General features: G+C 42.4%; 1 protein-coding gene across 3 annotated transcripts; it reads right to left on the reverse strand.

The window, feature by feature from the left end:
* Positions 1-19487: 19487 nt before the first annotated feature.
* Positions 19488-93819, reverse strand: tbc1d9 (TBC1 domain family, member 9 (with GRAM domain)). 3 transcript variants are annotated; one of them, XM_078539201.1, is made up of 21 exons: positions 93275-93819; positions 80495-80605; positions 69839-69957; positions 69249-69477; positions 67979-68240; positions 67583-67790; positions 65441-65644; positions 63163-63336; positions 62195-62345; positions 60098-60312; positions 54244-54361; positions 45825-46110; positions 45086-45215; positions 36547-36645; positions 36359-36427; positions 29562-29802; positions 28653-28718; positions 26813-26902; positions 21148-21225; positions 20844-20950; positions 19488-20745 (listed from the first exon to the last, which is right to left on the reverse strand). In XM_078539201.1, the coding sequence occupies exons 1-21, from the start codon at positions 93393-93395 to the stop codon at positions 20050-20052; spliced, it is 3774 nt and encodes a 1257-aa protein (XP_078395327.1). In that variant the 5' UTR covers positions 93396-93819; the 3' UTR covers positions 19488-20049. The 3 variants fall into 3 exon arrangements, with proteins under 3 accessions (XP_078395327.1, XP_078395317.1, XP_078395337.1); XM_078539191.1 differs by having other exon boundaries at positions 63160-63336; XM_078539211.1 differs by lacking the exon at positions 28653-28718 and having other exon boundaries at positions 63160-63336.
* Positions 93820-144179: the final 50360 nt, after the last annotated feature.

Consider the following 144179-nt stretch of genomic DNA (forward strand, 5'->3'; position numbering starts at 1 on the left):
ACTCCCTGGACACATTAGTGATGCCTGCACCTCGATGGTGCTTGTCATTGCTGCCAGAATGTAGTGGGCAGGTTTCACAGAGTTCCTTCATTCTCTCTGTGTGCTCTCAGCACCTTTAAGGTGGGGCTGCCCCCCATCTCTTCAGCATCTGTGACCACTGATGCTGTGCTCCTGAAGGGGTCAGGTGCTCAAGGTACACAAAGCATCAGGTGCTTCTAAAGTTTCATGGCTGCATCTCTATGACATGTCCCTGCTCACAGAGCGCAAGCAAGCTGCCCTTGGCCAGACAGGAGTCAGACACTTTCAGAGGCTGTGTGAAGATCTATAGAGTGTCCTCACTGCATGTCGTCATCATCCTCCTGCAATCAAGTGACTATTAGGGCCCCCGCTGCATCCCCATGACAGGAGCATTATCACAGAGGGTATGTGCGCTGCCATAAGCCAGACTGGAGTCAAACATTCACAGATGCAATGTAAGGATCTTATGATGTCTGTTCACTGCATGTCGTCATCATCCTCCACAAATCTAGCAGCTATGAGGGCCTCCCAAGCGCGCCTGCCTCATCTGGCCAGTGCGATGGCCTCATTGCGTCATCGTCGCCTTTGAGGACCCTTTCACCCTCATCACCATCAACGTCCTCCTCATCGGAGGAGACCTCCAGTTCCTGCATCTCCCCCTCAGCCAGCTCCTCACTCCGTTGCAGCGCCAGGTTGTAAAGGGCACAGCAGGCAATGATGATGCGTAAAAACCCTATGTGGGCTATATTGCAGGGCTCCACCAGGCCAGTCCAGGCACTGGAACCTCATTTTCAGCATCCCGATGGTTTGCTCCACCAAAGTGTGAGTTGAGCATGAGCCTTGTTATAACTTCGCTCTGCTGCAGTCTGAGGCTGCTGCACGGGTGTCATCAGCCACGTCCTCTGCGGGTAGCTCTTTCCCCAAGGAGCCATCTTTGCAGCCTCTGTACAACCTGGAAGACATCAGGGATTTGTGGCTGACTGAGAATGTAGGAGTCATGCACACTCCCTGGAAACCGTGCACAGACCTGCATACAGCTAGGACACCAGGCTCCTTGACCCTGATGTACTCTTCCTGCAGGATGAAAGAGAGAGATGCGTGGGTTAGCATGGGTGTTCTAAGAACCTCTCTTGGTTAAGTCTGAAGTCCCCTTAGTGCATGCCAGAGAGCGCTGATCACCGCTTGGATGGCCAGAGGTTAGAGCGCTGCATGGCTGCCCGAAACCCCACCTTCCTCCGCCCCACTCCATTGACCAATTGGTGGCAGTTTTGCCCATTGGACTGCATGCTGTGCTCTCAGCTCAGGCACAGGCATTCTCCTAACCCACACTGCAAGGCTGCACTATTAGCTTGAACCATGGCGGGGACTGGTCCAGATCAGGATGATGACATTGCAAGAGGCTGTGAGCACCTCCACCAGTGACTGCTCCATGGCCAGCTTTAGCAAGGAGATTGTTCAATGCGCTCAGTCGCCCAACTGTTCTGCAGTTCACTAAAATGCTCATTAGCTTGCAGTCTGTGCCCAAAGGGTGAACAGCTCTGGAACATTTGGTGTCACTTTGATGCCTCTGCATTGCTTGAGTGGGCAGACAAGCTAGAGGCCCGACTCCAATAATATCATTGTGGCTGGGCCTGAACTGTCTGAGCTGTAGAGGAATGGTCACGTCATACAAGGTGTCCCTAATGCGTGGCTGCTTCCCTCACCCACACCCCCTCCACTCCGCATGTGCTTGTGCGCTACCTTCAACACCAGGGCAATCTTACTCCCCCTCTCCTAAAGTCGCCTCAACTGTAGAGTAGCCTTTGCTCCCCCCGTCAACGCGCCTCAAGCTTGAAGCCCAATCGGTGTCCCTCACGGTGTTCCGCAACGTTATTGTGCACTCACCTCCGAGCTCCCCTCAAAGTGCAGCCTGCCAAGTGCACACCTTTTATATGCTGTTGTGAAACATGTCAGCGTGCAATCACACCAATGTGAGTGAATGATCCAGTGGTGGGGGGGGAGATGAGTCCAGCAGACTGGCCTTATAATGATATGTAGATGTATTACAATGAGGTTCCTGACGCCCAATGGTGGGAAATGTGACCCGCCATCGACGGGCTGAGCTGACGATCGCAAACTGGTTTCACAACATTGTGAAACTGATTTTTAGTCTTCTCGCCATATTGTCCCCTCACGCCACTGAGCACACCCGATGCCAGTGGGCACAGAAAATTCCGCTCAAAGTTGCTAATTGGAAATGAGAATTGATGAGAACAGTTGAACATCAGTCACAAGAAGCAGAACACTTGACTGAGGACTTGAAATGTCTGAGTGATAAACTTGTAGAAGCAATGTCAACAAAGGTAAATCTTCAGTTAAAACCTGATGAATTTCAAGCATCAGAAGTCTCTATGAAGTATTGTGAAAATCACCTTGAACTGGAAAAGGAATTGCTGGTGAATCAGAACAGTTGATTGAACGCAGAACTAAAAACCAAGACTGATGAACTGTTAGAACTTCGTCATGAAAAGATACTATAACTAGGGAAGTAGAGAGGGTTTTAAACTCAATAGTGGGGGCAAGTGATCAAATTTGGGAAGGTGAGATAAAATGAAGAGTAGAGACAAGGCAAGAGAGAAAGGTACTAATATAGGAAATGATGAACAGACCGGGACAGCAAGGGACAAAGAGCGCAAACCTACGCGTAAATCAGCCGATAAGGCTAGATGTTACAAAAATAATAAAAAGACAAAACTAAAGGCTCTGTATTTGAATACACACAGCATTCACAAAAAAACAGATGAACTGATAGCGCGAATAGAAATAAATAAATATGATCTGATAACCAGTACAGACATGGCTACAAGATGACATAGATTTGGGCCTGAATATTGAAGGGTATGGGACATTTAGGAGAGACAGGAAGCTAGGAAAAGGTGGAGGGGTAGCTCTGTTAATTAATGATGATATTAGCACATTAGAGAGGGATGACTAAAATTCAAGAAACCAAGATGTAGAAGCGGTTTGGGTTGAGATGAGAAATGATAAAGGTAAGAAGTTACTTGCTGGAGTGGGGCGGGCTGCCTAACTATAACTACACAGTAGGACAGGGTATAAAGGAAACAATAATGGGAGCTTGTCAGAAAGGTACAACGATAATCATGGGGGATTTTAATCTAGATATAGACTGGAAAAATCAGATGAGCAAAGTAGAGTAGATTAAGAGCTCATAGAATCTTTTCAGGATAGTTTCTTAGAACAGCACATTTTGCAGCCAATCAGAGAGTAGGCTATACTGCACCTGGTATTGTGCAACAGATAGGATTAATTGATAATCTCATAGTGAAGGCACCCCTAGGTAGCAGCGATCATAATACGAATGAATTTTACATTCAGTTTGAGGGAGAGAAGAATGGGTCCAAGACTAATATTTTAAACTTAAATAAGGGCAATTATGAGCGCATGAAAGTGAAGTGAAGCAACTGAAGTGAACTGGCAAATGAGGTTAAGGGATAGGTCAATAGAAATACAGTGGCAGATATTTAAAAGGATATCTCAGAATGCACAGAATAGATACATTCCAATGACAAAGGAAAGCTCCAAGGTAAGAAACCCACCATCTGTGATTAACTAAAAAAGATAAAGACAGTATCAAACTTAAAGAAAATGCATATAATTGCGCAAAGATGGTTGGCAGGTCACAAGATTGGACAAAATATAAAGAACAGCAAAGAATGACAAAAAGAGTAATAAGGGGGGAAAAATTAGAGACTGAGAGAAATCTAGCTAGAAATATAGGGGAGAATTTTTCCTATGGCGGGTGGGCTGGGCGGAACCGGGTGGGGCAGAGCTGACCGCTGACCATGATCAGCTACGCGCCACCATTTTACACGGGTGGGCCATTTAAGGTCCACCCAGCATAATGCGCGGCCAGTTGCAATCAGTGCTACCTGTGCAGGCAGGGGGAGGAGGGAGAGTCACCCCGAGAGTCGCCTCTTTCGCACATGTGCGCCAAGGAGCGCAGCAATCTCCCTGAGGCACGGAGCTGCCTCCAGGAGATTGAATGGGTGACAAAACTTTTTAATAAATTACGTAAAAATTTATTTAAACATGTCCCCTCATGTGACAGTTTCACATGAGCTGGGACATGTTTGTGAAGTTAAGCCATTTTATTTATTTATTTTATAAAAGCTTCAGGAAACCTCATCCCGCCCGTAGATGAGGTTTCCTGAAAAATGCAAAGGCCACTTGGGCTCTTTGCCTGCCCATCCAACCTTAAGGTTGGACGGGCAGTGTTGTTAACAACTTTAACTACTTTTTCAATAGCTTTAATAGGCCGTTAACAGTTCGGCAGGCATGCAGCCGCCTCTGGCGTGCTCCTTCTGACCATAATATCAAAATGACGCACAATGACGTTGGGATGCACGCCAGACGTCATCGCACAACATTTTATGCACCGGTGTGTTGGGCCCGCCTCCGCACACCGACGACAATATTCTGCCCATAAAGACAGATAGTAAGGGTTTCTATAGATATTTAAATAAGAAATGAGTTAACAAAGTGGACCATTTGTCCTGTAGAAATTGAGTCTGGGGAAGTAATAATGGAAAATAAGGAGATGACAGATGAATTGAACGGGTATTTTGCACCGGTCTTCAATATAGAGGATACAAGTACGATCCCAGAAATAGCTGTAAATCAGGAAATGGAAGAGTGGGAGGAACTCAGGAAAATTACAATCACCAGGGAATTGATATTGAGCAAATTGTTGGAGCTCCGGGCTGACAAATCCCTGGGTCCTGATGGACTTCATCCTGGGGCCTTAAAAGAAGTGGCTAGTAAGATAGTTGATGCGTTGTCTTTAATTTTCCAAAATTCCCTAGATTTGTGGGGGGGTTCCACTAGATTGTAAAATAGCAAATGTAACCCCTTTATTCAAAAAGGGAAGAATACAGAAAGCAGGAAACCACAGGTCAGTTAACTTAACCTCTGTTATAGGGAAAATATTTGAAGCTATTATTAAAGGTGTTATAACAGGGCACTTAGAAAAATTCAAGATAATCAGGAAGAGTCAAATCGATTTTATGAATGGAAAATCATGTTTAACTAATTGATTGAAGTTTTTGAGGGAGTTACATGTTCTGTGGATAAAGGGGAACTGGTGGATGTACTGTACTTAGATTTCCAGAAGGCATTTGATAAGGTACCACATCCAAAGTTATTGTAAAAAATAAAAGCTCAAGGTGTAGGGGGTAACATATTGGCATGGATAGAAGATTGTCCAGTTAACAGGAAACAGAGAGTAGGCATAAATGGGTCTTTTTCTGGTTGGCAGGATGTGATGAGTGGTGTGTCACTGGGATCAGTGCTGGGACTTCAACTCTTCACAACTTATATAAATGACTTGGATGAAGGGGCCGAAGGTATGGTTGCTAAACTTGCTGATGGCACAAAGATAGGTAGGAAAGTAATGTGTGAAGAGGACATAAGGAGGCCACAAAAGGACTTAGATAGATGAAGTGAGTGAGCAAAGATCTGGCAAATGGAGCATAATGTGGGCAAATGTGAAATTGCCCACTTTGGCAGGAAGACTAAAAAAGAAGCATATTTTCTAAATGGTGAGAGATAGCAGAGCTCTGTGATTCAGAGGGATCTGGGTGTTATAGTTCATGAATCACAAAAGGCTAATATGGAGGTACAGCAAATTATGAAGAAAACTAATAGAACGTTATCGTTTATCACGAGGGGAATTGCAAAAAAATAGGGAGGTTATGCTTCAGTTGTACAGGCCACTGGTGAGACCACATCTGGAGTACTGTGTACAGTATTGGTTTCCTTATTTAATAAAGGATATAAATGTGTTAGAAGCAGTTCAGAGAAGGTTTACTAGACCAATACCAGGAATGGGCGGTTGTCTTATGAGGAGGGGTTGGACAGGCTAGGTTTGTATTCACTGGAGTTTAGAAGAGTAATGGGTAACTTGATTGAAACCTTTAAGATCCTGAGGGGCCTTGACAGGATGAATGTGGAGAGGATGTTTCCGCTTGTGGGAGAATCTAGAACTAGGGGTCACTGTTTAAAAATAAGGGGTCGCTCATTTAAGACAGATGAGGAGAACTTTTTCTCTCAGATGGTTGTGAGACTTTGGAACTCTCTTCCTCAAAAGGCGGTGGAAGCAGAATCTTTGAATATTTTTAAGGCACAGCTCAGTGGATTCTTGACAAGCAAGGGGGGTGAAAGGTTATCGGGGGTAGGCAGGAATGTGGAGTTGAGGTTACAATCAGATCAGCCATGATCTTATTGAATGGCAGAACAGGCTCGAGGGGCCAAGAGGCCTATTCCACCTTCTAATTCATATGTTTATATGTACAGCAATGCAATTCTTGAACTCTGATACAATTTGGACAACCAAAAGAATGATGTTTATGGCATGGAAGAGCAGATCCAGAATTTAAAAACAGATAAGGAATATTTTAAGAAAGAGATTGAGGATCTAATGAATGAATTGAAGGAGTCTAAAGGGCAGTCAGTAGCCATGGGAGAAAGATTCCAAAATGTGAAACAAAAGGAAAGGTTTATTTGTATAGAATGTGCTAAGCTATTTGTTAGAAGATTATGATGTTAAGGTCTTGTTTGGAAAGTGTTTAGCTATTCTGAAGCTTTCTTTCTTCCGAAAGATTGGTTGGCTCACAGTGTAACCATCGTCTGAGTGGTTGTTGAGAAATCCATAGAATCTGCTTTGTCACTTGTCATTTATTTTTAGTGTGGTGTGTCTGACCACAGTTCACCAGTTGTTTCACATGTACCACATACTTACCCTGAATATTACAATATGATAGGTATGTTAATTGTTTTATCTTTCTGAATTTGCATGAGTCTTTAAAGGTATAGTTGGGGTGAAGGAATCGTGCATATTTGAATCATTTTCTTGTGTTTTATTATGGCACAGCCTATAGGAAATGCTGAGTTCTTCAAATCCCAAAGGGCAACTTGAAACAACTGCCACAACTTGTTTTGCAGTTTGTATAAATTTTGAGATACGTGCCTTGAATTCAGTAGTAATAAAACCACCAAGTCTCATAGGTTTTACAAAACTAGATTAAACATTTATTAATAAGAGAAATGATTTTTAAATACATACATAGATCTACAAATTATTACTATGATAACTTCTAAATTCCCCTGATTAATCTAATTCCCAGTTGCATTTTCGTTAAGGCAACAGTAAGGCACCTAGGCTTTAAAAGACCCAGGCAAAGAAACAGGATACCCTGAACATGTCGAATTCAAAGTGAGTTTTCTTAACTTCAGTCCTTTAAAGACAGCAGCTTGAGGCATAGATGCTAAAGGTTTTTCACACTTGTAAGATCTTAAAATGCCTTCCCTTACAAACAGTCTTCTCTCCTTCATAAATATTTTCCTCTTTGAATGCAAATACCCATTGTTTCACTATGTCTTTGGACTTTATCTTCCTGATAATAAAAACCTCTCATAGTGCTAAGTTTTACCAGTAATCTTTGGGAAAAATAAACACACTGGGCGGAATTTTCTCAAATTTACACTAAGTGCGGTAGCGGGTGGGTAAAACGATGGCTGGGATGACGGGTTTTCACGCCGTATCATCCCAAACCCAACTCATTATTTATGCACTCCTGGGAAACACGCTGTTTCCATCGTGGGCGGGCACTCATTCATCCGTCCCCAATCACCCTGTCGCTGCATCACACCGGACACATGTTTAAAGTTCAGTCACAAGCACAACAGTGCTTCCAGCTCACCACAGCTGCACGGAAGACATGGCCCTGAACCTGAGGAAGACAGCAGCCCCCTAGGTTCAGTGACGCGTCTCTTGAGCTACTTTCGGATGCTCTGGAGGCCCGCCGGGTGATCCTCCACCCCGCTCTGGCAGCAGGATGGGCAACAACAGGACTAGTCTGGCTTGGGAGGCGGTGGCAGCAGTGGTCAGCGCCAACGCCCTTCAAAAGAGCACAGCCACCCAGTGTCACAAGAGGATGAATGATCTCTGTTTTGCCAGGGTAAGTCACTCTTCTCATCACTCAACTCATGCACTCACAAACCCATCACACATCCACAGGGCCCGCACTCACTGCTGGTTCCAGGGACATCACCATTCACTCTCTCACACTCACCGTCATTGTCCTCATCCTGTCCATGGGACCATTCACCACCCACACAGGCCAGGCATACTTATCATCTGGCCTGGCAGGTGTCTTGCTTACTCTTTCTCCATCTCTATCCATGCAGGACAAGCTGGCACACAACAAAAGGGAGATGTCACAGATTGGTGGCGGAATGCCTGAAGTCAAGTTCCTCACGGATTTTGAAAACAGAGTCATCCAGCTGGCCGGCAGTGGCCGGGACCGGTCCTGTGCTGAAGGTGAGGTCAGCGCTACTCTACCAAGTGAGAATCCAGCAGTGCAACATCCATCAGACAACCATGCTGTGAGTGATGTGTCCCGTTTCACAGGCCACTGCCATGGATTAATTATCTCTCCTTGCTTTCGCAGGCACATCTGCCAAACAGTCGACAGACTCCTTGCCTCCGATCAAGCCCCGAAGAAACCTCTGAAGAGAAATCTGGAGGTACTCTCTCTGAAGTCCCGTCACAGCGCTCACCCACACCCTCCGCCAGCGCAGAGACACACACCTCAGTGGGGCTTAGGTTTAGAGTAGACTCGGGATCACAATCTAGTGGAACACATCCCGCTGTCTGATCCACAGCAGGCAGCAGCAGGAACTTTCCAGATGTCTGGCACTTGGAGGGCTGCTGGAGGCCAGAACATTGCTGAGTCCGGTCAGGTGATGAGCTTCTGGACTCATTAATGTCACACTTTCTGGAGCTGCAAAGGCAAGCTCGGGAACATCAGGAAGGGGTGTCCGCTGCGCTCCTCAGATTTCAAGGCACAATGGAGGAGTCTGTCCGCCTTCACTCTGAGATGATAGCGCTGGCATGCCAATGCATTGGGGTTAACACTGGTAGGATGGCAGCCACCATGGAGACTTGGTCCAGGACTTCGCTCCTGCACTGCTGCATGGGCTCAACTCCATTGGTGATGCTATAATTGACCTCCAACAGTGTGTATGTGAGAGGGGTGCCGGGCAGCTCAATCTCACTCCAGCTACTTCTTCTCTTCAAGGAGTCAGCCTGGGGCTCCTGGGCAACCATAGGGAGGAGGATCAGCAGGTGCACACTCTGGGCCCATACATCCAGGTGACTATGAAAGTATCTGGCCCATCCGACTCCCCTCTTCCTGTGACAGCAGCTCCAGCCCCACGGGCTGAGGATGTGAGGATCTATGAGGTCACCTCACTGCCACACAGCAGGACCCTGAAAGCGGGCTGGGGCCCTCCAGGTCTCAGCCCTCTAGAGGAAGCCCGCCAAAGTGATCACAGACAGGGCGTTGCAGTCAGCAGGCTGCCTCCACCTCCGCTGTTGGTGTCCGGGGAGCACCAAGATGTAGGGGCAAGGTTTGGACAGTTAAGGAGAATTAGTTGCACAGCCTGGGTACGGGTGTTAATCACTTGTACGTACTGTTCATTGTTGTCAATAAACTCCCAAGAATGTCTTCCTGCCAATGGCTCCTTGTTCTGATGAGCAGTGTTCATGTCACTCAGATGTGAAACCTTTCTGCACAAGATAAACACCGGTGTCTCAGTCCAGGGCCTCTTCCCTGTGCTCTGTGCAGCCTTCAGACCAAAGTAATGATCCGGCCTCACAGTCCCTCGACACATTACTTATGCCTGCACCTCGATGGTGCTTGTCATTGCTGCCAGAATGTAGTGGGCAGGCGCCACAGAGTTCTCTCATTCTCTCTGTGTGCTCTCAGTACCTTTATGGAAGGGCTGGCCCCCATCTCTTCAGCATCTGTGACCACTGATGCTGTGCTCCAGTTCCCGAAGGGCTCAGGTGCTGAAGGCAGATGAAGCATCAGATGTTTCTAAAGTTTCATGGCTGCGCCTCTATGATATGACCCTGATCACAGAGCGTAAGTGAGCTGCCCTCCGCCAGACAGGAGTCAGGCATTCTCAGAGGCTATATGAAAATTTACGGAGTGTCCTCAATGCATGTTGTCATCATCCTCCTGCAATCGAGCAACTATTAGGGCCAACAACGCACCTTCATGACAGGAGCATTATCACAGAGGGTATTTGCGCTGCCATAAGCCAGACTGGAGTCAAACATTCACAGATGCGATGTGAGGATCTATGGGGTCACCTCACTGCATGTCATCATCACCCTCCACAAATCTAGCAGCTATGAGGGCCTCCCGAGTGCGCCTGCCTCGTCTAATCAGGGCGAGGGCCTCATCCCTGTCATTGTCACCCCCGAGGACCTCCTCACCCTCATCCCCATCGGCGTCCTCCTCATCAGAGGAGACGTGCAGCTCCTCCATCTCCTCCTCAGCCAGCTCACTTCCCTGTTGCCGCGCCAGGTTTTAAAGGGCACAGCAAATGACGATGATGTGTGACAGCCTCTGCTGACTCTATTGCAGGGATTCACCAGACCGGCCCAGGTACTGGAACCTCCAACATCCCGATGGTCTGCTCCACCAAGTTGTGAGCTGCAGCATAAGCCTCATTATACCGTCGCTCTGCTGCAGTCTGAGGCCGCCACATGGGTGTCATCAGCCATGGCCCTACCCCTGTCCCCGAGGAACCATCCCTGCAGCTTCCGTGGACCCTGAAAGACTCCAGGGATCTGTGACCACCTGAGGATGTAGGCGTCGTGCCTACTCCCTGGAATCTGTGTGCAGACTTGCAGGATGCAAGGTGGTCGCACACCAGCTGCACATTCAGCGAATGGAATCCCGTGCGGTTGACGTAGTCCACCGTGTGTTGTGACGGAGATCTGAGTGCCACATGAGTGCAGTCAATCACACCCTGCACCTGTGGGAAACCCGAGATCTGGGCAAATCCAATCGCTGTTGCACCCTGGCTGTGCTGGTCCTGGGCAAAATGCACAAAGTTGTGTGCCCTGGTGAAGATGGCATCCATGACCTCATGGATGCATTTGTGGGTGGAGGCTTGAGAGATCCCACAAGAGGTCACCTGTGGAGTCCTGAAAGGAGCCACTGGTGTAGAAATTGAGCACCATGGTCACTTTCACAGCCACTGGCAGTGGATGCCCTCCATGTTTCTTGGTGCCAAATCCTGCAGTAAATGGCAGATGTGAGCAACCAGTTTCCTAGACATGCACAGTCTTCAGCAACACTGGTTCTCAGTCATTTGCAGGAATGAAAGGCAGTGTGTATAGACACTGGGTGTCACTAGGCGCCGACCAGCGATTGATCACTGAGGCTCCTGGGTGGCATATGTGGGAGCCCCAGCCACCCCTTCTTCCTGACATTGCTGATCCTGCCTCTGCACAGCAAGGGGCCTCAGTTGCTCTATTCACTATCTTCTTTGCACTCTGTGGGCCATCTGCAGAACTTGGTGGCACTTTGACGCCTCTGCGTTGCTTGAGTGGGCAGATAAGCTTGCAGCATGACCCAATCAGATCAATGTAGCTGCGCCCAAACTGTCTCAGCTGCAGAGGAATGGTCACTTTCTACAGGCTTCCTGAATGCGTGGCCACTTCCTTCACCCACCAAACCCCCCCACCCTGATTGCTTATGCACTATATTCAACAGCAGGGCTGCCCTTACCCACCCCCCACCACCAGCAGTCACCTCAGAGTCAGGGCTGCACTTTCCCCCTGCTCCCCTTCACCCTCAAAAGTCACCTCAGAGGCAGGGCTGCACTTGCCCCCTGATCCCACCCCCCGCCACCTGTCAGGCAGGGCGGGACTTAACCCCAACCCCCCAGTCATGCCTGAAGCCTGCAGAGCAACATGCGGCCCTGGTGAGCTCTGCAGGATGTTGCTGTGCACTCACCTCCAGTTCACCCAAAGTTCAGACCGCCAAGTGCACGTTGCCTCTGTGTTGTTGTGAAACACGTCGGCGTGCTTTCCCTCCAATGTGGACAGACGATCCAGCAGTGGTGCAAGAGCCTGGCGGGATGGCCTGATAATGATATGCTGATGTATTACAATGAGCTTCTCGATGACCAATGGCAGGAAACATGGCCCGCTGTTGGCGGGCTGAGCAGACGATCGCGACCTGCCTTCCTGCCATCGTGAAAACAATCGCGCCATATTGTCCGCTTTCGCCACCTATCACGTCTGCTGCCAGCAGGCATGGAAAATTCCACCCACTGTTTCGAAACTTCACCTGGCTAGGTGACATATTTCACTCCCTATTTTGAAAACAATCTAGTCTGGTTTATTTAAAAATGTTTCCTTGACACTTATGTTTCTAAACTTCCCCATGTTTACCTAATTAACATTTCAAACCTAACTTCTCTTCTAACATCAAAGCACCCAGACTAACTGCCTCTAATTCAATTAAGTCTCACACACATCCCACAATTACTCTATTTTACAATAAATTCCAACAACATTATGGAAATTGTTATATATTCCTGTCAGTTCGAATCTTTCCAACCTTTTTGTCTGGTGTAAAATATTTCATTTTTCTTGTTTAATAAATGTTTTATCCTTAGTGTTAAAAGTTCATCAGCAGACTCCTGTGAATTTGTTCAGTCACTTGCTTCCACAATTTCTAAGAAAATTGTTGGGATTTATCAAGCCAAGTTTCACACTGGGATCTGACTTGTCCAGTAGAAACATCAGTTGGGATTGTAACAAAGGCAAATGACAAAAATAGATCATAAATTAATTGAGTATCTCAGAATTTGCTAAATTTTTTGACTCTTGTTCACAGTTAAGAAGAAACAGCCTTGGCCAGCAGAGTTGTAACCATGAGCAGTGCAAAGTCCAGTAGCAATCTGATTGCAGAAAAGGCTTTCCAGATATATCAAACTTTGTACACTGTATAAAACAGTGTTGATTTATATTTTGATCCTGTGCCATGACGAGCGAATGGACATGATTGTAATGTATGTTTGATTATAAGATGTGCTGATAAATTTGAAGTAATGGTTTTACTATCATTTACCCTGTGTTGACATTGAGTATACTTGAGGATTCGCCCTTTCAACGGACATTTGTAGCATTACGAGTTCATATCACTAACTTTTCAATTTTCCTAATGGGCAGGGGTACCACTTGCTGAGTGTGTGAACTATCTGGGACCCGGTGCAAAAAATTCTTCACATGAATGCCTCATTTGCTGGAGGTTGTCACCTAACAAATCTTGAAACCCCTGAGAGACAGCACCCTGCCTCCTGGCTGTCAGGGTCTGAAAGTTGGTATGTACTGTGCTACAATCACCTTCCACGTGACATGTCAGGGATTTTTCTTCCTACCGCATGTATCTTGCAGTCTTTTCCTCATTTGCTGCATTTTGTCTAGGCGTGTCTAATGATTAGCCTTGTTGACATTTTGGGTTCTTATTCTGCTATTTTACAATGCCCTACTCCCTTCTTCTGCCTGACCCTCCTTTCGAAAAGATGCTGTAAAAGTGACACAAAACGCATGTGCAGCTGAGTCAAACATTTTTCAGCATATCTGCTTCACTAGTTTTCAGCCATTTTTGGCTTTTTAAAGGGTGCACTTTTAATTCCCAAGCCTCCTCACCCCACCACACACACCACTCATGTTGCATGCAGGTTAATAAAAGAAAAAGACTTGCATTTATATAGCACTTCTCAAGAAAACTGGACTCCCCAAAGCACTTTACAGCCAATGAAGTAGTTTTGAAGTGTGTTCACTGTTGTAATGAGTTGCACAACTGAACCACCAATGAATAGGTTGATGAACTGATTCCATAGTTTTAGGTAGGGTCAATATTGCACAGCATCAGTAGGTTCATGTTCTGGCTCAAGGTCCGACACTGGGGAAGATACTGCCTTCTCTACCACCCATATCTTTGGGACCACTGTGTATTTTAAAAATAACAGCTAGTAAGGAGTGACTTCGAGGTGGTAATATAATCTTGGGAGTCAAATTACATTTAAAAATCATGCAAACTTCTATCTCATAGCCTTCTAATACCATCTGCCCTCTTCAATTAGGTTAAGAGTCCTGGTTTCATTCCAGGTCTCCATTATATTTTATACATTTTTCCAGATAATACAATAATGAGTCTCGGCATTGGTAAGGACAATTTTATGTGCTTAAATGGGTTTTATTTCCATTAACACAGAGAATTACAGTTTTGTAATCCACACTCAGAACAGGTCTGAGAGCAGGTGTGTGGCTTCTTAATCTGTGCAAAAGGCACAGTTATTCTGTTCTTGTGCAGTGGTACAGTTGCAATTTAATTTTACTTTCCTGCCTGCGGCATTAATTCCAGCCTTAAGGAGTCAGAAATCCCTTCATCTTTTGTTTAATTTATTTTGATGCTGTAATACTTGTCAGTAGCTTCCGTCAGCAAACCTGCTCTTGCTCAATGTAAACCATAATCGCACAATCTTGTCAAGCCAATGTGTTTCGCAGGACAAGGACATAGAAATTATTTCAGCAATGGTGGCCAACACTTATTGCCAATTCCTAATTTCCCTTGAGAACGTGATGGTTAGCTGCCTTGTGGTGTAGATACACCTAACTGCTGTTAGGGAGAAAGTTCCAGGATTTTGGCCCAGTGACAGTGAAGGACCAGATTTTCAAGTCAGGATGGTGTGTAACTTGGAGGAGAACTTGCAGGTGATGGTGTTTCCATGTATCTGTTACCCTTGATCTTCTAGGTGGTAGAAGTCACAGGTTTGGAAGATGCACTTGAAGGAGCGTTGGAGAGTTGCTGCAGTTCATGATGTGGATGGTACACATGGCTGCCAATGTGCACCAGTGGTGGAAGAAGTGAATGTTCAAGATGGTGAATGGGCTAACAATGGCCAGGGATTTGCATACTATCAAAATTAGGGTGCAATCCCCCCACCTATTCCTGAAACATATTAACTAACATGTAACAGCATCTGCTACCTGTCATCAAAGACTATCTATGTCCCTTGTAGTCTTTTGCAATCCTTGTCACAAGTTCATAATGGCTTCAATTTGCTGTCATTGTCAAATTTCAGGAATGCTAAACAACAACTACTTGCATTTATATAGTGTCTTTAATATAGTAAAACATCCCAAGGTGTTCCACAGGAGCATTATCAGGCAAGATGCGACATTGAGCCATATCTGGAGATTTTAGGAGAGATGACCAAAAGCTTGGTCAAAGATGTAGGTTTTAAACATCTTAAAGTAGGAGAGAGAGAGAAATGAAGATATTAAGAAGAAAATTCCAGAGCTGGGCCTAGGCAGCTGTAGGCTACGGAGCGGGCCTGGGGGGGGGATGGGTAGAGTTGGAGAAATAGAGAATTCACAGACGGTTGTAAGGTTGGAGGGAGTTATAGAGGAATAGGGAGAAGCAAGGCCATGGAGGAATTTGAACAGAAGTATGAGAATTTTAATTAAAATTAATGGGAATGAAATTTTGAAAGGCTTCTCCTGATCTCTACCATAACTTGAGAACCTCTTGGGAATTTCATCCTCAGTTGTGCCTGTTACCTTTTCCTCCACCTCATGAATTTATTAAATCATCCCTGTTACTGCTAACAAATTAAGATTCTCCTTCAATAGCAAAATAATATACCTTGTGGATAGCTTTGTTAATTTTGCTTCATTGTCACCGAACTGAATGTGTTCCTGCAGACCAGGAGTGGAGCTTCCAGCATTTCCCCATTGTGGAATATAGCACCTTGACACCCAAAACATGGACTGGAATTATTGTGGCTCAGCAATTGAAGGTGACCAAGTGTGTAAAACAGTCAAGACTGAAATTCAGTCTGAGTGACAGTTCTGTGCTGCTAGATCACTGTAAAATGTCAGCTTGCCTTAGGTGATAGCATTACATCAGAGTCAAAAAATTTTGTTGATTCATGTCTCATGGACAGCAATGAAGTGGGACCTTGCTTTGCAGTTTTGCTGACACATTTTCCAATAACCATGACTACAAGCTGGATTTTACCCTGCCCTGCCAACAGTTTTAAAGACAGGGGGCTCATTAAACCCAGTGGGTGTCCTGCTCCTGCCCCACCGCAATTATATCAGTGGCAGGGTTTGTGTCAGGCAGCATGCCTGCCAGGGGGCCAATAACTACCCAATTAAGAGGCTCAAATGTCCACTTAACTTGCCTGAAGTCCACACTAAATGCCCAGCCCAGCCTGGTTCCGAGTGGCCATTGGCCTCCCCATAGCTTCTCAAACCCCAGCCCCCCACACACCTCACCAGGGCCTGTCACTTGACACCCAGCGAAACACCCAAACATATACCCAAATCCCAATCCAACGTCACACACCTGTCCTGATGTGCTGGAGAACTGCTGGTAGCTCTCTGAGACAGGACTTCCTGATCCAGGAGGACAGAAACCCCACTTCAAGTCTATGAACAGCCAATTGCCCATTAAATGGATGATTTTAAGTTTGGCAGAGGGTCCAAATGGATGTGAAGTCAACCAACCCTGTAATGCATGAAGCCCGAGAGATTTCAGTCTCAAACCTGAGACCTGTGAAAAGAGCTATGTGGCTGGTGGGCAGAAGTGGGATTTCAGGTGGCAGTAGGCCACCATTGATGGACCAATTGAATGGTCCCACGCACTGGTTAGAAAGCAGGGACAGGGTGGCAGGGTTGGACATTTGTAAAGGGGCGAAAGCCTGAGACAAAGGACGACCAAGATTTCCTGTCAGGGCCTGGTGGAGCTCCTGCACCCCTCCGGCCTACAAGTAAACTAAAAAAATTTTAAAACTTTCCTTTCTGGACATTTTCAGGTCCTGGCTCCCAATCCAGCCAGATTTGACCCAGCAGAGAAGCCATGAGGTGACCAGATGACAGCAGGTGTTTTTGGCAGCTGCAATAGAAAACCTTCAGCAATTATCACCTGGTTTAAGCTAGACAAGGTAAAATTCTCCCAGTTTGGGGAGAATGGCAATGATAAAAGAAGCTCTGGTTAGAGATTCTAAGTTCAATAAGCTGTGGCCTCTCCTTTCATGTACAAATTTTACATCAACATGTTTAATTGTTGGAGTGCTAACAGTACTGATATGACTGTTCTATTCTACAAGTCAGTAATTTGGATTGCTTTTTTCAGTCGATGATGTGAAGCCTTACTGGGAGACAATGCAATGCAGTTACTTCAAAGTAAGCCTGTGATGCTTTTTATTTTAATTATTGTGTGCTTTTTTGCAGAGAAAATGGTTAGTTAGGTTGATGCTGGCATTGATCAGGGAAATTTAAATGCAGGTCCTGCCACCATTTTGACTTGCAGTGATGAAGACATTTCCTGACCAAGTTACTTAACAAGCCAATGCAAAACCATCTTTTATGCACTTTGGATGACAGGTTGGTGCTTCTGCTGCATTTTCAGTATACATTTGCAGATATTGCTCTGTTAGCATAATAGATCAAGTACAGAGGTGAGCATCAGGCAACATAACATTCTAAAGTATTGATTGCTGCTTACATTAGCACATAATTGATGCTACTTAATGGAGTTCTTTGGGTGGATGGAAGGGATGAAATTCAATACTGAATAGAAAAAATGGTCTAGTAATCATAATAATGTGCTATTTTAAAGCAGACCATATCACTAATTGTATGTGAATAGACTTGGAAGCAGCTCCAGGAAATACTGTATACTCTGTTCTCTTTTGCACAAAATTAACAGCGAGAAGAGGCTTCAAAATAATTCCAGCATGGAAAATTATAGGCCTGAAATGAGCCTAGACTTCCAGCTCATTTCCATTCAATGGTAAATCAATGGTACCTCAAAAACCAGTGAACCATGCATGACTGTAAACAAAGTGTTATTAACAGCCAATAGAGCCAATGCATAATGTTGATTTCAACTGCATTTTGGATTATAGTGTGCCTCAGAGGACAGCATAAAGGCCAACCAGTTTATTGGAAGAGATGGCGTAAAGGCTGCTGCACAGAGACAGAAGATTGTTTATGCAGGTAGAAGATTGTTTGTGCAGGTCTCTCCCAACTACTAGACATCACAGCAGTAACAAAGTAGTAATTTCAAAGTCAGTGCTGCAGCTCCAGGTTTATAATAAATAGTCTGTAAAGTTAAGGCATGACAAGGCAGCTCTGCCATGTGGAATGCCCATCCTGTAACATGTGGAGAGTCTTGAACGCTTTCTGTGGCTTAGATGGCCATGTGCAGGAGGTGTCACTAACTGCAGAAACTTGAGCTCTGGTTTTCGGAACTCAAGCGATGGCTGGAGTCATCATGGCGCATCCATGAGGCTGAGAACTATGTGGATAGCACGTTCAAGGAGGTGGTCACACCACAAGTTAAGACACTACAGGCAGAGTAATGGGTAACCACCTGGGAGAATCTGGCAGGTAGTGCAGGAGTCCCGTTAGTCCATTTCGCTCACTAACTGGTTTTGTTTTTGGATGCTGGTGAGGGTGATTGTTCCTCGGAGGAGCGCAGACAGAGTGAATTCTGTGGCACCAGGGGTGGCTCAGCAGCACAGAAAGAGAGGAGGAAGAGTGGAAGTGGTAGGGGATTCAATAATTAGGGGAATAACTCAGCACTTCTGTGGCCTTAGAAGTGACTGCTGGATGGTATTTTTTAAAAATTCATTTATGAGATGTGAGCATCGCTGGTTAGAGCAGCATTCATTGCCCATACCTGACCCGCTCGAGCGTGAAATGATGCGTGTTGACGTCAGGCGAGCATGCCGACTTAACACGCAGTCGTGCAATAGTTCAGTCAACGGGCGCACGTTGGGCTCAGCAGCACACCCGCCGACAATTAAAAGGCCTGTTAAGGCCATTAAATAATCAATTAAAGGTAAACTTTACCAGACTGATTCCTGGGATGGGGGATGTCCTAAGGAGAGGTTGAGGCGACTGGGTCTGTATTCTCTAGAGTTTAGAAGAATGAGAGGCGATCTCAATGAAACATACAAAATTTTTACAGGGCTCAATGAGGTAAATGCAGTAAGGATGATTCCCCTTGCTTGGTGGCGGGTAGTGTAGGACCAGGGAAGATAGTCTCAGAATAAGGGGTAGGCCATTTAGGACTGAGACGAGAAGGAGTTTCTTCACTCAGGAGGATGGCAAGCCTTTGGAATTCTTTATCTCAGGGGACTGTACAGACTCAGTCATCAAGTATGTTCAATTTGTTCCCTGGATTAAGCATTAACCAGGAAACACATTGTAGACAAAAATTATAGATGGAGAAAGGAAAACATAAATATACCCTGGGCCAAATAGAGGGGGAAACCACAAGTTATATACTGATCAGAGAGATGGGGGATCAATAAATGTGGAACATATAGGACCTAGAGAGAAAATGACACACATCGGGACAGAGGGAGAAAACTGCACACAATTATCCATTCTGTTGAAAGAAAAAGCACACTTGCAATGAAGAGTTAAACTAAAATCTTTCTATGATTAAACGAAAATCTAATTGCTTTTAGGCATCTGATGAGAACAAAGCATCAACAAATTAACCATCCCTACACAGTGCTTTTACTCTGTTTTAATTTTATTCTATACATTGTGCCTTTCATTTTGAAGGTCAAGCCAATATCCCTAAGAATCCTTTCAAAAAAGAGGGAAAAATCCAATTTAAAAACAGCAACTTCGGTTCTGAAACAAAACTTAGAAGTTGTATTAGTACTGTGTCTAGTATAAAAATGAAATTTCCAGGAATGGTTTCAGTAACAAAGAGACACTGATAAACATATAAAGTTACAAGGAATCACTGGTTACAAATGATTAATAAACAAACATAATAATTGAACTGGTTTATAAAGCAGCATGGAATCAAAGTGCAGATACTCCAGTTTTCTAGAGAGTATGTTTTAAATTAAATCTTAAGTTCAACAATATACAATGAAACATGGGGTTAAGAGAGGATAATTCACCTAAATATTACTTATAATTTACAATACAAGGAGATACAGTACATTGGACATTTTTTTCTGAAACTACTGTACACTTAGTTGACTAAACATTATATTGGTCTATATGGTAGGTTTATAAGAGATCACTTCATGTAATCTGTTGACTAAACAGCAGCAACTTCCTCATCCCGAGATTGTAGAGATCTCATAGTCATTTGCTGAGGTGATTGGTTTTCCCATCATTCTGATATTCTTAGCATTTGTAATCCTGGGCATCACTACCCCAGTTTTCTCAAAGTATCTCACCAAAGCGTTCTCAGTTAGAAAGGAGGCCAAAAACTGCTCAAAGGTGATAGCCCAATCTTTGTCTGTGCTACTACTCCTGGTAAGAGGGGTCTCATTGTTATTACGCACAAGCACTGTATCCTCTGTGATGTCCTCACACTGTAGCTTATCATCATCATTAGAGCCAGCACTCAGAACTGAGTATGAGGACATGGAAGTATCATCTTTAGTTTCATCATCTGAAATCAACATTGCTGAAGACACCCCATTGTCTTTTGGTGAACTGTCATCCAGTTTAATATCCTGTAGCTCACTGGAAGATAGTTTTTCATCATTCATTCCATCAGGGATCGAACAGAAAGAATCCCCCTGTCCGTAATGCAATGGTTGGTTTTCCTTTTTTGGATGCTCTCTACTGTTATTGTCATGACTTCTGCCTGGTTCCTGTATTGCCTGACTAACAAACTGTTTTCCTACTTCACCAATCTCCAAAAGTAAACTGGTTACAGCTGCAGTGGAATGGTACAATTCTTGCTCATTCGCATCTTCACTGAACATATTGTACAGAGTTCTGCATAGTTCAATAAATTGCTCCTGCAAAGAATTAGGAATAAACATGCCTTTATCATCAGTAATTTAGAAAATACTGACATGTTAGTTACTGGTTTTGATATCAAAGGACTGATACCTACTTGATTCAGTTTAGGTAGATCTTTGATACTCTCCAACTTAGGCTCCCTTTCTTGTGCCCACATCCTGATGTAATGTCGATAATCATGTGGGTTTGGTCGCTTCTCAACTGCAATAGAGTAAAATCCAAGTTGACAAAATGTATGGCTATAAAATTATTTTAAAAAGTTCACGACAATAGCTTAATTAAATTAATCAATATCCTTGTGCAAATTATATTTAAAAGCATATTAATACCTCACTTTTAAAATGATTTAAACTTTTTGAAATCAGCTTGTGAAACATTAGGTTTTATAATCTGTCTACCTTTCTCATTCCTCAGGTTTACAGTGACAAAGCCATCTTCTGTTTCATGTTTTGCTCTCGACTCAACATCTGTAACAACTAAGAATAAATAAAGTATTTGTTACCAATTCAGTTAATCAGATGTGGTCAAAACTGCTATTTTGGGCCGAATCTTAACAGCATGTTAACGACTCACACCATTAGCAGTGTGCAAGTTTTAAAATATTTTATTTTTCCCTTTCTCCCTTTTTTCTCACCCTCTCTCTTAAACCAGTCTTTTTTCCCCTCTCCTCATTTCTCTTTTCGTGCCTGACTTGCTTCCACCATAAGTGCCAGACTGTCGTCTCTTTGCCATTCTCAGCTTGCACTTCCAGCAAGTACAGCACAAGTTTTTGAGCTGAAGCGTACAAGAGAATGTCCACCTAATGGTATAAGCTGCAAGATTCCCTGCTCCAGCAAACTTTGGTCCATTATGTTCTACAAAGTTCCACTGTCAAATTATAAATTTGAACACCATATACTCCATAAAGCAATTCTAACCTTTTTATAAACTTCTGCTCTCTAGCAGAACCAACAGCTCTCATACATCTTTGGTTACCACAATGGAGTTGTCAATATTAACTTTCAATTTCTGCAATTCTTCCAGTCACAAAACCAACACCCAGGGTAGAAATAATATTGCAAATCCTTTAAAATTTATTAAGTGCAAGTTACAAAGAACCTTCATTTTATAAAGGCTTAGTCTGCCCAATTTCTCCTCAGAGGAAAATCCCCTAATCCATGGAATATGTCTAGTGAACCTGAGTTGCACTCTCTCTCTAAAGCAAGTATATCCTTCCTTCAGTAAGGAGACCAAAGATGTAAACAGGGCTCACCAAAGCTCTGTATAATTGCAGCGAGACTTCTTTGCTCTTATACTCCATTGCTCTGTAATAGCATTTGTTTTGGTAATTGCTTGTTGTTCCTGCATGCTAACTTTCTGTGATTTGTCCAGGTCCCTCTGACTACCAACATTTCCCAGTCTTTCACCTTATTAAAAAATATTCTGTTTTGATATTTTTCCTACCAAAGTGAATAACTTTGCATTCCCAACATTATACTCCATCTGCCACCTTCTTTTTCACTCACTTAACCTACCCATATCCCTTTACAAATGCTTTGTGTCCTCCTCACAACTTATTTTCCCAGCTAACTTTGTACCATCAGCTAACATAGATGCATTGATTCAGTCCCTGTAAGCCATTGACAAAGACTGCAAATAGCTGAAATCCAAGCACTCATCCTTGTGGCACCCCACTAATAACAGATTGCCAACATGAAAATGACTTGTTTATTACAACTGTTTTCTTTTTGTTAACCAATCCTCTATCCATGCTAAAGTATTACCCCCACACTGTGAGTGTTATGTTATGCAACAATCTTTCGTGTGGCACCATAGTGAATGCCTTTTGAAAATCCAAATATACTTCCCATTCATCTACCCTGCTAGTTACATCCTCAAAAAAACTCAGATTTGCAATTTTCCCTTCATAAAATCAGGCTGACCCTGCTTAATCATATTTTTATTTTCTAAGTGCCATGTTACCATGTCCCTTAGTGGATTTCAGTGTTTTCGTGCCGACTGACTTATAGTTTCCTGGTTCCTTTCTCTCTCCTTCCTGGAATAGTGGGGTTACATTTGCTATTGTCCAATTCATTGGGACTGTGCCCACAGAGAACATTCAATTGGGAATTTTGGAAGATCACAACTTGTGCATCGACCATCTCTGCAGCCATCTCTTTTAGAACCTTAGGATATAGGCCATCAGGTTAATGGAAGTTGTCAGTTTTCAATTCCAATATTTTCTCCAGTACATTTTACTAGCTAAGATTAATTATTTCAAGTTCCTCATTCTTATTAGAGCCTTGGTTCCCCACTATCTCCAATCTGCTTATCATGTCTTCTACTGTGAAGATAGATTAAAAATATTTATCATCTCTGCCACTTCGCTATTCCCCATTATAATTTCTCCTTGGTCAGTATATAAAGGGACCCCACATTTATCTTCACTATTTTTACATTCTTATAGAAGCTTTTACATCCTGTTTTTGTATTTCTGGCTAGTTTACTCTCCTAGCCTACTTTCTCCCTCTCAGTTTTTTGGCCATCCTTTGCCTGTATCTAAAACTCTCCCAATCCTCAGATTTACTACTCTTCTTGGCAATATTAGAAGCCTCTTTTTTAAAATCTAATATTATCCTTACCCTCTTTAGTTAGCCATGGATGGATCTCTTTTCCCATGAAGTTTTTATTTTTCAATGGAATGTAGATTCATTTAAAGAAATATTTTACAATTTTCACTGTTTGCCAAAGCTCATCTACCGTAATACCTTTTAATCTAGTTTCCAAATCTACCTTAGTCAACATGCCCCTGAAACCTATGTAATTGGCTTGATTTAAGCTCAATACTCTAACTTAGTACTTATTAAAAATCACTCTCCAACTTAATGGGCAGAATCTTCCGCTCGGCGAGTGGGGCGGGGCCCGCTCGCCGAGGTGTAAAATGATGCGGGGTGACGTTGGGCATGCATCCCGATGTCACCGCGCGTCATTTAGATTTTCAGTTTGGCAGGTGGCTGCGCACCCGCCGAACTGTCAAAGACCTATTAAGGCCTGTTAAGAAGCAATTAAGGCAATCAGCTGAGCTGCCCATCCAATCTTAAGGTTGGTAGGCAGGCGAAGAGCCCAGGTGGCCGTTGTATTTTTCATGGAACCTCATCCACGGGCGGGATGAGGTTTCATGAATTATTTAAAATTTTCAGAAAAATTATTAAAATTAATGCACATGTCCCAGCTCATGTGACAGTTTCACATGAGGGGGCATGTCATAAAATTTTTTTCAACACTTTATTAACCTGTTTAAAACTTAAAACGAAAAAGCGCACTCCTGACTCAGGCAACTTCCAGGTGCGTGTCATGCTGGGCGGGCCTAATATGGCGGCGCCCAGCCAATCGGGGGCGCCAATCGGCTGTGCACCCACTCATGCCTGCCCCCGCACAACACCCCTGACGGGGAGAAAATTCTCCCCAATATGAATTTCTATCATGCTATGATTGCAATCAGAGGATCCCTTACTGTGAGGTTACTAATTAAACCCCTCTCATTACACAAAGAGAGATCTAAAATATCCCTACTTTGGTTCCACAATATATTGTCCTAGGAAACTGACTCAAATATATTCCATGGAATTATCCTTCAAACTACTTTATCCAATTTGATTTGCCTAGTCTACACTGCCTTTGTTACACTCTGCTGATCTTATCTTGCTCTTCTTTCTTGATTAATACTCTGAAGACACCTATAAACTACTCCCACCATCATTTTCTGATCCTTGTTATTTCTTAAATCCATCTTTACTACTACTACTTCTTGCTCTTCTGAGCCAAGATCCTCCTCCCTACTCTCCTTATCTCATCTTTCATTATCAGAACTGCTCCACCTCAACCCACACCCCCAACCACCTCCCTTTCAATTTTCCTCTGTCTTTTTGAAACATCATGTATGTTGGAATATTTAGTTCTCAACCTCAGTCACCATGCAATCACATCTCTGTAATGAGCTATTAGATCAAACCCATTTATCTCTATCTGTGCCATGAATATGTCTATCATGTTCTGTATGCTTTGGGCATTCAGATAATGCACCTATAAACTTTAACTTTTTACCATTCTTCCCTGATTTGACTTTATTTCACTAATGCACTGTTTAAACTTTCTGTCTCTTCCTGGCACACTGCGCTTATCTTTACCCGAATTGCCATACTGCCCTATGGCCTTGATTTAAACTAAATTGAAAATTACTCCCCCCCCCCACCCCCCCCCGACCTAAGAAAATCACCCTGCATCCTAACTACAATGGTATTGCTGACAATAAATTGGACATCATGCTGTTTTCCCGTCCTTGAACCCTCCTCTTATCTTTTTTAGTTTAAAATCTTATCTACACATGATTTGCTAGGACACTGGTTCCAGCCCGTTTTAACTGGCCCTCATCCCAATGGAACACAGAGCTGATGTTGGGAGGACGTTTTCATTGGTTGCGGAGTCCAGAATAGTGGTCAGGGTCTCAGAATAAGGGGCCAGCCATTTAGGACTGAGATGAGAAATATCTTTCCTCAAAGGACTGTGAATCTTTGGAATTCTCCACCCCAGACAGCTGGGAATGCTCAGTTTATGAATATATTCATGACAGAAATTGACAGGGTTTTGAAAGCTAAGTGAATTATTGAATATGGAGATTATGCAGGTAGGTGGAGCTTTACTGAAAAATCTCATGTGGTATAAATGGAAGAAATCCTGTCTGGTGCCATGCCAATCTATCAGCTTGATTACTGTTTTGGCAACAGGTTTCTAAATCCGTTACAAACTTTGTAAACTCAGTCAGAAATCAACACATTCCATTCACAAATTTTGACCAGTGTTAACAAAAACAGAAAATGCTGGAAATGCTCAGCAGGTCTGGCAGCATCTGTAAAGAGAGAAAAAAGGTCAACATTTCAGGTCTGTGACCTTTCGTTAGACCAAAGCATTAACTATTTATTTCTCACTTCACAGGTTCCGCCAAATCTGAGTAATTCCAACATTTTCTATTTTTATTTCAGATTTCCAGAATCCACAGTACTTTGCACAAAACCAGAGTTTTTGTTTCAGTGTTAGTAGGCTGTGAGAAAAATTACTGCACCCCCCACCCCCAGCCACCTAAGAAAATCATCCTGGATCCTAACTACAATGGTATTGCTGACAATAAGTTGGACATCATGCTGTTTTGTAATCATACGAGAATTAAACCAATGTAAAAAATGTATTATTTTGCTGCTAAGACTACAAACTCTAATTACTGTAAATTTACACAAACCAGGTATGTTAGGGTTCAGTTGAAAAAAGGTTCCAAACCCAAAACATTAGCTTCTCTGTTCTCTTCACATGTGGTGTCTATGATTTGCTTTTACTTTTAGTTTATTTGGTTAACTTCACAGCTGTGCTCAACAGAAATGGGATTAAAGCAGTATTATGTACTTATTTTAAAAAATAGGGTTTGGCTATAATTCAGTTAACTACTTCAGTCTCTCATTCCATGAAGTTGGGCTACAGACTTGAAGCTCCCTCAAACATATTTATATTTATTGAGGGGCTTTAAAAATTCCAAAAAACTGCAACCGATGCATTTTTCCCTTTGATTCTTGCACATTGTCCCTGGCCCATTCTGGATGGGTGATAATTGATTGCAGAGTTCTGTTTCAGCAACAAGGTGTGTTAGGTAACTCTAATAGAGCCCCATCCTACCCAGTATCACAAAGTAGGCAAAATTCTTGGAGGATATCTGTCAGAGTGTATGCTCCTCAGAGCGCATCTGGAACTGAGGTGTGTGGAATTTCTTCCCAAGTGCAACCTTCATCTGTGTTTTATCCACCAGCTTTTTCTGTCACATTGTCCAAACCACAAAGCCAAGCCTTCAGGAGCATGCTGCTCACATCTATTAGATAATAAGGCTCAATCCCACAAGGCTCCCCTTTTTGCAGTCCTGTTTGTATAACATTTCTGATGTAACCGGGTCAATGTGGCCCATAATATGCAATCTCTCGTCTTGATTCATAAACCTTACAAATATTTAGATAAAAATTAATACAAAATAAGCATAAAACTTACCGTGTACAGTTTCAGGTGTTATATCTTCAAAAAAGTATTGTGTAGCTTCAAACGCAGAATCAGGGTCCTCTTGTTCATTAAAAAATGGTTCTAAGGACATTAATGAATAAACAGAAAAATCATTTATGTTTGTTCTCAAAAAGACTTAAAAGGAACCTTTTGAATCTAGAAGTTCCCTTTGTAACCAGTAGAATGCTGATAGCCCTCTGATTTATGGTTTGACCTAACTGAAACCTTTAGGTTTCCTGAAAAATTTAGGTTACGTTATAAAATCTTAAAAAGCAATAGGGCTGTTTGTGTTGGAAAATGGGGTTATAATGACAGAGTAATGGGGGTGGAATTCAGTCTCATTCCGTACTGATTATGGGAGCCAATTTTCCTGTATGGAGACACCGAAAGGTTGGTGCACAGATTCCCTATTTATTGCAAGTAGAATTTCCTTTCATATTTACAAGGGGGCAGGTAAAGTGCTAAACCATTTTCTGGCTGTCACCAAGTTCCCAACATGTCCATGAAAACCTATTAGGAAGAAGGCCTCAAATTGTCTTTTAGCATATTTTTCATGTAAATATTTTTGTTTATTTTCTTTTTAATTTACTGACGGCATTTCAGCTTCCAAGAGCTTTTATGCAGATGTCATTTTTCTCCGAAACTTCACTTATCAGGATTAGAGTTTGCATCAAGAGTTGTTCATGCCGATATATTGAGAGGAACAGGAAGAGCTTTGGAGGCATACCAAGCAGGTTAAGTGTCATCCTGCTGGCAACCACACTACTGCATCTGCAGTGTGGGGCAACAAATCTCACTTTGGGGTAGACATGTTCGAGGGCCCTTTTCCAAAAGGAAACTATGCCAGTAGATTCCTGATGTCAAAACAATGACATATGAATGCTGAACTAGCCTTTGTGCTCGACTGTTCGAGAAGCACCTAAGTGATACCAAGTTATGTGTTACATGGTACTGTGTAAAAGGAGCCATGCCGGGATGATCAATAGCTGGCACTGTATTTGGCTCGACCTACTGAGATGCTCCCAGCCATTTCTGTAGCCCAAGAAACCTATGAATGAATGCAGAAACTTGGGTTAGCAGAGGTGCTGATATCAAGCTGCCTCACCTGCTATGAGGATGCTTGTGCCTACCATGCAGGATAGTTATTGCACACGCAAAGGCAATAAGGGTCAGTTCTGACCCGAAAGTTGGCTGAACCTGCTTGGAGCATGCTGTAGTGCTGACCTATGGAATGGTGCTTTGCAGTTGCACAGAGGGGCTTTCTTTACATGCATTTCATGAGGCACTAGCTGATGGACATTAGCGGCCACAGAAGAGGGCAAGTGCCATTTTGCACTGTCACTTGTCTACAGATTCATGTCTGAAATTCTGATTCAAAGTGAAAATTCAGTGATAACGGAAGATAGGATAGGTAAAATATAAAATGGCCATAATATTAATATACACAAACCCGATATGCAAATTAAAGTTTTTGCGACTGTAATTTAAAATTTTCTTCCTCACTGAAGTTTCCTGCCTTGTAGGATGCACCCTAATTTTACAGTAATTTTTTCTTCTCCATGGAGACTATGGAAAGTCTGCAAATTCAGGTGACATCAGATAAAAGACCAGTCAGTAATCATTTCCTTATGGAGCATAGCACATTAACATTTTATGCACACAGCAGTAAAATATGAACAATTTTAGAACAACTTTATTTACTTACCCCAACGAGGGAAAATTATTTTAATACTAATATGTTTTTTAAAAAATGAATGCTTTCTACTCAAACTGTATTCAAGTAACTACCTCAAAGGAACATGATTCCAAAACAAGTAATTAGGTTTCTTACCAGGAAGTACATGTATTTTATACAGCAGTTTCAATTTTTCTACAAGATCTGCATGGCACATTGTACCTATGAAAACAAATTACAGAACCTGATTAAAAGGTCTGAAAAGATTATCTACTTTTTAAAAAAATAAACACAATCACTGTCCAGCTCAGTTTTTGGATTTTCCCCATTCTGATTTGAGATCTTTTTGTAGTTATAAACCATTACAATAAAAATATTTATTTTAAGAAACACAGGTCTTTAAAAGACTATGGTTAAATGAAAACAACGAATGATGTACCATTAGTACTAACCATGTGAAGTTTATTATTTTCAAGAACGTAAGTTAATTTCCATTGAATCATTGAAAGGAATTAATTTGGATCAAACACAAGAGTAACAACAGGTGTAATAATTGACCTTGGGAGCACTGGATAACTCTATTTGGCAAAACGAGACATGAAAGTCATAATAAGTGGTTTGTGTGTGTTTAGAAAAACTTTAGTGCATTTCAACTGGACTGCAGTGAGATGTTATTCCCAGCTCTATGCCAATAGGAGAGCAGGTAAATGAAACTGATTAACTATCAGATTTGCTCACCATGACAAGTCCATAGCATTTCTCGGCATCAAGCTCACTTGGACTAACCTCCCTCAAACCTATGTTCTATCACACTGTATACTGTAGGTATATATTAATTTATTGTCTTGATTATTTAAATTGTTAATATGAAAATATCACCAGAATCCTCTGTTGTTCTCATTTCTTTTTCAAATTGTTAGATCAAATGATTTGAATGCTCAGCTAGCAGATATGCTATACAAAATAACTTTTCCATTTGCCTATTAAAAAGAGTAGGCACAATGTACCAAAGATAAGCAATATAAGTCTTACAAAATTGTGAATTGTAAATAAATTTTTACTTACTTAATCCTGTGACAAATTCTTTGAAGTTTATCAAAGAGTCTCCATTCTCATCTAGTAGACGGAATAAGCGTGCAGCTAGTATATCTGAATGTGCACCACATGACCAGGGAAAAAGAAGTGCAAACAATCCTTTGAATTGTTCAAAGTCAATACGATACTGTTCAAGATAAGGCAGACTAGGGTCATGGCGTTCTGTAGCATTACTGTTTCCACCCCAGTAACAACTGGTGAGATGTTCAGCCTAAGTATGACAAAATACAAAAGATCAGCATGTTAACAATTTTCAAGTGCTGAATATTAAAGAAGTGAAGCAGTATTTATATTGCATTATGACAACTATTCAAAATAACCCCAAAGAACATGTTTAACAAGGCAAATTTTAGTAGTTAACACAAAAGTGAAGTACCATAGAAAAAGCTGGAAATATGCAGCAGGTCTGGCAGCATCTGCAGAAAGAGCAGAGCTAACATTTTAGGTCAACAATCCTTCGTCCAAACTAATGAAAGGTCATCGAGCTAAAATGTTAACTCTTTTTATCTCTCCATAGACGCTGTCAGGCCTGCTGCATATTTCCAGCATTGTCAGTTTTTATTTCAAATTTGAAAGGCTGTGTAGGTTATATTTGTCAAAAGATCTGTAGTTAGTTTAAGAAAGATGGCCAACTGCAAATTTCAGAGTTTACTGTTTAGGCATTAAAGTGGAAATGATAAATACATTAAAAATATGCAAATACGGCCTTCATTGGTCTACTCAGGTACTGTCACTTACTTCTTCAAGTCTGCCATATCATCCCAGTCCTCAAATAAAATAAAATCCTCCCTCCTTGCAAGCTAATACCCCATCTCCAATCTCCCTTTCTTCTCCAATGTTGCCTCCTAAATTTGTGCCCATCTTTCTTGGAACTCAATGTTTCAATCCCTCCAATCAGGATTCCCTGTTATAGTACCAAAACAGTTCTCTTCACAGTCATAAATGATATCCCATGTGACCGCGACAAATAAATAAACTCTTTTCTCATCCTTTTTGGCCAGGTTGCCGTCTTTTCCATGGATGATCACATCATCCTCCTCCTCCTCCTCCCACACCTCTCCACAGACACCTATTTGAGTAGAACTGCACTCATCAGCTTGCATTCTCCAAGACTCTACTGCTTGTGCCTTACACCAAGTCCCATTCACCCATCAGTCTTGTGCTTGCTGACCTATACTCGTTCCTGGTTAAGCAATACCTCAATTTCAAAACTCCTATCCTGGTTTTCAAATCCCATATGTCCTCACCCCTCCCTATCTCTGCAACCTTCTCCAGCTCTACAGCCCTCCAAGATCTCTGCACTCATCGAATCGTGGCCTCTTGAGCATCCCTGATTTTAACTGCTCCACCACTGGTAGATGTGCCTTCAGCTGCTAAGGAACTAAGCTCTGGGAATTTCTTTTGGCCTCTCTTTTCTCCTTTAAGACACTTCTTTAAACTGTCAGGAAGATATAATAATTCTCTTAATGTTATTGGAATTTATTGTAAAATAGTGGTATTGTGTCTGTATGTGTGTGTGTTGTGAGGCTTAATTAGATTAAAGGCAACTGGTCTAAGGGATTTGATGTAAACATGGTAAACATGGGGGATGTTTAGAATATAAGGTGTAAAAAGTCATTTGCATTTTTAAATAAACCAGACTAGATTGTTTTCAAAAGAGGGAGTGAAATATTACACCTAGCCAGATGAAGTTTAGAAACAGTGGCCGGGATTTTCTGGCCCTGTCGTGGGCGAGGTGGTGCCCCAGCCAGAAGTCCATTGATTTGCAGCAGGCCCAGAAGATCCCGGCAACAGGCGGGTGCAGAAAATCCCACCCAGTGTGTTTATTTTTCCCCTAAGATTGCTGCTAAAATTAGTACTATAATAAATTCTCATGATCAGGAAGGTAAAGTCCAAAGACATAGGCCTGAATTTTCCCGTCGGCGATTTGGGGGCCTCCGACATCATCCCGGTACGTTTAAATCTTTAGGAAGGCGGGCGGACAGCGAAATTAGCTGTCCGCCCGCCAACCTATTAATAACCAATTGAGGCCATTGACAGGATAATTAAGATAATTAAAGACCCTGCCCGTCCAACCTTAAGGTTGGTGGGCTGGCCAGGAGCCCCAGCGGGCTTCTGAAAAAACATGAAACCTCATCAACTGGCGGGATGAGGTTTCATGTCCGTTTTTAAAAACTTTAATAAAGTTTCTGTGCTTCTTATTAACACGTCTCATCTCGTGTGACATTGTCACATGAGGGGGACATGTTAATAATTTTTTATTTTATATTTTTGAAGTTTTTTAGGCTGTCAGTAATCTCCCTGAGACAGCTCTTGGGAGATGTGCGCTCTTTCGCACGCATGTGCGAAAGAACCCACTTTGACAGTTGGGGAATCCCTCCCCCCCCCGCACAGGAAGCGCACTTCCCGTCGGGCAGCCCGCTGAGTGGGCGTTAATTGGCCCGCCCACTCAAAATGGCGGTGGGCCCCGTTTTGGTGACCGAAATTTTGTAAACCTCGGGCAAAATTCTGCCCATAGTGAAACAATGGGAATTTGCATTCATATGTATAACGGAGCGAAGGCTGTGTGTAAGGGTAGGCATTTTTAAGATCTGAAAAGCCTTCAGCACCTATGCCTCAAGCTGCTGTTTTCAAAGAACTGAAGTTAATAAAACTCACTTTGAATTCGACTGGTATAGGGTATTGTGTGTCACCTTGCCCGGGTCTTTTAAGATCTATGAGTCTTACTGTCGCCTTAACGAAGTGTAACTGGGAGTCAGATTAATTAGGGGATTTAGAAGTTAGCATGGTAGGAAATTGTACATCTATGTATGTGCTTTAAGATCATTTCTTCTATTAATAAATGTTTAATCTAGTTTTGTAAAAACCTATAAGACTTGGTGGTCTTATTACTACTGAATTCAAGGCACACGTCTCAATTTATACAAATTGCAAAACAAAATGTGTCAGTTGTTTCAAGTTTCCCTTTGGGATTTGAACAACTCAGCATTTACCATCGGCTGTGCCATAACAAAACCTAGCTGTTTGATCAAACTTTTGGCCACCTGCCCTAATATTGGCTTAAGTGGTTTAGTGTCAAATTTTGCTTTATGCTCCTTGGAATATCTTACCTTGCTAAATGTGCTCTATCAACACAAATTGTTGTTGTTTAAAATACTGAATTATATTAGATACAAGTTGTTATTTAGCATGGACATAATCCTGGAACTGTTCTAATAGCACGGTGGGTGCACCTATACCACATAGGTTGTAGTAGGTCAAGGAGGTGGCTTACCACCACCTTCTTGACAGCAATTAGAGGTGGTTTATAAATGCTGATCTTGCCAACAATGCTCATAACCGAAGAATGAATACAAAAAACTGGAGGGCAAAAATTAACAAGACAGGTTAACAGGGATGATAGTGGGTGAAGACAAAAAGGTCTGAAATTTTGTGACAAGGAATCATGTACACATTATAGTGCAAAACAGCAAAGTCAATGCAGAGTGAGTGGTTGGAAAATTATAGCACTTTTTATTTTTTTTAATGTTTTTTAATCTTTCATGGGATGTGGACATCACTGGCACAACCAGCATTTGTTGCCCATCCCCAATTGCTGTAGGTCTGGAATCACATGTAGGCCAGATCAGGTAAGGAGGCACATTTTCTTCCCTAAAGGATATTAGTGAACCAGATGGGTTTCCACAACAATCAATGCTAGTTATTATGCTAATCATTACTGAGTCTTGGGCCTCTGGATTACTTGTCCAGGGACACTACCACTTGATCTGTAGTGAAATGCAAATGCTTCTAGGCTTCAAATTGGTGGAATTATCAGGCTTCAAGTGGGTTTAGTTTTCTCATTGTTTACCTTCTATTACCATAAAGGCTATGGACCAATGCACTTGTATGAAATCACCAAGTGACCTCAGCATTTCAACATTTCAGTGTTTAATGCAGCTAGTACATATAATACAGGATGAATTAAATACTAAACACCAGATCATGACCTTGAAAACTTCTTCATAAACTTGTGTCAAAGACTGGTTTGTTTTTGGCTTTTAGCAAATCCTAGATGTAAAGGGAGTGACTCAAGCCCATCATGCAATTCAAGAACAACTTGCATCTATGCCTTTAATGCAGAAAAAAGTGCTTCACAGAAGCATAATCAGGCAAAAATTGACTAGGGCACAAAGCAAGGAATATCTGAACAGGTAACTAAATGCTTGGTCAAAGGATGGTCTTAAAGGTGGGTCATAATGAGAGAGGTAGAGACATCAAGATTGAGGGAGACTCATCCATTGGAAGTATGAACTTCAAGCTCGGTTTCTACTGGTTGGGTAAACGAGTAGTCATCATATTCCTAAGGGACATTATAAATTGTGTTTGTAAATTGTAAGTATTAACCTGCACACGAATCATTGAAACGACAAAATGAAAAATCACAGCCCCAATCAAATCATCTGAGTACATCTCATTTACATTATCAGTAAAGATATTTTTATTATATGAGAGCATTTTCATCTGTATATTTACTGGTGATTAAGAAACAATTTCTAGTCAAATTGCTCAAAAATGTTTTCTCAATGTATGTTTGCTCAGGAGGACAAAGTATTTTACAGCCAACCTCTGGTCAGAAGAGAAATCAGCAAAATCATGGCAAACATTAGTGTCTGACCTCGTTCCATGTAAGGATAACTGGGTGATCTAATGAGTACCAGCAGCAACCATTTAATGACTATTGCAGTTGCTAATGATTTAATTACTGTTAACAACTGTAAACTGGTATCTTTGGACCAACAAACTTTTGAACATCACTGAAAGTCACATCTAACACACCGGGAATTGTAAAAGTACCATGAAATGAATGCAGTTGAGCTCACCTATGGACTCAAAATCTAACAGCCACCTGATCTGGCTGGGATGCTGACTTTCCAGTTACCTCATTTTGAGGAACAGAATACAAATCCTACTAAAATATCAGTGATACCCGAGTGATGAGAGTTGGCTGTACCTCCTTCACGCGACAGCTGACATGAACAGACACTCATGTCAGGCCAGCATGTGGTTCGAGCCATGGAACGTTACCATTGCTGGAGTTCTTTGCCAGTTTCGCAGTTGTGTGTTTAGGATAGGCTGAAAACCTTTATTCAAATCCACTCATTGCACTCCAGGTCTGAAGGAAGGGCCCGCCCCATCCTCCGCCTCTACAACAACAAAATCCACCACTAACGCGCAACAAATAGACCTCTCCTCATGTGAGGTAAGAAAGAAAGGAGGGACTAGGGAATCTGGCACGTAATACTCAGCCAATAACTGCTGCAGTTCTGGCAGTCAAGCAGTCAATCAAGGTAGCAATGGGTGTGATCATGCATAAACAGAACAAAACTGTGCTGGATTATGTACAAGTGAAACTGAAGCAAAGGACTATGCAAAGCAGGAGCCAGAGGTCGGAAAAAACATTTCAAAAGATGGAATTCTATAATTGAAGGGGTTTGAATTCTGCCAAAAGGCAGGAATTTCTCATCCCTGGATGAGCTATCAGAAGAATTCTGATAGTCACACAAAGTCATGAAGTGCAGAACATACACGCTCAGTGAAAACATGATGTAGGATTAGTTAACTCTCTTCTAAAAAAGAGTGCTTCTAAAAAAGAGTGTTTATAAATCTGGTTGGCATTGGCACTAAGGATTAAAGAAATGCTAATAGATTGGGATGATTAATTGCTGCAGCATAATGTTTAATGTGCCGCTGAGCTATTGTCTGTGAATAGCTGCAAGCGCAGGTTGGATGTTGGACATGACAAGATGATAAATGTTCTGGAGTTGTTAAGGATTTGCTGGCAGGAAAATGGAATTCAGTAATAATTATATATCCTGTAAATGGAATATGTTTGATAGGCACAGTAAAAACAAGCTTCTATATCTATTGAGCCATTAAGGTAATAAAATGCTCCAAGGTTCTTCACAGGGGTATTGTAAAACAAAATTTGACATCAGGCCACATAAGGCAATATATAAGGGCAGATGGTCAAAAGGTTTGGTCAAAGAGGTAGGCTTTAGGGAGCATTCTAAAGGAGGAAAGAGGTAGAGAAGGAATTCCTGAGTTTAAAAGTCTAGGCAGCTAACCATGGTGGAGCAATTAAAATTGGGGCCAATGATAGATCCTTACGGAACACCAGATGTAACAGTGCAGGAAGGAGAAGTGGGGCAATTGCAAGTGACACTCTGGATACAATTAAATAGATAGAGAAGAATGGAACCAGGCTCAACGTTGAACTATAAACAGAATTGTGCTATGGACTGGAAACTAAACTGAGACAGATTTCAAATCTTTTATCAGTTGCTAGAGAAATCAACTTCTAAATTCTGAGCTGGATTCAACTTCAGATTCCAGAGATTGGAAAGAATGATTGAAATCACTGTGCTACTATTTCATCCATTGTAACTTTTATATTCAGTGAACAGTGCCCGCTAAATCAACAGAGCAGTTGTAAAATTGCAATGTCAGCACAAGGAAGAAGACTGAAACAGCTTGATTGTTTGCACAATTGGGTCATAACTGGTTCTACAACATGGGGATGCTGCTGGGTCCTCAATTTTTACATTGCAGGATGGAGCTTGAACACCAGCAGCAGCATTGAATTACCCATACATCTTCAAGATGATTCCTGCACAGTTGTTCAAAAGTTACAACTGTCCCATTATTTCTGGCCATGGATTTTAATCAAGAAGCAGTTCACATGCTAATTTAGCCAAAAACACCACTGACACCAGAAACTTGTTTACCTTAAAAAGGACATATAGTTCTTCCAGTTCATCTATAGTGAATGATGTGTCTGTCACAATAGCTCGAACCTAGATATAATAAAGAAATTAAAAATAAAGCATACATTTAGAGTAAAAAGCAAATACATTTTGTACTCTATTTGGAATTCAAATGAAGCATTTCAGAATATTTGCATAACTGTACTCACAACATTACGCTTTGTGGTGTCTTCAAGAGTCTGGATCACTCGTAGTCGCTGCTTAAAACGCATCTGCTCAATCACATCTGCTCTGATACTACCAAATTTCTGAAAAGATTAAACATGCACTGAATATACTGTATACTATTAACAAATCTAAAATAACCCTAGTAATGATTGATGGAAGCTACATTTCACAAAAAGAGAAATCAAACCTATTCATATACTTTCTAAAGTACAGAAAACAGGCTTGTTTGCAAATCAGTCATGGGCACCTCACCAACTGTGATGTAACAACAATTTCTATGAAGCACGAAACAACACAAATCAAGGCTGGTTGAATGCATAGAAGCCTTTATTTGCCTAAACTTTTTCTAACCTAGCAAAAGGTAAATATAGTATAACATCTTACATTTTGAAGAAAATGCTGAAATTTTGAACTTATTTTATGTTGCAAAGCACTGAGATTTTGTTTGGTGGAGATCAGACATTATTGGACTTCTTTCACCGACTCATGACTCAAAAAAACAAAGCACAATATACCTCTCTACTTTTGGCAGTTCTCTAAAGCTCACCCCCAAGTCTTTCAGAAGGGAAATGATTTCTGCATCAGTCATCTTTCCACAAATGTAGTGCACAACTATATAAGACATACTATTCTTATTCTGTCTCTGCTCGCCTTCTCTCCATTTGTTACACGAGTTTGGTCAGGCAGAATACAATAGAAAGTCTGTTCTTGTCATAATTGTAAATCTACATGTACATACATATACAGCATGTTTTTCTCCACCATGCTCTCCAATGTCTTCTATGATGGTGATCCTAGCATCAAAATCAGATATGACATGGATGGGTAGCTACTCAATCTGAGGCAACTCCAGGCAAAGATCAAGGCCTCCAAGGACATTCTTAGCGATTTGTTTGTCAATAGCTATGCACTAGCTGCTGGTTCAGAGTTGGACAAGCAATGTAGCATGACTTGTTCTCCAATGCATGTGACAGCTTTGGCCTTATGAGCAACACGATGAAAACTGAAGTAATGCGCCAACCAGGTCTAGGAAAGTTCTATCTTGAGCCCAAGGTTTCAATCCATAAGCAGAACCTGTCAGCAGTGGATAAATTCACTTATCTCGGCAGCACTCTCTCTTGAGCCATCTATATCGGCAACAAGATACATAGAAGAATTGCTAAAGCAAGTGTAGCCTTCGGCAGACTTCAAACATCTGGGAATGAAGAGAAGCAAGGCTGCATACCAACCTGAAAGCTGAAAGAGAAGTATTCCTGCCCACTCTGCTCTACCCATAAAAGACTTGGACTGTGAACAAGCGCCAAGCCAAGAAGCTCAACCACTTTCACTTCAGCTGCCTTCAGAAGCTTCTGAAGATCAGGTGGCAGGACAAAATACCAGACACAGAGGTCATCCACACCATGACGAGACAGTTACAACTGAGTAGGGCTGGTCATGTAGCCAGAGCACCTGACACTTGCTTACCAAAGCAAATCTTCTATGGAGAGCTTGAACATGGGGTGCTTTCTCATGGCAGTCAAAGAAAGCAATATAGGGACACTTTGGAGCCTTCCCTTCGGAGTTTTGATATTGACTTTGAATCCTGGGAGAAACTTGTCAAGGATCGCTGAACCTGGCTCAACCAAATAAAAAGCACTGCAGCCTCCTTCGAAAGCAAGTGCATATCAGAGGCAGAGGGAAAATGCAAGGAGGGGAAATCCAGAGCCAGCAACTTGTCTGAAACTCAAGTCTGCGGTATCCTGCCCTATTTGCAGCAGAACCTTCCAGCCACAGATCAGCCTTAGCAGTCTCCTACGTACTCTAGGAAACACTCCAGATAATGAATATGGTTATCTTTGCCCCGAAGGGCAAAGGAAATAGTAGGTGGATATTTTGCTAACAAACCCAACAACACGCCTCAGTCCATTTATTTGCAGTGGGTTTGTCAATCTCCCCCTTTTCACTGCACGGCTTTTTGTTAATAGGGGATTTAAAACATTTTTTAATTGATTTAATTTTCCAATGACACAAGAGTTCACATTATGCTTCAAAGCCTTCCACAAAAAGTTCTTTGGCAACCTCATTAGCCTCAACTTTCAACAAGCAATTCCAAGCTGGAGTTTGCGATTAACCTTCCTAAACAGCATTTCATTCACACCCTATAGTTTCATGCTTGATTTCCTATTCCACTTCTCATTCTTACCCCCAATCCTTCATGAAATCTTCATTTCTTTTCAAAAACATTCAGAAATTCACGCATCCGTATGACTAACTTTTGAATTTACAGTTCCTTCACACCATTTAAAACATCTATTTGCTTGTGCAATAAGTCACGCCACTCTTTGTGCTAAGTGATCTTGAAATTTGATTTGTTTTCCCTCCTCACCTACATTACACCAACAAGCATGGGAAATAACTGGAAACCAGATCAAGATAGTTTTTGACACATTGATCAATCAGCCCAATCAGATTGCAAGGTGAAAGTTTAAGGTTCAAAGATGGAAAGTCTCATTAAAGCGAGATTTCAGTGCACCACACTTGCACATAAACAGGAATTGCACTAATTAAACTGCAATAAAGGGAAAAAAGGGGCTATAGAAATGGTTGCATTAAAACGTGGGGAAGAATTTTCCCGTCGGCGAGCGGGGGTGGGGCCCGCTGGCCAGCTTGTAAAATGATGCGCGGTGACTTCGGGCGGCCGTCCCGACATCACTGCACGTCATTTAGATTGTCAGTTTGGCGGGCACGCAGGCAAAGGCCTATTAAGGCCATTAACAAAGTAATTAAAGCTGTTAAGAATGCTGCCCATCCAACCTTAAGAAGGTAGCGCCGTGAGAGGGTGGTCTCCATTGGGCCTCACCACAAGGTAAAATACCAGCAATGGCAGGAGGAGTCCCATAGGTGTCCACTCTGGGCCTCAATTGGTCTTCGAGCTGGGGGACTACCTGATGCACCACCGCAGGTAAAATCCCAGTAGGCAAGAGAGACAGTGCCCCACCATACCACTCAGTTTTACACTCCCAATGCCCCCAATCTGCTGGGGTGGGGGTGATAGGGTAGGTGGGAGGGGAGTAAAATTGCACCCAGTGCTTCTACAGTATTCTTATGCATTACATGAAATTTTGCACTAAAATTTTCAAAGTAATTTGCTTATTTTAACATCTTAGACATTGAACAAATGATAAAAGAAAAATGCAGAATATTAGCAGTGGATAAAATAAACTGACATGCCAAAATTCAATATTTTAAATCCAGATCCCAGAGTCTGGGAATTTACATAAACATGGACAGCATTCATAACTAAAGCCTGCAGTTAAGCAAAGCTACATGACATGCATTGTCTTTTCCTTCCTGTAGTGATTAATATATAAAAATGGAAATTACAGATTTGCACAAGAGAACAATTATTTCTAAATTCAAATAGTACTGAAATAATTAGCGTACGGTCATGAAACTGGCTGCAATTTCAGAATTGTCTAAAACGTTTTAATTTTGAATCACTGTAGTTTCCCATAAATTCAATAAAAGACAAGCATACACAAAAAAACCATGTCATTCATCCCTCAGCAACAGCTATAGGTAGACTGCAGTATCTATTACCTCAGCATAATAAATCATGTAAAGGGACTGAGCTTCCAAAACTGTTTCTAAATATGCATTATTTTTTTTGAATATACATGTTTAATAAACTTTTATTTACATACACGAAGTCACATCTTTCTTGTAATTAACTCTGACCAATCTTGTAATTGATCATGAAAAAATGTGAAAAAGTCCCTCAGAGATCTGGTTTGAATATGGTTAGTAAATTATTCCACTAATTCAAGAAAATCTCGCCTAACATTTTTCAGTAAAGAAAACCAGCGAGGGAGTTAGAACACTAATTCTCATAAACGTGATGGGCGGAACAGGCTCAAAAGGCCGAATAACCTACTCCTGCTCCTATTTTCTATCTTTCTATGTTTCCTCTATTGGTTATCAATAATGATATTGTCATTAAAAACCTGTTTGTTTTATATCAAAAAATGACTGTGTAATGACTAGGCTGAAGTCACTAAAGTTTTGAAATGTTGTTTAGTTTTTTTTTTAATTACTTAAACAGCAGTTCCTAAGATGGCCGATCAGCTACAAAACTACTCTTGCCATTTACAAAGCAATCAGAATTGAATTGGGCTGTTTAGAAACTTAAACAAGTGCGAATGAACCCATCTTCTGAACCATTCACAAAGCATCCAGACATAACCTGTGTAATCAGTGGGGTGTGGACCAAGCCACTAGACTCAGCCACTTTGGACAATGGACCTCAGCTGAGAAGGGGACCCCCTGCCACGTATTCTCATCACTTCAAACAATAGATTTTGAATGAGGGTTCCCCAGCTTGCTGTGACTACATTTGGAAACTAGCCAGTTTGTGAATGGAGATCATGTGATAAGCAAGCTAACCCTTTGTTTTGAGAAATTGCTTTTCGAGGTCAGTGCGCAAAGACCATAGGTGGTATTTTCCAGCCCCGCCCACGGGTGGGATCTTCCAGTCCCGGCTAAGTCAATGGACTTTTGGCTGGCTCACCACATCTGCCACGGCAGGACCCACCGCAAGTGGGCCAGAAAATCCTGGCCCATGTGCGAGTAACAGCAAGATGACGGCTTGTGGTCCTTTGTCTCTTTCTCTCCCAAGCCGTTCTGCAAGTGTGTCTTGTCTGCATTTTGACAAGCCAAACACGGCAGACAGTATCTTTCAGATAAATCAAGCAGCTGCTGACTCCAGCAGAAGAGACAGAAATCATCCATCAACAATTTAAATCGTCTCAATGCAGAATCTGGAAAGCTCACCAAACCCAGCCTGAAACCGTCCAAGTCATCAATCTACAGGATCTGTATATGATTGACTTTTGTTTGGGACTCTTAAACCATTTACCTACCTTCCCTCTTTGTAACTTACTTCTGTGTGAGTGTGCGCGCAAATCTCTTGAATCCATGTGTGAGAGAGAGTTGGAGTGTTTATTATTTTTGCATATCAGGTGTAGGGTACAAAAAATATAATTCCTTTTATTGCAAAATTTACCAGAAAGCCCGTCTATGAGAGTCTTTTACAGTCACAGCACTTAGACAGTTAAACACTCACTGAATTGGCAACTGAATTCTTTTAAAACACCTATTGAGGTTGACCAAGTGGTGGAAAGAGAGGGGAGCCATTCCACTACTTCTTATCTTGCTGCAACAATATTGTCAAGAGAGATGATTTAGTGTAGTACACTATTTAGACAAAATGATGTGAAATGGGCATGTTGTCACATGATCATCCCTTTACTGATGGTCTTCTTTCAACCTCCCCATTGCCTCTGCTGTCAAACTGCATGTCCAATATCCAGACCTGGATGAGCCACAATTCCTTCCAATTAAACATCAGAAATACAAAAGTTATCATCTTTAGCTCCTGTCACAAATCTTTGCTCCCAATTCCCAAGCCATTGACTCAGGCGGAACCAGGCTGTTTGGAACCTCAGGGTTTTATTTCTATGAATTCTAACCTGAACTCATATTTTCCATCATAAAGACCATCTGCTTACTTGCACCTCTATCATTGTCAGTTGCTGCCCCTGTCTTGGTTTCTCTGTGGCTAAACTCATTTATACTTTTGTTACCTCCAAACTCTAATATTCCAATGGTTTACTGGCCAGCCTCTCACTTTCCACCCTCCATAAAACTTGAGTTCATTGAAACTCTATTGCTGATATCCTAACCCTTGCCAAGTCCCATTCAGCCATCACTGTTGTGCTCTTGGACTACCAACGCTTCTACTTTAGAATTCTCATCCTCCTATTTAAATCACTCCATGGCCTCGCCATTCCCCGGCAATAATTTTAATCAGCATGGAGGTGGCCCTTGACAACGGGGCATCCCACCTCAGCCTTTTGTGCGGTGCCTCATCGCATTTTTCAGCCATCTGTTAACTAACCAGTTGCCGTCAGGGCTCTCGTCCTTTTAAAGGACAGGCATCTGCCCCCAAGAGTTGCCGGCAGCTCAGCGGTGCACCGAGAGCGATAGCCACTGCTAGGACTGCGCCTGGATGTCAAGACTGCCATGGGAGCTGGTCACCCTCTCAACCAGCGAAGTCCAGTATGGGGCTCTTGGGAATGGTGAGGCATGCTTCTGTGAGGTGTTGGGGGGAGGGGGAGGATGCATCAGGGGAAACTATTGCCGCCAGAGGGCCCCCTCCATGGGCCACAGAGTGCCAGGATATGAGGGCACAACCCTCATGCCCGTAAGGAGGCCACCAGGGTTTACCAGGTGGTTTCCCTACATGATGCAGGGCCCACCCACCACTGGGAAAATCCCATCGGCGGCAGAAGGAAGCCTTCGCTGGCCACCTAAGTAGTTCAATTGGCCTCTGAGCTGGAAGACCATCTGCCTTCACTGCTACTAGTAAAATGCCATGGCTGTGGGAAGACAACAGACACTTCACTCCCATTTTATGCACTCCACCCACCCCTAATGTTTGCTGGCCTGTTCCAAGAAGGCTGAAAATCCAGATCCCCCTCTACCGCTCCTCCAACTCTGGCCTTTTGTGTCTCTCACTCTCTTTGTTCCACCATTGGTGGCTGTGCCTTCAGTCATCTAGACCCTAAGCTCTAGAATTCCTTTTAAACCTTTCCACCTCCTCTCCTCTTTTGAACGGCTCTTTAAAAGCCACCTCTTTGACCAAGTCACCCATTCTATCATCTCCTTCTTTGACTCACTATCAAATCTATGTCTGATTCTGTACGCTGGAAACACTTAGAAATATTTTCCAATGTTAAAGATATAAAAATGCTAGCTGCTATTGAGTACACAATGTTGAAGGAAGGAAAGAACGCATTCACCTTTCATGACCTCAGAACATCCCAAAGCACTTCACAGTCCATTTGATACAGTGATATTCCACAAACAGTAATGAATTTAATGATCAGTTAATTTGTCTTGGTGATGCTGACTGAGAGATGAAAATTGGCTGGGATGTGATTTTTTGGGAGGGAAAAAACAACTGTCACTGAACCTTGTACATCCACCCAAATAGGCAGATGTTTTGATTAGCATCGCATTTGAAAGATGGCACTTTTACCAATGCATCAGTCCTTTGGTACTGCAATGGAGTTGGTTAAACTCAAGCAGTACTTCTATGCAAATTTGGCTCCTTACATCTTAAATCTACCAATCTGAACTCAGTATGCATCCCTATGAAAAGAGAGAAAGCACTCTGCATCTGGCACATGGGAAATTTTAATTCTGTGAATTTCACAGGTGTTTGGTTTGGAGATTGTTGAATATGATGACAGCTTTCCACACAGTTAGATTTTGAGCAATCAAAAATCAAAGATGATTAATCTGGGGTGGTGCGGGTTTAAAATCCCATTTAATGGGCTGTTTTCTGTTAAATAGAAATCTAGACATTACATCCTCTTTAATTAACAGTAACATTCGTCAGCTGTTTGTGCACCACAAAACAAATAGTGAGAAATGGACATAACACAAAGGGCAGGGGATTAGGCTTTTATATCAAAAAGCTTATGATTCTGGTACACCTTGGGTAGGGACTCATCAGTTTTTAGGCTTGTCAGCCAACTCAGCATTCCACCAGACAATACAGCTGAGATGAGGGTGGGATTTTCATTATATTGATCCTCTCAATGCTTAATTTCTGTGGCATCAAGTTGTTCAAATCATAGGTTCAAGACTTCCACAAGGAATGGTCAAGAAAGAGCCACTGTGTCTTTTAGGCAAAGCACAGATAAACATTTGAAGCTTCAGGACTAAGGAGAAAAATAAGGAAGTGAGATTAGTTTTGGATTGTTCTAGTGAAGAGAAAGAACAAACCCAATGGGTTGAATGGCTTCCTTCCCTGCTATAAATTTCTATGATAAATGTTAACTTATTTTTTTGTGTCAGGTGTAAGTTTCTGGTATGCTACCATTTAATTTGGTGACATCACTGTGATAGTTTGTATCATAAGGGTGTGAAGGATTTTGCAACACACCATCAGCTGTCTGCTATCTAAAAACACAACCGAGACAGTATATTTTCAATATGTTGCAATAAAGTTTCACTTCATTGTAACAGACATTAATCACAAACTTCGCCAAATTAAACTGTAGCACCCAAGGGCTTACTCTTAAAATGTTAAGATTTTTTAAAAAAATTGGCACTAAGGACAACAATTAGGGAAAGTTATGTGGACAATTGCTTGTTTTCTAGTTACTTCCATCCTTAAATCAACAATGGACAAAGCACTGAGCTTAACAACCTGAGCAAGCTGGATGATTAAAGGATACAATCAATAATTGCCACCGAATCATCTAGCCTATCTGCAATTCAGTATGTGTGATTGTATAACCTTTGTACAGCTTTTCTTTACTTTCCTGAACATGGATCATCCTTATTTCTGAATGTAATTGAATACAGTCAGACATCAATAACATTCAACAAAAGTCCTCAACCCACCACAGACCAATTTACCCAAATCAGATTTCACATTAGGTATGACTGAATACACAGCTAGTTACTCACATCATATGAGCTCCTAATTAATTTGAAGATATCAACTTCAGGGTAAGGATCCCCATCGTCACTGAGAAGAGAATGAAGATGAGGAATGGGTGGCAATGTGCTGTCCTTGTTCGTCACACTGTCCAAGTATCTAGAGAACCAAAAGAGTTCATGCTGTGAAACTCATCTCATTAAATAACAAAATTAAAGCCAATGTCAGTCTAAATTGGGGACATGGGTTTCTGTTTTCATGACAATTGACTGTTGCAGATCATCTAATAGGATAGTTTACTGATGGCTGAAATTTCAGCTTTTTAAAAAAAATAGCCTTCTAGTATTTAAATGCCAATTAATTTTTCTTGTGATAGTTAAGACCTTACACTGCGTGCAGTAATTTCTCCCCATGTTATTAGAGTTAAGCTTTTCATAATAAAGAGCATATATCCAAGGTTAATCAATGCATTTCACATTAGTATTAATGCAGATAGAAATTACAATAACAGAGCCTAAACAATGTACTACTTCTGCCATCTTTAAAGAATTATTTGGTACAATCATTTCTTTTGTTGGATCAACTTGAGCCAAAAGAATTAAAATAAGTTATTAGACATGGGAATCAAAGATTACTGAAAATATATCTAACTTATAACCCAACCCAAAAGAAATTTGCTGGCATCAAATTTTTGTTATTTACCCACTTTATTACACAATTGTTACAACAAACTGATAACCAAAAAAGAGCAAATAAAAATTAACTCACTTTCCAAGTATAGTCATGGCCTCTCCATCATCTTTACAATTCAACAACTTGTGAATATTAGCATCCAGCACAGCAAGAGCGAGTTGAAAGATCACTTTAATTCCCTCAAAAAAGAAGCAGTCCACAACAACAACTGCGCTTTCAAAAGGCATTACGCTGAGGAAGAGTGTGAGGAACCAGGACAGCGAGATGGTAGATATAACACCCAGATACTGCATACAGTCATAAAGCTGTGGCACATAATCCCTGGTAAGCTCCTCAAACACACCTTGATCCACCAATGCTCCTATAAAAAGGATCAACAGGATAAACAACATTAAGTGTTCAGAATAACTGGTTCAAGTTCACATTACAAAGCAAAGTATTTATAATGCAATACATTTTCCAGATTTTTCACATTAATGTACCTATGTTTTAAATCTGGTTTACTGCCTCTCCCAGGAGATTACATGCTTCAGGGTGGAAAATGGGAAAGGCTACATGAGCCTTTTCCTGTCCTGATACTTTTAAAAGTAAGGGAAGAGGAGAAACAAAAATATATATTAAAAATAACCCCACGTTGTTCTTCTTGAACATCTCATTCAATTAGCATATTTATAAATGCTAGGAAGATACACAGTAAAAATAAAACATAGGTAAAAGCCACTAAATGTAAATTATGCTCGAATATTTTGCAAATATTGATGTTGTATGTGCCTGCATGCCATTGTAATGTAAAGGTGCTCGACAGAGCAAGGGTTAAAGTGGGACTGGAAAATAGCACGGCCCATGGTATGATGCATAGAGTCACATGGTAACAGACTGAGAGAACAGTCTAGAAAGAACACTCTGGAACCAACCTGCATGGAGGTAACAGCACCATGCGTGACAATAACCTAGGATCTGTAAATAGTTGAAGGTTAGCAATAAATGGTTCATGTTTAAATATACAAGTATCAAGATCTCATCATTGAGACATCTAAAGAACCCATATTTCAAAGCTGAAAGTTGGTAGAGAATTTGTTGTGCATTTTTAAAAAATAAATGCAGATCTCAACATTTTATAATGTGGATCTGATCCTGCAGTACAACAAGATTGCAATTAGGCAAAAATTCATCAACAGTATGAAGGTGGTCTTCAACTAACAGCAACCTGTTTTCACCTTGAAACAGGTGCTTACACGTACAAACCAAAACCAGTGTTTTCAAGTTGGAAGTGTCTGCCATGCACACTCTACATGTTAGGACTAGTGGTGAGCAGCCTAATAAATAGTCTTTAAAAGGGACTGCTGGAGGCTACTCCGGAAAACTGGTGTGATTTTTTTTTTGAGGAATTTTTGTGGGTCCAGGGTTGATCCTGCTGCAGTCTGATGTCAGTGGCTGGATAGTCCACTAGCCCCTATCCTCACTACTTATCAGTCAGCTCAGCTCACCCATAGAGCTGTTAGGCCCTAGTGCATCTAGATACCTGCCAGCACTCCTTACTTGTTTGGTAACTTGCCCAAATTATGCCCAAAACTGAAAATGTTTTGACCCCCCCGCACCGATGTTGACTTGAGGTGAGTGGTGCTACTGCTTTGCCATCTTCACAGCAAGTTTTGAAGAGGAAGAGTTGAAATCGCCTCGCTTATTGCAAGTAGACTATGCAAGAACAAAACAAGTGCACAAGTGAAGTTGCTATATTGCTGCATTCATAACTTTTCATTTCCTCTTAGGTGCCCTTCCAGTTTTGGGAAAAATTTCAAGGGTAATAATGGAAAAAGAAAATCACATTGCTAACCTCCAAGCAGCATAAACTGGCATAACCATACAAGTACAGCAGTTTAGATTAGGTATTTGACCATAAATTCAAATCCCATCGTGGAATTAAATTGGATCATTAATCTGTGGTTTGGCACCAGGAATATAGCCACAAAAGTTTCCTGGCTTTTTTTAATCTTTCGTGGGATGTGGTGAATTCTGCAGCACCAGGAGTGGCTCAGCAGCACAGAAAGAGAAGAGGAAGAGTGGGAGTGGTGGGGGATTCAATAGTTAGGGGAACAAACAGACGTTTCTGTGACCTTAGATGTGACTCCTGGATGGCTTTTTTTTTTTATTTGTTCATGAGATGTGAGCATCGCTGGTTAGGCCAGCATTCATTGCCCATCCCTAATTGCCCTTGAGAAGATGGTGGTGAGCTGCCTTCCTGAACTGCTACAGTCCATGTGGTGCAGGTTCACGCACAGTGCTGTTAGGGAGTTCCAGGATTTTGACCCAGCATAAGTAAAGGAACAGCAATATAGTTCCAAGTCAGGATAGTGTGCGGCTTGCAGGGGAACTTCCAGGCGGTGGTGTTCCCATGCATCTGCTATCCTTGTCCTTCTAGATGGTAGACATCGTGGGTTTGGGAGGTGCTGTCGAAGGGGCCTTAGTGAATGTTATGATAACAAGAGGACTTGTCTGGCCATCATAGCATGTGAATCATATTTTTTTCAGGGCAACAAGGCTTTGAGATGAGACATTTTGCTAGTGCTGCCCACATCCAAGGATAAATTTATAAAAGGTCTGCAGTACTTTGTGAGGTGGTGTATGCCCAATCTTCAGAGATCCTTCATTATTTGAACAAATTTAACATTTTTTGGGCATTATCTAACTTTTGATCACTCACACTTTGCTTATGGGGATGGCCTGATTAGTACTGTATTGGGATGCTGAACGGTTAAGATTAAATGTGCTGATTAGAAACGTGTACTTGTTTGGCAATGATTAGAGTACTTTTCAAAACACAAAAAAAGGTACAAAATTATCACAATAGCCCCAGCTGTAAGAACTATATATGGTTTTGATATAAAGTTTACTTCAATTTATGCTGAACAAAGAACTGAACTCCACATGGCACTGAAAGTTAAATAAATGAACTAAAATTTGTTGTGCTTACATTATATTGCACCAAGGTTAATTTTTAAAATTCACTCATGGGATGTGGAAGTTGCTGGCTAGGCCTTCCTTAATTGCCCTTGAGAAGCTGGTGGCGAGTTGCCTCCTTATACTGCTATAGTCCATGTAGTGTAGGTACACTCACAGTACTGTTAGGGAGCAAGTTCCAGGAGTTTGACCCAGTGACAGCGAAGGAACAGCGATATATTTCCAAGTCAAGATGGTGAGTGGCTTGGAGGGCAATTTCCAAGTGGTGGTGTTCCCATGTGTCTGCTGCCCTTGTCCTTCTAGATGGTAGTGGTTGTGGGTTTGGAAGGTGCTGTCTAACGAGGCTTGGCAAGTTCCTGCAGTGCATCTTGTAGATGGTACACACCGGTGCTACTGTTCATCAGTGGTGGAGGGAGTGAATATTTGTGGATGGGGTGCCAATGAAATGGGCTGCTTTGTCCTGGATGGTGTCAAGCTTTGTTGTTGGAGCTGCACTCATACAAGCAAGTGGAGAGTATTCAATTACACCCCTGACTTGTGCCTTGTAGATGGTGGACAGGCTTTGGGCAGTCAGGTGGTGAGTTACTCCTCGCAGGATTCCTAGCCTCTAACCTGCTCTTGTAGCCATAGTATTCATATAGCTAGTCCAGTTCAGTTTCTGGTCAATGGTAATTCTGAGGATGTTGACAGTGAGGGATTCAGTGACGGTAATGCCATTGATATCAAGAGGCGATGGTTAGATTCTCTCCTGTTGGAGATGGTCATTTCCTGGCACTTGTGTGGCACAAATCTTACTTGCCATGTGCCAGCCCAAGCCTGGATATTGTCCCGGTCTTGCTGCATTTGGAATTGACTGCGCAGTATCTGAGTTGTTGCAAATAGTGCTGAACATTGAAATCATCAGTGAACATCCCCACTTCTGATCTTATGATGGAAGGAAGGTCATTGATGAAGCAGCTCAAGATTGTTGAGCCGAGGACACCACCCCGAGGAACTCCTGCAGTGATGTCTGGGAACTGAGATGATTGACCTCTAACAACCACAACCATCTTCCTTTGTGCTAGGTATGATTCCAACCAGCGGAGAGTTTTCTCCCTCATTCCCATTGACTCCAGTTATGCTAGAGCTGCTTGATGCCACACTCGGTCAAATGCTGCCTTGATGTCAAAGGCAGTCACTCTCATCTCATCTCTGGAGTTCAGCTCTTTTGTCCATGTTTGAACTTAAGCTGTAATGAGGTCAGGAGCTGAGTGGCCCTGGCAGAACCCAAACTGAGCATCAATGAGCAGGTTTATTACTAAGCAAGTGCTGCTTGATAGTACTGTTGATGACCATTTCCATCACTTTACTGATGGTCGAGGGGCAGTAATTGGCCACATTGGATTTTTCCTGCCCTTTGTTTACAGGACATACTGGGGCAATTTTCCACATAGCAGGGTAGATGCCAGTGTTGTAGCTGTACTGGAACAGCTTGGCTAGAGACGTGACAAGTTCCAGAGCACAGGTTTTCAGTACTATTGCCAGAATATTGTCAGGGCCCATAGCCTTTGCAGTATCCAATGCCTTCAGCCATTTCTTGATATCACGTGGAGTGCATCAAATTGGCTGAAGACTGGCATCTGTGATGCTGGGGACCCCTGGAGGAGGCAGAGATGGATCATCCACTTGGCATTTCTGACTGAAAATTATTGCAAATGCTTCAGCCTTATCTTTTGCACTGATGTGCTGGGTTCCCCCATCATTGAGGATGGTGATATTTATGGAGCCTCCTCCTCCAGTAAGTTGTTTAATTGTCCACCAGCATTCACGACAAGATGTGGCAGAATTGCAGTGCTTAGATCTGATTTGTTGGTTTTGGAATCACTTAGGACTGTCTATCGCTTGTTACTTATGCTGTTTGGCACACAAATGGTCCTGTGTGTAGCTTCCCCACGTTGACATTTTTAGATATGCCTGGTGCCGCTCCTGGCATGTCCTCCTGCACTCTTCATTGAACTAGGGTTGATCCCCTGGCTTGGTGGTAATGGTAGAGTGGGGGATATGTCAGGCCACAAGTTACAGGTTGTGGTCGAGTACAATTCTGCTGCTGCTGATGGCCCATAGCGCCTCATGATTGCTCAGTTTTGAGTTCCTGGATCTGTTCAAAACCTATCCCATTTAGCACAGTGGTCGTGCCACACAACACAATGGAGAGGATCCTCAATGTGAAGAATAAAATAGGTTCTACGAGGCAGCGATTTTGGAAGATAAGGAAACAAGAACAAATGCCATTTTCTGTTAACCTGTTGTAATAGTTCAGCAAGCAAATTATCAAATCACTTCAATTTTAAATAAGCTAGGTTATCCAGCCCAAGTGACATGTGGAAAAACAAAATGATAAAATAAAGTTTGTAAATTAAAATAAATGTAAAGCAAGTTATCATAGTTCCAGCGCTTTCAAAGTAGTCCAATTTAGTTCAAAATGCACACCAAGAGTTGTGATAAATTAAAAGTCATTGCAGACATTGGGGCAGATTTTCATTCTCATTTCAGGAACTGTGATTTCCCAACATTATGATTGTAATTTCCACCCCACACACATTTTGGTTCCCAGGCGTTGGATGCAGGCTGGAATCAGAGTTGCAAGCTGAAGTCAGGGCCAGTGCCTCTGGAGGCAGGCCCAAGTTAGCAACAGAGGTGGGCAGATGTCGAGGCCGCCAGGTTAGAAGGCCCGCTTCCATTTACTGAGACATCAGCCCAATTCAACTCATGGTTGCTATCCCTCTAGCCCTCAGATCTCATCCTCTTCACCCACACTCCATGCTCCTTCCATGCCCCCACATATTTCTCAGGCAGCTTCATATTGCCTCCATAACCCCATGACCCTCCTGCTCATGCCCCTTCCATACCCACTCTTCCACTATGTATAGAACCAATGAGCGCCATTGGCAAGTCTTCAAAATGCTCCTTGAAACTTATGAAATAAGCAAACAAGCATTGAAAATCATCTTTGAAAGAACTGTTATTTTACAATTTCATAAAAAAAATGTCAAACACAGCTAGAGCCTCAATGAAAATAAATTTTAATCCTCTTAACACCTCCTAATCTTGTCCAAATAAACCAACGGGTATTGAAAAACCACACAAAAAAAACTTATTACAACCTCAAAGCCTTCACTAAAACAAAGCAAGCATCACTCCCCCTAACTTTGCAACTATGTAAACATTGTCTAAAGTTCTCAGTTCATTAGCCATTGTTGGAGCTCAGCCAAACATTCATACTGAGGTCATTTTACAACTATATCAAAGAGCAGACCGAAACAGATGGCCAAACATCTACTTTTCCAGATGAGCTCTATGAATGCTTGGCTGAGCTCCAAAAAACAAAAAATGGACTTGGCCATTCAGGCATGTTTACATGGTTGCAAACGGGGCATGCTAGCTTTGTTTGTTTGACAGCTTTATGAAATTGTAATACATTACTTTTTATCTGATGTGGGACGGAATCTCACATCTTCATTGTGACGAGGTTGGTGATGGGAGGCATTTAATCAGGTGGGAGGATGGCAGGACAGCCGTCCCACCCTGCTGCCAATTGAGGCTTTAAATTGAGCAGTTAATGTCCACTTAAGGGCCCCATTCCATCGCCTTATATTATAATCCTGGTATTCACAGGAGGGCTCGCCATGCTGGGAGCAAAAGAAAACCTTGTATTTGTCTGCGGGTTCCCACCAGGTGGGTGGACGGGGAGGGGGCGTCCCTCATTCAAAGATATTCGTACTTGCAGAGTGTTCACTGCAGGTCACTGGATAACAAGCAGAAGCAGAAAGAGAAAACTTGACCAACTGTAGGAACTCACAGGTGTTGTAACTGATTATAGTGGCCTTGCCATCATCTCAGTTTCATTTGAGATAAGTGAGCATAATACAGAAAAACCAAATTTGGGTTTTTCCTATTCTGTATTGTTCAGTTGACGTTCCGGTGAAAGCTCAGCAACCTGAAACATTAACCCGGTTTTCCTCTCTCTACAGATGCTGCAAGACGTGCTGAGTATTTTCGGCCTTTTCTGCTTTTATTCAGGTAATTTAAATTCCTTATTCTAGCTGAAGACAGATCCAGTAACCATCACATTTCTAATAATGGTGCTGGTTCAATGTGTAGAATAACTACAAATGTTTGAAAATGGAATCAAAGTTGGCAAAAAAAATGAACAAGTTGAGCAGCTGAAAAGTGCTTTCTTTCTCCTGAAAAGCTGTTTTATTGCCATTTATCTGGACTGAGCTTCCTGAGCAACTGGGAAATAACTGATGCCAAAGAAAAACATGTTTAAAATTTCTCCAAAGCATGTAATTGTTTTAAACCTATTTCCTCTGACTCCAAATTACTGCAGGAATTCTGTACACATGAATTAAATTTCTTCACTATCTGTACAGAAGCAGGACCACTTCAAAAAATTTAACCTGGTAGTGGTTTTGGTCACTTCTCTTGCCCCTACTACTGTTAAAATTTAGTGACTGTAACTGCAGCAGGGCAAAAGTTGCAATAGCAGATCCGCTTTTGAAACAGCCTTCTGTGGATTAAGTCTTTGCAACATCAGATAATTAATGTCAACATCTCAGCCAGCAATGAATTACCCAATTCCATCAGTGAAGGCATTGCTGCTGAACTCCAAATGAGTATTTTCATGTTAAATTTAGATCTTTGAGTATAAATCTGATCATGACATAAAGAAAAGGATAAAATGATGATTGAAAACTGAATCGACAAACATTGCTTTGATTCCGGATGTGTTTACTAACGATTTCTACTAGGAAAATTTCTATGTTACATAGAATTAAACTAAACTTGAAATAAAAAACTGAATTCCCGTGGATTGCACATTAGGAGTCTGTAGTCTTCAGGTGAAGTAGGGTTAGAGAGGAGAGGGTAATTGGAACATGGTACACATATATAATCCATGTACAAACATAACCATTTTAAAGCCAAACGTTATTATTTACGTTTATATAATCCAAATACTGAGTTCATATTTAGACAGCTTGAGAGGCAGAGAAATAGAGCTAGTTGGAGTGTAGTAGGCTCTTTGCAATATGGGCTGAGGAGCTGGGAAATGCAGAACTGAGGAGCTTTAGAGTATAATTATAGTATGAGGAGCTACATACATGGTTTCCGTTATAAATTTGATCATAGACTCTTAGAATGGAAAAAGTTGATTGAAGAGCCATGAAGATGCAAAACGTTTTATCAACAAATACCAGAGATATTTAATTTGCAACTTAAAGGGGGAAAACAGTAATTGTTCAGTGCTCTATGAAGCAAATATATTTCTCTCATTTTTACAACATTATAATGAAACAATGCCAGTCATAAGTGATGCAAGTATTTCAGATTCTCTCTTGGTGCTGGGTGTTGATAAACATTGTAAAAAGATCAACCTGAACAATCTTACAGAGACAAATAAATGGTTCCTTAATTTATGAATCAGTTCTAATTCAACATAAATAATTGTGTTCTTTGCCATCAAGATTCATGTTTTGCATTTCAATAACTAACTTACCAACTACTCTAGTATTATAGTAGTCCGGCAACATCCGTTCACAGAGTGCTACTAGCAACCAGAAAGCTTCTTCCTCTTTTGCATATAATAGCAGCACTGAAGTGACAATATTCATTGCCTGTATTTGTAGATATAGACATTATTCAGTAAGAACATTATTCAATAAGAAGTTGTACAATCTATTCAAAATCCAATTAGAATACTTTTTATATTAGTGGTGAAAAATACAATAAAAAATTACTCAACACTTAGTAGGTTGGATTTTTTGAATGCATGAAAATTAGACAAAATTAGTTACCATTGAATAGTATCATAAAATTTTACAGCACAGAAGGAAGCTATCATTCAGGCTATACAAACAGCTATCTCCTTAGTTCTCACTTTTCCTCTTCCAAATATTTATCCACTTTACTTATTAATGATTCTGCTCCTATTGATACTTTTTGTGGGCTTTAAATATTTAATAAACCCTTGCATAAGGAAAAATCTCCTAACCTCTGTTCTATATTTAAGGATGTTAAATTCATGCTACAAATACAGTAACCAGTGAAAATAATTTTCCCACTGTGCCTTATTGAAGTTTACATAATTCAGTACCTCTTTCAAATGTTCCCTTAACTTTCTTTATTCCGAGAAGAGCCCCAGTTTCTCTAGTCTTTCTTCAAACCAGAATTCTCTGAACCCTAATATGTTTAGCGAATTCATCAAAACCATTTCTTTGACCTTGATATCTTGCCTACAATAAGGTGGCCAAAATGGGACATATTATTCCATCTGTGGCCTAAGCAATAATTTGCACAAGTTTAATATTACTACTTTGATTTTGTGTTATCTACACCAATTAAAGCTTAGGATCCCTCAATTTTTGTAAGCATATTTACCAACCAATTGTACTAGTTTTAAAAGATTTCTGTATCTGATCTGCGCTTCACCCTAATATTTTCTAAATCGGGTTTGACTTTTTTGTATTATTAGCCCTAAATTTGTCAGATGCTTCTTGCCAATTATCACTCCATCAATCTACTCTCAATCACCAGCAAATTGATGAATGGTGTTATTAACACTTATCAAGTAACACCAATTACCTGATCACTAATGCCAGGATCACTCCACTCCGGATCTCATTACAACCTTGACCAAAACAGACTAGAAAGAGCCGAATTTCAAGGCAAGGAGAAAGCCCTTGATATCAAGGCCCAGTGTGGCATTAAGAAGTCTTAGTAAAATTGAATTCAATGGGAATCTGAAAAAAACTTGCCAAAAGCTGGAGGAGTCACACCTAGCACAAAGGAAGATGTTTGAGATTGTTGGAGGCCTATTGTCTCAGCCCCAGAACATCACTGCAAAAGATTGTCAGGATAGTGTCCTAGGCATAACTATCTTCAGCTGTTTCACTTAGTTTTACTCCATCATAAGTGTAGAAGAGGAGATGGTCACTTATAATTACAAAGTGCTTAATTCCATTTGCAACTCAAATAATAGTAGTCCGTACCCAAATGTCATGAACATATATTAATGTCTATAATGTTATTGGAAATTATTTTCATAATGGAATTGTAGTGGGTCTGTGTGTATGTGGTTTGACTGTGTGTGTCTTAATTGGATTAAAGCCAGCTAGTCTGGGTGTTTTGACGTATAGTAGTTTTGAGATGTTAATTAGATAAATGCAAGGAGGATAGAAGGTAAAGTGTAAATTTGCATTTGTTGAATAAAGCATTCAAGAGTGGGAGTAAAATCTTGCACCTAGCTAGAAGATGCCAAGCAACGTGTTTATTTTTTCTAATAAAATTGGTGAAATGAAAGGATATTATTGTTAGGAGATGTAATGTTAAAGGCCTAGTGATGCAATGGAAAATTTACATTCAAAGGAAAAGCTAGGTATAAACAGGAAGGAGTTTGTGTGTGTAAGTCAGAGGCATTTAAGATCTAACTGGCCTATAAATCTCCAACTATGTTTGCAAAGGAACCTCATTTTGAATTTGTAAGGTCAATTGTGCTTTGCCTGGTGTCTGTTTAAAGTCTATGGGTGCCTTGGTGGAGATTTACCTGGGAGTGATTAATTTGGGGATTTGTTTAAAAGTTATGGTAGTAATTTGTAGACATGTGCACATGTTTAATTTGCAGTAAATGAATAAATGTTTAATTTAGTTTTATATAAAAAACCTCTTAAGGCTCGGTGATCTTATTCCTGAATTCAGAGCTGCATCTCAAACATACCAATTGAAAGTATAGGTTATTACAATTGTTTCAAGTTTCCCTCTGGGACTTAAACAACTCAACCTTTACCAACTAGTGTGCCATAACATGCATGCAGTGACACTTGGACAATATTCAGGCTTGGTGGAAAGTGGCAAGTAACATATGCGCCCTAAAAATGCCAGCTCCATCTCAAACAAGAGAGTGTCTAACCACCCTGTTTGACAATCAATGGCATTACCATTGCCAAACCCCCTGCCATTGAGATCTTGGGGGCTCACCATTGACCAGGAACTTAACTGAGCCAGCCACAAATACTGTGGCTATAAGAGCCGGTCAAGGGGTTGGGAATTCTGCAGTGAGTAATTCATCTCCTGACTCCCCAAAGCCTGTCCACCATTAAGTCAGGAGTGTGATAGAATACTCTCCACTTACCTGAATAAGTGCAGCTCCAACAACATTCAAGAAGCTCAACATGATCAGGACAAAGCACCCCTCTTGGTTGATACCTCATCCAACACCTTAAACATTCATTCCCTCCATCACTGGCAGTTCGTGGCTGCACTGGAGTAACTCAGTTTCTTCAACAACACCTCCCAAACACACAAAGTCTACCACCTAGATGGACAAAGGCAACAGGCATATGGGATCACCACCACCTCCAAGTTCCCTGCAGGTCACACACCGCACTGACTTGGAAACATTTCACCATTCCTTCATTGTTGCTGGGGCAAAATCCTGGGACATCCTACATACAGCACTGTGGGAGTATCTTCACCATACAGACTGCAGCGTTTGAAGGCAGCAGCTCACTAACACCTTCGTCATGGCAATTAGGGATGGCTAATATATGCTGGCCTTGCCATCGAATAAGGTAGACCATGGTAGAGAATCCCCTGGCAGATTTCTCAACTAGTACGTCAAAGGAAGGGTCTACCGCAAGCCTACCTTCACTGGGCAATACACATATTGGGATTCTTACAGTTCCACACGCCATAAGATTGGTCTTATTGGCAACCTTGTAAATAGGGCCTGAACCATTTGCTCACCATGCAAGTTTGATGCTGAAATAGGGCACATCAAAGGCATCCTGCAGGATAATGGCTACCTTGATCAGATCATTTTGCACTATATATCACGCAAACTCATGAATGGGCCTAAGGCCGTTACTTTTAGGCCTGAAAAGTGTCCAGTCTACCTCAGATTACCCTGGAAGGGCAAGGTATTGCAAAAATTTGAGCAACAGGCGAAGCTAGCTGTTTCATGCTGATGCTATGCAGTAGCAACATGAATGGTATTCACCACTAACAGGACGCTGCATCAAGCCAAAAAGATGTTCTATCATACAAATGAGTAATGTGGTATATGAATTTCAGTGCCAGTGTGATGCTGGGTATGTAGGCCATACGTCCCAAAGACTGGCAGATTGTATCAAACAGCATGTCCCAACCGCTGTCCACAACGGGCAGGGTACAGACCGTAGCCAACCAGCCCGTGCACAAAACTGAAAACAGAGTGTCCAACATTAGATGTGATTCTGCGATTGAGGATTATTTAGCAAATGCTGTCCAATACGCTAAGAATTACGCTGACAACCAATTTAAGGTTGTTAGTTGGGCTTGCAATGTGGCGCATTTGCGTGTACTGGAAGCTACATATATTAATAGACAGGGCCCTGTTCTTTGCAGACAGAAAGAACATGCACATATTTTGTTTAGCTGAAACAAGCACAATGTAAGTGACAACCATTCGCTAACTCATTCTACAGGGCAATGTTTTGACTAATCATGGTCAAGCTGCCTGGTTTAAATTTCAAACAATGCTTGGCAGTTAACTGTCAGTCACCATCAGTGGTGCATTCTCCATGGCAACGCCACTTGCCAACCAATCAGCACTTGCTTCACATACTGTATAAATTGTTGTTTTCCCCCTTATACTGGCATTCTTGCGGGGGTCCTGAGGAGTATAAGACAAAAAGCTTAGTTCTTTTTTGGCAATACTTCCTATATTATTTCTAAATTCTAAAGCTGTAATGGATTCTTTCATTAACATCGCCAATTTTCCTACCCTTTTACTTATGCTATCCTTACAGAATATTTTGAAATTAAGAATATGTTCAGCTACCAGTTTCACCCAAACCCAAGACACAACTGTTATTATATTATACCATGACCTCACAGAACTTTGTACCTCTAGTCTACTAATTTATGTACTCGTATTTATACACAACTCAAACTCTTCTGCTGGGCAATCTTACCCATAACTTTAAATGGTGGAACAGAATTTTAAAACAAAACACAACTATAGATCATGAATTATAGTGGAGTAAGAAGCAGACTTAAAAAGATCAAATTTGATAGGAAATCAAATTAAAAATTAAAGAGAACACCACATTTAGTCCATTCCTTCTAATGGGCTTTTAGAATTTGCACAATCATGAACTCTATCCAATTTACTAAGGGAAATTAGTATCAGCATAAATTCCCCTAAATTTCTTGACACCCAAAAGCAGAGAGCTCTGGCAAATCAATCCAACATTATGAAAATTTAAATGTATGCATTTCACAGGTGGCATTTCAGAGCACAGTAAGAACACACGGGCAGGGATAGGCCATTCAGCTAATAAGCCTGTTGATCATGGCTGATCTGCATATTACCACCATCTACTGCCTTGGTTCTATATCATTTAATACCTCTGCGTAACAAAAAAACTGTCAATCTGAGTTTTGACCTTTTTAACTGATCCAATCTCAAAAGCTTTTTGGTGGTGGTGGTGGGGTTGGGGGGTGGGCGGCAGTGAGGAAAACAAGAGTTCCAGATTTCCACAATCCTCTTTCTGATGAACTTCCTGACATCATCCCTGAACACCCTAGCTCCAATTTTAAGGTATGCTCTCTAGTTCTGGAGTCCCCCACAGGAGGAAATTGTTTCTCTGTTTACCATTTCAAATCCTATAAACACCTCAATTAGATCACTCCATCTTCTAGACCTAAAGGTAACGCAAGCCAAATCTATGAAATACATCATAATTTAACCTTTTAAGATGGGTGAATTTAGTCCAGGAAAAGAGCATATCTTTTAATATTAAGAAACATTTGATTACAACAATGCATTCCAAATCAGTAGAGTATCTTTTCCCTTTTAACATTATGGCACACCTTTACTGTTTGTAGTTTCAGGAATACACTCTGATGCCACAAGCAAGCGCTTCACTGAGGCAATGTATTTGATTACAATCACCCTGCCTTCAATAATTAATCTACCATAATTGAGTACTTATTTAGCAATTGCCACTGAAGCTCAATGCAACGTTTTTGTACTAGAAAGCCCTTTAAGTTGCCTTAATATCCACATAACTGGAAATCATTCCCAGTGAGACCAATCCTAGCAGTTTCAGCAGCACTTCAGATAAAATTTATAGCAAATTGAATAGATTTTTGACAGTGCGTTCCTGATATGTTGACTTGCTCACTGAACTGCTGAGAGAATATTTTATTCCAATTCCTCCAAGTTATAATTTTCTCTAAGCTTTTTTATACCTCATGACAAAACAAATTACTTAAGCACCAGGATTCTGAGTAAGTTAAACAGCCTTACTGATTTTGTGAATTCTTTTGCAAGTTAAAGTACATCACAACTGCACTACAATACTATTTACCTGGCAATATCCTATGTTAGGATTTCGGAAAGCATAGGCAGTGAGTACCCTTCGCAGAGCACCAATTCCCATCTCATTTTGAAATGCTGGATGCTCAGGAAGTGAGCGGTGTAAATCCCGCTCTATTTCTTCTGTGGCCAGGTTATACTTTCCAATGGATTTCTCCACCAAATCAGAATAATATCCAGGGTGGGTGGCCATCTCGTTAATGGCGCCTGAAGACAAAAAAAAAGGTGATTTTAAATTTCACAAAAGGAACAACATTCTGTATTTATTTCACAATATTTCCAACCTCAATGTTCGGCTTCAACATCTTCCTCTTAATCTGGCCATTCAACAGTAAGAATGGTGGAGAAGGATTGAGAAAGGAAAGGCAAGGGCACTCAAGACTCCGCACATTTCCAGTTCAAGGTGCAATGTACAAATGCTGTCTATTATTTCCTCTTTTAAACATTGTCAATTTAAAGGCAATTTTGTTATTCGTTCATGACCATCTCTGATTTCTCTCCTTTAAAGTGAAATGATGGCAACTTCTAGCCCAAGTAATTCTCCACAATAATTCATTCCACAAAGGTGGTGTTGGCTGTCTGGAACTGGAGTGTTGTGCTATAATAATGAGCTTTATATACTATGTCATCCATTGAAATTAACCAGGTTTGAATATTGTCAGGCTACAATATGACCCAAATTCAGACCACTGAAATCAAACTCACATTAGCCACATGAATTCTAATTAACATAAAATCCATGTAACAACTTTAGAATAGGACTTCAATAGTACAATCTTAAATGTCTACTGTGATTTTGAATTTTGTCTTGCCTATGTAAACAATGAAATGCTCAAAAATATATTGTACTACATAATTTTAGGCACACAAAATATCTAATTGCTGGAATAAAAAGATAAAGGGTAGAATTCTTCACTCAGTGTGTACCCAATGTCATTGTTCACTCACGTAGTATCTCAGTTGACGGGCGCACGCACACGAGTCGGCAGCGTGCCCGCTGAAATTAAGAGGCCTATTAAGGCCATTAAAGCAGTAATTAACTGAGATTTTTCATTGCCCGTCCAACATTTTGGGCAGAATTTTCTGCCTACCGGGCGAGCGGGCCCAACCCAATCTCCGGCGGGCAGGGAGCCGATCCCTGCTGGAGAAACAGGCCCCGCCACCATTTTAAGTGGGCGGGCCGATTAAGGCCCGCCTAGCGGGAAGCGCTATGCGCTTCCTGTGCGGGCAGGGGGGATTCCCCAAATGCAAGAGTGCGCTCTTTCTCACATGCGCACAAAAGAGCGCACATCTCCCTGAGGCTAAGTGCTGCCTCAGGGAAATCACTGAAAGTTGTACAAACATTAATAGAAAAAAAAATCCTTACCATGTCCCCCTCATGTGACAATGACAACATGAGATGGGACAAGTTAATAAATTTCACTAAAACTTTTTTTAAACCCTACATGAAACCTCATCTGCCGGTGGATGAGGTTTTATGTTTTTTCTATTCCCCGCCGGGGCTCCTGGCCTGCCCGCCAACCTTAATGTTGGATGGGCAGTTTCTTTAATTGTTTTAATGATCCTGTCAATGGCCTCAATTGGCCATTGACAGGTTAGCGGGCCCGCAGCTGATTAATTTTCAACATCCATAAGTTCTGGTGATTGATTCTGACGCGTGGACATTTTCTCCCGGTTTTTAAAATCTTTATTGTTTGCATTTAAATTCTTCAGCTCCCTGAGGCAGCTCTCTGCCTTCAGGGAGTTTTCATTCCGGGTTCCCCCACACCGACTTCAGTGCTCGCCCTCCTCCCGCCCCACCACCTCAGCAATGCTGAGCCTTTCAGCGCGTCTTTCACGCTGGCTAGCCTTTAACTCGCCAGCCAGCGTGAAATTGCGGTGGGGGGTCCATTCCCCGGCCCGCCAATCACGGATGTCAGCAAGCTAAAAATTCTGCCCCAAAAAGATTGCAATAAAAGAAACACTAAATAAGACAGGAACAATACAGACTTATCTATTTAACTAAAAACTATTTTGCTAAGTAATCTTTATGATATTTTCAAAAAAAACTGCAAGTTTAGTGCAGATCTAATTTTCTGTCTTTGTGCACCTGAAAACAGTAGCCAAAGCTCCCCCCTCATGCTTTCAGGAATGCCTTTCAGTACAAGCTCCTGGGTTTTCTCTGTGCGATACATACATACTCCACGGCCATATTCAGCGAAGTGGATCTGCCAGGACTGTTCTTTCATTAGTTCCTTTGCCTAATTGTTAAATACAATGTAATAAATCAATGTATCAAATTCTGGATTCAATGATTGACCATTTGCAATGTGAACTTTCTAAAGTTTGAATTTTCATTTACGAATTACATCAATATCAAAAAGACACAACTAACACTTCATTATCATAGCTGCATTTTAAAATAATTGAAAGTAATATTTATGGCAGTAAAGTGTAAAGCATAAAATTAGTTATACAACCGAGCCACTTTTAAAATTATTTTTCATCAGTCATAAACCCCCCAGCATTTTTCTTTAAAGGCACCTTGCGATGAATAACGAGGCACATGCTTCACTGGCTAAAATAACACCAGTGATAACTCTACAGTCCTATTTCTCAGTTTGAATTTCAATCTTGTAGAAGGCAGCGGTTTTCCAGTGGGGTGAAATTTCAACAGGCCGTTGGTCGAAGTGGTAGGATTTAAGACTGTACCACAATTCTCACAATGAGCTCCTTAGCATGCCTCTTGCAGATAGGTTTTAGGGGTTGGGGGTTGGTGCTTTACTTGGGGATTGTGTAGATATGTCCGAAATGAAACGAGGCGGAAAAAGTTATGTTTTCTTTCTAGAGTTAATGGTATGTTTTTCAACCAAGTTTTTGCTTGTGTGTAATTGCGTACAATGCTCTATTACTTCACTCATTATTGTGCACCAGATCAGGTCATATCAAACAAAAAGAAAATCAGTGAATTCTACTGAGAAAATATGCACCAACTTAATATCAGAGCAACAATACAAATGTGCATGTTAATAAAAGCTAGTTAATTACATGAATGCATCAATAAGCAAAATGTACCACTTTAGGATTGAATTCTTCAGGTGACCTGCGACGGTACATTGTCATGAGTGTCTGGGTGGCTATTGGAACACTATTTCCATTTAGGTTGAACTGTCGCTCTCCATCTGTTTCAGAGGTAGAACTGAGACTTCTCTGTGGACTACCTGAAACAATACTGCTTTGTCTGGAAAATACCTAGAAGGCAAATAGTTGGCAAACTGTTCAATAGTATATCATGATGCTCAGATAAGATTTTAATGCCATTAATGAACATATCCAATAATAGTACATATTCCTTGAAACAAACATTTTTGAAGAGGCAGTGAACTTGAATGTTCCAATATTTTATTGCAAACAAGAGCTCCCGGAAGACTGTTGCCAAAACTTGGAGAAGTTCAGACAGAAAATTTCTCTTGGCTTTCTCCTATGCTTAAATATAACATCAACCTCAATTATCATGATTCATCAGGTAATTTTATTACACAAAAATATTTATCCAGTAAGTTTAAATTACCAATATAACCATTGTATTATTCACTGTATTGCAAAAGACATTGGCAGAATGCAGCAGTATGTGGTTTGCCTATAATTAATAATATTCAGCTAAACAATTGACCCTTTACTTTATCCAACAACATGGCCTAAGGCCAAACTCAATGGAGCAGCATCTATTGTGAATTTTTCTTTTTCTTGTACCTAGAAGTACTTATGTGCCCAAATTTTACATACAGAATAATGATGAAGTGAACAGCATCACCATTATGGAGTAAACCGGACAGCAACTTCCGGGATACACAAATGTTAAAACAAGGAAATCCAGATAACGTTCCGAGTTACCATGCTCCTTCACAGGCTCTACTATGATAGTACTTCGCTGAGAAACTAGGCAATGAAATCCATGTAAAGATGTGAAGTTGCAGTAATTACCTGTCAGGCAGCCGAGAAAAAGTTAGGGCTGGTGTATTCTGGTGCATGTACATTTTTAAGTGTGATTAGTAAAAATCACTGTCAAACAATCTCTCTGGCCCAGGAAATTTAAAATCTTACAAGTGTGAAGTCACATTCCTTCAGAATTAGTTAATATTGGAGATTTATTAATTTTAATTAATTTATTTTTTTCTGTCTCTGATCTCTCTCTCTTAATCCCATCTTTTTTCCAATCTTTATTTTGCTTTCTGGGCATAACTTATTTTGAATTTATAATTACTAGTTTAAACTCTGCATGTCTCAGTGAAGATTCTTTGATCTTGTTTGACCAGCATTGCTTTTTCTTATTCTACTCACAAACACCACAAATCTCCTGTAAAGGCCATAGAGCTGAATCAGATGTCTGGTGACAGACATTTCTCTCAAAAGCCCTCAGAAAAATCTATGTGCAACAGTCAGCATCGTTTCTTTTTTTAAACTGACTGCAAAATTTGGATGATGATCACCTGGAACGAGAATTCCAATCTATTTCTCAGCTGGAGACTTACAGCTGCCTTGAATTTGAATTTATGGAAAATGCCAAGACTCATTTCATTTAGAGCATTTACAGTCTTCAAAAGTGAGACAAGCAGTGAGCCTTTTATCTCATCTTAAACTGGATTCAAACATAGGAAACAGATAAGAAAGCAGTCTATGCTAGCTCACTGCAACAACCAGTGCTACATTTGATTAATTATGCAAACCATAGTGTGCTTGTAAAAATGAAAATACATACATCAATTGGCTAGGAATACAAAAAAAAATGTTTACCAGCTTCCTTTTTTCACTTTAGTATAATTTACAATATGTTCCAAAATGTTATGTTCCATTATTGAACAAGCTGAAGTACAAAGCAATTTTACTTTATAAAACTTGGTTGTGTGATATGTTCCTTTAGTTTTGTAAAAATCTATAACCTTTCCATTTATAGCTTTGTGATAATTTTGATTGAATTCTCTATAGAAGGAAGCAGTAGTTATAGCTTGGTAGTATGATCATTTTTAATGTTGTTTGATTGAAGAAATATTTTAAGCATATTTCATAACATGGTTGATATACTATTATTCAATGTAACCTATCTAATCTATTCAATAGTTTAACTTAGCTAATGTAAAAAAAACATATCTTTATACGAAGAAATAAATTAGTTTAAAACTCAGTGAAAAAGTTTGTGAAATTATGAATTGTTCAGAATTTAAAATATTCTTGATTTAAAATTATTCCATCTCCTCAAAATACTTCAGACAGAAAGGAATTCCAATGTTTCAGAATTTAACATGTACACTACTAGCTTTTTTGAAATCTGATTTTCAGGTTTTTCTGTTCCACATACCTCATCATCAGAATTAAGACTTCCTACAATTTCTTTATCAAAGCAAATTTTTGATGTTGTTTGCTGTAGAAAGTCAGAAATTCTTTGCACGAGGAAGTCACGGTCCTTGAGATTGGCAAAAAAGAAAGTCATCCTGTTCTTGGTACTGATAGATAATGGGCTTGGAAGCACACTCGAACTGTCTGCTTTCTCCACTATTGTCACCTAAGGAAAAAATAGGTACATCTCTTTCAAGGTGCCGTCTGGTTTACCCTCACAACAACAAGTTCAACCCTTAATTATTTATGAAAAACTAAAAAAAAGTGCACCATGACACCACATTACAGATGAAACATGTTGCTCCTCAATGAGCTTCTGGACCTTAGTATGATAATAATGATTCTGCTATTCCCATTTACAGCTCCTGTAGATCCATCTTTTGTTTCTTTACTTGTCCTATTACCATCTCCTTTCACCATTTCTCCTTTCCTGCCTTCCACCCCAACAGAACTCCCTTTCCTTACCTCCAGACTTGCTTAAAACCTGTTACATCTCTAATCTTTTCCAGTTCTGACGGACGGTCATTGATGTAAAACGTTAACTGTTTTTCTCTCCACAGATGCTGCCAGACTCGCAGAGTATTTCCAGCATTTTTTGCTTATATTTCAGATTTCCAATATCCTCAGCATTTTGCTTTTGTTTTACTATGATAGTGTTTGGTTTACGTCAGGAGGAGTGAATTTCCTTTCCAATGCATGCCACTGCAGCTTGCAGTTATACAGTGCATAATGTGACATGCCCAGATGTTCTAGTTATATTGACACACCAAGATATATAAATAACAACTATGGATCTGTATATCCCGTGTATTTTTTTTTATTTGGTCACATGTATCTTCACTGAAAGAATTTCATATTTAAGGCAAGTGGTGTCTTGCAGAACTGTTATACCGGTGGTCTTATTTTTAAGTTACACCTCAAACAGGGTTCACAGCATTCACTGTTTTGTTCAAAGATTAAGCAGACAGTAATAATAAATATTACTGGCAGTAATTATGCATACACTTGGCAGCATTTACACCAAAAAATTGAGATTTTGCTGCAGAATCACAAACGTTATAGTTCAGGGCTCAAAGTTTTTAAAGCTAAATCAGGCCTCAATGAATTGAGTACCTTTCTTAACTCCCACTTTTATACCACTTCTTCACAATTAACGTGACACAGTTTGCATATTCCATGGCATTACCTAATCCCTTTCCCATGTTCTTTATTCACAACTTTAGTTTTAGTGAGTGCAACTCTCCAACTTTGTTATAGTTTCACCTTGATTAAACAGTCAATCAAATCCTTAGATGGAAGACAGTTACAGAGAAATGAAAAAGAAACTTTAAAAAAGGGCCCCTATAGGAAGAGGTTTCACTTGTCCACATTTTTTATGTGGAAGTCACTAGAATGTCTTTCTATCCCATATAAATGTTAGGCCTTGGGAATCAACTGAAATTATAACTTCTTGAATTGATAGTCAAAACACATTTGTTCATTATGTCCTGGAAGGATATTTTACAGTTATAAGGATGTCACAGCACACATCTCCTGTTTCTCTTTAAAGCTGAAAGGTATCTAGAGATAGAGGAAGCCATTCTGCTCCCCTCTCTCTAGGCTTGTGCAAACAAAGGAAGCTTGTTTGTGCACTGCTGAATCTGTTATCAACTAAAAGTTCTTTGACTGTCTTTGTCTGGTATTTCTTTAATTCTCAAATTGCTAAAACAATTTGATCCAAAATAAAGCAACTCTGTCTTGTGATTAAATTTCCATCCCAACAGAAACTCACTTAATAGGGTAAAGCTAGGAATTATATATAGCAGCAACATCTGATTAACCTTTCTGTTACAAAACAAAATAACACAAATGTATACACTCATTGTTCAATGTGAACAAATATAGCCCACTGGCATTTGGCTTGATTTTCTACCCAGTATTGCAATTTTTGCACTCAAGTCTCAGAATCAGTGAAAATGTTGGCTTTTGAGCATAACTGAGCAATAACAAATCACCTGCTCAATTTATAAATCCACAAATGCTTCTACCAAGGGCAAGTGTGGTCCAGAAATCCTTTAAGTTTTCTAACAGAAAATCAGTTTAATTAGTCTTAGTTGACACACACCTCTCTTAGAGGAATAATAAGACTGCACAGGTTTTCCTCTTTACTGGTGAAACAGATGTAATTAGTAGATACAAACATCTGACCCACAACGTGCACTTTACTGAATGGTGTCCAAAGGGTGCAGTCTGTGTGCCCATCCAGACGCTCATCTTTCGGAAGTCGGAACAAAGCCCTGTATCGCTCACTTTTTGCTCTAGCATCAAGGTCCCTTCAGTTTCAGAAAAATAATAAGTTTCATTAGAGGGTCTTGACCTCAAAAATACACCATACTGTGCTTAATGAAATGAATTACAACAAACCAGTCTAATGTCTTCATTGGCTTCAGGCAGGGTTATATAATTGTCAAATATGAGAGCTCAATGAAATATTTCTAATTTAAATTGCTAAATTACTAACCGTTTTAATACAGAAACCTTTTGAGGAGACTTCTTCTTTAGTCTTGGAAGTGATCTGTCTTCTTCAAAGCCTTCATTATCAAGAAGCTGTCTCATGGCAATATTGGCTAGTTGTTCCATTAGTTTAAAGGTTTCGCCAATATTGAGGAAAACAGAGAAAATATGTTCACTGCACCTTGTGCTCACTTTGATAATTTCAGGAAAGAGCAATGTAGTATTCTTCTCTAGCTGGGTGATGTCTGCCCATCGGATCACTAACTTAGCTAGAAAAAGGCAAAAATTTGTTTTTTGTATCAATGTATTGTCCCAAAAAAAGTCAAACAAATTCTATTTCCTAATTATCCGCAGAGAGGAAATAAATCGCATTTTAAAATATTTATATTTCCAGAGGCATCATTTATTTACTTGCACCTACACTTAGATGTTACAATACTAAGTGGCAATGCAACTATTATATTCAAATAGCTATCTAAACCTTAGTGCAATAAAAAGAAAAAAAATCAAAAAGATAGTTCAGCAAAAACATCCAAACACTTGATTTTGTAAATATCTGCAAATTAACTCTGAGGTTTCCGCAGAAGCCTGCAAATGGAAATTTTATTTTCCGATCATAAATTGTTTACTTAACAATGATCTTGTTGCTATATTCCAGCAAAATATGGTTCTCTGCATCCTGTGTTTTCTCTGGTCAGTTATTCTTCCACTTAGACGTCAGTCATACTTACCTAATTGAATGTATAGGTTTAAAAGTGTTTCCAGAACAATTTTTACTATTAATTCTGCTCTAAAAAATAATTAATTTATTTAATGGCTTTTTGTTCATTTTTATTTTGTTAAATTGAGAGACATATTTAAAGAGTTGAGCATGGAGAGAACAAATTGAGGAATTATCTGAGCAGTCACTATGGTGATGCCGTAATAATGGGATAATGACTACATCTGCTGACAGAGTATAAAATTGTCATTTTAACTGTTAATCCAAATCACACGCTGTTTAGCTTATTAACTTGAGTCAGAATGACTTACACAAACGTAGAAAAGGTGGGACGGTATTTGTCAATTCAGATCCCACACTATTCAGCTTATTAACTTAAATCAGGTAACTTTGTAAGGCATTCTATACTTGGATGGGGTAGGCCACAGTGAAGAAAGCCAAGTAACATATATTAAAACATTCAGAGTTGCAAAAAAATGTGCAAACTCCAATGATATAAAGTGAACTGGCAACTTTCTTTTCTAAATTGAAGATAAACAGCAAAAGAATACCATACCTTCTTTTCCCAGCAAAAACGAGTAAAAACAGAGATGGTTGATGCTGAGATACATCCAACCCTGCCGTGGAACCCGACCCTTCCAATAACTGCAAGAGTAGTAGTTAACCAGCTTTTCTTCTTCAGGCATCCCAAATAACTTACGAAACTTCAAAATAGCTTCCTTAAATTTATCTGTGTCATCATCCTCCTTTATATCATTATTTTTATTATATTCTGCAATTATACCCTAAAATCAAAGAAAAATAGAAATAGTAAAATGAGTAAAATGCCTTAGTGTATTAAAGACAAGTTATAAATCCACAAAAATAAAAATGTTTATCTTTCCAAAATGAATTAAAGAGAGAGAGAAAAAACAAAGGAATTAAATGTATTTATGCATCAGACAGTAGTAGATATTTCCCAAAAAAAAAACCTTAATTCCTAAGTTGGGCAATAGTATTTGTCATTGTGGTTCCAAAAAACTTGGTACACCCATTCTTATCTGAATACACTGGCATTCTGCCTTCACAATTTTGCTATATTCAATTATAAATTCTTCATGTGCTTTTATCTTTTAGTTTAGTGTGTGTTATTTTGGCATTGGTTACCTGTATTTTACCCTTAACAAATGTAGTGATATCGTTTTCATTCTCGAAGATTGAAAGTGTCTGTAGCAGATTGTGCTCCATCCATTCCCAGTGTTCAGTTATGTCCTTTCTTGAGCCACCTAAGGAAGTTACAAGTATCAAGTGATCAATTTTATATCTTTCTATTAAAATCAAATATATACAAACACATGTTATCTTAGCATTGAAGGTATGTCTGAGTAATAGCAAATATGAAACCAACAATATTTTATCCTGAAAAGAGGTTTGCTAACAAATTTAAAAACTACTAAACATCAGCTACTAATATTTCTTAAAATAATTCTTGTAATAGGTTGTTCGTAGAAATGATAGTCAGTTTCAATTATTTTTCATTCTAATAAGTTTTTAGCTCTCTATAACAGTCTAAGTTTGGTAGCCAGAACCTGCAGCCTATATATACACATGCAGTGCTGTATATTATAGATAACCATTAACATTTACCTTCTGTTAACCATGTAATAAATATTTTAATGCAGAATCTACAAGACTTTACTTTTTTTTTAACATGCTTAACATTTCTTTCAGTTTTATCTTCACATTATTTTGTGCTGCACCTCAACAGAACTGGGATCAATGTTGGGGTTTAAACTAACTTGGCTGGACTTTTGTACCAGGAAGTAGCAATGCAGAAACATGGCCTGCAAAGGATTGGAAGAGACATGTACACTCGAATAAGAAATAGTACAGCATTAGGTGGAACCAGGCTAAGAGAACAGAAGAAGGTCTTGCAGTGCATGTGTGTAAACATACGAAGCATGGTAAATAAGGTTTAGATCATAACCATGGCCTGAATTTTTCAGTCGGTGTGCGGGGGGTGGGCCGACACGACGGCACATAAGGTGACGCGCAATGACATCAGGCGTGCGTCCCGAAGTCATTGCGCTGCATTGCAGTGTTTCATTCGACGGGCGCACATCGGAGTCGGCTGCGTGCCTGCCGATATTTAAACGGCCTATTAAGGCCACTAACGAATTAGTTTGTGTCATTGTTTATGTTGCCTGTCCAACCTTAAGGTTGGCGGGCAGGCGAAAAGGCCAAGCGACCTTTACATTTTTTAGTAAACAGTTTCCTAAAGCTTTTATGAATCAAGTAAAGTAGTTTTCTGAAATATAAAAACATGTCCCATCTCATGTGACTGTGTCACATGAGGGGACACGTTTAATTAATTTTTTTCCTCATTTATTTCAATAGTGCTTCAATCTCCGAGGCAGCTCCGTGCCTCAGGGAGATTGAAACCCTCTTTCGTGTGCTGGCCCCAATTCTCCCTCCTCCCCCCGCCCGCACAGGTAGCACTGAGTGCTACTGCTTGTGTCTTACGCTGGGCTGGCCTTAATTGGCCTGCCCACATAAAATGGCCGGCATGGAGCCGATCGTGGGCGGTGGTCGGCTCCGCGACCGCTCCCACCGAGCCCGCTCACCGACTGAAAAATTCAGGCCCAGAGAATCTCCAGCAATGATTGTGCTTCCCACAGCAGCAGCTAGTTCAGAGCACCCTGCCCTCACTCCCCACAGGATCTATCTTTCATCCTCTCTCATTCTCAATTTACATGCTATACCTTGATGATCTCATCGGCAGACATGGTCAGGATCCACAGACTGCTTGCCTGACACCCAGGGAAGAATTTTACCCCCGTCAGGGTAGGGGAGTGGGGAAGTGCAGGAGCTGGCGCGTGCAGGCGTGCTCCAATCATGTGCGTGAAAGAACGCACTCATCTCCCTGAGGCTAAGTGCTGCCTCAGGGAGATCGGTGCCAAATTCAAAAACGGTCAATGGACAAAAATAAAATTTCCCTGACATGTCCCCTCATGTAACAACATCACATGAGCTGGGGCATGTCCATCACTTTTATTCAAGCTTTTATTAAATTTTTAAAAACCCTCATCCCACCCATGGATGAGGTTTCATGCTTTTTCTGAAGCCTGCCAAGGCTCCCAGCCTGCCCGCCAACCTTAAGGTTGGAAGGGCAGGCCCATTAATTACTTCAATTAGTTTTTAAATGGCCTTAATAGGCCGTTGACAGGTTGGCAGGCGCACAGCTGATTCGGCTATGCCCCCGCTGACCTGAAAATGGAAATGACGCGGGGTGACATCGGGAGTTCTGCCTGATGCCATCCTGTGTCATTTTTCGCGTCGGCGAATGGGCCCCCCCCCCCCCCCCCACCACCTTCGCCGACTTCAATATCCTGGCCCCAGTCTTCAGTGAGCTACAATTTCCTCTTGCTAAGCATAATGCAGCAATTTGTTTTGGCCCCACCCAAACTCTGTATCTTTGCCAGTGATTACATGCCCCTTTCCAGGCAGTATTTTGCACAAAACCAAACAGTTGCAAACAATCTGCCCAATTCAACCATTAGCAGAGTTTCTGACGTCACATCCTCTCCATCATAAAGCCCACCTACTTCCACTGCTGCAAAATCACCTATTTCTGCTTCTGCCTCAGCCCATCTGCAGCTGAAACTCTCTCTCCCATCCCCTTATCATAATGCCTTCAGCCTTCTTTTTCTCATGCATTTGAAATGCCTTGGAACATTTTATTCTTGATTTTCGCCTTATCATATCCTGAACCTATGTCCCCTTGTCCCAATCACATAATTTAACTTAAAACAGTTGCTGGATTTACTTTTCCCATAGCTTGGGATCAATATGGTTCAGATACCTCTTCAAGGTTGAAAAGGCCCTTTCGCCAGCCCCTCCTCTCATTACTTGGATTATTGGCATTAGCTTTGAGACTCTGCCCTGCATTACCTCCAGTGCATGAATGTCTCCCTTGTGTCTCAATAACCCGATATGGCCCACATTACTCAACACATGGTCTGACCAGAGCAGTTGGATCATGGCAGCCTCTGATTTATATTGTTTTGACTTCGTAGTTCAATTTTCTACTGGCTCTGTTGATTGGTGCTCTGCATAGTTAGGCTTGTTGAGCATCAAATTCATTAAGATTACTAAGTTTCTTATAACTCCATCCTTTACTATTTCAATGCTATTCAAGGAGTAGGTGTATTGTCCATTTTTTTCCTTCCTATTTCAGTAGTTTATACTTATCAGTATTAAATTTCACCTGCCAGTGTCCTTCCCACCTACATATATTGTCCTACTGATTTTGTAATTTCTAAGCTGCCTCTTCCAATTCCATTTTGTATCATCTGCAAATCTAACCAATTCATTGATTTAAATTAGAAATAGAAATGGATCTCAACATCAATTTAGGGGGAAATGGTGGCTGGACTGGTAATCCAAAAACCCAGGATAATGCTCTGGGGATCTGGGTTCAAATCCCATCACAGCACATGGTGAAATATGAATTCATTAAATATCTGGAATTAAAAGTCTAATGATGACCATGAAACCACTGGCGACTGTCGCAAAAACACATCTAGTTCACTAAGGTCCTGGCCTATGTGTGACTCCAGACCCACAGCAATGTGGTTGACTATTAAATGCCTAACAAGCCACTCAGTTGTATCAACCCGTTAAAAAGTCTAAAAGGAATGGAGCCGGCATCGACCTAGGCACCGGAAACGATAACGGCCAACTCAGCCCTGTCGACCCTGCAAAGTCCTCCTTATTAACATCTGGGGACTAGTGCTAAAATTGGGAGGGCTGTCTCACAGACTAGTCAAGCAACAGCCTGTCATACTCAGGGAAACATACCTTACAGACAATGTCCCAGGTACCAGCATCACTATCCCTGGGCATGTCCTGTCCCACTGGCAGGGGTGGTGGCACAATGTTAAACAGTCAGGAGGGAGCTGCCCTGGGTGTCCTCAACATTGACTCTGGACGTCATGAAGTCTCATGTCATCAGGTCAAACATGGGCAGGGAAACCTCTTACGTACCGTGCCCCCATTCAGCTGATGAATCAGTATTCCTCCATGTTGAACACCACTTGGAGGAAACACAGAGTGGCAAGGGCACAGAATATACTCTGGGTGGGGGACTTCAACGTCCATCATTAAAAGTGGCTCTGTAGCACTACTACAGACCGAGCTGGCCAAGTCCTAAAGAACATAGCTGCTAGACTGGGTCTGCGGCAGATGGTGAGGGAACCAACGAGAGGCAAAAACATACTTGAACTCATCCCCACCAACCTGCCTGCGGCAGATGCATCTGCCCATGACAGGATCGATAGGAGTGACTACCGCATAGTCCTTAAGAAAACAAAGTCCCACCTTCACATTGAGGATACCCGTGATCGTGTGTGGCACTGCCATCATGCTAAATGGGATAAATTTCGAACAGATCCAGCAACACAACATTGGGCAACCATGAGACGCTGTGTGCCATCAGCAGCAGCAGAACTATACTCAACCACAATCTGTAACCTCATGGCCCAGCATATCCCCCACTCTACCATTACCGTGAAGCCAGGGTATCAACCCTGGTACAACAAAGAGTGCAGAATGGGCATGCCAGTTGCAGCACCAGGCATACCTAAAAATGAGATGTCAACCTGGTGAAGCTACAACACAGCACTACTTGTGTGCCAACAGCATGAGCAGCAAGCGATAGACAGAGCTAACTGATTCCACAAACAATGGATCAGATCTAAGCTCTTCAGTCCTGCCACATCCAGTCATGAATGGTGGCAGACAATTAAACAACTCACTGGAGGCGGCGGCGGCGGCTCCATAAACATACACATCCTCAATAATGGGGGAGCCCAGCACATCAGTGCAAAAGAGCACTAGTAAAAATTTTCAGCCATAAGTGGCAAGTGGACAATCCATCAAGGCCTCCTCCAGAGATCTCCAGCACCACAAATGCCAGTGTTCAGCTAATTCGATTCAATCCATATATCATCACGAAATGGCTAAAGGCACTGGATACTGCAAAGGCTATTGGCCCGGATTATATTTGGCAATAGTACTGAAGACTTGAGCTCCAGAACTTGCCACGCCCTTAGCCAAGGAAGATGTTTATGGTTGTTAGGGGTCAATCATCTCAGTCCCAGGACATCACTGTGGGAGATCCTCAGGGTAGTGTCCCAGGCTCAACCGCCTTCACTGTTTCAATGACTTTCTGACCATAAGGTCAGAAATGGGGATGTTCGCTGATGATTGCACAATGTTCAGCACCATTCACAACTCCTCAGATAATGAAACAGTCCATGTCCAAACACAACAAGACCTGGACAATATCCAGGCTTGGGCTAACAAGTGACAAGTAACATTCGCACTACACAAATGCCAGGCAATGACCATCTCCAAGAAGAGAGAATCTAACCATTACCCCTTGACATTCCATGGCATTGCCATCGCTGAATTCCCTACAATCAACATCCTCAGGCTTACCACTGACCAGAAACTGAACTGGACCAACCATATATGTACTGTGGCTACAAAAGCAGGTCAGAGGCTAGGAATCCTGTGGCGAGTAGCTCACCTCCTAACTCCCCAGAGCCTGTCCACCCTCTATACGGCACAAGTCAGGAGTGTGATGGAATACTCTCCATTTGACTGGATGAGTGCAGCTCCAACTACAATCAAGAAGTTTGATACCATCAGGACAAAGCAGTCCGTTTGATTGGCACCCTATCCACAAACATTCACTCTTTCCACCACCGGCACACAGTAGCAGCAGTGTGTTCCATCTACAAGATGAGCTGCAGGAACTCACCAAGCCTCCTTAGACATCACCTTCCAACCCACGGCCACTACCATCTAGAAGGACAAGGGCATTAGACATATGGGAACACCACCAGCTGGAAGTTCCCCTCCAAGCCAGTCACCACACTGACTTCAAAATATGTCACCATTCCTTCACCATCACTGGGTCAAAATCCTGGATCTCCCTCCCTGATAGCACTATGGGTGTACCTATACCACAGGGACTGTAGCAGTTCAAGAAGGCAGCTCAACACCACCTTCTCAAGGGCAATTAGGGATGGGCAATAAATTCTGGCCTATCCAGCGATGCCCACAACCCGTAAATTAATAGAAAAGAGATTGATTGCCATAATTAATTAACAACTCCACCACATGGAAGTTCCCCTCCAAGCAACTTAACACACTAACTTCGAAGTGCATCACTGTTCGTTCACTGTCGCTGGGTCAAAATCCTGGAACTCCCTCCCTGCTCCAAACTGACATAATCCATATGAAAGGGATAGAGAACAAAAACAAAAATACCTGGAAAAACTCAGCAGGTCTGGCAGCATCTGTAGAGAGGAGCAAAGTTAACATTTCGAGTCCGAATGACCCTTCAACAGAACTAAGTAAAAATAGAAAAGAGGTGAAATATAAGTTGGTTTGGGGGGGGGGGGGGGGGGAGGCTGGTGGGACAAGAAGAGCTGGATAGAGGGCCAGTGATAGGTGGAGATAACCAAAAGATGTCACAGACAAAAGGTCAAAGAGGTGATGAAGGTGGTGATATTATCTAAAGGAATGTGCTAATTAAGGGTAGAAAGCAGGACGAGCAAGGTACAGATAGCCCTAGTGGGGGTGGGGTGGGGTGGAAGGGATCGAAATAGGCTAAAAGGTAGAGATAAAACGGATGGAAATAGGCTAAAAGGTAGAGATAAAACAATGGATGGAAATACACTTAAAAATAATGAAAATAGGTGGGAAAAGAAAAATCTATATAAATTATTGGAAAAAACAAAAAGGAGGGGGAAAATCGGAAAGGGGGTGGGGATGGAGGAGAGAGTTAATGATCTAAAATTGTTGAACTCATTTTATTCAGTCCGGAAGGCTGTAAAGTGCCTAGTCGGAAGATGAGGTGCTGTCCCTCCAGTTTGCGTTGAGCTTCACTGGAACAATGCAGCAAGCCAAGGACGGACATGTGAACATGAGAGCAGGGTGGAGTGTTGAAATGGCAAGTGACAGGGAGGTCTGGGTAATGCTTGTGGACAGACCGAAGGTGTTCTGCAAAGCGGTCACCCAGTCTGCGTTTGGTCTCTCCAATGTAGAGGAAACTGCATTGGGAGCAACGAATGCAGTTGAATAAGTTGAGGGAAGTGCAAGTGAAATGCTGCTTCACTTGAAAGGAGTGTTTGGGCCCTTGGAAGGTGAGGAGAGGGGAAGTAAAGGGGCAGGTGTTGCACCTTCTGCGGTTGCATGGGAAGGTGCCGTGGGAGGGGGTTGAGGTGTAGAGGGTAATGGAGGAGTGGTCCAGGGTGTCCCGGAAGGAACGATCCCTACGGAATGCCACCGGGGGGGTGAAGGGAAGATGTGTTTGGTGGTGGCATCATGCTGGAGTTGACGGAAATGGCGGAGGTTGATCCTTTGAATGCGGATGCTGGTGGGGTGTTAAGTGAGGACGAGGGGGACCCTATCATGTTTCTGGGAGGGAGAAGAAGGTATGAGGGCGGATGCGCGGGAGATGGGCCGGACACGGTTGAGGGCCCTGTCAACCACCGTGGGTGGAAAACCTCGGTTAAGGAAGAAGGAGGACATGTCAGAGGAACTGTTTTTGAAAGTGGCATCATCAGAACAGATGCGACAGAGGCGAAGGAACTGAGAGAATGGGATGGAGTCCTTACAGGAAGTGGGGTGTGAGGAGCTGTAGTCGAGGTAGCTGTGGGAGTCGGTAGGCTTGTAATGGATATTGGTGGACAGTCTATCATCAGAAATTGAGACAGAGAGGTCAAGGAAGGGAAGTGTCAGAGATGGACCATGTGAAAATGATGGAGGGGTGGAAATTGGAAGCAAAATTAATAAATTTTTCCAGGTCCAGATGAGAGCATGAAGCAGCACCGAAGTAATCATCGATGTACCGGAGAAAGAGTTGTGGGAGGGGGCCAGAGTAGGACTGGAACAAGGAATATTCCACATACCCCATAAAGAGACAGGCATAGCTGCGGTCCATAGTCACACCTTTTATTTGGAGGAAGTGAGAGGAGTTAAAGGAGAAATTGTTCAGTGTGAGAACAAGTTCAGCCAGACGGAGGAGAGTAGTGGTGGATGGGGATTGTTCGGGCCTCTTTTATGATGAAAGGGATAGAATGCTTGTTCGTCAAATTCTTATTCATTCACAAGATTTTCCATGGATGCTTGTAGCTTTGAGATTATTTAAACTTGGTCAAATGCGTTTTTAGTAGTCAAAGCACACCACACCGTAGGACATTTCACAGTTTAGTTGGGGTGTTACTTCCTCATAGAAGTTGAGATGGTTATTTCGGCAGCATCTTTTCTATTTCACAGATTCCCGTTAACTAGCTTATTTTTCCACTGTGTCTCTGCTATCTTTTTTGACCCACTTTTTAAATATAGATACCATGATAACCTGTTCCCAAACTTCTAATATCTTCAGTTTCAATGCCTCTCTTATGGTTGTTGTCAATTCAACAACCTGTATTTATGTTGCAGAAAAATAGCCAAGGCATGTCAGAGAGCCATAATCAGGAAAATGGACACTAAGCCATAGATGGAAATATTTGGAGGGGTGACCAAAAGGTTGGTCAAAACACTTGGTTTAAAGGCCTTAAAATAGAGAGGGGGAATCTCCCTTATGGCCAGAATTTTGACGTCGGCACGCGGAGCCGGGCCCCGACACGCCAATGCATAAAATGACGCATGGTGACATCGGGTGTGCGTCCCGACGTCACCACACGTCAGTCAGATCTTTTGTTCGGCGGGCACACGCCGGAGGCAGCTGCGCGCCCGAACTGTCAAAGGCCTGTTAAGGCCATTAAAAAACCAATTAAAGTAATTATCAACGCTGCTCATCCAACCTTAAGGTTGGCGGGCAGGCGAAGAGCCCAAGCAGCCTTCACGTTTTTCAGGAAACCTCATCCACGGACGGGATGAGGTTCCGGAAGGTTTTATTAAATAAATAATTTTTGCGCCATTCATAAACATGTCCCAGCTCATGTGACACTGTCACATGAGGGGACAGGTAAATAATTTTTATGTTTCTCGATTAAAAAATCTCAACATGTGCTTAATCTCCCTGAGGCAGCTCCGTGCCTCAGGGAGATTTCTGCACTCTTTCACATGCATGCACGAAAGAGCAGAGGCTCCGAATCTCCCTCTTCCCCCCGCCCACACAGGTAGCGCTGAGCGCTACCAGCCAAGCCTTAATTGGTCCACCCACATAAAATGGCGGCATGGAGCCGATCGCGGGCAGCGATCGTCTCCGCGCCTGCCTGGCCCACCCGACATGGGGAAAATTCTTCCCTTTGCCTTAGCGTTCTGGGAGAAATATCACATATCCTTAGAATTTACTATCAAACCCTTTAGCCTGATTAGAACTTATAACTTAATTATAATGGAAGTCAGTAATTTTGCCTAGACATTTATGCAGGTTTTGTAACAATACTGGATGGTAGTGGAGCTCTCTACATACATGCATATTCCTAACTTACTTGTGGCCACTGAATGCAGACTCACTTTTTTAGTAATGCTATTCCTTGCAGCTACTGGTCTCTGATGGGTAGTGTACTAATAATCACTTGTTAAATGAGACTTTAGGATCACCTCCAAAATATCTGGTTGAGGCTGCAAACAAATCATCTTCCAAGTACAAAAGTTTCCTTCACAGTTGTGTCCCCTGATTCCATTAAAATACTTTAGAAGAACAGAGAAAAGGAACCACAGAAACCCAGGATTAAGTTTATGGAAAGTTTACATTGCAAAGAGCCATTTCAAATTGCAGAAATTCTGTATGTAGCAACTCTCAGTGCTGTTGAGTTTGGCTCATTTACATTGTTAAGGGAAGATCTGCATTGAAGAAAAAATCCAAACAACATCACTGTAGAAGCACCCTCAGCCTGTGGGATGGCCAGATAAAAGGTAGCATATAGCACTCTGAGCAGCAGCCATTTATGTTTGCCACCACCAGTGCTGTACCCCAGGTAGCAAAGCAAACAACTGTGTCCTGAAGTGGTAATCCATCGCAGAGATATTAGTACTACCTCATTTATACTCTGCAACATAAATGTATTATAACATTGGGGTAGCTTTTCAATGGTACCTTTTACTCAATTTTCACAATCAGCATCCAGGTTATAAAATAAATACTGAAGTACCCTGTGTGCATCTGTTTGAAATAAATTTAAAAGATAATTGAAAACTTTGTAGGTGAGTAAAAAGTCCTAAAATGGAGGAATATATTCCAAAAAGCCGAAAGCTTCCAAAGACAGATCACACAGTAAGATCACAAGCAACACTATGTTTAATTTGAAAACAAATCTTACAAATCAATTATGTAATAATTATTTTCAACATAAAATGTCCAGCATTGTATAAAATATTTTTTTTCTCTATAGAAACAGCTCATGCTTAAGGCAGGAGTGCACCCTATTAAAAGATATATTGGAAACTCACATAAATCAAAAGTGCTGCAGCATTCAAAAAAATTGTTTTATTACTATATACTCAAAACATCTTGTTTCGGCTGAATTCAAACTAGGGTTCTCAGAAATGAAAGCTTCTCATAAGGCATTCAGAGCACACTGATGTAATGCATAAGCATTTTATAAATGATTTATAGTATTAACAGTAGCATTAGTACTACCAAGGTCTGAGCAAAAGTTAAATTATACCAAATATTGTTCCATCTCTGGTTTCAGATCCATTAAAACATTGTTACTTTTTCAAGAAAAAAGAATAAAAATATTTGTGGGATTTTAATGTCTAAGTTACGCAAGAATGAACTGTTCTTTTAGAACTTACCACAGGCAATTGTCCAGTAGACTAGGGAGTCCGGAGTCTGGTAAAGGATTCTGTACGGTGCAACTCGAGCACTGGAGTCCAGCACAACATCAAGTGTTCCCACAAGTAAGCCTGCATTGAAAGTTCCAGAACAAAAACTATGATTAGGATCATTACAACAAGGTAACTAGATCCATAATTGCAGTAATTAGTCTCGATTTAAAAAAAATTAACATACAATATGTTTATTGCCCATCTCTAATTGCCCTTGTTCAGAGGACATTTAGGAGTCAACCATATTGCTGTAGGTCTGGAGTCGCATGTAGGCCAGACCAGGTAAGGCCAGCAGATTTTCTTCCCTAAAGAACATTAGTGAACCAAAAAATTGAACTTCACAACCATCAACCCTTGGGTCCAAATGTCACACTCGATCAAAATGTTCAGCAAATGTTTTAGGAACTTTCAAAGGAGTTGTAGAAGACAATGGGGAATATTTAGCGTCAAGCTGAGCACAGCAAGTCAGAATGCAGGAGGACATTCTGCCCATTATGTCCATACTGGCTCTCTACAAGTGCCACTCAGTTTGCCCCATTCCCCCACCCTCCCCCATAGGCCTGCAACTTTTTTCACTTCAAGTGCTTATCAAATTCCCTTTTCACAGCCATGATTGAATTTGCCTCCCCTACCCTTACATGCAATGCATTCCAGGTCCTAAACATTTGCTGTGTAAGGTTTTTTGTCCTGTTGTCATTGGTTCTTTTGCTGATCACCTTAAATCTGTGTCCTTTAGTTCTCAACCCTTCCATCAATGGGAACAGCTTCTACCTACTGTCTAGACATTTCATGGTTTTGAGTAGCTCTGAAAAAAAAAATCACCTTTGAACCTTCTCTTCTCCAAAGAGAACCACCTCAGCTTCTCCAATATATCCATGTAGCTGGTCCCTCATCCTCCAAATCGCTTTCAAACCTTTTGTGCAGCCTCCCTAAAGCCTTAACATCATTCTGAAAAGTGTAATGCCGAGATGAGGCACAATATTCCAGTTTAGACCAAATCAGTGTACATACATACAGTAGTGCTGTTTCCTAATATAGACTGGGATAGTAAAAGGACAGAGAGGGAAGTGTGTTAAGGAGAATTTTATTGATCATTACGATTTCAGGCCAACAAGTAAGGGGGAATTACTGTATCTGGTTCTGGGGAATGAGCTGGGACAAGTGGATGAAGTGTCAGTAGGGGAACAGTGATCATATCATCATAAGGTTTTGGTACACTATGGTAAAAGACTAGGAGCAATCTAAAGTGAAAATATTTAATTGGAGAAGGTTCAATTTCGATGTGATGAGTATGATTTCAATCTACCTGGATCAGATCCAAAGATTGGCAGGCATAGCTGTAACAAAACATTAGGCTGTCTTCAAAGATGAGATGGCTCAGGTACAGTCGAGGTACATTCCCAAGAAAGGGAAAGGCTAGGCAATCAATGCCAGAACTCCCTAGACAAAGAGAGAGTAAGATATGCATAATGGATGTACAAGTGAGATCCAGGCTGAACACAAAAGTTCAAAGAGGAAAAAGAATTAAGAGATGTAAAAGGGAGAGTATGTGAAGAGACTGACAGCTGGGATAAGGGAATCCAGAAGTGTTCTATAGGCATTTAAATAGTAAACAGGTAATAAGGAGATGGGCGAGGCCAATTGTGCACCAAAAAGAGGGTCTACGCACAGAGAAGAGGGAGGGCTGAGGTACTAAACGAGTACTTTGCATCGGTCTTCACTAAGGAAGACCTTGCTGCTAAAGTCATATTGAAAGAGCAGGTAGCTCATATTCTGGATAGGTTAAAAATTGATAAAGAGGTATTGGAAGAGCTGTCTGTAGTCAAAACTGATAGTCACCAGGACCGGATCAGATGTATCAAAGTACGCTAGGGGAGTTGAAGGATGGAAATTGTGGAGGCACTGACCATAATCTTCCAATTCTCCTTAGTTAGAGGGTTGAAAAATTGCCAATGTTGCATCATCATTCAAAAAATGGTGTAATAATAAACACAGCAACAATAGGCCAGTCAGTTTAATCGTGGTAGTGGGAGAGCTTTTAGAAAAGATAACCTGGGGCAAAATTAAGAGTCACTTGGGCCAATATGGATTAATTAATGAAAGCCAGCATAGATTTGTTCAAGGCAGATAGTGTTGATCTAACTTGATTGATTTTTTTGAGAAGATAACAGAGAGACAGTTGATGAGGGCAATGCGGTTGATACGGTCTATATGGACTTCCAAAAGAAGCACTTGAAGTTCTTACATAAATCTTAATCACTCAACAAAATTGGGGAGTCATATATTGAGCCTAGCGAATACTGAAAATACAAAAGCGCTGGAGAACAAATGTATTGGGTACTAACAATCAAGTAAAATCTAATGCATATGCCAACAAGATGCATTCAGCAATTGTAAAGCGGTCTCCTATCACATGGTGGGGAGATAAAATAATTAGCTACAACAAAAGCATTTAGCGGTACGCGAGCAGAGATTGCGAGACTCTACTTGCCTATTTGGCATGATGCAGGAGGGTATCATGTTGCAGCTTTATCATCAATGTATGCTCATGTTAAGCGATGCACCATGCCAACAAAGGGCCTCAAAATTGCTCCCCCTGCATTATCTAACAGTATATACTGCTAAACAATTAGGTAAAGTGATTCTATGCAACTTCATGCAGTATATAAGTAGTATCCGATGGCTTTAGACTGGTACAGTACTTGCTGTCACAGAAATCAGGTGAGCATTTTCACTGTCAAAATATCCTTAAAAATATAAATATTGCTTTTTAAAATTGAATGTGAATAATACGCTCCAAGATTCATCTACCTAATCAGCACCTAACCATCCATGATCATTTTTCAAACCACTCAATAGAAAAATCCATCTTAGAATTACAGCATTAATGAAAAAGGGGTGAACTAAACTTTTCCAATTGCTGTTGCACCAGGTTAATTTTCTTTTATCCCAAAAAACTCAATCAAAGAGTTAATTCGGACTTAAAACATTTTGATTGCCCAAGTCAACTCCAACTTAAATCTGATCATAAGTGCAGCAATGAACAACTACAAATTGTGGCATTAACCCCAAGCTTAATCTAAGATATTTCACTCATCAATGGAAATTTAATTTTCAACAATAATCTATACTTACACAAACCATTAACAACCAAGGCACTCTACATGAACATTAAAGAAAATCAGACACCGAGCCACATAAGGAGACATAGGACAGGTAACCAAAAGCTTGGTCAAGGGTAGATTTTAAGGTGTGACTTAGAAGAGGAGTGGTATACAGAGCTGAAGAGGTTTAAGGAGAGAATTCCGGAACTTAAGGTCCAGACAGCCAAAGGTGTGTCCACTGATTATGGAGCAATTCAAATTCAAGATGCAAAAAAGGCCAGAATTAAAGATGTCATTAATATAGATCATAAATAGCTGAGGGCTCAGCACAGATCCTGCGGCACGCCACTAGTTATGGTTTGCCAACTCGAAAATGATTCAGCTATTCCGGCTCTCTGTTCCTTGTTTCCCCTGTTACTAATCTCCCAGTTTCAGCCACTAAAGACACCAACACTCACTGTTGCTACTCTTTTCCTTTTTATCCTTTCCAGCAATAAAGTACTGGCCAACTCTAACAGCATATGCAGGCACCAGATGCTACATCATGGCTGGGATCTATGTTTCAGCTACTATTGCAGCACAGACAGTCGCTGGAACATCCCCTCTGGGGGAGTGGCAGTTGCTTCATGGTGCGTGAACTTGCTGTCCTCTCAGCAGGACAACATGTGCTCAGGATAGCATTGGTGCTCCCACCATTGCTACTCCAACAGTGCTTCTGAAGTTCTCTTTTAGCCAGCCAGCCCATCTGCTGCAGCCTATGCAGAGATGATGCAATCCGAAGCTCTATCCTCAAGGCTCAGATGTGCTGGAGGTCATCCTGCTAGGCCATCTGCAGTGTCCCCCAGTGAAATTCAGCAGCCTTCCACTGAGCCTGCAGCATGGCTGGTGGAAGCACCACCTAGCAGCACTAGGCCAGGCGACGGTACACACAGGACAGGTGCAAAGAGAAGGGCGAACAGTTTAAGTAAGTGTATTACGAGAAATGGTGTTGGATAAAGTTGAATACAATTTCAAGGGCTTGGCCAAGAGAATGCCATGATGGCCATATCAGAAGGATGAGGAGCTTGAGAATTTTGGGAGCATCGGCGATGTGGGGGTGACATTTTAGGAGAACTGGAGTCCGAGTAACTGTACACAGAAGGCTCATCTGCAGCAAAGCAGTCTCGGATGCCTCCTCCATTCCACCTTTTCCAGAAGTGTCCGATGGCTTGGTAACAATAGCTACGCCAACATGAAAGCAAGATTGCAGAGGACACATCACACCACCAGTAATTCGGAGACGTGCTCCAGCAACTACAGGTGGACTCCCCCAGAGTGGTCAAGGCAGCAGAACCTGTTTCAGAATGCCAGTGATTTGCTCCATAACATTCCTGCTGGCAGCATAGTTCGCATTTCAGACATGCTGAGCATACATGGTCAGGAGATGGAGGGGAATCGTGAGCCAGGTATAGCGTGGGTAGCCCCTGTCAATAAGCAACCATCCTCCAGTCTATGGTGGTGACTAAAATACAGTGGGTACAGCTGACTGGTGTGAGGATAGCAGGCACTCACCAACAATGTTCACTGCACAGCTGCATACCAACTGCAATTTAAAACAGTGGCAGCACTTGTGGGTGCTATATAGCTCCCTATTAATGTAGGGCCTGTAAAGCTACATGCATTGGTGTCGATGGCTCCATGCACCACTAGGAATCCCACTAGCCTGAAAGTCACATGCCCACTCTTCCTCCTCTCCTGGCGTACAGGGTCTCTGATGCCTCCCTCATGCAACGATGCCAACATCTCCCATTTCACTATGCAATGTACCTGCTCCAACCTGGGAGGATCCTCTGGCATAGAAATCGATGGTCATGGCAATTTTCATTGCTATTAGCAGTGCTATCCTCACCCTGCTTTGCAGTTGTAGCTCTGGTTGTAGAAAGTAGAAGTGGCTGCTCCCTTGGTGAGAAGTAGACTCCTCAGGCACTGCACCTGGCTGTGGTGGAGATAAGAGAAAAGCTCCCTAGTCGTCTTCTGTGGTCTAACCACTCTATGATTCCAAGAATCTTAGTAGGTGCAGCCTTCTACGGAGAGCCCTCCTCCTCTCTCTGCTGACTTTGCTCCATGTCCCTGTCATGCTGCAGTCCAAGAGGAACTGCAACTATAGATGCTTTGAATGAAACCAGGCTTTCTACTTTTCAAGAATTTCCACATTGTAAAGATTTCAAGAGACGCTGGACTCAAAAGCTTTCCAAGTGTCATTACAGAATATTGATTCTGTCAAATAGTTAATTGACTTGGCCATAGAGCCAACTATTCTTTTAAGAAGTCCCTTAGAAACAGATCAGATCCAAACTCAGTTTCCAGCACATGGCTTCAGGCAACTTCATATCATTGCTTTTGAACCCATACAAGAACATTTTGAACTGCAAATTGTGTATGCTGTAGCAGTCTTCAATCTCTGCAGGATAAAAGTGATTTTAATGTAGGAAGAATTCCAAAAGATCTAGAACAAGGTGACAGAGTTTCATTTTAAGGTAAATGAAGACTTAATGTAAACTTTGAAACCTAGTATAAAAATGTGTCCCAAAGGCTTCTGATATAGCAGAGTGTTGGGGCTGTTTCTGAGAAAAGGCTTAAGGTGAAGAATGCATATGTGATGTCAAATATTCTGCAGTTAAGATGCACTCGTGTATCTGTTCTCAACTGAAGAAATACTATCCCCATGTACAAATCAATAAAGCATATTGATAAGCTATCCAATTCCTAAGTACTGTTAAAAATCTTAAACTCTGTACACCTACATAATTCGGACCCAAGAGTGCAACTGAACAGGTGATCTGAAAGAATACAAGTGTAATATGCATACGCAACATTAGCATCCATATTGCCTGGAGACAAGTGCCACTGGTAAAAGGCAAATTAGAAAGTCACTCTGGGGCTCCACTTACACTTTGTGACAGCTGAGTCATAATAATCTGAATGGAAATTATTGTACAACTACTAAGGCTCAAAATGTGAAAACAAAATCTCAGAATTGTAGAAATCAGTGGATGAATAGATAAAGACGGAAAATGCTGGAAATACTCAGCAGGTCTAACAGCATCTGTGGAGAGACATAGTTAACATTTCAGGTTGACGACCTTCCATCAAGTCTGATGAAAGGTCAAAAACCTGACATTAACTGTGTTCCTCTCTCTCCATAAGAAGTAGTAGTGGGGAACAAAGAAATGGTGGAGGAACTGAATAGGTACTTTGCGTCAGTCTTCACAGTGGAAGACACGAGTGACATCCCCAAAGTTCAAGAGAGTCGGGGGGGCAGAGGTGAGTATGGTGGCCATTACCAAGGAGAAGGTGCTAGGAAAACTGAAAGGTCTGAAGGTGGATAAATCACCTGGACCAGATGGATTACACCCCAGAGTTCTGAAGGAGATAGCTGAAGAGATAGTGGAGGCGTTAGTGGTGATCTTTCAGGAATCACTGGAGTCAGGGAGGGTCCCAGAGGACTGGAAAATCACTAATGTAACCCCCGTGTTTAAGAAGGGTGTGAGGCAAAAGATGGGAAATTACAGGCCGATTAGCCAGACCTCGGTCGTTGGTAAGATTTTAGAATCCATTATTAAGGATGAGATTTCAGAATACTTGGAAGTGCATGGTAAAATCGGGCAAAGTCAGCATGGTTTCATCAAGGGGAGGTCATGCCTGACAAATCTGTTAGAATTTTTTGAGGAGGTAACAAGTAGGTTAGACAAAGGAGAGCCAATGGACGTTATCTACTTGGACTTCTAGAAGGCCTTTGACAAGGTGCCGCACAGGAGGCTGCTCAGTAAGATAGGAGCCCATGGTGTTAGAGGCAAGGTACTAGCATGGATAGAAGATTGGCTGTTTGGCAGGAGGCAGAGAGTGGGGATAAGGGGGTCCTTCTCAGGATGGCGGCCGGTGACTAGTGGAGTTCCACAGGGGTCAGTATTAGGACCACAACTTTTCACTTTATACATTAATGATCTAGATGAAGGAACTGAGGGCATTCTGGCTAAGTTTGCAGATGATACAAAGATAGGTGGAGGGACAGGTAGTATTGAGGAGGCAGGGAGGCTGCAGAAGGATTTGGACAGGTTAGGAGAATGGGCAAAGAAGTGGCAGATGGAATACAACGTGGGGAAGTGTGAGGTCATTCACTTTGGTAGGAAGAATAGAGGCATAGACTATTTTCTAAATGGGGAGAGAATTCAGAAGTCTGGAGTGCAAAGGGACTTGGGAGTCCTAGTCCAGGATTCTCTTAAGGTTAACTTGAAGGTTGAGTCGGCAGTTAGGAAGGCAAATGCAATGTTGGCATTTATTTCGAGAGGACTGGAATATAAAAGCAGGGATGTGCTGCTGAGGCTTCATAAAGCTCTGGTCAGACATTTAGAATATTGTGAGCAATTTTGGGCCCCCTATCTCAGGAAGGGTGTGCTGGCCCTGGAGAGGGTCCAAAGGAGGTTCACAAGAATGAACCCAGGAACGAAAGGCTTAACATATGAGAAACGTTTGAGGACTCTGGGTCTAAACTCGATGGAGTTTAGAAGGATGAGGGGGTATCTGATTGAAAGTTACAGAATACTGAAAGGCCTGGATAGAGTGGACGTGGGGAAGATGTTTCCATTAGTAGGAGAGACTAGGACCTGAGGGCACAGCCTCAGAATAAAGGGAAGACCTTTTAGAACAGAGATGAGGAGAAGCTTCTTTAGCCAGAGAGTGGTGAATCTATGGAATTCATTGCCACAGAAGGCTGTGGAGGCCAGGTCATTGAGTGTATTTAAGACCGAGATAGATAGGTTCTTGACTGGTAAGGGGATCAAAGGTTATGGGGAGAAGGCGGGAGAATGGGGTTGAGAAACTTATCAGCCATGATTGAATGGCGGAGCAGACTCGATGGGCCGAATGGCCTAATTTCTGCTCCTATGTCTTAAATACTGCCAGGCCTGCCGAGTACTTCCAGTACTTTTTGTCTTTATTTTAGATTTCCATCACAGAGGTAGAGTTTATTTAATCTGAGCAGGTTGGGTATTAAATTAGTAACAAGGTTAGCACAGAATGGGCTAAATGTTCATGTCCATCACTTGGGCATTAATCTGGAAAAGTGGATCATCCGTCCTCACAAGAACCAGCCCAATTTTAATTTAACCAATTTCAACAGGGTGAAAATTGAGCAAGTTCTCCATCCCATTACCCAGATGAAGATTTTGAAAATGTACCCCAAAATTATTAAAATGCAGCCAAGACAGGTGCTGTCAGGATAATAGAAAAACACCCTGCCTTCACAACGACCACGAAACTGTCCTCTTTAGTTTGGAGCCAAATTTTTAACCCCCTCAAACATAAAGCTTAGGTTTTGCATGATTGAGGAAGAACCCATGAAGTTTACTCTTGTCAAATTCAATCAATTTTACATTAATTTTAGGAGAGATTTGTTAATTACAGAAGTTCCAAGCCAGGGAACCCACCACACTAAATAAAACCTACATCTCTTCTCAGGAGTCTTTTGACTACACATCTAATATCTCAATTCTATAGCACATAAAGGCAACTCAAAGCTACATCTCAACTTCAGAATCCCTCTAAAAATGATTTCATAATTTATGCATATTTTATACACGTACAGACATATGAATTAGGAGCAGTAAGCCATTCGGACACTCAAGCCTGCTCCACCATTAATAAGATCATGGCTGAATTGATTATGGCTTAAACTCTACTTTCCTCTCCACCCCATATACCTTTTGGCTCCCTTGTCAATCAAGGATCTATCTAACTCAGCCTTAAATATATCCAACGACTCTGCTTCCCCTGCTCTCCAGGGAAGAGAATTCCACAAACTAACCACCCATGGAGTGAAAAGAAATCTTCCTCATCTCCGTCTTAAATGGTGGATCCCGTATTTTTAAACTGTGTGCCCTACTTCTAGTCTCTCTCATAAGGGGGAACATCCTCTCAGCATCCACCCTATTAAGTTCCCTCAAGACTTTATATGTTTCAATAAGATCACATCTCATTCTTTTGAACTCCAATGGATAAAGGCCCAACTTTCCTCATAAGATAACTCCTTCATCCCAGGAATCAGTTGAGTGAATCTTCTCTTAACTGCTTCTAATGCAATTATATTATTTCTTAAGGAGACCAAAACTGTACACAGTACTCCAGATGTGATCTTACTGTACAATTGCAGCAAAACTTACTTTTATATTCCATTCCCCTTGCAATAAACGGCAACATTCTATTTGCCTTCCTAATCACTTGCCGTACCTACATACTAACTTTTTGTGATTCATGTACCAGACATATGTTAAACATGTTTGTATTTCCTTAGTGCAGAAATAATCCTGAACCCCAGACACATCCTAAACACATCTGTTGAAACAAACTTGTTGAGCTTGGAAGTAGCATCAATTCACAGGAGTTTGGAAAAGGTCCTTGAAAATCTTCACTTTTTTTATACTATAGGCCTATTACACTTTACTGTTAGATAAACTGCATTTTAAATTCTTGCACATGTGGATGTTTCTTGCCAATTGTTCCATTATAAATTCATATGCTTATATTTATAACATAAACTGCCTATTTAACTGTAACACATTGCAATGACAGCCTGCCATTAGTGGCACTATAGCACCTTGGTTTTACTATTTGACATGGAACTAATACCAAATCAAAATATTACATACAAAAGGTAAAGATATTTTGACTTTAAATAAGGACTGAAGTACAAGTGGATGCCTTGCTCCAATTATCCTAGTCCCGTAACTCAGCTTCACTGGAACACCAATAAAAAATCAAAATACTGCGGATACTGGAAGTCTGAAATAAACCAGAAAATGCTAGAAATATTCAGCAGGTCAGGCAGCATCTGTTGGGAGAAACAGAGTTAACGTTCAGGTCATGAAGAAGGGTTAATTCTGTTTGTCTCCACAGAGCTGCCTGACCTGAGTACAGCATTTTTTGTTTTAGCATCAACAGAAGGCTACACTTGGCCTAGACTCCCCATGTGCAACATCACTGAAGACTGACTATTTAATTAAACTTGTTATATTAAAAAATGCGCAAAATGTACCCTTCTAATTTTGGCTGGTAGATCAAACATCTTTGAACACTAATCATACAAGGCATTTGGAAATTTTAATTGTATTCTTTGCAAATGCTCAGCATAACATAGCTACATCACTAAGGCAGATCTATACAGATCACCTGCCACCTTCCTAGCTCAGTAAGCTACAAACTTGAATCTCAAAAACAGAAGCTACAATGCCAGCACAACAAATGGAAAATACTGTAAACCAAATGATCCCATTTGTCCTGTATTCTTGGATTTTGTGCTACAGTTCCTTTATTGCTGTTACTCCAATAGTTTACAATAAGATGATAATGCTCTTATATCAAAAATTAACAATCTTTTTGTTTCTGTAGGTCACAAATGTGTATACTTTAGAGCTCCGAAGGTCACATAAAAACTTAATCTATGCTTCATTACTTTATGTATATATCTCACAGCTAAAGCAACAAGCTCCAAACCTTCAACTCACAAAACTCAAACAGGGCAATTCTCAAGAAATGCAAGTAATTAATATCAAGTTGTCTGGCATCTAAAGCCAAATTGTCAAAGGGGTACAAATAGCTTGTATATATAGTTTGGACAGAATGTCCACTGACAGCATGGAGCATGCCCATATGTTGAATGCTTCCTTGTGTTGGATGGCTTTGGATTGACTTCCAAATGAATTTACAGTCAATAAAATAAATGCAGCTACTCTCCTGCTCCAAGATCAATGATTTCACGAAAGTAGCCTAGAGGGAGACCCAAGGTGGTAGATTTTTCCTGGGATGAAAAGTTTATACTTATTTTAAAACAGAAATAAAACATACTACACATTGCATAGATTTTACATACATTGTACTTCCTGCTTAATGCCTAAGAACGTGAAATTGTGTAATACCTTTATGTAAACAAATAGAACTATTTATTACCTTCTAGAAAACATTGTTCATTTTACAAGCTGTTTGCAGGTTTATGGGGACTGACTTCAGTGATGCAGACTTCAAAGACATGTGGTCTGGAGCAGCTCCATTGATTTACATTGGAGCTGACACTCTTGTCAGCTCAGAGCTGATCCAGGACTGGCTGACCTCAGATAAACAATGCCTGTCTCCATGACTTTAATTAAAAACTCTCTGTAAAATTGTATAATGTTTCTTTTACAGAAAGAAATGTATTTTTGAACAGAAAAGCATTACACCAGTCTTTTCGCCTTTAATGTGTTTACCAGGGAAAGAGCAGATGGAGCTTTATTTCGCATCTGGTCATACTATGCCTGAGCTAGCATTGACACAAGATACCAGAAGCAAAAGTTCTAATCATCAGCAAGTGCATCATTATCTTTAAATAAGTCCTCCAAAAATGCCCCATAACCACTCAGAATTATTTACATCAGGAGATATTAATTCTTATTCAGGATTTATTTTTTCCTCATATCCTCATTCATTAAGCATTGTATTAATACTAAAATGTAGAAAGGTTGTTTTATAACATTATGGAATGCTGTGATTAAAATAAACATTAAATCGGGATGCACTTGCTCTGGCGCTATGTTCATTGGTTCCTAGACCGAAATAGCGTTGGTCACATGACAAGAAAAGGTTGCTCTGATTACACAGGAAGCAAAGCTATTGCCTGAAAGCCCTTGGGATGAGAACCTGCAGTGCTGGGAAGAGTCTTACCAGTCTGTAGCAAAGCTGTGTAAAGATACTTAAAGATAGTTACAGCATTTACCAATGAAAAACATAATTCTATAAATAACCTGCACAAGACTCATTAACAGATAGCACTGGGGCCCCATAATGTTTACAATCTTAAATGGAATTTCATTGCTAAAACATATAAACAAAATAACTCCGCTAAACAGAAGGGATTAACTAGGTGAAATGAGGGACAAGTGTAAATTGTGACACACTGGAAGCACGACAACGCCAATATCTCGTAAAGAGAATATGGAGATTTTTCTAACAGCTGTTTGCACTCTCTTTGTTTCCAGTGGATTGAATTGCATTACTGTAAAAAGATCAGGAGAAAGTGATCCGTTTTGTCAAAAAAAAACTAATCAAAGGAAAAATTATTGGGAGACCTTGTAGTTCTCCGATTATCTCCCACATTTAAATGTCACTAAAGGAAATCCAAAATATGGACATTTTACAAATTAAAGGTCACACAAAGGAGGATTAGATCATCATTATCTGATTAGACAATGGACATTGATAATTTCAAACCTCAAGAACTAAAGAAGTCGTACGTGACTCACAATAACCGAATCCCGACCGCAGGTGCTGAATTGACAGATTTTGGCGAAAAAAATGCTGAACTAAACTTTACGTGCCCCGTAGCTGCTCATACACATCTGTATCGTAGTAAAAATTATGTCGCCTCGTCAAAAAAGATGCATGCAAAACCAAGGCGATCGCATTATGTCCAGATATTCCGCTCCTTACAGGCAAATCACAGAAACTGAAGGATAAACAACACAACACTCAACTGGCACACGTTTGCATTCTCGGTTTGGGCATCAATTAAAACGCACGCGCGCGCACACAGACACACACACACATAGGTATGGAGAGGTTCAGTTTTCATCCTTACCAGCCAGCCCTCCGCCCCCTTCTCCATGCCCCTTTCTCCTCTGCAGCACGAAGTACGGGTTGGCTCTCTCCGTCACCCACAGCGCGTTGGCCAGCAGCACTTCTTCAGGATTGACCCACATTCCCGGTGGTGGTGGCAACGGCAGCGATCGCGCAAGAGAGAGAGAGAGAGAGAGACAGAGAGAGCGCGAGCAGGATAAATCTCAGCGGCGGCTCGCGGACGGGCAGGGAGGGAGCTCGCTCGGGCGCCGCGTGACCGGACTGACTATCCCAGCTGCGAGAACCGCAGCATCATCGACAACACCGCGGTGGCGGCGGAGTGGAGCTGCCTTCACACAACGAACGAGAGGGAGGGAGGCGGGATCCGTCCCTCACCTTTCATAAACGCAACTCCTCCTCCCGATTGGAAAGTGAGTCGCCGTCGTCAAATAAAAGTGAGGCATTTAACGACCACAAATGTCGTCGACAGCCTTTAGCTGTAAACAAATTGATGGACGGACCCCGAATCAAACACACGCCAGCGTTATGCCGCGAGAATCCTGGCACGGGGGGGGGGGGGGGGCGGGGCGGGACGGGGGTTACTGTCGCGTCATAACGTCAACGTTAAACGCCTCAATGAAATAAATAAACAGCCGGATTTGGAACTCGGCGGCTGTTCAAACGGCAAAACGTAGCGCGAGCCGCCAGAGCGAGAGGGTCCCGCGCAGCGCCCGTGGCTGCTGTGGTGTTGTTGTTGTAATAGAGGAAAGCGCCAGCCACTGACTCTCCCCCCACCTCACCCAACCACAATGTCAACACTGGCGGCTACCGTCACGTTACCAAGTGAGCACCTCCCCCTCCTCTCACCATTACGTCTTACAACAGCCAAGCCACACCCCCCATCTCCGCTGTATGCTATTGTTCTGAAGTTCCTGTTTAACTGCGGGCTGTGTGCCCTCCGATTAACCCAGATCCACAAAGCAAAACAAAATAAGAAACTACTGCGAATGTGCGAGATCCTGGAAGGCCACCGAAGCCAGAATGCGAGCGAAAAATGCACTGTAGTCCCGTCAGCAACTGGATAGGGAGAAGACGGTTTAACCCTGTGGGCGGAAACCATTGTTTTATGCACCTGGGATAACGTGAGGGTTAGGTGGATATTAAAGCATCGCGTCATTCACTGCTTTTATTGATAGTGGGTCACAAAATCAGTTGGTAGAGCCTAAATACCTTGGAAGAGCTGATCATGCATGGTTTTGGAAGGAAACTTGGTGACCAAGTGACCCTTCTGGGTATCTCATTCAGCCTTGGGCCACCTTGAGTTAGTTCATCTTTCAGACAATGGGTGGAATCATCCCAGATTTGCACTTAGTGCGGTAGCGAGCAGGAAAAAGGATGTTTTACCAGCCGGCCGCAATGGCAGCTTTTCACGCCGTATTGTCCCAATCCCCCCCTCATTAATTACGCAACCACAGAAAACGCGCCATCTCGCTTGCGGACGGCCTCTGAATTGCTACCACACCATTACCTCGCCGTTTCCTCACTCCGGGTACCATATCTAAACTGCAGCCGCCCACATAGTTCTCAATGCTTGCATGCCAGGACTGCTCCAGTGAAGACATGGCCTTGAAAACCAAGAAGACTTCAGTGACCTGGCAGGCCTTTAGGAGGCCTGCTGTGATGTCCTCCACCCCTGCTCTGGCCGCAGGAGGTCCAGCAATCTCACAATCCAGCTTAGGAGGCGTTGGCAGTGGTGGTCAGTGCCAACACTGCACTGAAAAGGTTGGCCATCCAGTGCAGAAAGAGGATGAATGATCTCATCCGTGCCGCCAGCGTAAGGCAACCATCTCATCACTCTAAACTCACACATTCACAAGCCCATCACACATTCACTGGCATCTCTTGCACTGCCAGCTCAGGGGACATCACCACTCATTCACTCACATGCACCCTAACATCTCCATCTGGCCTCATCTCCTCTGGAGACTGCCTCCTCAGCCCTAACCATCTTGAGGCCACTTACTCAGATTAACACGTGCCCTCACACACACCCTGGGATACCCTCCATCCCCAGTAAAACCCTCGCCCTGCAGCTTCTTCCCTTGCCTGAGGCCACTTCTCCCCCTTCTCAAGCAAGCCCTCGCCCTGCAGCCGTTGAAAAACCACCCCTGCCTTACGGCTGGCCTGGTAAGTAGAGATCTGCCCATGAGCCCCCCTAAAAGTGGTGCTGCCTGCGAACCCTGGCGCTAATGACTGTGAGTGCTGCCCGAAGCTAGGTAGACAAACAAACCTCGAAGTCCCGAGCGAAGTGCAGCATGCCAGGTACACGTTGCTTAAGTACAGTTGTGAAACACATCGGCGTGATTGCACGCCAATGTGCTCAGATGATCGAGCATGGAGGGATGATTCCAGTGAGCTGGACTTATAATGATATACAGATGTAATACAATGGAGTTCCCAATGTGCAGCAGCGGGAAATGCGGCCCTCCATTCATGGGCGGAACAGACGATGGTAAACTGGTTTCATAATTGTAAACTGATTTTTGGCCTTCCTGCGAAATTGCCTGCTCATGCCCACCATGAAGTCTGATGCCAGTGGGCATGTAAAATTCTGCCCAATGTGTTGAGACTGACTTGCTACAATAAATCTAAAAATGCCTGCTTTTAAGTCCCAATTTAATGTCAACTATCAAGCTTGGTTTTTATGATTGAAAATACTAGTACAAAATGCAAATCCTTGACCTTTCATTGGCAAGGTGCACCTTTACACCTCAGAATGCACAACTGCCTCATAAAAAATCCTTGCTGATAAACTATGTAGCTAGGAATGAGTGGTACAGTACCTACCACATTAGAAAGCCCCGATTTCATCATTCACCTATCTCGAACCAGAGCAAAAATTACATTTGCAGATGCTTCATAGCATTATAGTAGAACATTAGCTTTCTTAATCTATTGGTGAAGCCATTTGTGTGCATGTCTGCATCCTCAATGATACCTAAACAATGAGATACATATTTTCAACACGACTGTACTGGGATCTACTTTCACCAAAGCATATTCTTAAGTTGGCATTATCTATAAAGAGACCCATTCACTTCTTCATTGGACAATCACCAACTTCTGCCCTTATGGTTAAGGACTGAAACAAGTCAACCTGGATCCTAGATGATCTTTCTATTTTATTTCTTTAAGCATTTACCCTATTAACCAGAACTTACAAAATATCAGACTAGAGGGGACAAAGGTAATTCTGATATCTGCTTCCTTACGGGTTCTTGGAGCTGTCCCCTTCTGAATTCGTTATCTCATAAGAGAGATGTTGGCCTGGATTTTCCTTGGTAAAATCACTTTTTTCCGGACAGTATTGTGACTAAACAAAGAAAAAGAGACATCTTGAGATGTAAAGGTGCACCTTGCCAATGAAAAGAGACCAAAAAGAGTCTGCCAAAACCTTGTTCTGGAGAACCCAATAGTGAGACTGCCTACTACATGTAAAAGGCAATGGAAGGCATGGTTTGCTTAACCTGTGATTTCCTTGATTTCCACTCCACCCAGGTATCAACACCACTACAAAAGTGAGTCCTAAGTTTCAAAACTCTTCAGCTATTTTTCCACAAAATATTTGTACATAAAAAGAAGCATGTCTGAGAGGGAGTAAATTCACCAGACTATTCACCCACCCATTGGCAGCCAACAAGTGATTGAAATGTGGGGTGGGCAGTTGTTTCTCACAGATTGCAAACCATAGCCAACTTATTAGCTATGTCTGACTATTCAGAAGATCACTAACACATTTGTGTTGACAAACTTTCTTAATCTCTGTGGATCAGGAAAAGAAGATTTTAAAAAATAAAGACACACGCCAAAAAGTTAGCCCAGCAGCAGAATGTGAATGGAGTGGTACCTCTGCTCTGGGTTCAAGAGCAGGTTGCAGAGAGAAATTTTGCTTTTGAGTTTGTGACCCACCAGGGTGAATGCGTGTTCTTTATTCTTATAAGACAGCTATCGTTTGACTAATGTACTCCCAAAAAGCAATGTGTAAAACAAAAGCACAATAAAACAAAAAAAAAGCCGTAGGAATACATGTAAAATGGTTGCTTTGTGTTTCTGCCCCAGACAGAGTGCTGCCCCAGACAGAGTGCTACCCACTGCCTTCCTCACTGCTCATTGCAACCACATCAGGCACAATATGAAACAACACAGCACAAAGGAAACTGCCAGAAATCTTCTTATCTGATCCAGGAGCATTTTTTTGAGCCATGGAACTGAACTAACATCTGACTGCAGAACTCGCAATGAAACATGGTGGCGAACATCGGCCTGAGCAGCTTCCTTGAGTACCTGCACCATGCTGAGGTTAAGGCCTTTGTCCAGGGGGAAAACCTGGAGACGGTGTCCTGGTTGAAGGTTGAGAGGTCAGCAGGAGGCTGGAGCCTGGCTGAGGGTCCAATGGATACATGGTGGGTAATTGCCATGTTTATGGACCTGCTCTAGGTGTTGGGGCTGGAACTGGTGTCTGAAGGCTGCTCGGCAACACAGTGGAGCCATGAGCCATCTTCCAAACCTCAATTTTGGCAGTCTTGGCGTGCTTCTTGACGCATGCTCAGTGCTTACTTGCCAACCCATTTCTTGGCACATGAACAGTGAAAACTTAACAACAATGTTCGCATGCGCAGTCACCATGCTAAAGCAAACATGCAGTTAATTGCAACAACACTATTTGGGTAAGTTCTCTATTCTTCAAGCCGCACTAAAATGAAAATGCCTTGTCAGAACGCACTTTAAATGGGAAATATCTGTAGTATGCATACTAAAGTCAGATTGATTGTACCAACTGTCTTGCATCACTATATGTATTCTGCATATTTTTTCTGGAATGAAAAAATGCTGTTTACAAGCGAAACAAAATGTTGACTCATTAGTAGTCCTATTAGTAGTTTTACAAACCAAAATATCTATCAGGGAAGTCTGCATTTTTGACAGTTCTGTGCAATTGCATGATTTGTGAGATCAGCCTTAACTGATTGGTGTAGTGATCAGGGAATTGTAAGCTTTCTTTTATCTCTCCATTTACAATTAAAAGTTCGGAAAATCATACCATTATGTAAATGGCTGTAAAATTGTAACATACATTGTGGACCATAGCAAATCCCTCTGTCAATCATTTCAACTATTTTACTAGGTAAATATGCCATTAAACACTGTCTTTGTCAGGCTGCCCCATTGTCAGGAAATCTTTGGGACTGTTGAAAGTTCTTATAGCTACTTTCCGAGACTGCATTGAAATGTGTAAATGAGAGATGTTATTGTTCAGCAGTGGAACACTTTCCATTTTGGGTATCCAATGGCAGCACCAAGCATGGTAAAGTTCCCTCCACTCTGCACTAACAAAGTACCTCAGGTTCAACCTCAGACGATAACTTCCATTATAGCAGCGTGGCAGTTCACCCCGATGTCTTACACAAGTGATCCTGTCGCCTTTCCAAATGAGCCGATCCATGTTGATGATTGGAATGGGAGCAATGGCTTGGCTTACAAAGGTTACTAAATCCAACTATGTGTGGTGGCTGGAAACACTATTGATGCTGAATTGTCCTTAAGTGACTGACTCTTATCTGCTAATCTCTTACAGTCAGTGTTTAGGTTTTGAAAATGCAATCTTACTAAGTGTACTACCTAGCTTGCCATAGTTATGTGATTCTGTCATGAGGCAAGCTGACTGTAGACTGCCATTTCTACCCAGTTCAATAAAGCCCCTCAGAAAGAAAGCACTACTGAAGTACTTCTGTCCTTATACATGAAACATGGTGTCAGAAAGTGAAGAAAAAATAGATTTTTGAACCCTACAAATGATGCAGAGAAGACACTGAGAACCAGAAACACAGAAAGGTTCAAATCCACAAAAAAAAACTGCTGAAAAAAGGTCAAAAGTAAAAGCTGCAAGTAAGATCCTGGATACAGAGAAGACTGAGCTAAGAAAGGCATACAAGAAAGGTTCAAATCTGCAGAAAGCTACCAAACATAGGACAAAGAAAAAGCACCGGCCTGCAGTAAAATGACAAAGGAAACACAGACAAAAGCTGCAAGTAAATTACTGAGTGAGTAAAATGGCTGCAGTAAATTTTCCAATCCCATCTCCAGTTGAATTGAAAAGTAATGCATGGCAAAACTGGCAGTTTTTCCACTTACAATTGCAAAACTATGAGATTGCAACAAACATAATTAACAAGCCTGAGCCGATAAGAGTAGCCACACTTTTAACACTGCTGGGGAAGGACTGCTACCACTCTAAATCTAACAGCAAAAAGACAACAAAGATTTTGAACGCCTTGAATGCACATTTTGAACCCCAGGTGAATGTTACATATGAACGTTATGTATTCAACACTGGAGTTCAAAGTGAAAACGAGACCATTGAATGGTACATGACGGCAGTAATGCAGCTTGCAGAATCATGTGAATTTGGACAGCTAAAAGGTGATCTGATTAAAGATAGATTGGCCTTAGGCATGAGAGACCCCTCGGTGAGCGCACATCTACTGAAAGATCAGAAACTGACGCTAATAAAAGCAATAGACGCGTGTTGAAATGCAGAAGTTGTGAAACATCAGCTAGAGCATATGTATGGCTTAGCAGACCAGGAGATACATTACGGTGAGAGACAGTCCAAGCCGAAAGAGTGGAACAAATGCTGACAAAGGGCAGGATGCAAATACTGCAGAGGACACCATGCACAGGAAAAGAAGGATTGTCTGGCATGTGGAAAGCAGTGTTTTAACTGCAAGAAGCAGAATCATCTCACACACAAGTGCTTGGACAGAAGGAAGCAACAGAAGCTCATACAGATGGGCACAGGGGAGATATGATACGAGTTGGTTTGTGACTGTTAGCATGATGGCCGCAGAGGGAGAGTAACAGACAAACAAGAAATGCCAAATAGACACTGGTGTGTCATGCAACAATTATCTTCGTAGATCTGTGTGAAGCATGGCGATCCAAAAATTAAGCCCTCGGAAGTAAGATTGAGGCTATATGATAGCACGATACTCATACCAAGAGGACAAATTAGTCCAACAGCCCACGCAATAGCAAGAAGGAAGATTTAAACTTACAGATCATAGATGGGACACAACAGCCATTCATCTCAGCTGGAGCAAGTCTAAAGCTTGGGCTTGTAACCCTGAATGCACCAACTGAGAATGGGCAACAAAAGACCTCAGAGAAAGGGTGGCAAAAGACTTCAGAGAGAGGGAAACCAAAGACTCCAGAGCAATGGAGACAGAAGACCCCAGAGAGTGGGAGACAATATTCAAGTAAACCACAAGTTGCTGACCACGCCAGTACAATGAAATGCACAAGCCAAAGGGAAATGTTCTACAGGAAAAGATTCACATCAGAGTTGAACTGGAAGAGTTGAAGGGCAAGATTCCAGCTGAATCTATACGTTTGAAAACACCTGATAAACTGAAATCTGACCAAACAAATTTCAGAGACAACACAAAGGTACCAGGAGGTACCCACAATTCCATAGTTGGCAACTCAAAGCGGGAGCTAAAAAACTCAAACAGATATACAGGCGCAACCGCAGGCATATACACTCAACTAGTGAAGCTGCTCCTTCACCGCAATCGGCCGATCAGGGAGAAGGGATTGCAACAGCTGTACTGAGTACAGAACAATCATGAATCCCAGAGGTCCACGAGTCCCTAACAATCGCAATGGAACAACAACAGTCACCAAGGCAACAAGGACGATGGCATCGATGCTCTCCGGACAAGGAACATCAACCAGAAGAACAGCCAATGTCAACGTGCATACGTTCCATTAAGACACCTGCACGGTTTAAAGATTATGTGTGAAATGAATGTGCAGTGACTGACTAGTAGAACAAACAGTTGTTAATGCATGAGACTCATGGGTGTCCAGTGTGTAACTCAGTCACACAGGACCATGCATACAAATAAGTTTTTTATTCACTAGGAAAAGAGGGATGTTTGTATCTTTTGTTCGAGGTGAAAAGGGGGAGGTTTGGGCTTTGAAAATACAATCTTACTGGGCAGAATTTTATGTTTGGCATGCAGGCGCATGCCTGACACACCCGAGCGTAATATGACGTGCAATGATGTCGGGCGTGCGTCCTGATGTCATCACGCACTCACGCGATATTTCGTTTGGCAGACGCGTGCCAGAGTCGGCTGCGTGCCTGCTGATAATTGAAAGGCCTATTAAAGCCATTAACAAGCTAATTAAAATCAAATTAACGCTGCCCATCCAACCTTATGGTTGACAGGCAGGCAAAAAGGACAAGCGGCCTTTACATTTTTTAGGAAACCTCATCCACAAGTGGGATGAGATTTCCTAAAACAAATAAACATTAACTAAAACCTTTATTTTTGAATTAAGAATATGTCCCAGCTCATGTGACAGTCACATGAGCTGGGGCATGTTTTTAAAATATTTTTACTGTCTGTTATTCTTGTCAAAAAGTGCTTCAATCTCCCTCAGGCAGCTCTGTGCCTCAGGGAGATTGAAGCGCTCTTTTGCGTGCATGCGCGAACTGCACGCCAGGCCCGCTCTCCCTCCTCCTCCCGGCCGGACAGTTAGCACTGAGTGCTACCATTTGCGATTCACACAGGGTGGACCTTAATTGGCCCACTTGCGTGAAATCGCAGTGTGTAGCCGATCACGGGCGGTGGTCAGCTTCCTGACCGTTCCCGCCGAGCCCGCCCAACGAGGGAAAAATTCTGGCCACTAAGTGTGCTACCTAGCTTGCCATAGTCATGACTGTGCCATGAGGAAAGCTGACTGTAGGCTATCATTTCTACCCAGTGCAACGAATCCTCTCACAGAGAAGACACCACTGAAGCACTGCCGTCCTTATACATGAAACAGTCAGCACCAACCACTCCTTTAAGGCAGTATCCCAATGATGTCATCTGCATTCATTGTTTGAATAACAATTTGCATTTATGTAGCACCTTTAACATGGCAAAACATCCCAAGGTGCTTTATAAGAGTCATACCAATGAAAGCATTCTTGAATTGACACCAAGCCACAGAATGAGATATCAGTACCAATGACCAAAGCTTGGTCAAACAGATATGTTTTAAGGAGTATCTTAAAGCAGGAGAGAGGTAGATGGTTGGAATGGTTTAAGAAAGGAATTCCAGAGCTTCGGGTCAAGGCATCTGAAAGCACTGCTGCTGGTGGTGGAATGATTAATTGGGGATGTGCAAGAGGCCATTGTAGGACTGCAAAGATCTCAAAGGCTTGTTGGGCTGGAAGGGGTTACAGAGATAGGGAGGGCAGAGGCCATGCAAGGATTTGAAAACAAGGATGAAAATTTTAAAATGAGGTGTTGTCAGACCAGGAGCCAGTGTAGGTCAGCAAGCACAGCTGATGGGTAAATGAGACTTGGAATGAGTTAAGGTACAGGCAGCAGAGTTTTTGTATGAGCACAAGTTTATGTAGAGTGGGAGATGGGAGGCCAGCCAGGAGATCATTAGAAAAGGCATGTCTATAAATAACAAAGATATGAATGAGGGATTCAACAGTAGATGACTTGAGGCAGGGTTGAAGTCAGGTGATGTTACAGAGATAAATGTAGGCAGTTATAGTGATGGAGGATGTCATGGAAGGAAGAACACCTTGGGGTCAAACACAAAGGCTGTGAACCATCTGGCTGAGCTTGAGACAATTAGACTGAAGCATTTCAAGAAGGCAGCTCACCACCACCTTCTCAAGGGCAATTAGGGATGGCCAATAAGTGCTGGCCTAGCCAGCGATGCCCACATCTCATGAATGAATAAAACAAAAATTGCTAGGGATGGAAATGGTGGCCAGGGATTGCAGTTTGTGTCAGGAACCAAAGATAATGGCTTCAGTTTTAGTTGGAGGAAATTTCTGCTCATTCAATATTAAATGTCAGAAAAGCAATGTGACAAATCAGAGACAGTGGAGGGGTCCAAAGAAATAGAGCTGGGTGTCGTCAGCATACCTGTGGAAATAAGAAAAAATGTGAAAAATATAATTAATTTTAATTGGAAAAAATAAAGAAAATATAATTTTAGTCTTGGGCTACATTGCTTCTAAATTTTATTCCAATAATATTCTAAAGATGAGACTTTTTAATCTACGTCTGTCTCCATCTTTCATTGTTTTAGTACCTGAGTGCACAGTCTGACCATCATAATAAGGCTCATTTTAACCTGGCAGCCCTACAATTACAGGGCTGCACTTACTATCCCATTTCCACTTTGATCTCATTGCCTTTTTGCATGAGCTTTAATTAGGGTAGCCCAATTGCCCACCTGAAGCATGTGGGGAGCCTCATTAAAATATCTAAATTGGAGTCCTATGATGTCAATATCACTTCAATACAGCTTTTACCCACAATAGTGGAAACTCTTTCGAGTTATCAACAGTCACAGATTGCAACTCTTTCAAGTACAATCACAGTTCTTGGTTTCTGGGAGTGGGACATGAACCTACAACCCTCTGATTCAAAGGCGAGGGTGCTATGAACTGAGCTACAGCTGACACCTCTCACAATAGTGGAAGTAGCAGTTAATACTGGATCGATCCAACCAGTACTACCAGGTAGAACAGACATGTAACGGGCACTCAGATCATTGGTACCTGTGTGGCATTTACCTAGCTGGATATTTTCCTGGTATTTCCATTGGAATACCTACTTTTCTGCTTCTAAACCTTCAAGGAGTTGTGAGCTCAAAATAGAAGTTATCCTGGGTACTTGTTGTGGTTGGAGGAAGAGGACCAACATAAGCAATAGCATGTTTGGGAGCATTTGAGCTCTGAGAAAACCACACATTAGCAGGTATTTGTATCCTGCCTATCCCTGGTCTTTAGGCCGAGGGTCAGTTACCTCCAATTTTCCCAGGAGCATTGCATCAGGAGGCTATGGGCATATGAGTTGGATTGTCTCTGATTCAGGACTGTCTATGTATTTGTTTTTGTCACTATCTTCTGCCATTATCACTCCCAGCATGGAATGTCACAATCATGATCATAGGTCAAGTACTTTAATCCTGAATTATTCATTTGAACTTTGTTCTAGAAATTTGTGTGCTAGTTGCTATATTTCTGATATGCCAGTTGCATGCGTTATGGCATAATACCCTCAGATTATTGGTAAATAGTACAATATACCTAGCTGGCAGCATGTTTTCTTGATCTTTAATAATTGCAACTAATTTTAAATAATATGCTGATTGGGTGTTTTAACCTAACACCAGTGATAAATTAAGTTGCAGTGTATTTGCACAGACAATGCCCATAGCTAGTTGAAAATTGCATGCATCTAGTACTACAGAACTGTTTGATGTTCTCTAACATCTGGCAGTTGAATATCTGCTCCAGTGCTTTTTCCTTAAACATTGGCAGGAATTTAATGGAGAACCAGTAGGAGCCCTGCATCGCTTTTCTCCAGGAAGCCCGATGCTATTCCATTCCAATCAAGCAATTGCCTGGGAAGTGTTGGGACTCCTGCCTGATTAAGCTCCCACTAAGGTGGGAATCCTAATCCCCAGAGCTACTGGCCAATCAGAGTCTGGCAGTTATCCAGTACTGGTAGGGACACCAGGAGTGATGGCCACTGCCAGTACTAGAGTGGGGCCTGCAGGAGAGATTGGCCATAGATCCCTAGATAAAAGTGAGTGTGGGCAGGATGGGGGTCATGGGAAGGGGGTCACCATCAAGGCAGAGTGGAGGCAGTTCGTAAGCAAGGGCAGGGACCTGGCTTCCTACAGGCCCTCAATTCCCAATGCTGGGTCTCTCGTTTGGGCAAAAGGTGCCGTGAATGAGCAATCCCCGCACCATCAACGCCACCCCCCCCCCGACTCCTCCCTCTCCCTGCCCCCGCACAGGCCACTGGTTGCTTGGCGGCCTCCCTGGATTAATCTAATGGGCAGCAGGCTGAGGTCCTAAGTAACCACTTAAGGGTCTCAATTGGCCTCCAGGCAGGAAGGCCACCCACTACCCTTCCCACTTTGGACTTGATCAGAGGGAGTCTGGAGGGCAACAAGATCATCCCTCCAGACCAATGACATGTCCCCCCACTGCCAAAGACACCCAGTGTGTGTGGGATATTTATATTATTAATTGTTAGTTAAGATTCCACCCACTGTCTGTGGGATATTTACATTATTAATAGTTGGTTAAGATGTGGCTGCTATATTAATTGTATTCAACTGAAGTAAATTCGAATTACATTATCTAAGACATATTTTGAATGCCTCATTATGGTGTATACACTAACTAAAAGCACAGTAACCTGAGGGCCTTTCCTCATTATGAGATACTACTAGCCTTCGGAGTTGCTTGTAATGTGAACTCTCCCATTTTGAGGTTTGGCAATGAGAAATTTGGCAAAGTGGAAGAAGGGCTAAAAAATTCTACGTAAGCATTCAGAAGCCTTCGAACTTTATAGAATTGGAAAATTAATTCTCCATTTTTGTCAAACAACGAATGATGCCACTGACTTGGTAACTTTAGAACTGCTCCTCCATTGTTGCTACTTGAAAGGTCAATGGGGAACAGTATGTACAGTATGAAATTGGGGCATGAATTATAAATCTAAACATTATTAAATTAGTCAAATGGCTGCCCTTCAACAATCTTTCTGTATATCTGCCTCTAGGTAACCTTGGATCAAGCAATCCAAAAGTTGGAGAACAGAGAGAAAGATTGAAAATGTAGATTCATCATGAAAAGTTAGCTGTAGGACTGGCTTTCAGGAGTCAGGTCTTGAATAAGAGTTGAAAGCCAGCAGCTTTTTGATTTAAAAAGTTTACCTATAGGAGGCGACCTTATTGAAACATATAAGATTCTTAGGGGGCTTGACAGGGTATATACTAAGAGGTCCCCTTGTGGGAGAGTCTAGGACCAGAGGGCATAAACTAAGAGTAAGGGGTTGCCCACTTAAAACAGATATGAGGAGGATTTTCTTCTCTCAGAGGGTGGTTAATCTGTGGAATTCTTTACCGCAGAGGACTGTAGAAACTGGGTCATTAAGTACATTCAAGGCAGAGATTGACAGATTTTTAATCAGTAAGGGAATCAAGGGTTATGGGGAGTAGGCAGGAAAGTGGAGTTGAGGATTATCAGATCAACCATGATCTCATTGAATGGCAGGGCAGACTCAGTGGGCTGAATGGCCTACTTCTGCTCCTACGTCTTATGGAAGCTGCTTCATTACACTGTGTAAATACACCTCCCCATGTAGTGCTGAGTACTTACAATTGTCTGATTTTCAGAGTCTTAAATTATATTAGTTTATTAAATGTAAGCAAATGAAAATTCCGTGGTGCTCATCGTCACATTTTTCACTAAATTATTTCATTCTGAAAATTAGACAGACAAGTACTGACTGGTGAGCCAGTACTTGCTGGTGCAGGGTATCTCTCGGCCTTGTCAGAATTCTTTTTGTGCCCTTCAGCTCAAATTTATTTTGTGCTGTAACTTGCTGGAAGTGTAAGCGTTAACACTGTGCTGAGGGCAACTGGATAACAACAGGGGTACCTGGAACCTTAGCTAACACCTCCTTAAGCAATGAGATTTAATGGTTCAGAACGAAACAGAGAAACAATGGAGGAGGAGGGTGAAGTGGAAAGGGTTAATCAGGGTCCAGTCAGGTACAGAAATAAAAATAAAGAGAAGGAAATAAAGATTAGAACAAGAAAGAGAGAAAAAATGACAGAAAGTAAAATTAAGAAAAATGTAAATTGACCAGCAAATTCTGAGATTCACAGCATATCTTTTAATCCACTGAAGGATTTGGCCAATTTGCTCATTAGTCATAGTGTGTATCATTAACATGTCATTAATTTTCCAGCAAAAAGGCCCACTATTTTTCTAATTTTGTGTTAAGGTTAACCACAGTTGTGAAGCTGTCTTCAGGCTGCTCAATTTGATCATGCATTTTTTGTTATTGGTAAAGACAACCCAGATAGTAGAGGCTCCAAAAAAACCAAGTAGGTAGCTGAAATGAGTTGCTAGTGGTTTAGAGTTTACCTCTGGTGGTTGCTCACAGTGAAACTTGTTTATCTCCTCAGTGGGGAAGGGAAATTTAGATGCTGAGGTCAAAAACCAGACTTGTAATGCACTCTCGCCTACCCATAACCTCAATACAGTAGTCAATATTATTTGCATTTTGTTATTTTAATCAGCTTTTACATAGTGTATAGGAAAGGAAATTAAAATTAAGATCTATGTAAACAACCCTATTTTGAGATACAAGAGTGATATTTATTTTTTCCAATGATCCATTATTATTAAAAAACATAATTGACTGCTTTATTTATTTGTGGGTGTTTGTTTTTAAGTGAGTATAAAGCAGCTCAGAATATTATTAGAAACATAACCTTTTAAGTTTTTGTGCTACTGATAATGATGACTCTTCTCACTTCATAGAATCATAGAATGAGTCATAGAATGGTTATAGCATAGAACGAGGCCATTCAGCCTGTTGAGCCTATGTCAACTCTCTGCAAAAGCAATTTAGCTAGTCCGATTCTCCTATTATTCATCTGGAGCCCTGCAATTTCTTTTCCATTCAGGTGCTAATCCAATTCCCCTCTGAAGGCCACTCTTTCAGGTAGCGCATTCAGGTCATAACTACTCATTGCGTAAAAATGTTTTTCCTTATGTCGCCTTTGGTTCTTTTGCCAATCATTTTAAATCTATGACCTCTGATTCTCAACCCTTCTGCCAAAGGGATATGTTTCTCTCTATCTACCCTGTCTAGATCCCTCATCTATCTGAACACCTCTATCAGATCTCCTCTTAATCTTCTCTTCTCTAAGAAGAGCAACCCTAGTTTCTCCAACCTATAATCATAACTGAAGGCCTACATCCCCGGAACCTACTCATAAACCTTTTTTGCACACTCTAAAGCCTTCACACCCTTCCTAAAGCGCAGTGCCCAGAACTGGACACAATACGCCAATTGTAGCCAAACCAGTGTTTTAAAAAGGTTCATCATACTATCTTTGCTTTTGTGCTCTATGCCTCTCTTTATAAAGTCCAGGATCCTATATTTTTTAACCATTTTGTCAACCTGCCCTGCCACTTTCAATAATTTGTGTACCTGCACCCTGTTCAGAATTGCACCCTTTATTTTGTATTGTCTTTTCTCATTCTTCTTACTAAAATGTATCACTTTGACCTTCTCTGCATTAAAATAGGCCTCATCTGGAGAAATGCATCCAGTTCTGGGCACCATACTTGAGGAAATATGTAAAGGCATTGGAGAGAGTACAGAGAAGATTCACAAGAATGATATCAGGGATAAAGAACTATACCTATGAGGATAGATTGGAGAGGTTGAGACTGCTTTCCTTGGAGAAAAGAAGGCTGAGAGAAGACTTGATAGAGGTATTCAAGATCCTGAGGGGTATGGACAGGGTAAATAGTGAGAAACTGTTCCCATTCAAGAGGGCATCAAAAACTAGAGGGCACAGATTCAAGATAATTGGCAAAAGGAGTAAAAGTGATGTGAGGAAAAGTTTTTTCACCCAGAGGGTGGTTGGAGTCGAAACAAACTTCCTGAGAGGGTGGTGGAGGCAGGTTCAATTGAAGTATTCAAAAGGGAATTGGATTTCTATCTGAAAAGAAAGAATGTGCAAGGTTATGGGGATAAGGCAGGGGAACGGGACTAGGTAGAAAACTCTTTCAGAGAGCCAGTGCGGACTGGTTGGGCTGAACGGCCTACTTTTGCACTGTAAAGATTCTGTAAAATTAACCTGCCACATGTCCATCCATTCCACTAGCCTAAGTCCTCTTGAAGTCCATAACAATCTTCCTTACAATTCACTATACTTACAAGTTTAGGGTTATCTATATACATTTTGAATTTGTGCTCTGTCCACCCATTAATACATATCAAAAAAAGCAGTGAACCTAGAACCGACCCCTGGAAAACCTCACTGTATACTTTCCTCCAGCCCAAAAACAACCGCTTACCACTACTTTCTGCTTTCTTTCCTTTAGCCAATTTCAGATCCATGCAGTCACTGTCCCTTTTATTCCACAGGCTTCAACTTTGCTTCAATTTTGACTAGTCACCTTGTCCTCATGTGCCTATCTCAGAAAAACAGGTAGCAAAGTAAAAGTCCCAATTAAGATTTGAAATGACTGAAGTTATTGTCACTTGGCTTTTTTTAATTATTCACACTATTTTAAAAAATAATTGTTATTCCAAACTGGTTTTACCATATTACATTATAGACAAACACTAGAGGGTTAATAAAAACACAGAGCTGGAAATTGACAGGCAGACTTGAACTGGATGCCGGGAACAATCCTAGCGCTGAAACAGGTAGACCTAGGGCTCACCTGATATTGGGCTGCAGATCTCATTTACTTGAGACCAGAGAACTGCAAGATGCCTGTGGGATGTTCCGCAGGGATCAGTGCTGGGATCACTGGTGTTTACTGTTTACTCAAATGATTTGGACTTGGGAATTATTAGAAGTATAATGTCAAAATTTGAAGATAATATCAGATTGGGAGTATACAGAGAAAAACTGAAGAATGAGCATATAAATGATAATTGAATTTCCATATACATAAGTATGAAGTTGCATTTTGATAGGAGGAAATATTAGGTTACCTACCCCTTGGAAAATAAGAATCTAAATGGGATGTGGGAGTAAAGATTGACTAATCATTAAAAGTAGCAATGCAGGTTAACAAGCATAAAAAATGCAAAAATTCTAGAGGAATAAAATACAAAAGCAGAGAAAGAAGTTATGTTAAACTTATATAGAACTTTGGTTAGACCACGCTTAAAAGTACTGTGTGGTCTTCACCATTACAAAAGGGTATAGAGTCACTGGAGAAAGTGCAAAATTGATCTACATGAATGATACTGTCATTAACTCAGAGGGTACAAATATCAGAAAAAGCTGAGCAGGATCATGCTCTTTTCTCTAGAAAATAGAAGAATGAGAGATGACCTGATAAAGATTTTAAAAATTATGAAGGGGTTTGATAGGGTAGACAGACATTAGTGGCAGCAATATGGGCCCTGCCCACCAATTGGAGAACCAGTGAGAGCCCTGCATTGCCTTTCCAAGGGAGGCCTGAAGCTTTTCCAAGCTAATCTGGTGCTTACCTGGACAGCGTCAGGCCTCCAACTGAATTAAAGCCCCAGTAGGTGGAAATCCAGTTCCTGAGAGCTGTGGCCAATCAGAGGCCTGCAGCTCTGCAGTACTGGCAGTGCCACCAGAAGCAGTAGCTACTGCTAGTATTGCACTGGGTCCTACCCGGAGGATTGCCGATGGATCCTCGAACGATAGGCCAGAATGGGATTCCCTGGGAGGTGTCACCAGCCATGACCAAGGTGAGAGGTGAACAACAAAGGTAGGGGGAATGGCTTCCTACAGGTCCCCTTTCCTGATCCCCAGTCTCTTAATTGGGCATAAAGTACCTTTGGATGAGGGAACCCCCATTCCTGCTCCTCCCAGAAACCCGATAATTTGTTGGGTGGCCTCCCCAAATGGTGAGTCCCCCGTCCTCTGCTAAAGGGCCCCAATTGGCTTCTGGGAAGAAAGGCTGACGACATCCTTCCCGCCCATACTTAATTGGAGGGAAAGCAGTGCAATCCTCCTGCCTGATAACATTGTCTCCCTCCACCTCTGAACTAGCCTCAGGGGGGCATTAAATTCCTCCCAAAGAAGATCTGTTCCACTTGTGGGAACACCAAAATTAGGGACCATAAATACAAGATAGTCACTCATAAAACCAACAAGGAATTCAAGAGAAACTTAACATACGAATAAAGAGCAGGAGTAGGCCATTCAGCCCCTTGAACCTGCTCCACCATTTAATCGGATCATGGCTGATCTGATAGTAACCTGAAATCTGCAGCCCACCTACCGCCAATAACCTATCACCCCCTTGCTTACCAAGAATCTATCCACCTCTGCCTTAAAAATATTCAAAGACTTTGCTTTCACCACCTTTTCAGGAAGGGAGTTCCAAAGACTCATGACCCTCTGAGTGAAAAAATTTCACCTCATCTCTGTTTTCAATGGGCAACCCCTTATTTTTAAACAGTGACCCCCTAGTTCTAGATTCTTCCACAAGAGGAAACATCCGCTCCCCATCCACTCTGTGAAGACCCCTCAGGATCTTAAAGGTTTCAATCAAGTCACCTCTTACTCTTCTAAACTCCCAACAGATACAAGCCTAGTCTGTCAAACCTTTCCTCATAAGACAACCCATTCCAGGTATTAGTCTGGCAAGATGTGTTTCCAAACACATTTACATCCTTCCTTAAATAAGGTGACCAATACTGTACCCAGTATTCCAAATGTGGTCTCACTAGTGTCCTGTACAAATGAAGCATAACCTCCCTACTTTTGTATTCAATTATGCTTACAATAAATTATAACATTCTATTAGCTTTCCTAATTACTTGCTGCACTTGCACATTAGCCTTTTGTGATTCGTGCACTAGAACTCCTAGATCCCTCTGCACCTCGGAGCTCTGCAAGCTCTCACCATCTAAATAATATGCTTCTCTTTTATTCTTCCTGCCAAAATGGACAATTTCACATTTTCCAACATTTTACTCCATCTGCCAGAGTTTTGCCCACTCACTTAACCTATCTATATCTGTGTGTAGCCTCCTTATGTCCTCTTTACAACTTACTTTCCTACCTATCTTTGTACATCAGCAAATTTGACAACAATCCCTTCAATCTCTTCATCCAAGTCATTTATATAAATTGTAAACAGTTGAGGTCCCAGCACTGATCCCTGTGACAGACCACTCGTTACATCTTGCCAACCTGAAAAAGACCCATTTATGCCTATTCTCTGCTTCCTGTTAGCCAGCCAATCTTCTATCCATGCCAATATGTTACCCCCTATACTGTGAGCTTTTATTTTACACAACAACCTTTGATGTGGCACTTTATCAAATGCCTTCTGGAAATCTAAGTACTTTACAGCTATCGGTTCCCTCTTTATCCATAGCACATCTTACTTCCTCAAAGAACTCCAATAAGTTGGTTAAACATGATTTCCCTTTCACAAAACCATGTTGACTTTGTCTGATGACCTTGCTTATCCAAGTGTCCTGCTACAGCTTCTTTAATAATTGCTTCTAACAGACAGATGTTAAGCTAACTGGCCTGTAGTTTCCTACTTTTTGTCTCCCTCCCTTTTTGAATAATGGAGTTACATTTGCTATCTTCCAATCTAATGGGACCTTCTCAAAATCTAGGGAGGTTTGGAAAATTAAAACCAATGCATCAACTATCTCACCTCATCTTTTAAGACCCCTAGGATGAAATCCATCAGGACCCAGACTCTTGTCAGCTCGCAGCTCCAACAATTTACTCAGTATCACTTTTCTGGTGACTGTAATTTTCCTGACTTCCTTCCCCACTTCCATTTCTGATTTGTAGCTGATCCTAGAATGTTACTTGTATCCCCTATAGTGAAAACCGGTGCAAAATACCGGTTCTAAGTAAACTTCTTTACTTAGAGAGTGGTGAGAGCGTGGGACTCACTACTATGTGCAGTGGTTGAGGCAAATAGCATAGATGCATTTAAGGGGAAGTTAGATAAGTACATAATGATTAAAGAAATGATTAAAGAATATGTTGATAAGATGAGATGAAGTGAGTTGGAAGGGGGAGGCTCATGTGCAGCATAAACACCAGCATAGATCTGTTGGGCCAAATGACCTGTTTCTGTAAAATTCTATGTAATCAACAAGTCCCGCTCCACTGTTCTTTCTCCATAACCCTGCAAACTTTTTTCTTTTCAATTATATATTCAATTCCCTTACGAAGGTTATTATTGGGTATGCTTCCACCACCCTTTCCAATAGTGTATTCCTAACAATTCACAGTGTTAAAAATAATTCTCCTCATCTGCCATCAGGTTCTTTTGCCAATTATCTTAAATGATCTGCTTAACTACAGGAGAAGCTGGAGAGAAAATGTTTAGTCAAGCTATCTATCTGCAGAAATTTTACATGATCATATTGCTTGCCTCCCAACTCCCTCTCCCAGTTGCTTGCCATTTCAATTCACCACCTTGCTCTCATGCTCACCTTTCTGTCCTCAGCCTGCTGCAATGTTCCAGTGAAGCCCAATGCGAGCCTGAGGAACAGCACCTCATCTTCCGATTAGACACTTTACAGCCTTCTGGACTCAACATTGAGTTCCAACAGCTAGAGACCATGAACTCCGTCCTCCATTTTGTATTTTTCCCTTAGTGCCAGTCTGTATCTTGTTTTCATGTTTTGCTTTCAGGCAGCACTGACCTTTATTCTGCTATTAACACCCAGTCTGGACCAATGCTTTGTTCCTTTACCACCACTATTCCCACTCTCTTTTGTTCCACAATATCACAATATCTTTTTAATTTAATCTCCCCTGCCCTCTAACCTATCATTAACCTTCCCTTTTTGCTCCACTTGACCCTCCCCACATTTTCAACAACATAAAACCCATCACATTTCTGCCTCTCTTCAGTTCCAAAGAAGAGTCGTATTGGACTTGAAATATTAATTCTGTTTCTCTCTCCGTAGATGCTGCCAGATCAGCTGAGTTTTTCCAGCACTTTTTGTTTTCATTTCAGATCTCCAACATCCACAGTATTTTATTTTTAATTATATTTATATAGCACCTTTAATGCAATAAAACATTCCAAGATGCCTCACAGGAGCATTACAAAACAAATTATGACACCGAGTCACATGAGGTATTAAGTGACATGACCAAAAGCTTGGTCAAAGAGGAAGGTTTTAAGGAATGTCTGAAAGACAGAAAGTGAGAGAGTGAGGTAATGAGATGTAGGGAGGGAATTCCATAGGGCCTGAACAAGTGAAGGGATGTCATGAAGGCTGGAGCAAATGAAATCAGGGTGCTCAAGAGGCCAGAGTTAGAGGAGTGCAGATATCTCAGAGGGTTGTGGGGCTGGAAGAGATTGCAGAGATTGGAAGGCAAGAGGCCCTGGATGGGTGGGGATTTGGAAACAAGGATGAGAATTTTAAAATCAAGACTTTGTTTGACCAGAAGCCAATGTAGGTCAGTGAGCACAGGTGTGATAGGTGAATGGGACTCGGTGTATATTAGGACACAGGCAGCAGAGTTTTGGATGACCTCAAGTTTGCAGAGGATAGAATGTGGGAGACCAGGCAGGCGTGCATCAGAATAGTTGAATCTAGACATAGCAAAGGCATGAATGAGGGTTTCAGTAGCAGATGAGCTGAGGCAGGGGTGGAGTCAGGCAATGTTACAGAGGAAGAAATAGGTGGTCTTCATGATGGCACGAATATGTGAATATGTAATCAGAAGCTCATATCGGGGTCAAATGTGACATCAAGGTGCCGAACCGGTTAGTTTAGTTTCAGTCAGTTGCCAGGGAGAGGGATGAGGCAGTGGCTAGGGAATGGAGTTTAGCTTTGGTCTTCGCAATATTTAATTCGAGGAAATTTCTGCTCATCTAGTACTGGATGTCAGATATCAGTCTGGTAATTTAGCAACAGTGGAGAAGTTGCGAGAGGTGATAGTGAAGTAGAGCTGGGTGTCACCAGTGTGCATATGAAAACTAACTTTGTGCATTCAGATGAGAAATAAGAAGGGAACAAGGATAGACCTTTGGCAGACACCAGAGGTAATGGTGTGAGAGCAGGAAGAGAAGCCAATTCAAGTGGTACTCTGGCTATGATTAGATAGGTAAGAATGGAACCAGGCAAGAGCAGTCCCACCCATTTGAATGACAGTGGAGAAGTGTTGGAGGAGGATGGTGTGGTCAACTGTGTCAAAGTCCACAGACAGATTGAGAAGGACCTTTGCACATAGTCACATAGGATGCCATTTGTGAGTTCGATAAGAACACTTCAGTACTGAGGCAGGGCCAGAAACCAGATTGGAGGGATTCAAACATGGAGTCCCAGGAAAGATGAGCACAGATTTGTGAGGCAACAACATATTCAAGGACTTTGGAGAGGAAAAGGAGTTTGGAGATCGGCTGGTACTTTGCAAGGACTTTGGGGTCAGCGTTTTTATTTGAGTAGAGGGGCGATGGATTTAAAGAAGAGAGAACAACACCTGAAAGGAGAGAACCATTCACAAAATCGATTAACATGGAGAGCAGGAGGGGAAGTTGTGTGGTCAGCAGTTTAGTGGGAATAGGGTTGAGGGAGCGGGGGTGGGTCTCATGGACAAGATGAGATTAGAGGGGGCATGAGGGGAGATAGAGAAACGAGAGAAAGGTGTGAGTTCAGATCTCAGGCAGGGCAGAGCTTTAGAGGAAGTTTGCCTTGGTGGAGGAAGATTTAAGAAGATGGTTTGCATTAGAGAAATTAAGCAAAGGGTTATCTTTGCATTCCAGAATGATGCAGCCAGATCTAACCATAGGTGGCACTTGTTCACCATATCCTTTCAAGCCTACGTTCTTTGGATTTAAGGGAACAGAGATGTGGGCTGTACTGGGTGATTAGCCAGAGTGAGAGACATGGCTCTGGGGCATCAAAGGTAGATGAGGGTGCACTTGAGCAAATCAGTAACTGCAGAAATGTTGTCATGAACAGGGCCTAAGGTTTGACAGTTGGGATTTTAGAAGAGTAAATAATGGGTAGCTTGTTTTCCAGTTTGAATTAGCTGATCTCAAACATAGTAGCTGGATATCTATAGGTGGCCCTAGTACTCCTGGTCAATAAAAATTAGCCAGTTTCTCCTCCTGATAGTTGGAAAATGCTTGCATGCAAATGTTGGGTGAGAACAACAGCCAGCAAAAAAGGCTTTATGTAGTGGTAGAAATTAGACTTTATGCTCCTATTTCTCAGGCATAATATAGACATAATATGGACAATTTTGTGGATCAATGTCCTGTCCTAAATAGCCCAAGAAGTACTGATACTATCATATTGCATAGATGTGTGCCTATGAACATACAAAAATACAAATTAGGAGCAGAAGTAGGCCATTTGGGCCTTTAGGCCTGCTCTGTCATTTGATAAGATCATGCCTGATCTTATTGTGGCCTCAACACCACTTTCCTGCTTACCCCGATACCCTTTGACTCCCTTGCTTGTCAAGAATCTATTTATCTCTGCCCTAAAGATATGCAATAACTCTGTTTCCACAAATCTCTGAGGAAAAGAGTTCCACAGACTCATGACCCCTTGAGAGAAAAAAATTCTTCTCTTCGTCTTAAATGGGAGAACCCTTATTACCTGTGCCCTAGTTCGGGTCTCTCCCCACAACAGGAAACATCCTTTCCACATCCACCCTGTCAAGTCACCTCAGGATCTTATATGTTTTGAAAAGATCACCACTCATTCTTCTAAACTCCAATGGATACAAGCCCAACCTGTCTAACCTAAGAAGCACAAGTAACTGAAAAGCATAAAGTCCATTTCAGGACCTTTGCACTAAATTGTTAAGCAATGTGTGGAGCAGTATCTGGGTCTATTCCTACACCAGATGGAATTCAGTGGTGCAAGAAGGCAGTTCACCATCACCTTCTCAAGGGCAATTAGGGATGAGCAACAAATGCTGGCCTTGCCAGCGACACTCACATCTCACGAAAGAATTTTTAAAAGACTTGAGCGGTTTCTGCTGGCCTAAGCAGCAACTGCCACTAAACAATAATTGAAAAAAAAAGTATCTTTTGAGCCAATAGGAGCATGCACCTCTCAGCTCCATAACATTCTTTAAGGCTATACTGACATACTTGAGGGTGGCTGCCCAGATTATTGAAATGAGGCCAGGCCCAATTCTAGTAATTTCCAGACCTACCAGGTAGGGCATGTGCAAAATCAAGGACCATAACCAATTTTTACCATAAGGGAGAATTTTCTCCCCGTTGTGCAGGCTGAGTGGGCGTGGGCAGGTGAGCAGCTGATTGCTGCCCGTGATCGGCTGCGCGCCGCCATTTTACATGAGCGGGCCAATTAAGGCCCACCCAGCATGACGCGCACCCGGAAGTGCTCAGCACTCCCTGTGCGAGCAGAGGAAGGAGGGAGAGTCGGGGCCTGCACTCTTTCACGCATGCATGCAAAAGAGCGCAGGAATCTCCCTGAGGCACAGAGCTGCCTCAGGGAGATTATTTTCATTATGAAAACTTCAAAAAAAATAGAAAAAATAATCCAGACACATGAGCTGAGACATGCTAATGAATTTGAATAGAAAACTTTATTTGATTTATAAAGCCTTCATGAAACCTCATCCCGCCTGTGGATGAGGTTTCATGATAAATGCGAAGGTCGCCTAGGCTCTTCGTCTGCCCGCCAACCTGGACAGGCAGCTCTGTTAATTGTTTCAATTGGTTGTTAAATGGCCTGAATAGGCCTTTGACAGTCGGCGGGCGTGCAGCTGACTCCAGTGCGCCTGCCGAACTGAAGATAGGAATGACGCGCGGTGACATCGGGACGCACGCTCGACGTCACCGCACGTCATTTTATGCGTCGGCGAGCGGGACCCGCCCCCGCACGCCGACCAGAAGATTCAGGCCATAGTGTTTTTAGTATCTGGACTCTGGAAGTCTGAAAGGCAGAATCAGGCTTGGCCATGATTTCCTCCACAAAGTTATCCACAGGCATTGGTGGGGCAGGACGTTTCCTGCTTAAGTAGGGCACTTGTTGAAATAAAAAGCTTCTGAAAGGTAGATATTAATGTACTATTAAGGTGATCAGGGCTGAAGGGGTTAATATGTGGGACTGGAGAAACAGTACCACCCACAGGATGAAGAGAGAGTCACATGACCCCTAGAAAGAGAATGCTTATGACTTGGACTGAATAACGCCATTGGCGGAATTTTACCATGGTGGAATTTTGCTGTCCTGCCGAAGACAAGGGAACTTTGAACAGCTCGCTCCATTTTACTGCCCACCTCCCACCTGGACGGGGCCGTAAAAGTCCGCCCCTGGTCTTATGTATCTGTAAATCGTTATGTTCCTCTAATAAACCAGTTACTGCTTAAACAGAGCTATGTCTCTGCAATTGTTCCTTAATCAGCATACATCATGGTGGCAGCAGAGAAGGACCCCAAAATCTCCGAAAATCGACTTTAAAAAAAGTCTGCAAGTCTGACCTGAAGAAAAGGCGCCAAAATTGAAGATTTTGGTAAGACAGCTAAAAATCGCCAAAAGAGCTTCATTGAAGATGTGGAGACTAAGAAGCAGAGAAAAAAAATCAAATGTTCAGCATTCTAAGGGCCACACCATAGCACGTGGTTGTCCGTGAAAAATCCTGATCCAGCAGCAGAGGCAAAGAACCTAGTGAGCAAACCTTGAAAAAGGCTCAAAATCCTCAAATTAATGGCACAATAAGAAGGCAGAACTGGGAAAATTCCATTTTTAAGGAGCGTGGGTTTCGATACACCCACAGCCTGGGCCCAAGGTCAACATCATTATGCATGGCAACCACATAGCAGCATTGGAGAAAGAAAATCAACTGTTCAAACATGATTTCCCAATGACAAGAAGGAAGTAAACAGAGCTTAATATTCACTGCCAGTGATTATTTTAAAAAGTCTACGAAGTTTAGGAACAATTATCATAAGGGTGTGCGACTGCAGCGGGTATCAGAGAAAGTCTGATCAGCACGGGAAAACCCCATTACTGCAACAGAGTTTTAAAAACTCCAGACAGATCTTCTAAGAACTGAAATCAGCTATGTATTCCAATTCACCTTGTCTGATTGATTTGGGCAATGGAAGGGTCAGATCAGGCATAAAATTGAGCATTATGGAGGAAGAGATTTTTAAAATTCAGAATTGCACCTGGATTGAACAATAAGTCAGAGGCTGAACAAGTTAAGACATTATTGTACACTATTGGAGCAATTACTGATGATGTGAAAGCAAGACAAGGCATTAATAAAACATCAGACAAACTTGAAGTAGTTAAAGTCTTTGATAATCATTTTAATTTATGGGGTAACAAGATATTAGAAAAATTTAACAAAAGGGTCCAGAAACCTGGTGAACCAATAGGTACTTTTATCAATGACCTATATCGACTGGCTGAAGGCGATCTTAAGTCTGAGCAGATACAAGACTGCATCATAGTCCGGATTACTGAATACACCCTATCTGACCTACTGCAATCCAAAGACAACTTAATTTTGGAGAAGGCCGTATAGTCAGACATTCAGAGGTTCATCAACAAAATAGAGCCATTTTAAAAGGAGAAGATAAACCGTGGTCCAAAAAACCCCCAATGATGGTACAGCTTATTAAACAGAAGAATGCCAAAGACACTCCAGAAAAAAAGACACCTTACAGAACAAAAGCTCAAGACACCATTAAACCATGCCAGCGCTGTGGTGCCAAAAAGCCCACAGGTGCGAACAGTGTCCTAAAGTACTGCAGAATGCTTTCATTGTAAAAGATTTGGACACTTCAGAAAGACGTGCAGGATTAAAACATCTAGATACACAGAGGATAATGAGAGAATCTTTGCACACAAGGCCATTAATGAAATAAAGGAGTCTCAGCAAGAAGAGGGACAACAATGTTTCCTAGGTGAAATAATAGATCCAAGATACACTTGCTGGAATGTGGATATCTATGTCAATGGACATGTCATTAATTTCAAATTGGATACAAATGTAACAAGCCTTGCAAGTATAACAGTCTTGCCCAATAAAGAACCGTGGCTAGCAAAACAATAGTTGAGGACAACTGAAACCCAGTTATATGGTCCAGGAGGGATAAAGCTACAATTCATGGGCATGTTACAAGCAATGTTCGAATCCAGGAACAAGCAGATACTGGAAACACTATGTTATTTGCAATCAGGAATTCTCTCTTCTGAGTCAAAACGCCTGTATCAACCTCAACTTCATCAGGGCAGCAAAGGATTTCAATGAACAGACAGTCATCAATTGGATCAAATCGGAGCCCCTCACACCTTCCACATGCACTGACGATCTAGATTGGGACTTCAGTGCTGATTTTTTTCACTCTTCATTGAGGCCGATAATCCAGCCCTTTTCCAAGAAGATGTACAGGTGACAGAGTAAACTTTTTTTCACTGAAGAGGTAATGAACCAATTGGACCAACGAGTGCCTGAGTGTGACCATGATCCCATTTCACTCTGTGAGTCTGTGGACCAGGTGGAAGATGAAACTCAAGTGATAGAATACACTGGTACAATACACATTTATCAGACAGTGGTGACACCTTTGTATGTACATCCACACCTATCCATCCACCAAAAGTGGTGATCCAGTTGCAAGCAGTCAAGAAAGTGCAGAACCAGAGACAGAATTGAACCAGGCAATGTCCACCTCTTCTACGTTGGAGGACATTGATCTTACTGCTACACCGGGGTTACTAGAATTTGAGGGAATGCAAGATGTTGATCAAGTGCCTTCCTCACAGTTTCCTGTTCTGCCTACATAATTAGTTCCAGAGGCACAGTCTAGGATCAGCCAAGACTTCATGAAGCAGAGGCTACAAGGAGTCATCACTCCAGAAGTAAAGAAAGGTGGACAAACCATCAAAAGGAACCAGGGTCAATTCAACAAATAAGGATAGGGAACATACCAAATGCAAAGAGAGGGATAAACTCACAAAAGCCAATCATGAGAGAGAAACATCGGATTGAGTGAGGTATGACAGCAAGGAGAGGAAAAAGAGGATCAGGTCCAGATCCAACTAAGACAATCATGAATTATACATTTAGAAGAACCTGGCCTTGAGAGTCAAACTGACAATGCACCAGATACTGCAACTCTTGTCAAAGGCCAACCAAGCCAAAGCAAAGAAGCCCAAAGGGAGACTACAGATCTTCCAAGCCTCTCAAGGCCACGATCAGGGAGAGTCGTGAAACCACCAATTAAACCTATGAAGTCAGACTTGGTGGTAGAAGGGGCAGTTTGTAAATATAAATGTAAAATATATTTGGACAAAGGCTTGGGGGCAGATGGGTGTTCAGGGTTGAAAGGGTTAATGTGTGGGACTGGAGAAACAGTACCGCCCATAGGATGAATAAGAGGGAGTCACATGACCAAGAGTCTAGAAAGAGAATTCTCATGACTTAGACTGAGCAACACCTAGTCTTATATATCTGTAAATTATGTTCCTCCAATAAACCAGTTACTGTTTCTCAGCAATTTTTCCTTAGTAACAACCAACATACAACAATTAGCTTTTGCAATATGGGTTGGCATATATTTCTAATGTCAGCATTGGATATTATATATAGGGAGGAAGAATGTAATTTTTCTTTTAACCTGCATTATTTATCAGCTGTTATGAGTTATTAAAAACTTCTGTGAGCAGTGCCTTTTATTCTGCTCACTCAGACTCATGGTTTAGAAATGTTAACTACAGAGGAGTTTGATTTTTATCGTTGAACACAGGTTGTGTAGTGACCAGAGATTAGAACATCCACTCGACTTATTCAGCAAGGGGCCTAAATCATTTTGATGGTCAGGCCCATGCTTTTCCATCGGTGATAGGGCAGCTTGCAATTTTGGGGGTTGGAAGATCTGGAGGTCACCCAGAGAATGCAAGCGCGCAACAAGGAGTTAGTGGGCTGGGCCAATTCGGGGCAAAGGGGGAATTGAAACAGGGAGCATTTTTGAAGGGCAGGGGAAAATTGTCAGAGAGATCCGTAATGCTCTTACTGATTCCCAACAGTTGACATAAAATGTTATTTGATGCTCGACAGATCTGTTTCTAGCAAACCCTGTCAGTGATGCAGGTTCTGGCCATTTCCTGTTTACTGTAGAGTATTGGTTCAGGACTAAGTAAGCACCATACTACACTGTGACAAAGTAGCATCAGGGTCCTAACTATAACATATGATCCCAACTTACACTGTGTAATGAGAGTCCCATCTCTTTCCGGCAGGAACGCTGGTTGCTTAAATAAAGGCCCATTTTCAACTAGCAACAGGTGGCCGTCAGGCAGAAAGTTAGAAGAATTTTGTAATTTACTTTTGGCCTTGTAACTGCTTCTATCATGCTGAAAAAATGAGGTGGGAGGGACATCAGAATCAGGATTAGAGTCCCTAGTTTTAGAGTGAAGGGTGCTGGTATGATGCACATAAGTCCAGGAAGTAGAGAACCAGCCGGATTTAATGACTTGGAACATGAAAAGTCATTGACCTGAAAAGTTAACTCTGTTTTTCCCTCAACAGATGCTGCCTGATCTGCTGAGTATTTGCAGCATTTTGTATTAATGACTGGGCACTTACATAACTTTTCTCTGCATCCTGCCCAATCCTTGCCAGCTCCACAACCCAGCTGGTGGAACAGAAGCAGGGACCCACAGGACCAGTTCCCCGAATGTCAAGTAAATTTGACAGGCTGTATAACGAGCCTCTGATCTTCTATCACCCATTTTACCACTCTGGCCGAAGTTGAAAGGTTCACCCATAATCAGGTAACGGTCTTGACTAGGTACAGCCAGCGGGGCAAATGGAGTAAAAAATGTATTTTGTCTAGCTACAAGGTATAGCCTGCCAACACCAAACTATTCCTAATTTGGTATCTGAAAGCTATCACAGCATAGTTGATGTGCGGAATAGAAATTTGATTGTAAGACACTGATGGAGCACTGCTTTACAGTGCTCAAAGCAGACCTAGGATCACTCGATCCTAACACATAATGAAAAAATAAGGAGTGCTCCAGCGCCCCTCACCAGTACTGACACCCCTCACCTTAATAAGCACAGAAAATAGAATTATGTGGTTATTTCTGGTGTTCAAGTAGTTTTATTACTATGATAACATAAGCACTTTAAGAGCATACATTGAGGTACATTTACATGTTTGTCACATCAGCAGTAATTTGGCAGGGCATATCCCTCAGCTTTTATAGAAGTCATTCAATGTTTATCCTTTTGATAACAAGAGGGTGTCAGCTCCAATGGATTACTGGAGCAAAGATAAAGATAAATCTTTACTATCTACCTGATATATTTGCAAAGGAAATAGCACAATTAAAGTGTTACTGCTAATTAGATCACAACGTTTGGAGAATTTAGGCAAAATTGATTGCAAAAATATTTCGCATTTCTTTTCACCATGTTGTAGTTTATGATAGGTGGTTACCACAATAAATCCACTTCATGCTAATGCTTTGAACATCTTGGAGCTCTCTATTGTTCACTCAACAATGGATTTAGATCTCACATGATAATAACATTTATGAATTATTCACTGTCCTTGATAAAACTATGCTATGGTACTCCATCAGCAGATGCTTTTCATTTTGCATTCTTAATATGTCCTTTATTAAAATGATAGTCTTTTTCATAAAGACCAAATAAAAGGAAAAATAAATTAGTACAGTCATTGAGTTTAGTTTAGCTGAATGAGGCTACAGCATACACTTAACCATTAAAATGCAAAATATGTGAAGAGATAAAATATCAAAATACATGATGCAGATTTCACTGTCAGACTTTTGAAAGTGAAGCTCCAGGATTCATACAAAATATAATTATTAATTCATGAAACAGTTATCTCATGGGTTTCATCATCCTTTGCTGCCTATCATATTCTGGGCTTAAAGTGCTTGTTTATAGTGGGTTATTTTTGAATAGAGTTTACTGAAATGAGTTATCTGGTTTGAGTTTCTTGCTTTACCTGGTTGTAGGCTCTATTTACTATACTTATATTGTTAAACTATATTTTTAATTAAGTCCACAGCAATGTGGTTGACTCTTAAATGCCCCCTGAACAAGGGCAATTAGGGGTGGGCAATTAATGCTGGCCAAGCCAATGACGCTCACATCCCATGAATGAATAAAAAAAGAGTATGTGGCCATACTGGCTGGTAGGTGCTTGATCAAATCTTCCATGTACTGTAATAATAATTGATGGTTATGAGAAAACATGACTAATAAAATTTAGTATAGGTTTTACTCTACAGATGCTTAATAAAAGCATAATGGAATTTAATGTTTATCCCATGACTGTATATGAGTGTAATTTTTGTAGTGAGTTGTACAAAAGTCACATTAAGACTACATAGTACTTGCAGATGCATCTTTTGACACCATTTTTTATGTATATATGGGTGATATTATTCACTGAAAGAACTGAGATTTTTCCCCAACTAGGAGTTTAGATAGAATGGAGTTTAGGCGATGCTTAATCCCTGTTGAACTTCATGGAAGCGTTGGAGCACTAGAAAACATCAATTGAACAAGTGATATTGAGCTCCTTCAGCTATGGATCTCATTGGGTTTATAGAGTATGTCAGAAAGAAGGCCCACATCTCCTGCTTCCATGGCTACAAGCAGGTGTGTAGCATCTGCTCTTGCTGGTCCCATAGGTATTTTGGCTATAGAGATGCTTGGTTGAGACAGAGCTGCGTTCTTCATCTTTGTGCTGCTATCAACGAGAAACATGCAAGCAGACACATAGCAGGCTATGCTTACCTGTTGTTAGCAGGCCATAAAGGATGAGTTAGACCTGGGGATTGTGTGAGGCAGGCTAAAGCTTTAGTGGTCTTCGAGACCTCCATGCAGAACAGGAGGAAATGTATCATGCATGTGCAAGGGTGCAGTACTCTTTTGGTCGCAGCACTCATCTTCCCAGGACACGAAAGGGTGGATGGAGCTGTGCTAATGCTGTATATACACTGTAGGCCATTGAAATAACCTTTCAGTTCTAAACATTTTGCTTTGAATTAAATTTTGAGGGTAGAGACAAAATCCTGGAAGTAAAAGAAGAAATAATGTTTTATGATGTAGAATACCTCAACAAGCTTCAGAAAGACACAATTTGCAGTGTCATGGCAAGGGGAATGCTTCCAAGTTCAGGGCACCTTCAGTGTGGTACAGCTGTTCCTCCAGGATGGCAGTGTCAAAAGGAGTACAGCTTTTTTCCACATAAATCATTGTTTATCCTTTTTGGAGATCTGTTTAAAAAAAAAGGGCAATATTTAGTAGGACTGGTAACGTGATGGGGACACAACCACCTGGAAGTTCCCCTCCAAGTCACTCACCATCCTGACTCAGAAATATATCACCGCTCCTTCACTGTCATCAGGTCAAAATCCTGGAACTCCCTCCCTAACAGCATTTTGGGTGTACCTACACCACATGCACTGCAGCGGTTTAAGAAGGCAGCTCACCACCACCTTCTCAAGGACAACTAGGGATGGGCAATAAATGCTGGTCTACATCCCATGAATGAATAAAAACAAAGTGAAAATTTGCTTTCCTTCCCAGCCAAAGTTTTGGAAAGGAGGTCTTATTTCAGACAATATTTTAGTGGAGCTGCGCTGCTCAGTAATAATGTTTGACGCTGAGGGAAGAAATTTCCACTCCAGAGACTAAGGTTAGGATTTTCCCTGAAAGTGGCAAAGTCTGATATTGGGCGGGGAAATCAGCATTTCACCTGCCAATGGCAATGGCAGAATTTCACCCCGTATCATGTGGAACATTGAGGAAAAAAATCAGATGCACGAGTTTTATGTTGAATTGCTGGCGAGGCACCCTCAGACTCGCCCGCCCCACCATTATGTCAGAGCTTCAATAATCCGGGCACCATATTTAAAGACCGCCCCTGCCCAGAGTTAGCACTCTCCAAGGGATAGGAAGCTGCTGGGAACTAATGGGTGCCAAAGCTAGGAAATATGCAGCCCCCAAATTTAGCAACTTCTCCCTCAAGTGCCTACTAGATGCATTGGAGGCCTGCAACGATGTCCTCTACCCCCGCTCTGGGCGAAGACCAGTAAGCAAGGTCACCAATCCAGCATGGGAGGTGGTGGCAGCAGGGGTCAGTGCCAACACCCTCCAAAAGAGGACAGCTACCCAGTGCCGAAAGAGGATGAATCTCCTCCGTTCCACCAGGGTAAGTCACTCTTCTCATCACTCTCAACTCACACGCTCACAAACCCATCACACATCTACAGGGATCTCTCTCACTCACTGCCAGCTCAAGGGATATCACCACTCATTCTCTCACACACACCTTCATCTGCCCTGTGGATCATGTCCTCTTTCTGTCCATGGCACCACTCACCGCCCAGACATGCCAGGCATCCTTCTCATCTGGCCTGGCAGGCATCCTGCTTAGTCTCTCTCTGTCTGTCTTCATGTAGGACAAGCTGGCACACAACAAAGGGAAAGGTCTCAGACTGGTGGAGGTGCCGGACCTCAAGGTCCTGATAGACTTTGAAAATAGAGCAATTCAGCTGGCTGTCAAGGATCTGGACCATTCCTGTGCTGACAATGAGGTCAGCGGCGTTCAACCAAGTGAAGATCCAGCACTGCAAAATCCAGCAGAGAACCATGCTGTGAGTGATGTCTCCTGTTTCACAGGCCACAGGCCATTGCCATGCATTAATTATCTTTCCTTTCTTTCGCAGGCACATGTGAGAATCAGCCAAGGGGGTCCACAAGCCAGGTCCTCGAATCCAGCCCCAAGGAGGAGGCTTAGAATCCGCAGATACCAACATTGAAGACCGGTCACAGTACTCAGCCACACCCTCCACCAGTGCAGAGACACACACCTTGGTGGGACCTAGTCCGAGTAGCCTCGGGGTCACAATCTGGTGAGCACAACGGGAAGGTGATGGCATAGTGGTATTGTCACTGGACTAGTATTCCAGAGACCCAGGGTAATGCTCTGGAGACCTGGGTTTGAAGCCCATCATGGCAGATGGTGAAATTTGAATTCAATAAAAATCTCGAATTAAAAGCCTGATGATGACCATGAAACCATTGTTGATTGTCGTTAAAACCTATCTGGTTCACTAATGTCCTTTAGGGAAGGAAATTTGCTGCCCTTACCTGGTCTGGCCTACATGTGACTCTTGACCCACAGCAATGTGGTTGACTCTTAAATGGCCTCTGAACAAGGGCAATTATGGATGGGCAATAAATTGCACAGTCTGATCCACAGCAGGAAAAGGCAGGGACATCCCAGGGTGATGGCACTCAGAGGATTACTGGAGGCCAGGAGTTTGAGTCCGAATCAGATGAGGAGCCTCTGGATTCGGTCATACCTCAATTGCTGGAGCTGTAAAGACAAGCTTGGGAACATTGGGAAGGGAAGTGTGCTGCACTCTTCATATTGCAAGGCATGATGGAGGAATCCATATAATATAAATAATGCGGGCATGTTAATGCACCGAGCTCAACACTGGTATGGTGGTGGCCGCTGTAGAGACGTTGGTCCAGGACATCGGTCCTGCACTCCTGCAGGAGCTGCACTCCATCACTAAGGCACTTGCTGGCATCCATCACTGTCAATGCGAGAGGGGGTGGGGCACCTTGAGCTCACTCCAGCTACCCCTTCCTCTCAAGGAGTCAGCAAAGGCCCTCGGGCACCCATAGGGAGGCGGGTAAGTAGGTGAACGCCCCGTGGCCATCCACGAAGGTGACTCTGGAAGTGACTAGCCCTTCTGAATCCCCTCTTCATGTGACCCCCAGCAGCTCCAGCTCCACAGGCTGAGGAGGGTGGCACTGCCACATAGCAGGGCCCCAAAAGCAGGCCAGGCCCTCCATGTCTCGGCCCCCCAAGACAACAGGGCATAGCAGTCGGCAGACCATCTCCACCTCTACTGTGGATGTCGGGGATGCACCAAGATGTAGTGGCAGGGTTAAAAAGGTCAAGAAGATGTAGTTGCACAACATGGGCATGAATGTTAGTCACTCGTATGTAATGTTGACCATTGCAAATATACTTCCAAGAATGGCTCCTTGTTATGGTGAGCACTGTTTGTGTCAATCAGATGTGAAACCTTGGTTCCTGCACAAAATGAAGGCAAGTGTTGCAGTCCAGGGCTTCTCCGCTGTGCGGTGTGTAACCTTCTGAGCACAGTTATTATCCGACTTCAAAGTCACTCTCCAGATCAGTGATGCCTGCACCTCAATGTGGCTTGTGTTCGCTGCAAGAATATCATGCTGAAGCATCATAGAGTTCCGTGATGTTCTCTGTATGCTCTCAGCACCTCTAGAGGTGGAGCTGCACACCCGTCTCTTTAGCGTTCCTGACGGGTGAAGTTGCGTTGCTGAAGGGAACAGGTGATGAAGCCTGTCAAAGGATCAAGTGCTGTTAAAGTCCATGTGCCTGCTATATCTCAGCAGCATCTCCATGATATGACCCTCTTCACAGAGTATATATGTGCTGCCCTCAGCCAGACAGGTGTCAGACGTTCCCAGGTGCAATGTGAAGATCTCAGGATTGTGCTCACTGCAGCTCGTCATCATCCTCCTGGAATCTTGTGGCAATGAGGGCCTCACGTACACACCTGCCTTATCTGGCCAGTGCAATGGCCTTATTGCCTGCATCCTCCCCTTCCAGGATCTCATCACCCATATCCCCTTCGACTTCCACCTCATCGGAGGAAACATGCAGCTCTTCTATCTCGTCATCATTCAGGTCCTCTCCCGTTTGCATCGCCGGGTTGTGTTGCACGCAGCAAGCCATGGTGATACATGACATCCTCTGGGGGGTGAACTGGAGTGCTCTGCCAATTTGTCAAGGCACCAGAACCTCATTTTCAGGATCCCTATGGTGTGCTCCACAAACTCCGGGGTGCGGCATGAGCCTCAGTGTATCTTCTCTCAGCAGCATTTTGAGGCCGCCACACAGGCGTCATCTGCCGTGTCCTTTGCAGGTAGCCCTTGTTCCCAAGGAGCCAACCAACCCTGCATCCTGTGTTGTCCCTGGAAGATGTCAGGGATCTGAGACCTGCTGAGGATGTATGAGTTGTGGATGCTTCCAGGGTATATTGCACAACCCTGCATGATCCATTTGTTATGGTCGCAGACCAGCTGAACATTGAGAGAGTGGAAGCCTTTGCAGTTCACATGCTGGACTTCTTGTTGCCAGGGAGATTTAAGGGCCATGTGAGTGCAGTCGATGGCACCCTATATCTGTGGTAATCCAGAAATCTCAGCAAATCCCAGCGCTCTTTCTTCCTGGCTCACCTGATCTCTGTCGAAGTTGACAGAGTTGTTTGCCTTGGCAAAAATGGTCTGTGATTTCCTGGATGCATCTGTGGGTGGAGGCTTGCGAGATCCCGCACAGGTCCCCAGTGGAGCCCTGGAAGGACCCACTGGCGTAGAAATTGAGCACAGCAGTCATCTTCACTGTGGATGCTCTCTGAGTCCCCATGGCGCCAAATCCTGCAGAAGGTGACATATGTGAGTGACCAGTTCCCTTGAAATGTGCACTCATCCGTGACGCTGGTTCACTCTCATCTGCAGGTAACACATACGTCGTCTATAGACCCCGGGTCTAGTGAGGCAGCTACCAAAGATGGCTCTCTGGGGTTCATCCTCTGCGTGCGGAGAAGGCCCTGCTGCCCCTTGATCTTGAGAGATCTGCTCCTCCTTTTGGCAAGCCAGGTGCCTCCATCGCATTCTTCTCCGTCTTCTCTCCCGCCGATAAGCAATAATGCAGACAGTGAGATCACCAGACTCCATCTTCCTGATGGTGTCCTCACTGCAAAATCAAAGAGAGAGACATGAGGATCAGCAATTGTCTCCTAAGGACCATTCTTGGCCAAGTCATCGACTGCAGCTGCCTCTCATGACCCCTTTACTCATGTCGGAGGGTCCTGGCCACCACTTGGATGCCCAATGTTTGGTGAGTTGATGGTTAACCAAATCCCCATCCACCACAGTCCCACACAAGATGACTGAGTGGCGACAGTTTCGGCCACTTGACTGCATCCTGAACTCTCATCTCAGGCGTAGGCATTGTCCCAACCTGCACTCCAAGGCTTCGCAGTATACTTGGACCATGAGGGTGACTTTTCAATGTCTACTTAAACATAATGCAAGAGACTAGGAGCCCACCTCTCCATCAGTGTTCCATGGCCACCTTTCCCAAGGGGACCCTCAAACTTGCCCAGTCGCCCAATGGTTCTGCAGCACCATAGCACTCATTCGATTTTTGAAGTCTGCACGTGACAAGTTAAAAGTAGAGGAGCAATCATTGGCACTCAAGGAAATTAGTGCTGCTTGAGTGGGCACAATTCCTTGCCTAGCCTGACTCCAAGCATATCAGTTAAGCTCAAGCTAGACGGTCTGCACCTCTGCACTGGATGGCAGTCCTCCTCTGAGGAGCATTGGTGCTGACTACCCTGCCGATCTGATCCCAAGCTGGCATGGTGAGGTTGGTGGACCTCCTTCTGCCATCACGGGGATAAAGTATGTCCTGGTGTTCCTCAACACCATCCAGGAATGCCTCCAGTGCATTGTCACCAACACCATCAGGAAGATGGAGTCTGGTGATCTCACTGTCTGCCTCATTGCTTATATGCGGGAGAGAAGACGGAGAAGAATGCTTATCTTTGACATGTTTTTCTATTTGCCCGGCCGTTTTCCTACCCACCGCCACCCCCAACACCCCCCAACCCCGCCCCCATCATGTGTCAGTGTGCATCCTTCAGGCTGTGCTGCCTTGAACCCCCCATTGCACTGTTGCCCTAGCCCCGAGGCCCCCTTCTCTCTGCCACTGTTGCCCTAACCCAGGCGCCACAAGCCAGCCACAAAGAAGCCACTGTTGTGCCTTGCCATGACTTCATCAGACCATCTTTCCCAGTGCCATATTTAAACTACACCAGCATACCATTCATTGTCTACAGCCTAGGACTGGCTGTGGCAAGTGTCGAAAGGTAAGAAGCCTACTGCCCCCAAGTTCAGCGACAATGTGCTGGAGGCACTCCTGGATGGTGTTGAGGCACACCAGAACATACTTTACCCCTGTGATGGCAGAAGGAGATCCACCAACCTCACCATACCAGCTTGGCATCAGACCACCAGAGCGGTCAGCGCCAATGCTCCTCAGTGGAATACCGCCAACCAGTGCAGAAAGAAGATGGATGATGTCATCCGCTCTGCCAGGGTAAGTCAACCTTCTCTTCACTCTCAACTCACACTCTCTCAAGCCCATCAGCCATTCGCAGGGTTACAGTCCACAGGGATCTCACACATTATCAGCACAAGGACAACGCTACTGACTCTCCCGCACACACGTTGACATCTTCATCTCTTCTCACATCCTGTATAGCTCATGCCCTCAGCACATACACAGTTCTGTTTAGCACACACTGAAGTCAGACATCCTTATCATATGCCTTGGCATCCATCCTGTTCACAATCTGTCCATTTGTTTTTATGCAGGAAAAGATGGCCAAAACAAAAGGGAAGGATCCCAGACCGGAGGGGGGATGCTGGAGCTCAAGGCCTCTCATCATGTATGAAAACCATGTGGCAGAGCTGGCCGGCAAGGACCAGGACCATGCCAGCACTAAGGGTGACCGGCACCTCTCAAGCCAGTGAGGATCCATCAATAGCTCATCGGTCACCCGACAAAACTGTGAGTGCTTTGTAATGTTGTTGACTATGCAGTCAATCACTCATTATCTCTTCTCTCTTTGACAGGCACCAGCAGCAAAAGGAAGAGGCCTGGCGACAGCCAGCCCATCAGCCCCAGCCCCCACACCACCTTGGATGAAGGTCCTGAGGACCCAATAGATGTAGAGCCATCCCACCATCCCCCACCAGAGCTGAGACACACACGTCAGTGGGACCTAGTTCTAGAGCAGTGTGCAGGTCACATCTGGTGAGCACAGCACAGATTCAGATCCACAGCAAGTGGAGGCAAAGACATCCAAGGTCACCGGCACACAGAGGACTGCTGGAGGCCAGGCTCCTGCACAGTCTGAGTCAGATGATGAGCCTCTGGACTCAGCCCTAACACAGATGTTGGAGCTGCAAAAACAGGCACAGGAACATCAGGCAGCGTTGTCAAATATCATCATCAGATTGCAATGGACGGTGGAGGTCTGGTGTCACTGTGCTGACATGCCATGCACTGAGGTCAACACTGGTAAGATGGTGACCACCATGGAGACCTTTGTCCAGGACATTGCACCTGATATGCACCAGGGCCTGCACTCTATCGCTGTAGCTATAGGTGGGATCAGTGGCTAAGCGAGAGACGGATGGGGCAACATGACCTCACTCCTCCTCCTCCTCGAGGAGTCAACCAGGAGCCCTTGGGTATCCAGAGGGAGGAGGAAGAGGACTGTCAGCTGGACAGAGAGTGTCCAGCCGATCCCAGTCCCCTCTGCCTATGACCCCATCATCTGCAGTTCCACAGGCCGAGGAGGGTACACCTACCCCACAGCAGGAGACACAAAGCAGGCTGGGCCCTCCAGGTCCACCATGGTCATCACAGATCATGGTCGTGGTCATAGCAGTCATCAGGCTGCCACCACCTCTGCTGTTGATGTCAGGAAAGCATCTAGACATAGCAGTAGGGTAAGAAAAATTAAGAAATACTAAGAGCACAAAAGTAACATGAGTGTCCACAATCTGTATGGAACTTGCACAAATGAAAATAGATTTTGACTCATTCCACTTCTCATGTTTTGTACGCCACTTATATCTGATGAAACGCTCCGTGGTCCATCAAGTGTCGCAGATGCCCCCCGCCCCTCCCAGATGTTCCATTGTCTGCCTCCACTCGACATGAGTGAAGCCTCTGCCTCCAAGAAAGTTGTGGTTGGCCAAGGTATATCAGAGATCTGCTTCAGAGGTTCGTAAAATGTTGCATCATGACTTTAGAACCTGGAGGCTGCTTTAGACTCCCGATGCTTCTGCATTGTAGAATGCTGAATGTGGATCTTACAGGGTTGAATGGTGACACACATGGAGTTGGTGCATCTTTCATTGGCCTCCATGTACTTTCTGTAAGCCTTAAGTGAGCGTCACATATGGACCCAAACTTGGACATTTTATGTTTGCCTGCTGTGTTATTTTATGTCTGCGTGTACATTTGAACATCACCCTAAACATTAGTCCCCACTTTCCAACCTCCATGGTTTAGAGCTATGAGCCTCGCTGACAGATGTTGATCCTTGCGATTCCTGCCAGATGGTTAAAACTGTGCGACCTAGGGGTTGTGTGCAGAGGCCCCAGACGCCTGACATAGACATGGGAGAATGCAGTGCTGGGTCAGAAGGTCTGGCTAGCATCTCGTCACATTTACCCTCTGCCAGTTCTGAGATGGTCAATCAACATGGTAATGTGCAACTTACCACTGCATCGGTTTGCCTGAGTTCCATGTCAGACCATTGGAATGAAAATGTGGAAGTCTCAAATCGAATCAGAGCGAGTCTCTGAGACATCTGATGTGTGCTCTTTATCATCAATGATTGGGATCCTTAAGGCCCAGGTGAAGTGTCATAATTTTCTTTCAGGCCCACAGATGCCATGCTCGGCAGCACAGGACACGGGGAGACTCCAAACGGAGACATGGTCATGAATGCTTGACATATATCAGATTATGCTGCTTCTGAAAGTATCACGGTCCACTGAAAGATGAGCCGAAATGCAGCCTCACCTTCATTACTGAGAGTTACAGATGACTGCGTCCTGAAGAAATATCTAAAGCTGGGGACTCAGAATGATAATGAGGCCTGAATATTTGTCTTGCCTGAATGATTGCCTGTGTGAACAAACATAGTGTGGATTCAGAATTGACCTTGCATATGAAGACGAGAACCACTGAGTGATGATTGTCCTCCTTGAGATGCCTTGCCAGTCTGCAGGCATACTGCCATAAGAGCACTGAGGATTGCAGTGCTGCTCCTGCCTCTTGAAGGCTGCTGTAGACAGTGAAATGTTGGCGAGATGCTTGAAGAGGCTGCATCATCTCAACGCTGCATACAAAATTATTATCCCATAACAGGAAGGCCACATGCTCCTGAGGCTGCTGTACCTTCCAAGGATGAGGATATTGTGACACAAGAATGTCAATCCTCATTCAGAGATCCATGTGCTCTGTTGACCTGATTAGAATCAGAACCAAGGTGGTAAAGTGGGCCTAGCATGTAGGGCAGTGGTAAAAGAGGCTCGTATAAGCTAGTTGTCATCATCCTCCTGGAACCTGATGGCTATATGCATATCACCTACATGCCTGCCTCATCTGGCCCATGCTATGGCCTCTTCCTCTGGAGCCTCAGCTTCCTCTCCCTCATTGAGCTCAGCCCTCACAACATCCTCATTATTGGAAGAGAAGTGCAGCTCCTCCATTTCTCATTCTAGGAAGACATCCTCCCTTTGGAGCACCAGATTGTATAGACTGCAGCAAGCCACGATGATACGGAGACCCTCTGGGGAGAGTACTGGAGAGCACTGCCTGACTGCCCAGACATTGAAAACACATCTTCAAGATGCCAATGGCCTGCTCAATCAATGAACGTGGTGCAGAATGAGAAGCATTATACCTCTCCTCTGAGGCACTTTGTGGCCGATGAACAGGTGTCATCAATCACACCCTTTGTAGGTAGCCTTTGTCACTGAGGAGCCACCCCTGGATGCACTGGATGAGCCCTCAAAGATCTGTGGCACCTGCAAGTGACTCAAGACGTACGAGTTGTAGGAGCTTCCAGGGTACTGGCACATACCTGCATTATCTGCTTCAGGTGGTTGCAGAACAGCTGCACATTGAAAGAGTGGAACTCTTTGACGAATTGTAGTGGCTGTTCCCAGGGAGCTCTTAAAGCCACACGTGTGCAGTCAATGGCACCCTGCACCTGTGGGAACCTGGAGATCACAGCAAATCCCACTGCTCTGGCAGTCTGGCTGGCTTCATCTAAGGAAAACTGGACATAATTTTGCACCTTGTTAAATAGGACATTCGTAACCTCAGAAATGCATTTGTTAGCAGATACTTGAGAAATCCCACAGAGATCCCGACTGGAGCCCTGGAATGAGCCACTTGCAAAGAAGTTCAGAGTGGCGGTCACTTTTAGAGCCACTGGCAATGGATGGCCTCCCAGCCCCTGTGGCGCCAACTCCTCCTGGAGAATGTGGCAGATGTGAGACACCACATCCCTACCACTGTCTCCTGCTCATCTGGAGGTATGAGAGGCGTCTTCTGAATGTCCTTGGTCTTGCTAGATGCCTCAGCTCAATGGCTTTGTCAGCCTCAGATTCTGAGTCTTGAGGGTGAGACACTTCCTTAGCCCAGCCTGGCAGTGATGGGCTCTTCTTCTCCTCCTTCATAGTTGTCTGATTGCCAGGACGAAGGCAACATTTCTCGCTCCATCCATGAAGCACTCATGCTCGTGTCTGCAGAAACATTGAGCAGAAACATGAATGAACATAAACCTGCAATGATCACCTTCCAGTCGCTAACTAGGGAGTCATTATGGAGCCCATGGGTCACTTTCATCCCAGCCATTACATCCCCACTGAGTCCCCTTGGAGCGCTATTATGGCCTGGAGCACCGGTAGGGAACACCCCCTTCCCCCACCCCCCCCCCCCACAACTTCCCCCTCAAATGACACAGGCATGACAGAGCTTTGACACAGGGGCGTGGATCTGACTGAATTCTGCCAGGTGAGAGAAGCCCCAGACAGCGTACTGTCAGACTGTATCCTTAGGATTACACAATAGCCCCAACTTGCACTCATGTTATGAGAGCATTGTGGTGGAGGGAGCCTTCAAAATCTTAAGCTGCAGGCTGCAATGTTTAGAGGTCTTAGGGCCATTAGGCATATGCATTTTGGTCTGTGGCCCCTTTTCAGTTGATTCCTTCACACACTTGGGATTTCCCACGAGAAGGACAAAGGGTCTTTGGAAGCCAATCAGACAATGGCCCCAATTAGGTTTATATACTCCCCAGAATGCGCAACATGAGTTAAGACACCACATTGCCTCAATTGGCATTTGACTGTTCCTAACATGTCTCAGCTGTGCCTTCCTCTCTATTTGGTTAAGTGGAAATTAGTCAGGTACCCCTTCAATCGGCCGAGGGAGGTGTCAGCTGTGGCTCAGTTCATAGCACCCTTGCCTTTGAATCAGAGGGTTGTGGGTTCATGTCCCACTCCCGGAAACCAAGAACTGTGATTGTACTCGAAAGAGTTGCAATCTGTGACTGTTGATAACTCGAAAGAGTTTCAATCGGCCGACAAGTGCAATAGTCAACTCCTCCCACAACCCCTGAGAGCTGTCCTGTGGTAATGTTTTTTATAGCTTGGTTTTGAATTGCGTCATTGGATCAGCTTGAACAATGGTGGTGCTGAGGTATTACTACCAGACCAGCTTCGAGCCCTCACCGTGACCATCAAAATCCCTCCCATCCTGCTGGAGGAGCATCATGTTCAGGTTTCCCTCCCTCCAATCACTCTCTTTTCTCCCCCTCTAATCCTTGATCTCATCATTATAATGGTTGATATCCCTGTCAACCTCCCTGAACCGTTTGATGTTGATGCCCCAATGCCACATGTAGACCTGACCCCTCCCCATCTTGAGACCCATTGTACTGTGACTTGCAGAGACTGTCCCCGTCCATGAGACCATTGAGTGCCCACCCAACATTACCTGTTCCCCATCAACAGGCTGCATATACCTCCCCTAACTCTGACTGTGCCATTTTTGGCCAGTATGAAGCCACCAATCCCCAGGACCAACGTGTGTGAGAGACTGACCACACCCGGCACATCGTGCTGGGCACGACTGACAGCCCTCTCTCTCCCTGGACTGATACCAGGATAGGTGTGCCGAGCACAACCCTCTAAATTGTGGCACAGATCCACAGGACTGTCTCAGCTTTGTGGCTCCAACTACTTGTTGTGCAACTGCCCAGGACTGCCTCTGCTTTCTGGCCCCAACTAATTCCACCCCCACCCCCACCCCACCGAGACCCCATCATGTGTCTGTGTGCTCTCTTCCCCAGTAACTCCCGCCCCAGACACGTCTTTGCCCTCCAGCCCCTTCCACCCTCACCCCATTTACCTTCCCACTGGTCTTGCATGGTAAGCCTTGGCTCTGACCCCGCCTTGAGTTCCCATTGGTTTTGCCTGCACAGCCTTGGTGCCAAGTCGGAGCAGCTGTGCACACAGTACTATGAAAGGTAGGTGAACATACCTCGAGGTCATGAGTGAAGTGGTGCTCGCCAGGTGCACGTCACTTATAACCGGTCACACGCCAGTCTGATTAGCCGCCAACATGGCCATTTGATCTAGAGTGGGGGCGTGATTCTGGCGAGCTGCCTTTTTAATGAGTATTCCTGATATTAAAATGCGTTCAAATGTGGTTCCCAACATGGTGCGGCAGGCCACCCAACCCACTATGAAAGCAGGGAGTGGAAAATTGTAAACTTTTTCACACTGGTGGGAAACTGACTTTTGGCCGTTCCCCACATTTTCCCATCCTGCCTGCCATGATGCCTTCCACCCTAAGAGGTTAATCCTGCCTGCTATCTTCAGTTGTTGCATGGATGTCAATGACAGCATTTCACACATGACCAATGCTTTAGGAGTCCAGTCAGTGTCTTAACATTTGCTGACAAATGTCAGTGTAAACAGGGCCCCATTCTTCCCCCAAGTCATACATCAAGTCATACATCTGTCTCAGTCTGGCTATGAATGCACTGCTGCAGTTCCAACCCTGCTCTCAGCACTGTCCCTAGTGCTACTGGAAGAAGTTCCAGCCTCTGTAAACTATCGGTAGGAATATGTCACTATTGTTCTCAAGGCATCTTACATGCATTTTAACCTGATGGAAGATTCTTTCCTGGCTTAAAATTTCTTCACAGAATGTGACTTGTTAAACCACTGCCTTCATTTGTATTTTTGATTCCATAAATAGTTGGTAAAGAAAAGAGGAGCAACTTGTTGCAGTAAGGAAACTAACCACACGTTTGCAGAAGCCAGATATCTGAAAGATTCTGGGAAGAGCTAAGGACAAGAATTTGGCTTGATTTGGGTTTCAGGTTCAGGTTCAGTTTATAAGTAACTACAGTTGCACCAGTCAAAGTGGTGGACCATACTCCAAGAACATTGATATAGTACTAATGGTTCTGAGAATTAGACCAGATGCATCTGTACCACAAGGCCACCTTCCAACTTAAGTTTTTTTTTAAATTCATTCATGGGATGTGGGCATTGCAGGCTAGGCCAGCATTTATTGCCCATCCCTAATTGCCCTTGTTTAGAGGGCATTTAAGAGTCAGCCACATTGCTGTGAGTCTGGAGTCACATGTAGGCCAGACCAGGTAAGGACAGCAGATTTCCTTCCCTATAGGACATTAGTGAACCAGATGATGATTTCAACAATCAATAATGGTTTCATAGTCATCGTTAGACTTTTAATTCCAGATTTTTAAAATTGAATTCAAATTCCACCATCTACTATGGCGAGATTCAAATCCAGGTCCCCAGAGCATTACCCTGGATCTCTCGTCCAGCGAAAATACGGTATGCCATCACCTCCCTCAGAAATTGAATGTGAGCATTACATGACCACCTACCCTGGCAGGTTTTGATATTTATGCAATAAGCACTCAGTGATTTCCTCAATCACCACAGGATAACAATATTTTGCAACATTTGCTTGTAAGTGGATGGGTGAGGGCAGGAGAATGCAGTTTAAATGCTGATATATTTCAGGCGATTGAAGGCCTTTGGTCTCCCAAGTCTCCATACAATTATCTCTTCTTTCTTGTAAGAAATATCTATATCATGTATAAAATTTAGTAACCATGAGCTTTTCTTATGCCTGGAACTTTCTGAAACCCCTTAAAAGTTTCTTGTTCAACCACTTGTATTTAGTAGTTTTTTTCCCCATATGTTGATCAATTTTTTTGCTAAAAAGATTGGGCTTGAAATTCAGCTGTGCAGCAATTTGCTTCTAGCAGCAGTATGGCGGCTTCATTGCTTGCAATGCTTTGCTGGCTGCTTCCACATCCATGTAATTCTACCACAATTTTGGAATTCTGAGGGCCCAGCCACTACCTCCTGGGACCTGGAGGCAACCTCAGAAGGAAGAGGAGGAGGAAGAAGTAGAGAGGAGACTACATCCATCTCATGTCAAGAGGGACCACACTGTGAGGCTTTGCTTCAGTTAAATGGAGCTTCCCCAGCCCAACTTGGACTCACTGGGCTGAATTTTAACCCAAAAGAATGAACAGGCGTGTGGTTAAGGACTGGAATGCGCTGCCTGAGAGTGTGGTGATCGAAACATTCAAAAGGGAATTAGACTGTTATCTGAGAAGGAAGAAAGTGCAGGGTTACAGGGAGAATGCGGGAGAATGGCACTAAAGGAATTGCTCATTCGGCAAGCTGATGCAGACATGATGGGCTGAATGGCCTCCTTCTGCGCTATAACAATTCTGTGATTCTGAGAGTTGAGTGGGACTGTGTAAAGTCTCAAAAATCTGTTTCCCCAAGCAAACCCACTTCCAATCCACCCATTTCCAGCATTAACTGAAGTCAGAAGTTGGGCAGGTAGCCAACCCACTCCAAGGAGACAGATTGAAACTTTAAGCAGAATAACGAGGTTGTCTGGCTGATTTCAACTTTAACTGCTGCCAGCCAATTTTCCCAAGTGTCGAGCATCATCGAGGTGGGAGCTTGGCAGGCTGAGGAGGTAAGTGCCTTCACACCTGCTTCCAGGACCTGGGTGACTGTCCAAGAATCCTGCACAATCTGTCCCTCTCACAAAGACCCTCCCTGCTACTCCTCACCAAAAGGCCTCTGAACTTTCTTGCAACCACCAGGCTCCTGATACCCTCCCCCCAACTTTACCCCAAGATGTCAACCTCCCCACCCCTCAGAGGTGTACAAAATCCACCCCCAAGCATCCAATTTCCCTACGCAAGCCTGCGATCCTCTCCCCGACACCCTCAGGCCTCCTCCACAACAAAGCATCCAATACCAAAGTGGCATCTTTCCATTTACATTGTATCCTTTTGCTATCACCATCTGGGAACACTAAACTGTTGATGTCAGTGATTTGTTCACCGACTCCAGTTTCTTAAGACACATATCAAAATAATGATTCGCAGTGATTCCAAAATTGAGATATCACTCTTCTACAGGCTACTCTCCTACAAATTATTGGAAGTAGTGAGCCGCAGCACTTTGGCAGTGGCGCAGCAGGAGTGGCAAGTACGACTTCAGAGGTTGCACAGATCAGCAACAGTCTGGTCAAGTGCACTGTCCTCATTCAGTGCCTGTCAGGGAAATTTTCTTGCCCACTGGACCCATTGGACAAGATAAGGACCTCTCCAGTAGTTACTGACACCTGCTAATATTCCACAGACTATCCTATTGCTTGTCCCTGTTGTTTGGTCCATTTTTTTATCTGCAACCCAAAGGAAAGAAACAGAAACAGCAATCATGATAAACAGTGGGTACTTAATCAAGGTAGATAAGAAGGAAAGAATCAGAATGAACCAAATTGCAAGCTCAGAACATGCTTTGAAATCCATGACTTACAAAAACACAGATCCAAATGAGTCAAATATCTGCTCCTTTAAATCCAACTTCCAGTCATGTCAGTCAGCTTGTGAAGCCAATCCTGCTAGCTTTTACTCAGTGGTTTATCACTAGATGGAAATTCGAACCCATCCAGTTAACATTTGATTGGTGTCCTAATAACATCATAGAACTCCAGTTTGCAACTAGTAATGTTTCCAGCGGGTGTGCTTGCTATCAGTGTCAGCTAGTGCCGGGGTTAAAATGGCACTGCTCTCCTGCCCCATTTCTGCTCAGCAGGTCGAATTAACATTGGGGTCCAAGAATCAGTGGAGCCCCAGAAGGCTGTTTAGAGAGCAAACACTGTTCTAAGCAGTAAGATGAGGTACAGAATATTGTGATTTTAAGTTACGAACCAACAGGTTGAACTAGCTCTCTTTATTTTTCATAGAATTACATGAACAGAAGTTGTACTGCTTGTATCAAGCTACGTCATCAATCTCACTGTTCTGTGTTTTTACAACAACTGTGGAATAAAGCCGTTAATGATTCGAACCAAACTTTGCCTTATGTTAACTCATCCAAATTTGAAATGATTGCTTATGTTCGTAAGACACAGAAATCTGGCCTATAACATAAAGGAATTTCTTTGTATGATCTCCCCCACATTCCATGATTCCGCAACTGTGCTGATAAATAGTGTAGAAAGCAGGCAACCAGACCAGTGGAGTGGCTAACACCAATGAACCCGAGTAGATATCTGACAAACCCAAAATCATAACCTAGGCACCAGATTGAATAGATTGAAAAGGAATTGTACTATAATATTTTTTGGCTGGATGGTTTCCTGTTAGGAGAAGACATTTACACCTTCATAATAGCAACACACTCACAGATGCTGGGCCCAGAAATAAATGTTAGCATGATTGAAATCAATTGTAGGCACCAGTAGGAGATGGGAGATTAAACCACATAGGAAACTTAATAGCTGTGGTGCTGAGAATATAAAACTAAAATACAGACCCAATGAAGAGCACATTGTTGTCCAAAGGTTAAGTATAATAAAATGTAAATTTCTTCTGAGATGTAGAAACAGTGTGAGGCAAAAAGATCTAAAGGCAGCTAGAATAATGTCTCCTGCTCAGATGAGCTGAGGGTAATTTGACAGTATCAATCACAATGGTTTGACCCGCAGTAAATATATGCTACTCTAAGGAAAAGACTAAATTCGATTGGGGGCAGACAACAGCAAACAGAAAGATGCTGGCACCATGACTTCTGAAAACAAAAGTAGAAAGAATTAAATTCAAGCAAAACTAATGGAGCATACAACATACATTTTCTGAATTTTTGAAGGTGAAGGATGTCATCTGCTGAGGAGTGAACGTGGACTCCAGTTGAGTCTAGAAATATAAATAGAGCTCCACAAATTTTAGCGGCAGTAAGCAGTGAACTCGCGTTTAGATACACACCTGAGAGTAATACTTAAGAGTTATTGTGAACCTTTGACAGCATCTGAGTGCAATAAAACAGGTAGAACCAGCTTCACACGTTTGCATACACATTTGTCATACAAACAAGAATAGACGTGTGTCATTGCAGAAGACTTACGAGGATCACTTGAGTGGTTAAACAAATTTTTCTCATCTATGGCAAATGCAAAATGTTAAACTGGCTAATCCTGTTTCATTCTAGTCTAGTCATTCTTGTCACTCCTTACAGGAAATTCAAGATAGCTCTCTTTGGGAAAAAAGCTCTCGCGTGAGTTTTAAACATTTGGCAATGAATAAGCCTGGTGTGCAGCACGGGACTTGGATTTTTAGATCATCATTGTTCTAAAACAGAAAATGCTGGAAAAACTCAGCAGGTCTAACAGCAACTGTGGAGAGAAAAAATAGAGTTAACATTTTGATTCCTTATGACTGGAGTCATAAGGACTCGAAACGTTAACTTTATGTTTTTTCTCTCCACAGATGCTATTGGACCTGCTGAGTTTTTCCAGAATTTTCTGTTTTTGTTTCAGATTTCCGATATCCGCAGCATTTTGCTTTTATCGTTTTAAAGGTCAGAGTGGTTGACCCTTCACCATTCTGAAAGTAGATTTTTTGCCATAAAGCTGCATGAGGAAAATGAGGCTTGGGAATGACAGCTGCCAAATTGGATTATCTGATAACCTAGTATGATAACATGTAGCCCTATTATATTCAAGATTTAAAAGCTAATATCATTATCTTGACTAAGGCAAGCAGTAAGGGAACGATTAATTCAGTTGGCTAGAGTGTGGCGCTTAATGACACTGACGATGAAGGTTTAACCCCCGTAATGGCTGAGATAATTCTTGGGGCCTGTCTCTTCTCCTTGCCTCAATGTGATATCATAGCAAAGAGATGTGAAGACAGCCATGATTAGCAACCCTTGGACAACAAAGATGCAGAGGAATAGAAGACAAGCAGTTACTTTTAAAGCCCTTGCACTTCCTACAGTTGGAAGGAACCTTGCTTCAATGGCTTATGGTGTGTATCTGTGTTGTGGTCAGGACAAAGCTGTCAATACACTCATTTTATCATAAATTATGCTGTTCACTGTGCCATTCATGTGCAGTTTCTGTAACCGACTGTCCACTTTACAAGGGCTCAAACCCACATTTATTGATTGCCTAATGAAAATTAGTAACAATCCTAGTTGGGGAGGAGAAGGGAAAGCAGGGGTCAAGCTAGAATTAGTCCCACCTGGTTCCTGTTATCTTTGAAACTTTATGGGGAGGATGATCCTAAAATGACAAATAGTGAGTAGCTTACCAGTAGAGATAATAAGAAAAAGAAAACTGCTAATACAGCAAATCTGAAATAGAAACAAAAAAATGCTGGAAATATACAACAGGTTTGTTAATCTCTGGAAAGGCATTTTGTCTTTTTTATTTGCTCTTGGACTTGTGCATTTCTGTGGCTTACCAGTGTGCGATGTTGCTAAATCCGATGGTTTTAGTAGGTTAAACTCCAGCAATAGCCCTTCACACAGCCACAAGGTCCCCAGCCTTTAAGATAGTCACTAACAAATACAATAGGAAATTCAGGTGAAAGTTCTTTTCCCAGAGAATGGTGAGAATGCGGGAGGAATTGAGGTAAATATTATAGATGTATTTATGGGGAAGCTAGAGAAAGAAACACATGAGGGAGAAAGGAATAGAAGGAAGTTCTGTTGGGGTGAGATGAAGTAGAGTGGGAGAAGGAGCATGTTGAGCATAAACACCGGTATGAATTTGTTCGCCTTAGGTTCAGGTTGACAAGTGCCAAAGTTCTCTCAAGGCAAATGGAATATGTCCCAGTGGGGAGTCTGTGTGCGCTCCAATTCAGGTAAACAGAAGCTGAATACTTAAGAAGCTTCATTTAGAGGGACTTAAGCATGATGATAGATTTCCACACATTGGACTCCAGGGAAATGAAGGAAAATGTGATTAGTTCTGCCCATGCTATAAAAAGTCACCTCCCCCGAACTAGCTTATGTTTTCCTTCAATTTCCCACCATCTTTTTTGGCTGATGGCTTATATTAGGTACTGTTCCACACGCATGCTGCCCATATGTCCATTCTTGTGTGTTAGCCCAGAATTGTAAGTGTTGGTCAATCTTTAACTGTGGGGGTAGTCAAAATGTCTCCATGCATGCATAAGCACAAAAGGTCACTGCTGATCCCCTGCATTCAGCTAAATGATTAGGGATTCGGGAGGACCTCA

Source organism: Cetorhinus maximus, chromosome 1, assembly GCF_964194155.1.
Source record: "Cetorhinus maximus chromosome 1, sCetMax3.hap1.1, whole genome shotgun sequence".
Lineage (NCBI taxonomy): Eukaryota > Metazoa > Chordata > Chondrichthyes > Lamniformes > Cetorhinidae > Cetorhinus > Cetorhinus maximus.

What these genes read in the sequence shown, in the direction of transcription:
- tbc1d9 (XM_078539191.1), bottom strand. Translation starts at nt 93,395, where the DNA reads ATGTGGGTCAATCCTGAAGAAGTGCTGCTGGCCAACGCGCTGTGGGTG. An exon ending in AAGGTTTCTGTATTAAAACG is followed by an intron (nt 67,791 to 67,978) that starts GTTAGTAATTTA and finishes CTGAAACTGAAG; the next exon opens with GGACCTTGATGCTAGAGCAA. An exon ending in GCTTTGGCTACTGTTTTCAG is followed by an intron (nt 60,313 to 62,194) that starts GTGCACAAAGAC and finishes TTTTGTCTTCAG; the next exon opens with GCGCCATTAACGAGATGGCC.